Source organism: Falco biarmicus, chromosome 7 (genome assembly GCF_023638135.1).
Source record: "Falco biarmicus isolate bFalBia1 chromosome 7, bFalBia1.pri, whole genome shotgun sequence".
NCBI classification, from domain to species: Eukaryota; Metazoa; Chordata; class Aves; order Falconiformes; family Falconidae; genus Falco; species Falco biarmicus.
Genome location: NC_079294.1, coordinates 1131880 through 1257924, shown reverse-complemented (window position 1 = coordinate 1257924; position 126045 = coordinate 1131880). Strand labels below are relative to the sequence as shown.

Genomic DNA, 126045 nt, shown 5'->3' with positions numbered 1-126045 from the left:
AGGCGGCCCGGCGTGTCCGCCCGCCGCGGTGCCCCGGCAGCTCCCGCGGATGTGGGTCACCCGCCCTCGGCTGCCCCCAGAGCCCCCCCGCTCGCCCCGGCCCGCCCCCCCGAGGGTCCGGGCGCTGCGGGGGATCCCGGCCCGGGGCGGGGGCGCAGCGGGGGGGGCCGGTCCCTTTCCGGGGCGGCGCGAAGGGTCCGGTCCGTGGCAGGGGGCGGCGGGCGCCGTCATTCGCCGCTCCGGGGGCGGCGGGCGCCCGGCTCATGCATATTCATGAGCGTGATGTCAGAGGGGGAGCACAGCGCGCGGTGACCGCCCGAGAGCGCCATTTCCTGGCGGCGGCGGCGGCGGCCGGCCCCGGAGGAGCGGCGGGGCGGCGTTGCGCGCCGGCAGGGGGAGAGCGCCCGGCGGCCCGGACCCGACCGACACCCGGCGCGGCCTCCCGCCGCTCGCCCCGGCCACAAGTTTGAGCGTCCCCACAGCCTCCCGGGGCAGCCCGGCGGCGGCGCGGGGCTGCTTCAGCCGGTGCCGCCCGGGCGGGCGGTGGGAGTCCCCCGCGGCGCCGGGAGCTGGGGGGAGGATGGTGGTGCGGGAGCGATGGAGCTGAAGCGGAGCATGGCGATCCCGCGGCTCCTCTTGCTGGGACTGTGGGCTGCGGCGCTCCGGGACGTCGCCGCCGCGGCAGGTGAGAGGGGCTGGCGGCCCGCCGGGACCGGGGACGGCGGGGAGGGGCGGCGGGGCACGGCTCCCGCCCCCGGGCCGGGACGGCACTGCCCCGCCGCCGGGCAGGCGCCGGCAGACCGCCGCGGGCGGCCGCGGGGCGGGCTCGGCCCGGTGTGGCGGCCGCGGGCAGCCACAGGTGGGGGCCGGGCCGGGCCCCCCGCCCCTCCGGCCGGGCCGGCTGCGGGCGCCCGGTGCCCGGCGGGGGGCCCGAGCCGCGCGGCGCGCTGCCAGCCCGGGCCGGCCGAGCCCCGCCGCCCCGCGGGTGCCGGGCAGCGCCCCGCCGGGGGGAGCCGGGCGGCAGCGCGCTCCGGGGCGCCGTGTGCCGGCCGTGCCCCCCCGCCGGTTTCGGCCCCGGGCCGGCGGGGCGCGGCGGTGGCGGGGGTCGCGCCCGCAGCCGGGGGGTCGCGCCCGGCCCGTGGCGGCCGTGAGCGGGCGCCTTCCTCCCCTGCGCGCCCGGACCGTGCTGCCGTCCTGGGGGGCAGAATCCTCGCGGGTGGCAAGTTTAAGAATGTGTGTCCCGTCCCGTCCCCCCCCCAGCAAACAGATAGGTGACAGATTGTGATAAGTGGTGTGTTCGTCTGCTGTCAGTTCTGTCTGACAACTGCTTGGTAAGAAATGTAATGCAATTCTATCTCCTAGCTATACATTTCAGCTCCTACAGCTCTCACAGGTAGGTTTGGAGGAACCTATTTGGAGGAGATGATTTCTTGCACTGGCAAGAATGTTATCGGATGAGAAATCGTGAGTGGGAGAGTAGGAGGGGGAATAGGTGGGAATTAAAAATCCGTACTGGCCTCCTGTGTGCTTCTTCCTGATACCTGCAGGAAGAGATGCTGCAGCTCAAACCAGACTTTTGTCAAAGACCCGTGGATCTATAAAAATTCCCCGCTCTATAGTTCTTTATTTCAGCTGATCTCAATGGAGGGATTACACTCGGGCAATGTGGAGAATTAGAATTCAGCCTGAACGCTCGTACTGTGTGTTAATTTCCTACATCATTAATTCGCATGGGAGCTGAAAACCATAAAGGGTCTCTAACAACGCCTCTTTGTTTAATTTGTGGCTAACTCTTGCAGCAGGACAGTCTGAGGGAAGCTGAGTAGTTTGCTTTTCCATGAAGGCACCTGGAATGAAGTGTCTTTCAGGCTGTGCGTGCGTTCAGCAGCCTGGCTACATCAGTTTTCTCTAACGCAGAGAGAGCTGCTGTGCAGCTTTTGTGTTTTCTGCCAGTATGGTGAGTGGTGGAAGGGAGGATGCTCGCTGACATGCACTGGAACCTGTCATTTGTGTTACAGATGAGTTAAGTTATGCAAGGTTTGATCATCCTCACCCAAGGTGATTAAATCCTTAGCCCAGCAGGCGAGCTGTAGCAACTGAACTAAAGGGATCATCTTACCAGTTTTCCAGTGCTCTCTGTGAATTTGCTAAATTAATAACAGCAGATAGAAGGGCAAAAGACAGTGTGGGAAACCAGCTGTTAACAGGCTGGGGGATCTCATTAAGGAAAGCAATAAAGTCCTTCTGGCTGTGTTCTGGGATTACTACCGGACTGCTGGCACTCTGCCGGGTACCGGCTGCCAGAGGCAGAGCACTGACTGGTCCTGTGGCGTTGGGTCCCCCTTCTTCCAGCTGTTACAGCTGTGCTGCACGCCCCGCTGCTGCTCTGCCCTGGGAGATGGTGCCCATGAACCAGGGTGGCGGTTCGGCAAGAAGGGAGGTGGCACATGAGAAATCTTGGTATTTGATCACTGGTAAGGGTGTAACTAGGGTTCGAGACAACAGGGCTGCTTACTTAGCAGCACTCTGGGTTTCACAAGCGGTGTTTTTCTGCCTGGCTGTGCAGGCTAGCAAGGCATCCTGCGGGAAGCTGACCAGCCGGGGAAATGGGTGAAGTTGTAACATACTGTGATACCTAGCCAGGCTAGAGTGGTGGAGTCATATTTTTTCTGAATGATGTGGAGGCCACTGACGGGGCGTAATATTGAACTAGGCTAGACCTGTTCTGGTCTCTGTCCTGTGCCGCTGCATAGGAAGTGGTCGCTCTCCCTAACAGAACTAGCTTTATGTTTATTTTCCACCTTCCTGCTTTCCCACAGTCTCCTTTGATCCCCTGGTTCCTCCTTTACATGCCTTTCTTTTCTTACTTAAATGCACTTACATAGTTGGCTTCTGTGTTTTCTCATGGTAACACATTCCATATATTCGCTTCTGCTTGAGGGAAACACTCCCCATCCACCCACGCATGTAACAGCGCTCCGGGCCAAATTCTGATCGCTTCTGTGTCAGTGTAAACTCGAGCAGCTCCACCAACTGGGGCACTGCTGCTTTGGGGTTGCCACTGTATAGCTCTGGGTACAACCTGGTCCTTTGGCTGGACTGAAGGGTCAGGGAGGCTCATTTGAGCGCACACCCACATGGCACAACAGAAATATCTGTTCTGTAAACAGTTCCGCTCCTCGGCGGGGTGTGCTGTGGAAAAGGCTTTGCTTTCATGGGTTTTGCAAATTGCAGAGAAGCTTTCTGTAATGCAGAGGAGCCATGTACGCTGAATAATGAGACATAACTGATTCTTTCTCATATCCCAGCTCTTTATAAATGCATACAATGGAGCAAGCCTGATGATTTCTTAGCAGCGCAGGAACACCATAACTGAAATTCAAGCCTGGGGAAAAGAGGGAGGTGCGGTACCATGTTGAGCGAATGCGCTTAGCACCGCTGGATCACTGGCACGGCGAAGCTCCCGGCCTTTCTGCCTGGCTCTGCCTGGGCACTGCTCTGCAGAAGCTCACCCTGCTGTCACATGAATTGAAAAAAGCCCCGTGTACGCACTAAGCCACCACTCCTCTCCAGCAGTTGCGCTTTCGGTGCTTGCCTTTGACTATCGCTTAGCAGGCCCAGTAGAGCAGTGCTGAGACTAACAGACCCCTCTGCAGCGTGTGCTGGTAGGGTATGTAATTCCAGACCACCAACCTAGAGTAATTTGCTGTACTCCAACCCCCCTTCTTCTGGGGGTGGGGCGGAGTAGTATTTTTTTTTTAGGTATGAAATTTACAGGATCTCCAATCAAATTAAAGGTGTCCCAGGGTCAACCCGTGAAACTAAATTGCAGCCTCGAGGGAATGGAAGATCCCGAGATGTTGTGGATCAAGGACGGAGCAGTGGTGCAAAGCGTAGACCAGGTGTACATTCCAGTAGATGAAGAACACTGGATCGGCTTCCTCAGGTACAACAGATGCAGAGAAGGAAGAATATCGCGGAAACTATTGCACAGTTTTCTGCTGTCAGCTATATCTATGCGACTGCAGTGCCCTCAACAGTGCAGGGTCCTTAGGGCTGCAGCTCAGCGCGTGACAAGGGCATAACTGAGAGCAGAACTGAAGCCACTGAGGGCTGAGATTTTATGCACTAGAACCGTATCGGTTTCCTGACTACTGTGGTGACAGGTGCTTTGCTAATGCTTGTGATGCTTGAGATGTGACTTCAAGGTGAAAGGATGTTCTTGCCTTGTTTGTTCATCTTGTTCTGCCGTGCAGCAGGAAGACTAAGGTCTGACTTTTATATAAATAGGTTTTTCTCTCTCGTACTCATTCCGTTCTCTTACTCTCTCTCCTGAGCTGTCTGTCTGCCTGTAGGGTGAGGATTGTTTATCTGAAACGAGGACAACATCCCAGGACTACATCCCCTTCCTTTCTTTGGGGAGGAGTGTGTGTCACCTGAACCATCCCAGAGTCATTTTGCAGAGACTTCACCGATACATTTAGACTACCTGGTATCAGTCCTGCCCCGCTCAAGTGGTGCAAAAACTCCTCCGCAAAGCAGCTCTCTGTGCCTTTATTTCAGCAGCAGGGGATGTCAGCTAGTTCTGGGAGTACGGAGTTAAACAAGACCCAGAGTTCTGCTCTGGCTTTTCCTATGCACAGAGAGCTTGTGCAAGCAAACGTGCCATCACCGTGAGGGCTCAGAACTGTGACTGACTGAGAGTCACTCTTCCCTGAGCTCCAGCTTCGTCTCCTATTAGGTTTCTTGGACTGACATTGCACAGAGTCTCCAATTCCTGCAACTAAAAGTCTCTGTGCTAAAAGCTTGTCTGTAAGAAACATTTTGATGAGAGGAAAAAAAAAATCTGTGTCCAGTAAAACTACTGTATAACATCGTTTTGTGGAAACTGTGTGTCTTGAAACGATACTATTTATTTCCCCACAGTTCCACTGGTTGACTCTCTTTGCCCCTCACGATCTCTCAGCCTGATCTTTCTCACCTCTTGTTTTCCTCCACTGAGAACTTTCTGCAGCACCAGGGCTAAGTTAGGGTGCTAAATCTAGATGTGTCCATATCTTTTTTTTTTCCTCCTTTTTCCTTTCTTCTCCTAAAGTGTTCATTTCTACCACCCACTGTGTGACTCTGCTGTGATCGCTGTGTTTCAGAACATGCGGCTGGATGGGCAGGACAGCTGATGCCATTTGAAGGTACAGCTCTGAAAATCAGGCTGTAGTGGGTCCATTCTGTGCATTTCAGCAAACACTCTCCCTGTTCTGTCTTCCTTCCTGAGACATTCTTCCCCTTCCCCACGGTGGGCTGCTAGCCTTAGAAAGGTGGGCATCAGAGATCTGCTGAGGGCCCCTGCATGGCAGCAGGCGCATGGCTGCACGTCCCGCGGTGGGCAGTCGACGTTTGTATGTTGACAGGCGCTCAGAGCCGCACTGGTGCCTTTGATAGCTGAGACCTTGTTGCTTTGGGACCAGATTCTGCCCTTACTCGCCATGCAGTGAGGACACCGCAGGTTTCCAGCGGTGGAGCAAGGTGCAGAATTTCTGCCCTGACTTGGAGGCCGACGACTCGAATGCTGCTCAGTCCCTGTGGCTGCCTTGCCCTGCTCAGATGCATGTTCTCAGAAGGGGAGCTGTTTCTGAGCCAGGGAGGACGCAGAAGAGTCTGCAGGGTGAAGTCCTGTGCTGGAGTAGGCTGGCGTGGCCCCTTGAAATCACCAGTCAGGAGGTCCAAAGACCTTTGCAGTGTGAGGCGGTCTTGGGATAAGAATGTCACTGAGCGCAGTCGAGGCGAGGGGGGGCCCTTTTCTGACCCACCTGCTCCTGTGTGAGGCTGTCACCAGCCCTGTCACCTAACCGAGGCCAAACAGCCGGGCTCCCCGGAGGATGGGGATTTGGAGTTTGCTGCCAAGCTGCCGCTCTTGAAGGCTAGCTAGAATCGCAATTCAGAATCGAGATGACCAGCCCTTTCCAATCCTCAAAGGACACAAATGACGGGTTTTCTGCGAGGACGTTTTGGAGGAAGGCTGGCTGCTCTGCTGAGGATTCCCTCCGCCCACTGTTAGAGGAGCCTTCCATCTCCGCTGTTCTGCCGTACGCTTTGTGCTGGCTGGCTGTTGCCCTCCTCCCCGGAGCTGGCTGTGTCTCAGGGGGTGTTTTCCATGCATCTGGTTTGCCAAACTCTGGAGGGTCCTTTGGGGCAAAAACATGCTTTATCCACGTAAAATATCGATATGGCTTTTGACTTTTTTCAGCTTGAAATCCGTCGAGCGGACAGATTCTGGGAAGTACTGGTGCCAGGTTGAGAACGGGGGGAAGAAGGAAGAATCACAGCAAGTGTGGCTCATAGTGGAAGGTAAGGAGGAGTAGTAGTGCCGATTTCCTTCCAGGGCTGACCCACCGACGTGCTCTAGGTGGAAGTGGTGAGAACAGATTGCTCCAGCAACAGGCTTCTTGGCTCTGAACCGTTGCTGCTAACTGCAGTGAGATGGCTGCAGGGCAGGAGTAAGAAATAGGAGAGTAGCTTCAAGGAAAGGAGCTGTCAGTTCGTGACCTTCTGTTTTTATTTTGGCATGTTAGGAAATGAGATCCTTTCGTGCACACACGTTTCTTTCCAGCCCCTCAATCCACTGTTGCTTTCATCTCCAGGTAATTCAGAGAGTGATGGCATAGTTCAGGTTGAAAGGGATCCATGGGGATCCTCTGGTCCAACCCACTTTTCCAAGCAGTGTTGCAGCTTGGTTCTGTGTATCATCAGCCGAACGGGTCTTTGAGGGCAAGGTACAGCTTTAGCCCAGTTCTGAGTTTCGGGAGAAGCGCTGTACATCAGCGCTTCGTAGATGTGACTGTTCCATGTGGCACTGTGTTGTCCAGTCTTGTCTGGTAAAGAATCACTTCTACATGGTTGCCCCCAGTTCGCCCAAGGCAAGTTGGGTTGGTGGCTTCTTGCTGTGTCTCTACTTCCATTTCCCTTGACCCATGATTGTGTTGGAACCTCAGAAGCTAGCAATCGTAGGACGGCTTAACTTTTAGTGAGGAAGATGACAGGAACAGGACATTTGCAGCAAGAAGTGGCTTTTTGGATGTAAGCGGTAACATTTTGGACCAGAGCTGAATCGACAGTCTTAAAGGGGGGGAGCAGGGAGGGTGTCATGGGAGGTAGCGCGGTCTGGGTGTTTTACAGCAAAGGTCTCATGCAGAGCCACAGAAACGTTCGTAGCAGTTCTCACAGGAAGAGGAATGCTTACCTGCTGCCTTCCACAAATCCCGGGCTCTTGTCCACCCATATTTTCAGATGCAGTTTCGACTGGAGAGTATGGTTTACAGCTTGACATGCTCTCTGTTGTGCAGCGTTGCCACTTCTATTCCAGTTACTGCAGCCCGCTCCAGAGGTGGCTGCCTTTGCCCGGTGGGTGCGTTAGGAGCGGTTGGGTAGCTCCATCTGAAACACCAAGGCAAAAAATATCAGTGTCACAAAAAAACACTGCAGCTAGGGGAGGGAGAGTGTTGAGAGTAAAGGCCAAAGCTTACAGTGGGAGCACAAGCTAAAAAAATGCAACTAATCACCTTTGTGAGAAAAGCGAGTGTGGCAGAAGCTGGTTAAACTTGAACCGAGCATCTACTCGTGTGGAATGAGAGTTGGTGGAAAAAATTTAAAAAATAACAGGTAGTGATGAGGGGTGGGGTTTTAAAAATCTGTCAGCTGCTAGGATAAGAAAATGCCAGGGAATGCAAAAGGCTATCAGTCCCACCGTCACAGTTACCTCTGTACGGGTTTCTTCCCTGGGCATGCCAGCTTTGTCTGGAAGTGGTTGCCGTACTGGTAACAACTGTTGTTCTCTTTGGCAGAGAGAGGATCTTTACTCTGGTCACTTGTAGCCTTCAGTAGGGGCTGACGCCCTTCAGTGTGCCACACAAACCAAGTGTGGGCTACTGGTGATCTAACTTAAAATGAGCTGGAGTGGATTTCTGTGCAGTCTAGTATCTGCCTGGAGATCCACTTAGGTAGTTCATATCAGGCAGAGTTTGTAGTGGTGATACTGGAACTATCTTTGTAATACAGCTGAAATGTTTGATCCTATGAAATGCTCCTCAGAATTTATAAAACCAAAACGATTTTCAAAGTGTTTCCTGGTTTAGAAACTAGACGCTGGCCTTACCAAGAACGTGATAGCATTTGGTGCCTGGAGAGGTAATCCAAGGCATGCTGTGGAGTGGGACCATCTGAAAAATAAGGATTATATTTCTTACAGAACTTTCCTTCTGAAATTGCAGCTCTGACTGTGTGGCTGTTCCCAGTAGCCCCTGTTGTAGCTACAGTCTACAGCCTAAGCCACATCCGTATGGACATGTGCCCCTGAATTAACGCTGTCTAAAAAGTGAGCTGCAGGAAAAAAAAAAATCGGCGCTGTCAGTTGGATGCCGGCTTGGAACAGGGAATAGACAGACTCATTTCCTTGCTGCTTTGCCACTGATTTTCCTGGCTGTTGGCTGCTCAGTGCCTCCATGGTGCATCTGTGGCAGGGGGGTGCTGGCACTCAACCCCTTGTACCAGGAACTGGGGGCTAAATGTGTCGCAGGCAGCGAGGTACCCAGGTGTTGTACGTACGGGGCCAGCGCAAGTTCACCCTGCGCTGGGTGAGTCAGCCGCACTCCCTTAACTATGGGAGTTTTTAATTGTGGTCCTGTCTGATCTGGTTAGCTACGCCCGAAGTGGGAAAACCTGCCGAGCTGGGCCAGATGCTCCGGAAAGGCTACCTTGGGTGCCACGGCGGAGGGACAGCAGGCAGGGGTCCCGCTCATCGGCAGAAGAAATGGTGGTGTTTTCCCTTCTAGTCTTCCCTGGAGAAGGAGGGCAAAGCAGGTGGGGGTGTCACAGCTAGTACCTGGAAAGTTTACTCACCCTTATTGTTAATGTGTGACTGCAGTAAAAAATGAGTATGTAAGCAAGAATGAGTAGTGAATTATGATGACTGATACAGCTGTCCTGAGCATTAGCCTTGGCACAGATAGGCACCATCATTCCTGAAAGAGAGCTATTTTTAGACCTGTTGCAGTTCTTGTTAATTTACTTGCCGCTGTGGCAAGGAGGCAGGGAACGTGTGAAGGAGCTGCCACCCGAAAGGCACAAACATGGATGGGGTGGTCAGCAAAAGGCCGAGACCAGCACTTCCAGCTGGAGTGCCCGGGAAGTGTCAAGCATCAGGCTTCTGAATCCCTGTTTAGGCACCTACTTAAGTGCCTGCTGTTGGAGGTGCTCAGCATCTGCCCCGCCAGCTGGGGCTCTCGTCCCTGGCCGGGGACAGCCACTGTGCTTTAGGGATGTCAATGCACGGCGTTGTTGGTTCCTCTGTGTCTGTGAGGCAGCAGATCGACAGTTTCCAGAACATGCTTTCTCCAGCTGAGAATCCCTCGTTTTGGTGTAGGCGCAGTTGGTAGCGGCTGTGCTTGAGGCCCAAAGTTTTGAGTGTAAAAGGGAACTCGGCATCTCTCTAGGCCTCCAGCTCCTCCACCAGCCAACAGAAGCATGTGCTGGCTTTTTTCTTTTTTTTCTTTTTTTTTTTTTTTGTGTGAATTTTGCGTTACGGTTTGGAGCACTGAAACCACAAGAGTTTTGGCATTGTCCGTAAGAGGAACCACATCTCTTGGATGTGTGGCGTTATCCTCGGGTCTCGCCACTTAGCGATGCCCCGAGGCGGTAAGTGTCACAGCTGCGTTTTGCTCCCTGTGGGCTTGATCTGAAGCCTGTTGTGCCAAGCAGGAGTTGTTCCGCAGTGGGGAACAGGTAGTTACCGAAAGAGCTGTGTCTGTGGATAGCCTTCAGCTCTGAAACACATTACCCCCAAGTCCAAGGCAGCCTGGTTCTCGTGGTGACGGAGCGTGCTGGAAGGTGGCTCCAGTCAATTAAGCTGTGGAGAGAGCACTGTAAATGATCCCAGCCTCGCACCGGGGGGGATCCTTTCCTCATTCCTGGGCTTGTTACAGCTGCTGGTTCAACACATTCACAAGCTGCAGTTTATAATGCATGGCAAGAAGCACCTGCAGCAGGATTAGGTGTCTTTTAAAGTGGTGTCTGCCACCGCTGAAGTTATTGACTGTTGCCTCTTTAAACTCCAGTCTCTCCAGCTGAAAAATTGAGCAGGTACTGCTGCTAAAAGCTACTACATAGGGGAGTCTTGGAGGAGACTCGGTGGAAGAGGTTTTTCAAAGGCATTTTGAGAAGCAAGCAGTCTTTTCTGACTTCTTCTAAGCGGGAGTGCATAGACATTCATGCCCTGAGGCAATCCAGCATACCTGAACCTTGGTTCTTGTGAAGGGCTTAGAGGGAGTCGGGTTAGGCACAGGGGCAGAGGGCAGATGGGTGTCCAGTGTTGGGCACTGGTATTAGTGGAAATAAAGAAGAGATGGAAGGAGTCTCTCCAGTTATTATCACTTGTCTGTTGCTTTTCTAGGTGTGCCCTACTTTACTGTGGAACCTGAGGATGTGTCCGTGTCCCCTAATGCCCCATTTCATATGGCCTGTGCTGCTGTTGGTCCCCCTGAACCAGTGACAATTGTCTGGTGGATGGGAGACTCTAGAGTGGGGCTTCCAGACATCTCCCCCTCCATCTTAAATGTGTCAGGTAAGGCTGCTGCCAACGCAGGGGATCGCTTTGAGCATCAGAAGAGGAGAGCGCTCTTCTGATTGTGCCAAGTAATGCTGGGTAGCCACGTAGTGTGCGAATGGTATTTGGCTGTACACGGAGGGCTGAGAGACCACGACCACGTACAAACCAGATCATCTTGAGGGGTGATAGTTGCTGTGTATTTTCTGCTGGCTTGAGGCATGCAGGCTCTTACAGAGCTTGGGTGGGGCTGGCACTGCAGTAAAGATGCTGCTGGAGAGGTGATGCATTGGGTGCCTCTTTTGGTCCACCTCGTGAAGGGCGTTCATGATTTTACTAAGTGACTCTGGTGACAGTTTGGCTTGGAAATCTCCAGGGATTCACATGTTACAGATGCCAAATCCTCCTTCTGTGCACAGCCATGGCACACGCTGCTTGCCGCTCTCTTGCCTCCCTGCTCTGCCATCTCTTCTTGTAGGCTTGCTGAATGCTCTTATCATTGAAACGTGACCACCTCATGTAATCGTTTGACACTAGTTCTGGAGTGGTTGTGTTGGTGCTGCGGTCGGCTGGTTGGTACCCTCAGAGACCAAGGCTGGCCGCAGAGCGGGCCCTGGGTGCGTGGCGGCAAGGCTGCCTTCTCCAGCAGCGTCAGCCGAGGAACGTGGGAGCCAGCCCGTGGTCAGGGCTCTCCGCAGCCCAATTCCAGGGAAGGGTGGTGTGTACCTGTCAGGACCTGACCACAGCTGTTCTTGTAGTTACCTCCTAAAGGTAACTTTATTCTAGTTAGTTGTCCAACAGCTTTGTGTTACTTCTTCTCTTTGCTGCTGTGTTATTATTCTCGGCAGCCCTGAGCCAAAGTTGAACTAGCTATTTAGAAAGAAGTGGTTTTACGACTTCAGTCATCTCAGGGGCCTCTTCATCAGCGTTAGTACTGTTACACCCAGGGGGGAGTTTCTGCCTGTATGTCTGTGGCCGTCCTTTGAGCTATCCACTTCTATTCAGCCTTCGCTTAGAACCTAATGTACACGCGAATCAAAACCTGGTTTGTGATTGGCAATGGTTTTATCATCCGCTCCCTCTCTTAAGCTGTTCCAAGCTGGAAGTGAAAACTGCTCCCTTACGATATAATCTGCCTGTTGAAATGGAAACTGAAAAGATTGATAGTCGGGAGGGGAAAGACAATAAAACCAGTAAGTCTTCCTTCCTCCCTCCACTGAACTCCTCCCACAGTGCCTCATGAAACCTCTGTCACTGTGGGGCAGTGGCATGGAGGCCTGAAGAAGGGCATCTGCTCCTTGTGATTCTCTACATGAATTGTTGTTACGTATATATATTTTGTCACCAGCACCTTCCTTTGCCCCTTTCAGTGTTTTTTGGAAGGTCCCTTGGGCATATCTTGTCTTTGCAATGGGAAAAATGTAGCAGGACACAAACTGCATGGTCAAATTGCCAAAACAGATAAAAAAAGACAGTTGGTAAGAAAACAAGCAATGCTAGCTAAAGGAAGTACCAAACTGGGAAGAAAATAATAATAAAGTGCTGGCCAGAAAGCAAACACTTATAAGGATCAGCAAGCAGTTGGTTTGGTAAAAGGCAGGTTGTATTTGGAAAGCGGTGCTGGCAGTGCTGCTAGAGAACAAGGAGATCTTGGTTTGTGGTGTGTTTTGTGTTTTCCTCAGGGCAGGGCTGTGTTTGGTTCTCTCTTTGGGACGTGCCTACCACGTCAGGTGCTGTTCTGCTCTGCTGCCTGGCCTTCAGCCTGCTGGCAGCATTTTCCTCTGGTTCACTGGGGTGAGTGGAAGAAGCTGAAATACTTTGCTCTTTCATTTTCCTAGCAGTCCCTCCTCCCCTCCACTGCACCTTCTTTGCAATGCCGCTAATCTCAGGCTTGGGAGATGAATCAAAGGGCAAACGGAGACGCTGTGCAAGCTGCTCCACGCAGCTCTGAAATCTTTTTCCCTCCTAAACCATATGCCCACAGTGTGCCAGTCCTTAAGTTTTCACAGAGCCCTGTAAGGCAACTGGGGGCCAAGGCAAATGAAAACTTATCTCCAGGTGAAAACACTTCTCCAGACAGCTATGCAAATCTGTCTCAATTCTGATTAATTAGCAATTCCTATATGCACCTTGGAGCAGCCGGACATCAGTATGATGCCATGTTGAGGCCCTGTGGGATGGATGGATTCTCACAGAAGATAGGGAGCGTAATCCTCACTTGTGTCACCCCTGGAAAGTGCCTCAGTGCTGATGCAGTAGCATTATGCTTCGGCTTGTTTTGTGCATCTTCAAAAGTTGGATGCCAGGTGAGGGACGAGTGGGCATTAGCTTGACATCAGCAGCATCTGGTTGGAAGCTCGCCTGGGCTTGTAGCCCAGTTAGAAGATGGCTGTTGCTCAGGTGCGAGCTGAGGTCCAGAGCGCTGGGCACTGTGTAAGCTCATGGTTCAGCACCATCCTTGCTCCAAAGATGCTCACCAGAATGTGAGAAGTGGACATCTACTAACTGAGCACCGCGAGCTGCTGTTCTGCCAGATGCATCCTTCTTTTCCAGTGCTTTTTGAAGCTCCTGTGGAAGCCCTTTTACATTGCCATGCTCTCTCCATTAAAAATGTGTTTAGCACGTTAATTATATTGAAATCCATGTGTCTTTGACTGGCACCCAGCTCAGCCCTCCAAGTGCCTGTGCAGCTTGAGTTGGATGTCACACATAATTGAGATGCTGCTGAAGGTTGAAGCTGGATTACATAGCTGTTTGTGTTTCCTTTCCTTTTCTTGGCTGATCTCCAGGTATTAATCAAAGCACAGTTTTCTCCTGCGAAGCTCACAACGTAAAGGGATTGTCTTCATCTCGGACAGCTACTGTTCAAATTAAAGGTGAGAGAGTGCAAGAGAATGGGGCCTGGGGCTTGCTCTCTGGGGAGGGAAGGCAGGGCTGCTTCGTGCAAGGGCTGGCTGGAAGGTGTCAGTGGCCGGCACTGGCCGGCACTCCCGCAGCCGCAGCAGGGCTCTGTGCTTTGGCAGCAGGTGCCACGGGCCCGGGCAGGTGGCAATAAACCACAGCTGATCCACGGCTGGAAATGCCAAGTCAAGGAAAACAGTTTTTCCTTGAAAAAAAGAGTCAGAGCAGTCAAACTGTGAGAGATGAAGCTGGACAGAAATCTGTAGCTGGGGTGATCTGTCCTTTGTGGAGATAGATGGGTCTTGTTAGAGCTGAAGAAAGGCAAGGAAGGAGATCACCAGTGGCCAGTAAAGTCTGCTCATCTAGGCTGCTTTTATGGATTTTTTTTTTTATTTTTAATTCCTTGCCCTTGAAAAACTCATTCAAAACAATTTGCATGACTAGTTGCCACTTGGAAGTCCCTAAGCTGATGTCATGTTTCCTCTGTTCCTCCAGGTGACTGAAAGAGGGATAATGAGAGCAATCAGCTCTTCTCCTCCTCTTCATGTTGAGATGCTTCTGCATTTGAATTTTTAGTCGTGCTTTAATGTGCATTAAATGACATGATTATCAGTTCCAGGAGAGGCATGTCACAAAAATCATTTGTTCCAAGTGGTAGCTTATTGCTCAGTGCAAATAAGAGCCAGCATTTGTGTCAGTGTCAGAACTCACAGTTGTATTAGCTAACATTCATTACAGGATAGCTTAAAATCCAGCTGTAGATCTACTGCTCTTACAGTGTGTTTTTCTTCAGGATGTTGTGGTTACTGCTATGCCAAGAATGCAGTATGCTAAGCTAGTAAGATTTATAACTTAATTTAAAAACGTTTGGAGTTGTTGCTTTAAGGGCTTGTCTACACAGGGGAATTACTTATTGTGGAATATATCTTCTATGGATATTTTTATCCTGGGATAGAATTTAATTCGCAAAGCTATTCTGCTTTAAAAAAAATCTCATCAAGCCATAATTTGAAATAACATTTAGCATAAACAAGCTTTTTTCTTTTTTTAATGTTAACAGAGATTTTTTTAATTTTTTTTTTTTTAACCATTAGTAAGACGATGGGGTAAAGGCCTCCGAATTCTCACACTTCCCAGCAATTACATTTAGCTGACAGTGCTCCATGGGGGTCAGTCACCAGCTCGTGAATCCACACAACCCGTTCGGGAGGGATGTATTGCCGTCACACACCTGTGTGCACACACACGTAGCTTTCAGAGCTAAGGAAGAGCAAGCCGAAGTGATTCGGCAAGTGTTACACCAGTACATGGCACGTCTTAGAGGTAAAAAACAGGTTTTAAATAGCAAGTCCAGTGCTGTAGTTGTGAAAGTTCTAACTCTAATACCTCAAAGATACATCTAGAAGAGTAGTTATAAATGCAGGGAAGTGATGAGGCTGTTACGAAGAGCAGAAGTTTTGAAGCTCTGGTGCAGCCCCTGTTGAAATCAAAGCAAGATCCTAACAAGGGCATCGGCAGGAGCAGGCCCAGATAAGGTTTATCGAGTCCTTGATCCTGTGAACATGTAGGCTTCTACGAGGTTACTCGTGGGAGTAGTTGTCTGTAAATGCATGATGGGGGCCTTTCTCTCTCACACAGATCCGCCTGCTAATGAGGGCTCTTAAGTCTTTATACAATTTATTAAACGATTTGTTTCTTCTGTGTTTTTTCCAGAGGCAAATATTTTTGCTAGGACATTTACGCACTGTTAACATTTCTTCCTATTTGCTGCTGCTGTTGTTCATTATCTATTCTCTGTAGTGCCCACAATGTGCTGGGTGTACTCCAAGCAGAAAATTACTGTTATTGTAGCCCGCAGTCCCCAGCCGAGCACAAAGCCCCCTTGTTCCAGGCACTCCACCAGCACGGAGGAAGCTAACTCTCATGCTGCTAACACCCAGGGTCCTGTTTTCAGCCTGGCTTTGCTCCCCTTCACGTGTGTGGCTAAGGCTAAGGCTTTTAGGGTCGGGTCCCGCGTTTCAGGGCACAACCAGGAACGGCCACCCACGGTGTTTTCCCGGCGGGTGGTGGGGCAGCGTGCCTGGCCCCTGCACAGGCCGCAGGGCTCGGGATGGGGCAGCGAGCCGGCCCTCCTCGGCGGCAATGGGCCTTGCAGAGTGGGTGCATCAGCAGCCGATTCCTCTGGCTGCAGGCAAGGCTGTGCCGCCTCTGGTCTCGCCGTTCAGCGTTGGAAATTGCATGTTGCTAAACCCAAAAGTTAACGAGTGTGTTTACAAAAGGCTTAAGGGCAATGTTGCAGTGATACCCAAGTAAACAGTGAGAGCAAGCTTTTGTTCCCCCCCAAAGAGCTTACAAATCTAAAGAGCCAACATCATAAGGGAGAGAAACCAAGACACAGGGAAGTCATAAGTTAACTCACGAAGACCTTTCACTGAAAGGCAAAGGACTTTTTGCCCATCTTCCATCCCAGACCCTTGCTCTGCTGCCCCGCCTCCCACCCACGCACAGCGTTCTTATCCAGGTGGCCACCCCCTGCCCTGGGTCCTGCTAACTAGTTAACCAGGCAACAGTTAAGCCTTTAGAGTGGGGCTGATCTGTGGCACCATCGGTTCTCTGCCCCATCCTCTGCTCTAGGCCCTCTGTAGAGACCTGGGAGCAGGCTCCAGTCTCTGCCTTATTCCTGCCAGGTGGCCCTGTGGAGATGCTGAAGGCAGTATCCTGGTTGTCCTCGGTGCAGTCAGGGACAAAGGTGCTCTCCAGCAGAGTAGAAGGTGCAGCCGGAGAACTGTGGTTTACCATTACTTTTCCACTGGATGCAGCTCCAGACAGGCAGAAAGTTCGATCTGTAGCCAGAGCCTTGTCCTGAGGACCACTGGGTTTTTGAGAGAGGACTCCTGAGGGTACCATTTGTTGAGATGCTGCAGGAAAAGCATTACTTGCGGCAGCAGTGCAGGCTTTTTTTAAACTGAGCAAAAGGCCTGGGGAGAGGTTGGTATTCCTGAAGCTGATAATTTTTTCAGGAGTGAGGTCCCTAGATAAAAAACAGTCTCAGGAGTGACAAAGAGGTGGTGGGGAGTGTCTCGGGAAGAATAGGAAGTAACTGTGTGGAATTACAGTGGGAGGAAAAGAGAAGGCAAAGGGAAGCATTGAGGTTCCTGAAAGGAAGCTGAAGAGCTCAGGGTAATGTGACAACGTACTAGAGGCTGATGCAGTGTGGAGGTGTCTGGTCAGAGCAAGAGCTGGGGGGCTGCTCTGTGGTGGTGGGAAGCACAAACAACTGATTCAATCCCCCATATGGGAATCCGGGTTTTGTTCCTGGCTCTGCCCTTAACTGGTATCAGCCACGTAACAGGCACTCTCTCTGCCTCGAATTGCCCCTCTGTAAAACAGTGCCTTCTGAGTTTATTCATCCCAAGCCCAAAGGAGACCCAGTTTTCAGTCCCAGCTCCATCCCAGGGTGTTTCAGGAGGAGTCTGTAATGGCATGAAGCTGTCTGCTGCAAATCCAGCTGCAGGGAATTCAGGTCACTACAGGAAACCACCCTTCGACTGATGCTGGCAGAGCTTGTTTCAGGGACTGGACTGAGAGCCAGGGGAGGGATTTTAAGGCCTTGAAGTGGCTCACAGTACAGGTCCACAGGCAATCGTGGGCCCAAGGCTGGGTCCTGCATTGCAATGGAGGGGGCAGGGGAGAGGGCTGAGTAGCGAAGGTGTAAACACCACTTGTTGGCATTGCTATCAGAGAGATCAAGTGCTGCCTGTACACATCAAGCAGGTATGCTGGACTATTAAAGAATGCATGCCAATAGCTTGTTCAATGTTAAAATAATAGTTTCATTCACAACAGTCAGGGACACTTTCTAAAGATACGATATTGTACTGTTTTTGTTAGTGATTTCATTGCATAATTTCTAGCCTCGAGCCTCTGCCTACCATTTCCATGTGAATACCTGCTCAGCTCTGTGTATACTGAAAGGTCTCTTTGTTTCCTTTGTAGCCATGCCTCTCCAGCCTCTCAATGTAACTGTAAGCCAAGTCACCAGCAGCAATGCCAGCGTGGTCTGGGTGCCAGGATTTGATGGCCGCGCACCCCTCCATTCCTGCACTCTTCAGGTATGGCCCCTCTGGATTGCCCCTGCCCTGCACGAAGAACGGGACTCCTCTGAGCCACGATATTGCTTGGGCCATCTTTTCCTCTCCTAACCGCTTTGTAGCAGTGTTTGAATTTTTATTCCACAGTTTTAAAACATGGAGACTTACCAGGATGCAACTCAGGGCATATATAGGTGCCAAAGAGCAGGGCATGTTGTTTTGAGCATCAAGTGTCCAGCTGAGAATTTGAGACTGGCCCCATCCTCCCTCCTGGTGGGTTATAACATCAGTTACTCCGTGGCAGCTACTCCATGCAGTGCATACGAAGCGCACACCGCGCTGGGCAGTGCCCTGGAGCAGCTGCAGGGTGCTCACGCGTCCTGCTGGCACAGGGCCTGGCGCGCTGTGCTGCAGTGCCATGGGCTGTGGCTCCCGTGCCAGCCCAGCGCCGCACGCTGCGCTGCTGAGGAAGCACGGGGATCCCGACATTGCGATGAGCCCAAGGGATGTGCAACTTCCAAAGTGTAGGATGTGGTACGGGAGAGGTGGGAATGATGAAGGCAGGAGACAAATGGGGCTTTTCGATGCAGTCAGGCCTATTTGCATGTTTCAGAGTAATTTTAAGCCCTGCCTCTAAATCTTCATTGGTTTTCCATTGTCAAAGGTGAATTCTGCCCAGAAAATCAAGGGTGATAATTTCCTTTAGCTTTACCAGGTGCTGTGTACTAAGCATCTCTGAAAAATCGGACTGCTTCTTTAGGTTCCTGGGAGCAACAGTACACGTGCAGCTGCAGGCAGTTAGCTCCTAGCATTGCACACTTAGCACTAAAATCAGATCCAACAGCTGGTAACCAGGTGTCAAAAAGAAATGGTGATTCCTGAGGCAGGCTGTGCAAACACAGCTAGGCACATTCCCCATGGATTTATCTGCTAGGTGGGAATACTGGGCCTCTGTGCTTTCCCTACCTGATTACAGCAGCAGCGTGAGCTGGGGTGGAATTTCTATTGCCAGCTATGTAGAGGAGGATTATAAACACAAAAAAAAAAGGTATGCTGGAAGCCGCCTAGCTAATTTACTGGCAGCCCTTCCTTTGTCTGGGGAGGAAAGCAGTGATTTTATGCTCTGATGTTTGTTCCCTTTCATAAGTGAAAGAAACCATCATCTTGTTGTAACTCACTGGCAGAAGGAATGCCTGAATCCTGGCCCCGGTCTCGGGTTTGTTGCTGCTTCTGTTCTCGTTCGCAGTAGAAAATGGTTTTCTTCCCCTGTTTCACAACCGAGTTATCTGCAGTTGGAACAGCCTATTCTCTGTGGCTTGCATGCTGTGATGCTAATCACCCCGGGTTCTGAGTGCCCCTCGCTTTGGCAGGGGCAGGGGGGGGATGGGATGTGTGGAAAGGAGGCTGAAGCCAGCAGCTCAGTTTCTGCCCGCTCAGCGGTCTCTCACCCTTTTTCTAAGCCTTTTCTGTGCTGGGTGGGGAGGATGAAGTTGCTGCGTTCAGACCAGGGAGCAGGGTGACTTGGCAGGTTCATACCTTCCGCTGGCAGAAAGCCGTGCTCCCCGTCCCCCACCCGGAGAGATGCTGGGAGCGACATGGACCCACGTTTCCGCGTGAAAACACACATGCGCTCAGATCCCCGCAATTGCGCTTCTGCTCGGAGCCCCCCGGAAAGCAAAGGGGGGCTGGAACCTGGCGCTGGGGAATTGCAGCCGGTGCCTGAGAGAGCAGCATGCTGGGGGGGGCAGGTTGCTCCTGGGGACAGCTCGGGGTGGGGGGAGCAGGTTGCTCCTGCGGACGGGGCAGGGGCGTGCTTGCTGATGCCAGCGTAAGCCACGCTCCAGGGGGGCAGATACAAGAGCACCGCCTGGGCAGACTGTTGAACAGAAACACATGTCAAACTGGCAGGGTTTTACACAGACCTCTGCTTGGTTTTTTCCCTGCTTTGGGTGACGCTGGTAATGACAACAACATTCTGTTAAGGAAACTTGATATTCCTCCCTTTTATTAGTCAAATAAATCAGTGGGCCAAAAGTGTGTGTGAAGGTGAGCAGAAGGGCAGGAAGGGATGGAGAAAATCTGCTGTATAAGGAATAGAAAGTCCGCGTGAGCACTTCACTTTTGTCAGCGCACCTTGCTCTTCCTCCCAGCTTTGCTGTTTCATACGCACTTGAGAAGAAAGGTGGGCTGAGCCTGGCAGCTATGCAGGGATTTCTGCTATTGTCAGTACGAAAGCAGGAGCACTGAACCTGTCTGTGCATTAAAAGCACACAGTGATGCCAGATTTAAATTAACATTAATGTTGCGTGAAAGTTCAGATTTGGGGGAAAAAAAAAAAAAGAAGGGTTGCAGGAGTGGTAAAAAGTTTCTTTTCAGTTTAATTTGAAACAGCTTAGTTGAACCAAGACAGCAGTATCTACCATATCTTTAATCCACTATAAAACTGAAAATATACAGACTTCTGAAAAAGCAGTTGAGGAAAAGGTGACACTAGGCGACAGGGAGGCTGATCTACCAATTTTCATTGCCCAAATTTAGACAAGCCTCGGAAGCCAGCCGCTAGCACTCAAAGCAGCACGCACATTTAGTTTTCTTTAAAGAAACTGATAACTGACTATAGAATTTGTGACATAGGTAAGAAAAAGTTTAAAATATGGAATGAAACTTTCAGCTGGTGGAAAATTGCTGTACTGCTAGAGTTAGCAGAGTGATCTCACTTAAACCAAATAAAAGCATGGCTCATAGTTCTTAGTTTGACAACTCCCTTTTTGGTATTTAAAATACCACTGCTACCATATCTATTCTCAAATGTTCCTTAACTAACAGTGAAATGGATTCTTACCCTATGGACCTGTTAGTTATATAGCTTATGGTCACAGTTGTCTCTGTTTCGCTCCTGGCACAGGTGGCCGAGTCCCCAGATGGCCAGGAGGTCTCTACTGAAGTCACCCCGGTGCCACCCTTTGCCTATGGCGTGCAAGGTCTGAAGCATTCCACCAACTACAGCGTTCGTGTGCAGTGCAGCAACGAGATGGGCAGCTCCCCTTTCACCGACAGGGTTTATTTCCAGACCCTGGAGCTTGGTAAGCAAACAACAGGAAAAAGACAAAACCAGGAAAACAGTTCTGAATCTGGAAAAGAGACGATGCTAAAATTCATGGGACGACTCCTTGCTAATTCTGTTTTCCTTGTCTTCCTGCACAGAGTGATTGTGTTCTGTCCTCTGCTTTCAGCTCCAAGCAGCACCCCGCAAAATATCCATGTTATCCAAACAGATCCTGGTCTGATTTTGGAGTGGGAAGGTGTGGCTCCAGATGTGCTAAAAGAAAATGTCCTGGGATACAGGCTGGAGTGGATCCAGGATAATGTAACTCAGGTAACAACAGATCGAGAGGCGAGCTGAGCCATTGGGCGCAGCACTGGAGAATGTTCATATTACATTTTCTAGGTGGTGGTGTCCCCTTAGCTGTAGCAGGGGACTAGGTTGCTGGCATTGCTTTTGTGTAAATAGATCTATTCTGATTTGCAAGAGCTCCGTATTTGGCCTCAAACTTTAGGCCCGTTTCTCCCTTCCTGGCCTATTCAGATCTCCTTCACTTGAATGTACATTGCAGACAGGCCAGTTCTCTGCTGTTCTTGTACGACAAGGACAATGGGGAGAGTTCGGCTTGTCTCTGCCTCTCCCTGGTGCAGTCCCGAGGGCAGCGCAGGCAGTGCAGGATCTGGCCTTTCTGCTGGGGCTGGGGCTGGGGCTGGGCTTTCCCGATCCCAGCCAGCAAAGGGGTATTTAACAAGCGAATGAGTTGTATGGGAAATCACACAGAAGGAAGGTTGCGGATTCTCTTATTTCATTTATGATGTGTTGGGAGTTGAAAGGACCCTGTCGGGGTGGAAGGCCTTTCTTTTGTTCTTCAGCACCGACCTTTCCCAGGTATCTATCTGCCTTTGAAGTCCACAGCATTTCTTACGGTTTCTCACTTCTTAATATGTATTTAGCCAGTGCTTATTAACTATGAACAAGCCTGTAATAATAGGCAGCTCGAGGGAGAGAGAGTTATTTCCTTTTTTTGCGTGACCCATTTCATACTAGGTCAGCGCCATTGGCTTCAAATGGCAATATTTTGAGCTCCCATTGAATTGACATTTTGTCAGTGGTGGCAGCCAAATCTTCACGGGTTTACTGCAAATGATGTGCATGAAGAAGATCCACAAAATCAGTGAAAATATGTTGGCCTTGCCATCCTAAGCGAAAATTGGCCGTGAAATTCAGAAGCCATTTGGGATTTAGTCAACAAGCTAAAGGAGGCAGACTCCTCCCTTGGACTAAAAGTGTTGTGCTTTGCAGTATGTTCGCGTATCTTTGTGCTTAAACCACAAGAAGGAGGTGTAACTTTTAATAGCAGAAAGAAAACGATTTCTATAGCAACTTTCATGGAAGGACCTCGAAGGAGGAAATCATTAAATGTCTTCCCTACACCCTGGGAAACTATGAGGAATTTTTGACATGAGAGACCCCAGATGACAGCCCCAGTTAGTGGCAAAACCGAGACTAGGACCCAGGAGTCACAACTCCCAGCGCTTGTTACAGCACCAGTGAAGTACCCAGTAATTTTGGTTTAATTTTAAAGGCAAAGTTTTAGCCTAGATTCGTTTCAAGACATCTTACGGTTTGTTGCCGTTTGCTCTCAGGGGGAGATGATCGTACAGGATACAAAAGCTAATCTCACGACGTGGAATCCTCTCAAGGACTTGATCATCAGGGTGTGTGTGCTGAACTCTGCAGGATGCGGTCCCTGGAGTGACCTCTTCCTGCTTGAAGCCCAGGAGGTCATGGGTGAGTGTCCACTGCCATCCCTTCTCTCCCTTGGGGGAAAGACCAGCAGGTCCGGGACTCCTGTTTCTCTCTGACTCCTCTCAGTGCTTACAGCTGACGGAGCCACTTGGCTTTATACAACAGCACACTTCATCAAGCAGGGTAGAAATTAAATAATATTTAAAGAGCTGGTATAAACAAACCAGCTTCTGGCCACTACTGTGTCTTTTTTAATGGGATTGTGCCGTGCTTAGTGCAGAGGCAGGGCGAGGGGAGACACAATAGAAAAGGTGCAAACAAAGGTTTGAAATCCTACATTTAGACTTAAGCTGCAGATATTTACAACAGTAAATGTGACAGAAAACTCCTCTAACAGGTTCTCTTCTTTGATTTAATGTGAAGCCATTCCTGACTAGTTTCAGTCGAGCCTGATTTAAACCCTGGCCACATGGGGGTTTGTAATGGTTTTACTGAATGTGTTTACTATAAAACAGTTTAGCTTTCCACGGAAAAGCTGAGCTGCTGGTAGGAGAGGGCGGTGATGGTACAGAAGCCGTACCGTGAGTCTGGGCCATGTGGAAGGTTTGCTGGGGCAGAGAACACGCACGCGTGGAACGCACTGCCGGGTTTGCTTCCCGCTGGTGTTCCACAGTGAGTGGGAAATGGGAGCTGGGCCCTGGAGGAGGGCAGGGCGTGACATGGGGAGAGCGGCAGAAGGGAGAGAGGAATGGTGCTTGCGAAGGGAACGGTAACACAACTAAGAGGAAAGTGTTCCAAATGGAAATACGGATTGGTGATAAAGCATCAGTGAGGTGCGATCATGCTAAAATCCCACAGTCTCCTGAGGTTTGGCACCCAGCACCTGTGGTAGGACAAGACAGCGATCTGTAATCTGTGATGCTGCCCCCCCCCCCTGCTGCTTTCTTCCCACTCCACATGTCTTTTGAGGAATCACACGGACATTGATCTCTCCTGATCCTTCCGCACTTAGGTATGGCAGGGGGAACCGGGAGTGGGGCTCCCAGGCAAGCAGGAGGTGGGGGGTGGGGGTGGTGGGGGCAGGGTAACCGGGAGAGAACTGTAGCCCTGCTTTGCAGTAGCGCTGCGAGTGCTGGTTTGAATGCGCACGTCACTCGGGGCCCTGGGCAGCCTGGTGCCTGCGATGAAGTCAGTACTGATGGTTATGTGTGAGCACGCAGTCACTGTGGATCAAAGCCTTCCAATTATTTAAAGCAGAATGAAGGGGTGCAGAGAGCCAGAGCTGACTCTACTTCACCTCCATCAATGTTTTTTTCTCCTGCTTTTTGCTCAGGTATTTTCTGTGGCACTCAAATACAGAGAAAAATACCTGGATGGACTAGAAGTTCACTTTGGAAAATGGCTAGCAGTGGCAAGAAGCCCCAGGGATTCTATAAGGTTTCCATTTTACAGAGAGCTGGAATAGGATAATCCTGAAAGCACAATATGTTTGCTTGGTTTTATTTACGAACCATGTAAAAAAAAAAAAATGTAGCATCAGGAGTGGTGCTTGTTTTGGCCAAATGCTGTCTGAAAGCACATCTATTTCTTCACAAGGATAGCAGGCTGGAAATAAAGACTCGCTGTGGAAACAGACAGGCCTCAGACAGCAGAGCTGCAGAAAGACTGCGGTTTTGTTTCAGGCCTGGTAGAAAATATAAGTCGCTTCCTTTCCTAAAATAGCAAACTGGTACTGGGTGCTTTATGTGAAAATGCCAAGGGTGGATTCTGACCAGCTCCCAGCACGGCAGTAAGGATGACTAAGCTTGTATAAACTTTAAGTCATATTTGTCATCACAGCAAAGCTAGTGGGAGCTCCACCCTGCTTATGCAGAGATCTTGTGCACTGTTAACAAAGGTTTTTTTAATATTTTAAGAAATGTCCTCAGTGGAAACCCTTCTCTCTCATTGCAGAGAGAGGAGCCAAATGGTCTAATAGCTTTTTCCTATCTGTAATCTTAACGACTGTATGCAGGAGAACACTCTTGGATTATGTTCTTTGCGCATGTTTGTGATGTAAAACCTGCTACAGAAATAAAAGTGGCTCTCGTGTCATCATGGGGCTCCTAAATACTCATTTAAGCTCATCTAATAATGTTGTCTTCTCACTGCTTTGTGCGGTGGCTGGAAAAGGGAGGTGCAGGAGGTAGGAGAGGGACGGAGCTGGGGGAGGAGAGGCAGCGCGGTCCCTCTCCAGCTCTGGCACGAGTGGGAAGCAGTGGGCCAGGGGAGGAGAAGCAGTGAATTTCAACATGTATTTCTATTTCTGACACATTTGCTATAAGCTGTGGGATGTGCTTCTGAATCCTAGCAGTTTAGAAGCCGGGAGAATAATTCTGTATTGTTTTGTTTTCATCCATTCTGCTTTTGGAGGGACCCCCTGCCCCAGATGGTGACCTAAATCCCTGCTCTCTCCCCAGGCCAGCTAGCAGACAGACTAGAAAAAGAGGCTGAGAGAGGTTTGTCTCAACATAGGGGGGGGGAAACCTTATCGTTAACTATCAGAGAGAGCCTTTTACAGCAGTGGTGTTAATTGTTTCTACCCTGACTGTTTGGCAGGAACAGCCCAAGTGATTGGCTTGGGTGTTGTGGAGAGGCTTGGCGTTACCTTTCCTTGTGCTCTCCTTCCACTTCTGTTTCTGATCCCTCTCCTTCCTTGTAAGCAGCCTTGAAGGCTGGGTCAAAAGGTGCAGCAGGAGGGAGTATCGTAAAACTCAGGGCCTATAGAGCCTTCTGAGTGGGAAAAGAATATGTGAGTCACTGAAGGAGATAAGATGCTGAAAAATAGGTGCCGAAGCCTTGGTGATTTGTTTCAAGTGGAGAAGCACTACTAGTTTGCTTCCTCAGTGGTCCAGAATTCTGTTTCCTTAAGCTTTGCCTGTTCATTAGACTAATACCGCTTCTTCAAAAACTTGGATGCTAAGGCTCGACAATGTAACTAGTAATCAAGCCTTGGAAGCCCTTTGCCTACCAGGACTCTGCCAGTAAGGATGTCTGATGAATGCTTTTCACATACATCTATGCAGAGGTTCATCTCAGCCCATTAACCTAACACCTCTTTTAAGGACAGGTTTACTTACACTCTTGTGACATACAACATAATAGGATTACTTAACATCTTAAAAGATGGTTCTTCCTCACCTCGTGGTAAAGCACAGCCAACTGCTGATGGTGGGCAAGGGAGCGTGAAGGTGAAGGCGGCGCTTAGGGATCTGTTACCTGTTCTTGTTTGCTCTTAAACAATTTGGAGATAGGGGGGCTATCCTAGATTGTAATAAATGCGTTCAGATTCACATTTAGTCCTTAGTAATTGTATTTGGAGAAGAAATCTGTCAGAGAATTGGATTAATTTATCTGTTGTTTGCCAAGCATAGAGAATATTCTTTTATTCATAACCATAATGCGTATCTTCCTTCCCTGACAGCTTACTCAGATTGGCAGCGTCTCCATTTCTTCTGTAGACAGTTTGTAGTCCAAAGTATACATATCCTGGGAGCAAATATTAGACCAGAATCAGAACCTCCATGCTGGCTAACTTATTTCTTGACCCGCAGGGCACTTTTTAAAATTCACCTTCTCTTTGGAAGACAGACGTTGAGAAGTTACAGCCAAGTTAGAGCCATCAACGCTGGGAAGTTACAGCCAATGCCATGTCCCACAGGGTGCTTCTCTTTGTGGGAGGGGTGAGAGAGGAAATGTAAATATTTTCAACCAGATTGCCATGAGACTATTTTCTTTCTCTATTGTCTGTCACAATGTTATCTGGTTGGCATTTAGGCAGTACTGTGTGTAGCCTGGTCAGGGTTCTGCTGGCTGCCTCGAACAGGACAAGGTGAAATACTCATATTAAGCAACCTTTTTGTGCTGAGACTCCAGTTTAAAGCGCCCTAGATCATGAGCTCATGTGAAGTAGTGTAATCTGGAGCAGTGCCTTTTCTTGAGGCTGAAAACTAAGGATAACTGGGTGCATCTGCTCTGCCTTTGCTGTGTGAGACAGCTAGTTTTTCTGGTGACTGACTGGCTGTTTATGCCAAATTCCAGTGTACAGCCATCCACTGTGTGCACCAGATCCGGCAGCATGGCTTTTCCATTTAAAAGCAAAAAGAAGAAATAACCCAGTGTGGTCTGTTTACCTTTGACAGTCTTCTGTTTCCTGACTGGTGTTTTCTCCATCATCTAGGTGGCCAGAGACAGCCTCCTTATGGGACGTCCTGGGTTCCTGTAGCGCTGGGCATTCTCACAGCTCTGGTCACGGCTGTTGCCCTGGCTCTTATTCTCCTTCGAAAAAGAAGAAAGGAAACTCGGTTTGGGTAAGAGAGGTCTTGTGCTGGTTAGAGAGATCTTTGCTTTCTCCTCTAGTGTGGTTTCTGACTCAATTGTGTTTCAAAAAGCATTGGGGATTGAGTACTTCTGGCATTTTCTTTGGATAACTGTTTTTTCACAATTTTGAGGGTGACCCTGGATTTAAAGACTAGCAGGAAAGGTGCCCTACCTTTTCTTCAAAATGAGAACACCAAAAAGTAAAGTAGAAAAAAACGTTAGGTCAATAGCTGGGCTTTATTAGAATATGGAAATATAAACTAGATCAAGGTAGTTCTGTAAGTCCTTAGCACTGTTGCTTAAGAGGTTCAAAGAGAAAAGACCCACAGATGAATCATCTTCTGTGTTCTCACGGGCTGGGTCCTTTATCCCGTGCTGGTTTTCAGTCTAGCAGCTGCTTGTAACCTCCTGACTGCCCGGAACCCTCTGGATGCGCAGGAAAGTCTCCTTTCCATCGCCTCTGACACAGCTGTGGGTTGCTCCCTGCTGCCAGCAAGGCTCCCATTCTTTTCAGAGTCTCCCAGAGCTCACTCTCACAGCAGCATTTCTTTTTATGGGACTCTTGCAACCTGTCCCAACCTGCAGCTTCTCCCAGGCACTCCAGATGAGCGATTCCCCTCCTCCGGAAGGCTCCCAGCCCCCTCTAGGTGCATCAGCAAGGCAGCATAACCCCAGTGTTCCTACTCTCCAGCTACCCCCTCTTTAATAAAAGAGTCCGAGTCCATAATATTTACACGGCAAGGGGTGAGAAATGATCTGTAACTGTTCAACACACCCTTTGAGAAGCGAATGGCCCCTCTAATCATGGCCCTGTGTGTCTTTTCTGCCTTGTAGCCATGCCTTTGGCAGCGTGGTTGGCAGAGGGGATCCAGCAGTCCATTTCAGAGCTGCCAGGTCTTTCAACAGGGAGGGCCCGGAGCTCATTGAAGCAACATGTAAGTAAAATGACCGGAGTGATTCTGCCTGAGAAGCTGTGTCCATGTGTGTACCGTGCTCTCTCTGTTTTCCCTGAAACTGATGTTTTGGATCAAGAACATGGGTTTGATTTACAAAGAGGCTTAGAAACTGCAGATGGCAGAGGTGAAAGGCCGGAATTGCTGTTGCCTTACCAATTAAATGGCACTTGTTAATTACAGCTGCAGTCATTGTGTATACTAGTGCAAGGCATAAATTTGCCACTCCCCTGCCCCAGTTTCACACTACAGGGACTCCTTCGACTGTAATATTATGAAACAGTGAGATAAATATGGCTTAACAATATTAGCAATACGCTTTAAACTCGTTGTGCTGAGCTGTGCTAGAAGCATGAACCAATTAATCAGTCTTGGAAGGCCAGGAATTAGTAACTTCTCAAACAGGAGACTGAGTCCCAGGCATGGACAGAGTCGAGAAGATCCATTTCTGTCTCCTGGTTCAGCGAGGACATGGCTCTTTAGCAGTGCGGCAGGGCTGGCTTAGGGCGATGCTCCCACTGCCTGTGACTTTGGTCCCCTGGGTTTAGAGCTCTCTCCATCAAACCTAGTCACCATAAACTGTTGGACATCATGTTGCCCTCTCAGCCGGGTACTGTGAGACTTGAACTATACTTAAAACAGCCTGAGAGCCAGTCATTGAAAGCTGGTGCAGCTCCATCAGCTTAATGAAGCTGTATGAACCAGTGTCTGTCAGTGTCCCCTCTGATTGGATTTTGTCTTCGCAGTGTTATTTACAATAGTTCTGTATTCCTGTTGCTCGTGGTGTGTTTAAGGGTGTGTTATCACCCCCTCTCCCTTTCGGTACTGTTGGTACATTTTTATGTGCTGGAAAGTTATCAGCACCTTGTCTGTGGTGAGGCTGGAGGACATGGACAGCAGCCCTGTCTTTTTCAGGTTTTCCAGCTTACTTTTACAGTGTGGGAATTGGATTGGAGATGATTAGAACAGGTGACTCTTGGTGTTGTGGCAGACTATTTAAGTAGCCCTTATTTGACTCTTCCTTTGTTGTTTTTTTTTCCAGTGGAGAGTGTAGGGATCAGTGATGAGCTGAAGACAAAACTCAAAGATGTCCTAATCCAGGAACAGCAGTTCACCTTGGGAAGAATGTTGGGCAAGGGTAAGATTCAGAGCTGAACAAGGCTTTACACTGAAAGTCCCGCTTGTGTTGCCTTTACCGCTGAGTATGGAGAAACAATCATAAGCAGCCTGTTTTCTCTCCTTCTGCTTCTAGATGGCAATTTAAATGGAATTCTCCCTTCTGCTGGGATAAAACATTTCAAAGGCTTAGCATAACTAAGAGGATATTGGCTAAGCCATTCCTATAATATGGCTCTACACAGTCATGAACTGCAGTCCATACTCAGCTTTCCAAAGTAGTGTTGATTCCTTGGTGTGTGAATTTCTTTCAGGGATTTAAACAAAGGAATATTCAGTTAAACTTCTGCTCTTTCAACTAACGAGAATGGTGCTATAGAATTCCTTTTATTTGCATAAGCATGCATCAAGTATTAAACAGGTGGAGACGATACAGAGACAGAAGTGATCTATCTCAAATGCTCCAAACCCTCAAAAAAAAAAAAAAAAGTTGATTCAGTTTCAGGTATTCTTAATGTCTGAGGTGGTCTGACTTCAGATTTTAGTTTGGGCTCTTATAGAAGCACATTTGGAACAGGTACTGAATTTTGTTGATGTTTGTTCATATTAGTTCAGGTCCTTAGGAGCTCTTCTGACTCCGGATCGCTATCTGGATCTCCCACAGAGGTGCTCCTAACATTTTTATGAGGTTTTCAGGTCAGGGGGGATGAGCAGAGTAAAGGTGGGATGCTTCTCCCTCACCTTCAGCTAAAAGATTGGCCCAGAAGCTATGTGTGAAAAGATGAGTTTGCATTTAGGTTTCCCAAACAGCAGGCACGTGTGCCAACTGTTGCATCATCCCTCCCTGCTCCTCAAGCTGAAGGCAATCTCCAGAAATAAGTGAAAATGTGTAATGATAAAGCCAGTAACTAAGAGAGGAGCGTAAGTCAGGGGTCATAAGCAAAAGAAAGCTGAAATGTTTGGCTTCCTTTTTGATCATAAGACTAGTTTTACTGGTTTTCTTTGACTCTTTCCTAGTGGGAGCATTCTTCTGCTCCATCCCTCCTAGACGAAATGTGTTTCTTTCAGAGCGGGAGGATGACCTTCCTGCAGAAGTGCTCTCAGGGGGCTTAAGTAGTTAAACAGCTGTGTCATCTGTTGGTGAGTGTCAGCTCTTGGCCAGTTTCTGGGATCGTGCTTAAACCCTTCTGGGCTGTCCCCATGATGGGTGACAAACCGGAGATGGGAAGCAGTGAGGCGCAGGGGATGGCCTCGGCGGGAGGACGGCAGCTGGCGGGATCTGTCTGCGTTGCCAGCCCCGTTGCCCCAGCCCCACGCGCAGCACACAGGTTATGAGATGGCATGAGTGCATTACCTTGGGCTCTGCTGACTGCAGCTGAGCGACAGCTGCGTAATATGGAAGCAGTACTAAATGCTTTTGCTCCTTCCCATTTTCCTCTTTTCTGGTCAGATCCCCTGCTTTTTGTGAAATAAGCATGGTAGGGAAGGATACCGGTGAAAAGCTGGTGGAAAGGTGATGCTTTTAGGGTAGGTGTCCTGAGTGCCATATTTTGCTTCCTTCTTTTCAGTACCAGAGTTCCTCATGGCAATGCGTTTTGGGCGGAGTAAGTAGTTACACAATTAGGGAGCGCGAATCTAGAGCTAGATCTAATGCAGAGAAGCTGTTACGCTGTGCTATAAAGCCACTTCAGGCTAAAATAATTGGAAGAGGGTTTGGCCAGTCGCACTTCCCTTTATCTCCCTTCGAACACACCAGGGTAAACACTTCCTCCCACGAATTAGCCTATCACACACACACAGGTAGGTGTTCTGTGTTTTGTCTGGTCAGCTGTGATTCACAGAAGTCATTCCCCGAGTTTTGGGAGATGAGTCCTGATTGTGTCTCAGAGGGTTGAGTCCTGGCACCAGTCTCAGCTCTGAGGGCTGTCAGCATGGAGGGGTCCCTCAGCCATCCCGTCCGTGAGCGGAGCCTCGCTCAGACTCGGCCCCCAGGGTGCGGCTTCCCCAGAAGTGTCTGCTGGGATCCCAGCTTATACCCTGACTCTGCGTCGCCCATCTGGTAGGGGATTGCTCTCCTCCCCTCGTGTTTTCCTTTACCTGCCAGGACAGTGGGCTCTGCCTGCGGGGAGTGCTCCTTCTCCCCAGCGCACACGTGCTGGAAGCTGCTGGCTGCAACTGCGGAATGAAAAATGAAGCCAGTGGCTGCGTTACTTATGGTTATTCAGCTTCTTTGCCAGGGACCCCTGGAGTGAATCTGCTGTGAATCACGCTTTCTTCACAAGAAGCTGTTCCCTCACTGCCTGCTCTGGTCATTCCACAGGGGAATTTGGGTCAGTTCGAGAGGCGCTACTGAAGCTCGATGATGGTTCTTTCCAGAAAGTGGCAGTGAAGATGCTGAAAGGTAAGTGGGAGCAGGGCTACCTGAAGTACTTGAGAGAAGAGAGCTTAGAAAGACTAAATGCTGCCTGTCCTGTTCTCCGGCAGACGTCCCCTGACGCTCTTTACGCCTCTCTGAGCTTCCCACTCAGCCACTCTGCCCATGTTGTCTCCCGTCCCTTTCATGACAGTCTTTTTGTAGCAGCAACTCTTCAGGGAAGGACCTAAACCACCTTAGCTGCTTGTACAGCACCTGGCACGTGGTGAGTGCAGCCAAAGCCGAGTCGTAGCTACAGCTTCTCCTATTCACAGAGGATCTCGTTCAGTTGCTCGATTCAGCACAGCACTACATCGTGTGGTGCAGACAGCTCAGAAGGTCTGCTTTGCCCTGCTAACTCAGCGGTGGAAGATGGTGTTCCTCCAAGCTTATACCCTAGAGTCAACAGAGGAGTGTTTGGGCTGAATGCAGCAACAAGCTAACTCGTCTCAGTCAGGCCTCTTTGAGTATGCGGGCTAACTCCCTTCTCATTTGTCATTTGATGAGTGTACATAACATGTTCATCAGGCAGAAGCCTGTAACAAGCAGTTAATAGATGGCTATAAGTGAAAGCAAGTATGTGCATATATGCACATATATATATATATATATATGTATGTTAGCCTATGTTATTTCACCCCTGTTGCCTGTAAGGCAGAAATAACTGTGACTGACTTAAAGCAGAGTTGCACTCACCTGTCCTTGGAGCTGGGTTTGGCTGCCACAGAATACCGGTTTGTACTAAGTGTACTAGTACCACATTAGTGTAAGTTGCATCGTTTTATCCAGTTCCAACAATAATTCTAATCAGTTTGCAAGCTTTTGTGTAGTCAGTCTACCTTCAGGCATCTAACTTGGGAACTCTGTCACCCTCCAGAGGCACCTTCATTCTCTGTGGACTGTAAAAAGGGAATCTACTTTTGTCTTCTGCATCATATTTAAATTACTTGCCTAAAGCAGATAATGCAAATACTCCCCTGCAGGTCTGGGTCTGATCTTGCAGCAGGGCTGGAGGACTCCTGCGAAATTCAGCAGCGACAGTGGGGGAGGTAGTCCACAGTCCACTGGGCTAATTCTTGATTATACTGATACACTTCCATAAATCTGGAGTAATAGCAATGAGAAATAATTTACTCCAAATTTATGCTGATGTATGTCACTGCTGAATTTGGTCCGGCTGGTGTGGTTATATACAAAATCTTAGCTCTAGCACCTTAGAAAGTTCAGTCACGCTAAGAGATGTAACAGTGTTGATCTTTCATGCCATCCTTACCGGAGATGAAGTGGGGTCTGCCGTACTCCAGGCCATGTCCTCAGCTTCAACATGTTCTTTAATTTTGTGTGATGTCTCCTCTCCCCAACACGGTAGTTTAAGTTCTTTTAGCCAATTAATTCTTACATCTTTAACCCACACAAATTGGCATGGCTTCCAAGGGAAGTTGTTGCTGGGAATGGCGCTGCTATCAGCAGGTCTTTACTCAGCCAAGAACCAGCTTACCAGATCCCCCCCCACCGTGTCCTTCCTGCCGCCCGTCCCAGGAGCTCAGCTCTGTTGCAAACTGGCTCATCTGGCTGTAGGTCTGAGAGGATGTGCTGTGCCACAAAGAACAAGCTTCTGGTAGTCATTATCTGTAAAGTCCCTTGGAGCCACCCACAGAGGAAGAAAACTTACAGCTGCTTTTTTCCAGCGGACATCTTTACCTCGACTGACATCGAGGAGTTCCTGCGAGAGGCTGCGTGTATGAAGGAGTTTGACCACCCGCACGTCACGAAGCTGATCGGTAAGCCAGCGCTGCTGCTGATGCCGCACAGCACCTCCGGCTCGCGCGGTCCCACGCAGCCTGGCGTGCTCAGCCCCGTGCTGTCCCAGAGCAGGGCTAGCGCAGCCGCTCTGCTCTGCCTGGAGACCTGCACGTAGCAGCAGGGCTCTTCCCTGGCCTAGAGGCAGGTGGAGCGTGTGTGAGCGCTCACAACACCCGCCCGCAGACACCGGTAGGAAGCATCTCTTATTTAAGCCATTTCTTTGGTTCTTGCAGATGCCATGGGGAGGGTGTGACTGGCTGAGATGTGTCTAAACTGCTGTGATACGTGGGCAGCTGGGGTGGTAGAGGGAGGGGAGATTGTGCCTTTCCAGAATACTGAGGAGGAGACAAGGCACTTGTGGGTGGGCACTGTGGAGCACAGGCAATCTCCGGAGGCTGCTCTGCAGAGCCTGGGGTTTGGGGCTCTCTGGTCTGGAGGGATCCTGGAAGCAGTTGTAGCTGGTCCTGCGAGGAGAGCTGAGAGGCACTAGGTGCTTAGTGCTGCCCCCGAAGTAAGTGGGGTTATAGGTGTCTTAACACCTCCTGGCATGAAGCCGTGCAAAGGAGCTTGGAGCGTGGAACCTACCCGCCAAAACTCCACGTTTTCCTCCAAGTTTGTCAGAGACAGGCACAGCAGCCTGTAAGATTCCCCCTGGGACTGATCTGTTTGCTAAAACCCCTCTGCTGTGTGCGTCCTCATTAGGAGTCAGTCTGCGGAGCCGTCCCAAGGGCCGTCTCCCAATCCCCATGGTGATCCTGCCCTTCATGAAGCATGGAGACCTTCATGCATTTCTGCTGATGTCACGGATTGGCGAAAACCCTTTTGTAAGTCTGTCTTACTGTAGAATTTCTTCTGGGAGGGTATTCATTTTCAGAGGGTGTACTCGGATCAGCTCAGGGTTGGCCTCCCAAGCGCATTGGCAGATGACTGGACTTGAATACCAGGGAAAGTTGTGAGATGTGACGCTGAAGTATTTCATTCCACACGTGCTGAGGACCAACTCCTCCATGCCATCCCCTCCCTATATCCTCCGTACCTGCTCAGTAAGCTAGCAGCAAGTCTTGCAGTTTTGTCATACCTGCTTGGAAGTTTCCAGGAACAGAACTTGAATTGTCCTTTCTTTCAGAACTTGCCTGTTCAGACACTCCTCAAGTTCATGATTGACATTGCCAGTGGGATGGAGTACTTGAGCTCAAAAAATTTCATACACAGGGACCTTGCAGCTCGGAACTGCATGTAAGTGACCCATGAGTCATCACTGGTCTGCACACAGTGTTATGCAGCTGATTACAATGTGTTTGGAATTAGTCACTCTGATGGCTGTGTGTCAGCATGGGCTGTTTGTTCCGCAGCATAACGTAGCCAACGGGAGAGAATGGGTTTGGCTCTGCTGGGAGAAAGGAACTTCTATGGTAGCCTGAAGTCTGTATTTCTTGTGTCTGTTTTGAGGACTTGTTATTACAGTGTAAGAAACATAGAATTTCCCTGAAAGCTTGTGGGGAATGTCGCTAGAAATAATTGCATGGTGAGCACACTGGATGATCCCACATTGCTGTTCTTGTCCCCAAACTGCCTCGCCTGCTTTGAAGGGAGGAAAAGTCCTTTTTTATCCTATCCACTCTGCTGCTTTCCTGAGAATGGAGTAAGGAACAGCCCATCCTGGCAGACAGAACTCTGCCTCTGAGCAAACCCACGACAACTGGTAAAATCCACCATGAGGCACAGATTTCCAAAGGCGTTTGAATGCTCAGACGTACAGACAGGAGCCTGATAGTCATAGTGAAAAATGATGGGTTAGCCTCTTTTGACATCTATGAGAAGTCTGTACCGATTTCCCATTTTTAAACATCTGAAAAATACAGAGTTCCTCCAGAGGAAGCTGAGTGCCTATCTCGGCACATCTGGGACAAGCAAGGGGTCCTTTATGGGGCTGGGAGCATGCAGCCCTTGTGGGCTCTCCTTGCACTGTCGTAGAACCATAGAATGGGTTGGGTTGGCTTGGAAGGGACTTAAAAGACCGTCCAGTTCCAACCCCCCTGCCGTGGGCAGGGACACCATCCACCAACCTGTGTAGGTTTAAGTGGGTGAAAGAGCAATGCAGACCACTAACCAGGCCTGGAGAGAAGACGTTGCAGATCAAGTTGGGGCAGTTGTAATAGGCAGTCTGGTCAGGAACCCTGTGGTTTTTTAATTGCCTATACAGGCAATTATATATATAAAAAATATAATATATATCTATATGTGTTTATATATAAAAAATAAGAGCACAGGCTTTAGTGGTAGCAGCAGGCACTGCAAATGTGCTCTGATAATCTTGGGAACTACAGAAAGTACGAGTTCACTTGGTGTAACAGGGTGGATCATCTAGGTGTAGCCATTTCCTTACTTCCTTAGTCCTAATTATCTCCCTGTTAGTCTCAAGGAACTGACCGAGACCACTAAACTATTTCACATTGGTCTTCAAGTAGATTATTCTGGGTAATACTTGGTGAACTTTATACCTCAGTTCCCTGGATGTCACTTTTTTTTTTGCCTGACATAGCCAATATATGCTTTTCTCAGTCATGGAAACTTCCCCTTAGGTTGGATGAGAACATGAACGTGAGCGTTGCAGACTTTGGGCTTTCTAAGAAGATCTACAGTGGAGACTACTACCGTCAGGGCTGTGCCTCCAAGCTGCCGGTGAAGTGGCTTGCTCTGGAAAGTCTGGCGGATAATCTGTACACGACACACAGTGATGTGGTGAGTTTTGCTCTGATGCATTCGGGGACCACTTGTATTCCTGCTGAAACGGAGGAATCCTCCTCTGTTCGTTGAGGGTGGGAGAAGGCCCCGGTGATAGGAAAGGGAGTTTGCCTTGTGTTTGAGGCACAGTGCTAACTCTGCCTTGTGTGCTGTCAGAACTCAAGACTAAAAATACGTGTGAGCCTCTTATGACAGAAGACATGAACTCTTCTCCTCCTGTCCTTTGGTCCTTCATTTTTCAGTGCTTATCCCCATCCTGTCCTTCGCTTTTCCCCTTCTCCTCTTCCTTTCCCTCTCTATGCAGTCTCTTCTTTCTTACTTTTTTTCCTTTCACTTCTGCATGAGTTTGTAGGTGACATTTGAAGTGCACATAACCCACATGCTCATGTACCAGTGCAGCAGAGATGCTCTATCCTTCAGCAGGCGTTGGTGGAACTTCATAGATTCTGGATATATCAGTGCTTACACACTCTTTCCCATAACTTCACCCCTGGGGAGTGAAACTAAACCCATTCATCTGAAGTGTTTGCTTCCTTTCCCTTTGGGTTGTTGGGGATTTTTTCCTTTCTGATACCTCCTCCCCTCTTCCTTGCTGTCTTTTGAGCTGGTTTCACACTGGTTTTGTCCTTCGGGCCTGTGGACTTGCCTTGCCAGTTATACATGTCACAGTGTCCCCGAAGAGATCACTGAGAGCGCCTTGTAACCTGGCTGCTGTGTTGCCGAGCGATGGCTGTAACCACTGTAGACGCTGTTGAGTGAAGGCTAGTTCAGCCAGCTCACAACAGGCACTGGCCAGCGTTTTGCTTATGAAAACAATAGTTTTTTGCACCAGGCAAACCTTGCAGTTCAGTTTAAACGTACAAGTACGACTGCTGCAGCATAGAGCACAAATGAATGTGAGCCGTAAGTGGTTGTTCCTTGCCCTGCTTATGGCTGAACTCTGCTTTCATTTGTGCCTGTACATTTCCAGTAACTCAGAATGTGGCTCAGCAAATTAAGAAACTGGTTTGTGAGGCCCAACCCAAAATCTTCTTACAGCTGGGAACCACGAAACTGATGCTGCATACCTTAAAGAACCAGAGGTAGGAGACACTGGGGAGAGGTCTGCAGGTGGAAGGCAGCAGTAGCTCCCAAATCCTCCCCTGCTCCACTGCAGGATGGGGCCAGGCAGGGCCTTCAGCTGTCTCCCAAGGTGATGTGTGAGCACCAGCAGCGTCTGATGGGTCATTCTTTGTTTTTGGGCTAGAGCTTGAGTAGTCCTTGCTTTGCTGCCACTCGCGTGACATTACTGCGGACCGGGAGGGTTGGCACAGTCTGGGTGTGCTGAAACCCTGCCCCAGTGAGCAGGGAACGGTCTGTTCACTTGCTCTGTGTGCTGTTCCCTTTCAGTGGGCGTTTGGGGTGACCATGTGGGAGATTGTGACCCGAGGGCAAACCCCTTATGCTGGCATTGAGAATGCAGAAATCTACAACTACCTCATCAGCGGGAACAGGCTGAAGCAGCCACCAGAGTGCCTGGAAGATGTGTGAGTACTTCCTTGCCCTGCTGATGTGTGATTCCTTGGGCAGTTTGGCTCGCTGGAAGGAAACGGGGGCAGCTGGCTGGGATGCTGATCTGAATCTATCCACTTTCCAGTACAGAGAGGCATTCACTAGAAAGTCTCTGGGTTAGCTACCAGATACTCGCTGCTGGCAGAGCTCCCTGGAACCTGTGGTAGCTACCCGAGCAGCTAACTTGGCTCAAGGGATTGAGCAGTGTCAACATGCACAGCTCTTGGCTTTGTGGAAACTGTTAACTGTGTTTCCAGACCCTCGTTGCTCCCTACCTTGTCAGGCCAGCATCTGAGAAAAGAGATGAGTTTCATGGCACGCCCTGAAAGCTGAAGAGAGAAGAGATCTAGCAAGAGTACGAGGAAACTGGATTACAGAGGCAGTGGCCTGCATGTGTCTTTCAGACCTTGGCCCAGTTTTCCAAATTGAATGTACTACTCTTACAAATATAGCTGGGTGAAAGAGAAGAGAGCAAATAGGAGGTTCTAAGGTTCTATAGATCAGTGTCCCACCTTAAATTACAGGTGGAAACAAAGCGGGACGACCTTGCAGATACTGGTTTCAGACATTTTCAGCCTTGCAGGAAAGACTCGGGTGGCCCACGGGGGAACAGGCAGCCACATGCCGCAGCCTGTGCTCCCGCCGCAGTCCTGCGGCCAAGGGACCGTGCCTGGCCAGCAGGTCCTGTGAGATGTTTGCTCAGAAACCCTTGCTGCGTGGGTGGTGGCTGGAGTTCCCTGGAGTCCACGCATGGGGCTGAGGTCACCCGGGGAGTGTCACCCTAACTTCTCCTGGGGTAAAAGCTTGCCCGGTCCGGACAAGGTGAAATCATTCCACTGAGTGCCCAAGCGAGCCTCTGTTTTCTCTGTGTCATCACAAAGCAAGACGTAGCCACGAGCACTGACTTGAGTGGCTCTCTCGAGCCATTCGTTGTGTGCAAAATGGGCAATGTGAAGTCCCCTTTCCTCCCTCTCCCTCCTGCTGATGGTGAATTACTTCATGTGGTTTCCTTTCCCCGGCCTTTTTTCCACATAGGGAATCATCCGTACTCTTGTCATTAAAGCTGTACACTTGTGTCTCCTCAGCAGTTCATTTGAACTGTTCCCGAGTTTAGATGAAAACATAGTTGTACCACTGCTTAAATTGATTATACGTCTCCCATCTTGACTGCTGTGAGTAGCTTTGGTTCCGGGCTGCGGAGCTTGTGGCCATAGGATGTTACAGGCACCAGAAGTAGAGAAGAGATTCAAAACCCTGCTAGGCGTTGAAGAAAAATGCATCCAAAAAACCTAAGAAGGTACAGCCTCCATTTTGAGAGGCCCTTGAGCTACAGGTTATTGAGACCTGAGAGAATACACCAGAAAGATCTCACTACGTGCTCACCCCCAGCTTATGTGCTTTCCCCAAGCATCCACTTGAATACTGGGCCAGGGTACTGGTGCACATGGACTTTCGGGCTGATTCAGTACAGCCAGTAGTTTTCTGCCTTTCAAATGAATTTCTACTGTTTGCCAGCAAGGATAAAAAAGCATTTAATTTGGTGCCCCAGAATACGAAGTTTCTATTTTATCTGGAGCATTTAGAGTTATTGCTACTCTTTGTGAGGGATGTAAATCAGGATTAAGACAGCTGAACCATAGAAGCTTTCTGTAAATCTAGTGTGAGATCAAAAATAGTCTTGTAAAGCTGATAGCAAGCGAGGGACACAAAAAAATAAAAGCCATCATGAAATGCTTTCTTTCCCAGCAAAAACCATATCAGATTTTTTCCATTTGCAAGTTTAACTGAGGTTCGTTTGTCTGCGGTGTTTTTCAGTGCCAGTACTGTGCTTTGTTCCTGTTCCCTGCAGAACTGGCAACAGTAACGCGGTAGGAATGCAGCTGCCAGTCTTGTGGGTGATGCACAAAGAGGAGGAGGACAATGGCTCCGGCTGTGCTCCAGCCCATGGGCTCCAGCGGGAGGCCACGAGCGAGCACCAGCCGAGTCTGCTCACACTGGCCCTTGGGCAACCAGCTGAGCCTGCTCACACCGGCCCTCCGGCAACCAGGGCTGAGGCAGCTGGCGTCTGGCCACAGCAGAAGTGCTGCAGGACAGGGCCTGAGGCTGGTAATAGCGCTGAATGCATCTTCTGCGGCGCCGAACGCACCTCCTGCGTAGCAGGGGTGGCTCTGGAGCCTCTGGAGCGGAAGGGCTGTTCCAGCATCCCGCTTCCAGCAGTGAGGCTGCTGCCAATTCCTCGCGGAGCCCCGAGCAAACCCGCTGTGCCTCCTCCCAGCACCGCTGGCGACCCACCGGGCAGCCCCAGCACCACACCTCCGTTATGGGAGCGCTGAGTTAGCGCCGTGTGAAAAAAGAATATTCCGGAAAGAACTTGCACCCCGCACAGCTGGATCTCTGTTTTTGTTCTTCCTGTGCTTTATCTGCTCTTGAACTAGAATTCGGAGGGGTGGCTTCAGCTGTGGCAGAGGCTGTCGGGACGCCTTTTGCGAATAAATTCCAAGGCTGTTACTGGGCGGTGTCACGCTCAACTGTATTGTAGCTCTCCGGAGACAGTGGAACGAGATTTTTACCAAGAAGTTCAGCATCCTTTGACAGGGCTTTGGGGGTTTTTGGTAATGTCTAAATAATGATTTTGACCAAAATGAGAATGCCTTTGAAAACGCGAAGGACGAAGGAACTAGATCCGCAGTGGCTGCACACGTGCTGCCAGCTGTGCAAGGCCAAAGCCAATGTGTTTGGGGGAAAGTGTCTGTGCTTGCTGGGCTGCACGAGCCCTGGTTCAGAGGTGCAGGGGGTGGCTGCTCTGCTTCTCAGCGCTCTTGTCTCCCTGTATTTTGCAGCTACGATCTCATGTGCAGATGCTGGCATCCTGAGCCCAAGCTACGTCCCAGCTTTGGAGTGCTCCGGTCCCAGCTGGAAATGATTCGGGGGAGGATGTCCACGCTCTCTTCCAGTCAAGATCCTCTCTATGTCAACATTGGGAAGGACAAAGAGGCGTCTGCGAGTGACCCTGCCCTTCACGCCTCCTTTGGAAACACGGACAGTGATGAGACCGTGGCTGGGGCAGCTGCTGTTGTCACAAGTGACTATCGCTACATCATGAGCCCCTTGTGCCTTGGAGATGATGCCGAGGGTGAAAGGCATCCAGATGGGCAGGAGGGGGAGGACAAAAGCCTTCTGTATGAGCTGGAGACAGAAGGAGAGAGGAGCTGTTAGCCTGTACATAGCAGTGACACTTTGCTTCCCTGGGACGGGATGTGTGCAGCCGCGGTGCCGTCTCACCTGGGGCTCTGGTGCCAGATCTGAAACGGCTTTGAACAGCACTGGCCAGAGCTCCTGGGCAGCTTTTGTAGCTTTCGCCACCTGTGTGGGCTGCAGCGGCAGACTGCTTGGAAGGACCCCAGCGACCCCTTGGATTTGGGGGAGGGGGGGCAGGAGGGTTACAGGTCGATCACATCCCTCTGACAGGTGTTCAGAGCTGAGGTGGTCAGTCAGTCTGTGCTCTGCTCCGTCTCACTGACTGCTGGAGCAGAGCCGAATACACCTTCTGTTCAGTCAGTGCTCACTCTTGTGTGGATGTTGTCGTCGATCCTGGCTGTGTGACTTCAGGACTGGTGTCTCTGAAAGCACTAGTGGGTATTTACACTATCATTCAGGCCAAGAGGGCAGAATTCCCCTTGTGTTCACTCAGCAGCACTGCCTAGACTTTTTGTCTACCTCAGTGGTTCTCAAACTAATCTGCAGATCTGCTTCTATCCAGCACTGAATTTGAACATCTGGCTTATTTCATGCGGTGACACTTGCTGCCTCCTCAGACCAGGGCTCTTTTAAGGGCTTCAGACATTTTGGTGTGTGATGAAATTAGAAAAAAAATGAAAATCCAGCATCCCACGTACCTCTTTTATATCTTTCTTTTTCGTCTGTTTGATGCCAGTTCAGGCCTGACTAGACTTGCAGCTGGCATTAAAATGTGATGGGAGGGAGAGCAGCTGGCGTGTGTGAGGACAGAATCCAACTTCAAAGGGATGGAAAGGAAACAGTGTAGAGAGGACTTAACAGCAGTATGGGGAAACCGTGCTAATTAATGCTAAGTGCTGCCCTCCAGGAAGAGAAGGAGACAGTTTAAATACAGAATGGCAGACTTGCTTCAGTTTCAGCGGGGAGCAGGATTCAGCATTTGCTTTAAAATAGGATTTGTTTCATCTTTTAACAGTCCTATGACTTTTTCAAGTAAGTCCTGTAGCTGCTGTAGTGAAGTGAAACCTGTTTTGGGAAGGGGGGTGTGTGTGTGTGTGCTGGAGGGAAGGGATCATCAGCTGGAAGCTCTTCTTCTCAAGTGAGAGTCTTCGTGGTGAAAGAGCTTGAGAACCACTGGCCCTCCTGTGAGGGAGGTCTTCTGGCATGCTGTAGAAGTCACATCAGAACATCGCCTGGTATCACTGCAGCCTTCCAAACAGGGCAAGGTTAATGGTTTTGCTCTTCGGGTTTTGTTCTGTTTTCCAATCAGCATGTCTGACTCACTATAACTGCAAGCGCTTGTGTGGTTTTTAATAATTTAATATTTTACTGTAAATCAGCATTTGTTTTGTGCAGTGGTTCCCAGTGAGGAGGTGCGGTTACATCTTACTCTACTTCTGCTAAGTATTTTCTAGATCTTAATTTCTTTTATTTCCAGTGTGCTGAAAACTCAGCAGTATCACAAGACTTAGGATTCCACATTGCTCTTCCTCAGAAGCGAATGCCACAAATGCCATCATTTGCTGAATTGGCAGAGGTGGGACCAATAAATCCAATGAGATGGCAGGTTTTGGTATCAGAACACTCCACCCTTCGATGCCCAGTATTTGCTTATTGTAAGGTTTGGGACCAACTATGAAATCCAGGTCCAGTTTTAGCCCTTAGTGAGAACACTTCCTAGGGAAGGGGAATTTCAGCCTGGGGCTTGGGCATGGGTCCTTTCTGTAAAGTTTCCTACTGAACAGTGATGTCCTACAGATGTCTGCAGGAGTTCAGGACAGTTTCTCAGTCGCAGACACGAACTGCACCATCTTATACCCCAGGCGGTACAGGGTTTTCTCTTAATTTAGCTGGAATGCTGTAAATGCAGGTGAAAAGATAACACCTAACAACGGGTAACAAAAACCTGTGCCGTGCACGTTTGCAGCGAGGGCAGGCAGCTATGCTCCCTGCAGCTGCCTGGGAAGCGCAGATGTACATACAGACTCTAACTTTGGGAAGCATGTCTTTAGTTTTTATGCAGTTTTTAATAATAAAACATGTACTGTGTCTGAGTCCCAGCCTCTTACCTGCGGCGCAGTTTGTGATGGTGCTCACTTATTGGGTGGAGGCATCGTGAAGCTGCCAGCCCCCAGCTCAAAGCGTCTTTCTCCCTTCACCAAGCAGGATTAAGCTGCTTCTGGAGGCACAGAACGTTGGGCCTCCCCAGGCGGCAGCTACTCTGCATCGCTCCAACCTGGAGACTGAAGGCTGAAATCTGGTGGGTGTGGGCCAGTGGTTCCACAAAGAGCTGAGCTCTGTGGCCACCACTGTGCGGAAGCCTGGGGAGATGTGCTGCATCCTACCTGGGAATGCAAAACCACTGCATCACTTCCTGCCTGCAAACTGTTGCCTGCACCCATCCAGCTGCTGGCAGCGCTCTCTGTGGAAGGGAGCTTTGGAGGCGGTGGGTAAAATTCAGCTGCTGAGTCAAGTGTTCCAAGCGCAACATAAAAGAGCCCCTGGATTTCCAGCCTGCAGAGAAGAAAAGCCATACCTCACGCTTTTATTCTTCATCAGCAAGCAGCACATTGCACGCCCTCTGCCTGCCAGCTCACAGAGAGGAAGAGTGATGGTAAACTGTACGAGCGCTCACCCCCCATCTGCAATGCAGGAAAAATGACTTCTGAAGCACGAAGCAGCTGATTTAGTTAGTATTTTAAGGTTCCATTGTCCAGTGATGCCCCTCGGACCTGGTTCCAATGATGATATAATCCTTTCACACGCAAGGCTGGTTGGACGAGGTACAAATGAGGCTGTTGTGGGTGGGAGGAGTGACACCAGCAGAAGAGCTAGTGAGAGAAGAGGGAGGGAAGGAGATTTTAAAACGGGGACAGATGGGACAAGCTGTGAAGACAGCAGACAAGGGAGTCAGAAAGCAGAGGTGGGGAATTTTGTATATGAAATCCCAGAACAGAGAAGGCATTGGTCCAGCCCCGGTGTCCTGCAGTGTGTTGCTCTTACATCTTGAAGAGGCTGTGGGCAGCTGGCCTGGCTCTGTGTCCGCTTGGTGACAGTGCTGTGACCCTGACCCCAGGGAAGCTTTACCCTAACAGTTCTGATTTAGGCACCAGTTGGGCACACTGGTTTCATAACTAAACCAAATGTTTCCCCCGCAACCATCCTTTTTTTCCACCCCCCTGGTACAGCATGCAGTCCCTCCGGTCCACCCAAGCAGCAGCCCTTGCCCCATCCCCGGTGGTGGGACAGCCGAGGGACACTGCACATTTCTGCTGAAGCAACCTCTGTCTTACACTGATAAGCCTGACCACACTCCTCCTCCGTCCACATCTGCCCAAGGATGGGACAGGATCTCCTCCATCCTAATGCAGGCTCAAGCCCCTTGGGCCAGTCGCAAGCTCGGCTGTGAGCAAGGGCACGGCAGAAGCTCACAGCATCGTCTGTGTTGCGTTGGGGTGGTTAATGCATGAGGAGAGATGCCCCCACCGGCTCCCGTGCCAGGGCTGACTGATGGGCCCTGGACCACGGGATGTGCTGGCAGCTCAGCCTGCAGACGCAGGGATGCTCCAGCCCAACAGGATACCTGCGCAGCGTGGGAACATCACGCTTAGGCTGATGGCTCAGCAGGTGCTTGCAGCGTGCGGATAAACCTCAGAGCTAATGCACAGCTACCCTAGGACCTGCCACCTTCCGTCCTGACCCGTGTTTGCAGGGAAGTCTTGCCGTCTTGACTCAGTAAAGATGCTCCCTGAAGTCAAATGCAATTAATTTTGAGTAAGAGTTTGAGTCTGGCTGACAATATTTGCACTAGATGTTTTCCTGATGTACATTCTGTTTTGCTGGCAGTAGTCATTCTCCCCTGATGCTCAGCAGCCACCAATTTTTGCAAATTTTTGTATTTTTTTTCCAGGGATTTCTGTGAGGGACCCTCATACACAGTCCTAATTTTATACTGATTTGTTATTTAACACCCATTATGCTCCCTTAAAACAGCAAGTTGTTCTACAGAGCAAAGGAAGCCTGGTCTCCTGTGGATTTGCATCCCACAGGTGATCGCAAGCCCCAGGTGAAGATTGCCTCTACTTACGGTACTCGCAAGACCCTTTCCCTTTGTGGAGTCTCTGATGTCCAATATGAAATCACTGAATTTCCATCTGCAGTGAAGGTACTGATGTGGCACTAATAGGCTCTGCCACACACAGCCCGTTTTCAGAGAACTTGCAGGAATTTAATTATCTTTGAGACCTCGATCTTATCATCCCATCTGGCTGAAATGAAGCAGTGGATTCCAAAGGTATTGGGGCCAACACGTGCAGCTGGTGATCAGAAAGCCTTGTTACCATGGGAAACGGAGCTAAAAATCAATTACTTAGTCCAAGAACAGAAAAGACCAACGGACATGTTTTTTTTGATTGCATTTGCTCTGTCATACGAAAGGAACTCGGCGTCAGTATGAATCAGACTTCAGTCACTGCACTGAGGTCTAGCGACAAAAACAAAGACGATTGACTCCTCGCTTACTAATTATTTTGTGGATCCTCAAGCTCGAGGCATGCCAAGCCAAGACATTCACAAACGCGATTAGGCTGGGGAAACGGAACATCTTTTGGTCACATCTGACAACAGGACCGAAAGTAAGAGCCGGGTATTTCAGCGGCTCAGCTGCTGGCTCCCACCAAGCCCAGCTTTCCAGGCGGGCGCTCCGATGAGCCACCAGCCGCAGCTTGGAAAGTATCGAAACAGCTTTTTTTTTCCTCCAGTTTCTTTTCACTGACTTAAAATAGAACTGAGAGAAACGTTTGACCTCAGGAAATAGATGGCACTTGTTGGTTTAAGCTGTGTTGAGTTCAGTTGGGATTTTATGGGGCTTGACTAGTTTCCAGAAGGGTCTTTATAGGGGCTGGCTATTGCCAGCCTGTGGTGTGAGGAAGCAGGAATTTGAAAGAGGAAAGGGGGTTTGCATGCGTAAATACTGTTAGTCGGGAATATAAGATACGGCACTCCCTGCTGGTAAACACAGCGCCAGTAAAGGTGACAAAAAGGGGGAGCTGAGAGGCACTGGAGAGGAGCACACTCTGTACACTGCAACATGGCAATTAGCGCAGCAAATTCAGAAGGTCGCTGCTTTCTTAGCTGATATATAAGACAATATATCTGGCTGGTACCCTGTCATTACCAAGCTGCGTGGGAGGCTGCTGCTGCCTCCTTACTTCTGTTCCACCAGCGAATACCGCTGCAACAGCTACTTTTGCTTGTGCGACACGAGTGTTAGCTGGTACAGAGAGCCCTTTGGTCACTTGCTGCTCCTCGTTTCTTCTTATTAAATTACCTTAAAAGAAGCTAAAATGCCCAAAATTCACATTGGTAGACAATGTAAAGTGGCATGCCACCATTAACACCAGGTAAGGTTCAGACCTCATTAATACATTTCCTGGTATTGTTTGTCTGCATTATCCCTCTCCTTGCACAAAGATACACAAAGAGTAACAGGAGCAGAAATATTTAGCAGGCTTGTGGCTGGGCGCATGAGGAGGGACTGAGTTTTAACAACCTTTTGGTGCCTGTGAACCTTGTACCCAAGCTGCAGGGCGTAAGGGCAAAGGAAGCTGCAGCATGGGGGTTACGCAGGGAACCCACAGTGGTAGCCCTGGAATGAAGCACGCGCTTCACTGTTGCCAGAACCCCTGATAGTATAAAAACCTGTGTCAAATCCCAACTTCGAGGCTTCAGACAGCCAGAGTGGTTTAAGACCCATCTCCTGGTGTTTGTCTGCTCCCCCTTGCTGGAATTGGGGGTCCTGGCAGCCAGGGCCGGCGGTGCCAGCACTGCTGAAGGTACCAAAGATGGCAGACGATGCACAGAAAAGGGTGAAGCACGGGTACATATTTCTACCAGCATTGCTGTGGGGGTGGAAGTCTTCGGCAGAGCAAACAGCCGGTGACATCTCTCTCTGCCTCCTCCCTGTCTGATTCACTGCAGCTTGTCTGCCAACACTCCGGTTACGCCAGTGTGCTTGCACTGGAGCTGACACGCTGGGCTGTACCTGAGGCAGTGATCGCGCTCGCTGCAGGAAATATTTTCCACCTGTTGGTGAAATCTCTCTGGGTCACCACCAAAATTACTCAGGGCTGCAGCCCTGCCAGCAGGCCAACTTCTTCTGCAGGCATCATCAGGCAACGATCCAAATGAGAGGAGCTGAACCTATTTATAGTGGAAAATAACATGCCTCAATATTTCTGCTTTCTTTCTCTTAATATGCTCCAGGAAATCCTGCCAGCCTGCTGAGCTCTGTCAGGCCGTAGGTCAGGGGCTGCAGTGCTGTAACTGAAGATAACAGTTGGCTCATGGGGACTTTATTTGGGGATTTGTGCTTTTGCATTTGACCATCGCTGTTGCAGCGGAGCAGACCTTATCCCAGAGGCCTCCAGCACCACGGGCCAGAATCACCTGTTGCTGACAGTGGTGTAAATCAGTGAGAGAGGCACCAAGGTCATTGGAGGTTGGTTTCCTGGTGTGAAAATAACACAGCTGAGAGAAGGAAGTAGTCCGTAATCCGGGAATGCCCCCAGCCTGCCGTTCTGCCATGCCCTGACCTCTCCTGGGTGAATTTGATTTCCTGGGATGACATCGGTTTTCCTGCTCACGGCTGTTCAGCTGCTGAGGTGTTACCTGGTGCCACTGAGCCCTGATGCTGAGCCCACAGCGGGGGCAATGCGCAGCGCTCCACGGAAGCCCATGGGATGATGCCGTCACAAGGCTGGCAAGAGTTCAACATCGTGCTTTACAGCTTGCCTGTTTCTAGACTAATTTCTATTGGCATCAGAAATCTGTGAATGTAGAAAATCTGCACTTGCCTTTGTGCCAGAAAGGCTCTAAACTTTCACAAGAAAAAATTAGTGGATTTATTTTCTCAGTAAGCATCTTACAAACAGTCTGGGCAACAGAGCATCATGAACAGTGACCTCGGGGAAAAAAAAAACCAAAAAAACCCCCACATGTTCTTAGCTCAACATTAGTGCAAATGAGGGTAAAGTTTTAAAGAAGACAAGGCTTTCTGTGGTCTTCCCACGCATTAGCAGGTGAGGTGTATCTCTGCCTCGCCCACAACCCCCTTTTTCTGGGCCTGCCATCACAGGTGGAAGCAAGGTGCTGCCTTGTTTGCTGCAGGCACGGTGGAAGGGCACAACATACCTTTCCCTTGGCACAGGTGAGCCCACAAGGCAGTGCTGACTGCCCAGTTTCTTCTCGCTTGAGCTTTTGCTTGCAGGGAGAGTGCTGGAAGCAGAGCCGAGCTGGCTGTGCAGGTGGTGGTGTCACCCTCCTGGGGCGCGCAGAAAAGCCTCAGAGCAGCCTGCAGCAGGACAGGTTTCATCCTGAGAACGTTGGGGATCAAATTCAGTTTGGGCCCTGCCAGGGCCAGAGAGCCAGCCCTGGCTGCTTCAGCAGAGGGCTGGGAAAGCTCAGAGAGGGCAGTGGTGGGATAATGTGTCCATCGGGGACGTTTTGCCCTCTGCGGTGTGGTGTTTGTGCCTCTCAGAAATGCCACCCTCCTCTCCTACAGCAGGAATTGGAGGTGCTCTAGGAACGTGGCTGACAGCAGACTTTGCCCTCATTTTTAAAATCCCTCACATTTCACTGCAGAAACACACCCATAAGGGTGGTTGAACATGGGCCCTTCAGAAAGCTGGAGACATCCATTTAACAGCCTGCAGGTCTACGGGGGAAATCCTTCACCACACACCAGAATGTGTTGTGTTTCCCCCACAGCCCTCCTTCCAGCCTGCCCTCCTGCCTGCCCAGCCACAAAATCCTATTCCGCATCCTGCAAATGCAGTTTCAACACCCCCCCTCAGCCACCTTCTCCTTCATGCCCCTGTCCCAACTTGGGCAGAGAGCTGCCATCCTGCCCGGCCCGGAGCAGCCCCAGCACCACCAGCAGCCCCTGAGCCCCGGTAGTGTTTCCACCCACAAGGATGCTGTGCGCACCCGGCTGGATCCTTCGCCTCGCTGACCAATTCAAGACCTTTGCCACCATGCCACTGATCTGTCCTGGGGCTCTGCGGCAGCAGGCACGCTCCCCAGGCCAGCCTCGACCCTCTGCTCTACTTAGTGGGTTTGCTGGTGAACAGCAAAGAGTAATCCTGCTTATGTTTCTGAATATTTTAATGTGATTCAGCTGCCGAGAGGGAGCAGCAGATTGCTGAGCAAGAGAAAATTCTTGTCTCTGGCTCCAGGCAGTCTGAGAGTTGGGAGGTTTTCTTGGCCGGACTCTTAGTTCTGCTCAGCTACACCTATTGACTCCTGAAAAACTACAGGAAGCAACTGAAACAATAATTTGGCCCCAAACTAGTAATTTTTGCTTTGCATTGACATTCTGCATGCAAAACCGGACGAGATTTCTGGACATACAGTTGGTGAGCTCCACTGTTGGTGAGCTCAGCAGTGAAACGGGCTTGAGAGAGATGCAGGAACCCCTTCACCAAGTGCCAGCTCTCAGTCCGTGCAGCATTTGTTGCATGTTTGCCCCCTAGGATGCTCATGCGATTTGTGATGTGGTTATGTTGTTTAGCAGCAGCAGCTATGGAGAAAGTGCTTTGTGTATTTGATGGTTGCCTTGTCTGTGCCATTTACTGTGCCTGGAGCACAAGTCCTATGAGGAGCAGCTGGGGGAGCTGGGGGGGCTCAGCCTGGAGAGGAGGGGGCTCGGGGGGGGGCCTGGTCGCTCTCTACAGCTGCCTGACAGGGGCTGTGGGCAGGCTCTGCTCCCAGGGAACAAGTGACAGGACAGAAGGCAACAGCTTCAAGTTGCACCAGGGGAGGTTCAGGAAACATTTCTTGGTGGAAAGGGTGGCCAAGCACTGGCACAGGCTGCCCAGGGAGGTGGTTGTGTCCCCCCCGTGGAGGTGTTTGAAAGACGTGCAGATGTGTGCTTGGTTTAGCGGTGGGCTTGGCAGTGCTGCGGTAACTGTTGGACTCTATGACCTCAAAGGTCTTTTCCAACCTCAATGATTCTAAGATCTTGTAATTTCTTCAGATGCATTTCAGTGAAATATGTAATGTGTGGACACCTCAGCATATCCTTGTAGAAGAACTGTAGAGGATTGAAGCTGGGTTAATTATCATTGATAACATACAGCTGTGGCCTGGCTGCAGGGGCGGTGGGTTGGCTGGTGTGGATAAGGTGCAGCTGTGGCTGGTTCTGTTGAGTAGTTAAATAGCTCTGAGGGGTATGGAAGTGGGGCACTGGATGAGGAGAGAGAACACCCCAGATCTAGGAGAGACAAAGAGGGGCCCTGGGAGAAAAAGGGGACCTGGATGAGGAGAGGCTGCCTGGAAGAGGAGTCTGGAGAAGGAAGAATCCAGATGCAGCAGAAGCAAGAAGCAGGGTGGACTGGCCTCTGGAGGAGAGAGAAACAGCACAAACGGTAAAATCTGACCCATGGTAAAGCCTTGTTGCAGCCTGATAGGTTGCTTGTGCTGCAACATGTCCTTGCTTTGTATGAGGATCCTGCTTTCATAGTGAATACCCTGATGGTCCCCCCTCACCGTGCTGGGAGATGGGTTGTGGGAGTGCACCCGCCGCTCACAGCCTGCACAAAGGCTGCTGGGCCCCAGGCGGAGCTGGCCCGCAGCGAGCGTCCCTCACCAGGTGGGTACAGCACAAGCAGCAGGTTGCTGGCACCTTTCTGGTCCACGAATATGCCCTGGCTGCACTACTCAGTGATGCAGCCATAGCTTTTTGAGCAAGTTTCCTCACTTCAGGTGAGACAGTGAGGGCTGGTGGTCTGCTGCCAGGTGTCTGAGCTGGCCTCTGGGTTATGTGTCTGCCTCAGGAGCTTTACTTCTCCTTTGCACCAGCCTCTGAGGTAGGACATGGGTGGCAGCTGAGAGGGCAGGTGCTTAGGGCAGCAAGTTGCTTCAGGTGGCAAAAATGGCCCATCCTGCTGCTTGGCTCTGCCAGGGCAGTGCTGATGAGCTGGGAGACAGCGGAGGGGAGATAGTGTCCCCATGCACAAATGGGATGGCTGATGTCCTGGGCTCCCCTGCACCTGCTGCTGGCCACTCACACACCCTTGGGGAGGGAAAAAACTTGCAAATGTGTGGGAGCCTCTAGAGAGCCCGCAATGGTCTGAAGATGGTTCCCAACCCATCCAGCAAACTTGGTGCCCCCACTGCTTCTCCTCAGAGCTGGGCAGGGCAAGGATGTAGTCTGTCTTTTAGTGTAATTTAGATTTTTAAGATAGTTGGGGCTTTTAAAGCTGCTTTAAATGAGGATATTGCAGTATGAGAACTACTGGCTTCACATATCTGAGAAACCATCAGCACCTCCCACTTTAAAGGAAATAATCCCAGGAGCATTGAAATAGTGTCTCAAAACTGCAGCTGCTTTTGCACTGGTGCCTACAGATGCACATGAGGTTTTTGCAGCTGGTGCTTTCTGCCAGCTCCCTCCTCATTTTGATCAAGAGCAATCAGCATTTGTGTCCCTGTGGTGCCCTCTCGCAAGGGGATCTATGTGTGTGTAGGGAGCACGGAGGAACCCTGGGCTGTATTGGAGCCACCAGCAGCCGCACACAACGCCCACCCCCTTCCCCATGCCATGCCTTGGGATCACAGAGCAGTTGGGGTCCTCCACAGCATGTTTCAGGAAAGGTTCATCGCCCCTCTCTGCCCCCATTTATTAAAAGGTCTCAGATTTATGCTATTGCAATAATGATCTGCACTCAGGGAGTTGTGCCTGCGTCTTCCTTCCTTGCAGCTTTGGTGGGAGAGAGGTTTAACCCCTCCCTCTCGGAGTTGCCCATCACAGTAGGGAGGGGGTAGTGATGGTTTTCAGCCATTGCAGTAGGGAAGAGTTTGTTAGGCTGCATTCCCTTCAAAAGGGGAAAAGAGAGGAAAAAGACTGGGTTCGGCCAGGCTTAGTGCAGCAGAAGAGCCAAACCTCTGGTAAGCAAAGCGGCTGGGAAAGCAGTGCTGGGATGGTTGCTTGCTGCTCCCTCAGGGAGCAACGAACTTGAGCCAGATCCCAAAGGTACCTTTTGCCCCTCGGGATCTGGCCCACAGCAAGAAAGCCAAGTCCAAGCATCTCACCATGCATGCGCTGCCAGGAGGTTTCTGCCTTAAATAAACACCGTGCCAGGATGGAACTGCAGAGACACACCGCAGCTGGCAGCTTGCCTTTACTGGGTGCAGCGGCAAGTCTCCTCCCTGTAGAAAGGTAGAGGGTGAGGGGCTGAAGTACAGTCCTGTTTCTGCCCTGCCTTCTTCGGGCTGGGGAGGGCAACAGGCTGGGTATCCAGAGACTATGACTGTCCTTGATCGCTGAGGAGGAAAGCTGGGATGGGAAGATTCCAGTGGAGAAGAGGGCTTGGCCACCCACCTTTCTGTAAAAGAGAAAGCGGGCTCCCAGCCTGAGCAGTGCAGGCTCTTGCCTGTCTCAAGACACAGAGAGGCATCTTCACCAGCACCGGCCACCCAGCAGGAAGACTTGTCACAGCAGCTCCCGGGGAGGCAGCCTGGAGACCTTAGGTCAGCTCTTGGTGGTGAAACAAAAATAACTAAAGGCTAGGGGCAGGCCGCCTGCTTTGCCTGCCATTTTGCCTTGTAGAATTAAGTCAAGAAAATCTGGACAGGCCTTCCTCCTAACCTTACTTCTCCAGTCCCAGCGGCTGATCCCTGGCTGCAGCCTTTGGAAAGAAGAGCCTTTCCTGCCACACAATTACGCTGCTACCTTTGCAGCTCCAGTGGCAGGTATAAAGGAAATAGGAATTTTATAAGGGATTCCTTATAAAAGGAATAATTTAAAGGCTTAAATCATGATGATGTACAGCAGCTCAAAGTGTAACCAAGACAACTGGTCTTTTTAAAAAACTTTACCCAATAAAACCAACATTAGGGAATTCTTAGAAAGCAACCATCATTGGTGAACCCTCTCCATGTATTCAGGTAAGAAAGTCCTTACTTGGGGTGCGAAGTCCACACTAGGAAGCTAGCAAATGCCAGCCTCACAATTATCTCAGCAATCTCTATCTGGCTCCCATGTATGTATATGTAAAAAGCTGATTTCATTTAAAAACTCGCACGGCATTTTCTTGATATGATCCTGATTCATTCAGTGCCCAGAAAGTTGTATTCTTAGTTCTGACACTTTGCAGACTTTGAATGATTGATTAAAGCACTTAAATAATATACTTCAGACATAAGGATGGGGGTTGCTGTTAAAGTAATTATTGTTGTGTAAATGTAATTATTTTTACATTATGACTAATTATAAATGGATATTATTAATGGAAGAACAAAGCTTGTTTATCAGGGTTTGAATCCTGCAGTTATCAGGAATAAACACACCAGGTAATGAGTTTGGCAATAAAATGCCAGCCTTGGGCATAGACCAGATTTAGCGCCGCCCTTCCTCTTTGTATCACACTTCCTTCCTCCCACAAGCTCAGCCCACTCAAAACCTGTATAATTTCTTCCTATAAAAGGATGTGCCTGTTTCTGCTCAGTTTTCTGAAGCATATGCCTTTATTTCCTAAATATGTTCCTCAGTGGGAACTCTCCTCATGCATTCACAGGCCCATTTTGTCACTGTTACTGGGATGGGTGGGACTGGAAGAGCTGAAAATGCTGGGGTGAAAATTTTGAGTGAAGGGGAGGAGGCCCACGGCCATCTGCAAGCCATCTGCAAACAGGAGAGCAGAGCAAAGTGGGATAGCGAGTGGGAGCCTCTGGGAGCCATCAGAACCAATGATGCTGGAAGAGCAGGGTGGTCCCCCTGGCCAACACGACCCTGGAAGAACAGGTACTTGCTCTTCCCCCAGTTCCCCCTCTTAAAGGTTTTATTCAGAAAGGAAGGGAGTGGGAGAGGAGGAACATTCTTCTCCCTGCTTATTTAAGCTTCCTGAATCTCTAATGAACTCTAGCTTCCCAATTCTCAGCTTTCAAAAAAAACCAACCACCCAACCCATTTAGCCAACAAACAGAAAATTGTTCACAGATGAAAAAAAAGCAGAGGAATGAGCACTGAAGGATTTTTCTGCAAAACCTTACTACATAATGTGGGCATTGCCACTTCAAATTACATGCATGTTTTCAAAATTAAGATTTCCAAATCTGACTTGAATAGGAATTTCTTCAGCAGAGCAATTGTGAGGTCTGTGTCTTGGGTAAAGGATGGGGTTTGCACTTGGAGACCAAAACAACACTATTTCTTTTTTTTTTCCCCTGTATCGCACTTGGTTTGTTTCTGTGATATTTGCAAACACCATCAGGTTTCCTTCAAAACTGCTCCAGTCAAAATGCCTTTTTCCTAAGAAATGAGTATAAATGACCTACTTCCCCTGCATGTGTTATCTTTCCTTCATCCAGAGCCCCAGCACCTCTGATTGCATTATTTCTTTATCCTTTCCTGGGTTTGCAACATAATTATATTTAATGTCAAATGGCAAATTTCCTTTGCCTGATGTTTCCTCTGCTTGGCCTAGTAACTAAAACACATCTTGCAGCTGGGAAGTGGGCACCAAACTTCTTGTAGTAAGTAGCAGGGGTTCTTAGCTGTCCTTCCATCTGCTCACGAGCTTCCCCAGAGACAGGAGATAAGCTCACCAGCGTTCACTCTGCTAGCTGACACCCAAATGCCTTCAGACTTTGGCTGCCAGATGCAACAGCCCACCAAAAGTTCAGCCCGTGCGCCGGTCAGTATGTTTGTAACCTTTGTATTTGGATGCCTCAAACATGTTTATCTAAATAGTGAGAGAAGATATTCTTGAGCTTCTTGGTGATCTCAGAACCAATCCCTGGATTCGGTATCAGTTCAAAAGGAAGTTCACTTTTGTAAAAGTGTAACTCTGTACCTAATTAGACACCTTTTCGTGTCCCCCATGTACTCAGCCACATTGTTGCAAATTCTCAGTAAGGTTATAGTGCCTGGCAAATGCTGCTTGCTGCCCTGACTGGGCACCTTTCGAGGCCAAGACCTCCACCCCAGGAATTTAGGCCCAGGGCTACGTTATGTGCTGTTTACCATCACTTTTTGTTCACGTTTTTAATTAGCTTCCATGACATGCAATCAAGCCAGCCTGCCCGGGGGGGCCGCGCCGGGAGGGGGCCGGACTGTTTGTGCCCCACGTTTAACTGGGCCGGGGCCCCACCCGCCCCCGGAACGCCGCAGCATTCGGCCGGGATTCGCGAACGGCGGCGGGCAGCGGCCCCCTGCGCCGGAAGGGGACCCTGTCGCCGCCGGAGGGCCGCCCCTCACCCCCGGCCGCGAGGGAGAGCGGCGGGGGGGGGCGGGCGCTCCTCACCCCCGGCGTGAGGGAAGGAGGGCGGGCAGGCGGTAGAGCGACACCGCCGGCCGCTGAGGCAGGGCGGGCGGGCCAGCGCCCCTCACCGCCGGACGTGATGGAGGGAGAACGGGCGCCCCTCACCGCCAGCCCATGAGGGAGCGTGGGCGGGCGGCACCGCCGGCCGTGAGGGAGCGCGGGTTGGCGCCCAGCACCGGCGCCGTGCGGCCCACGCGCGAGCGGCGTGTTTCCCTCGCGCGAGGGCGGAGGAGGGGCAGGAAGGGCGTGGCCCGGCGCCGGGGAGCGGAAGTACGTCAGCGGGCGGCCAGGGCCAATCGGCAGCGCGCCGCTGGCGGGCGTCGCGAAGCGGTTTCAGGGCGGCCGCCGTCGGCTGCGCCCCCTCGAGCGCCGCCCGCCTCCCGGGACGGCCTGGCCGGTAGCCGCTGGGCGGGGGTGGGGGGGGCAGGAGGAAGTGGGGGGCGGCCCACGTGACGGGCCGCGGCAGCCAATGAAGACGGCAGGAGGTTGCGCGTGGCAGGCGAAGGCCGCGAGCGGGGCGCGTGGTCCGGGGCGCCGGCGGCGGGAGGCAGGTAGGAGCCAGCCGGCCCCGGGGCTCTGCCCGCCGCGCCGCCCCGACCCGGACCCCTCGCGCCCCCTACCCCCCGGGCCCCGGGTCGGAAGTTTTATTCGAGGAGGTGGCGGGAGGTGTGCGTGTCACGTGAGCGCGGCGGCCCAGCCGCGCGTGCGCGCTCCCTCCCCTCGGGCCGCAGGGCCGTGCTTGAGGCGAGGGGCCGCGGGGCCGCCTCACCCCCACCGTGCCGCGGGCGGTCACCGGGTGGAGGGGACGGGAGAGAGCGAGCGGCCCGGCATCTTAGGTCTCCGGCCGGGGAAGGGTCGGGTGAGGCCCGGCCCCGGGCAGCTGCCGCCTCCTAGAGCCGCGGCGCTCCCCGGGGCCTGTCCCCAGGTGGAGGCGTGGCTAGAGCCCTGCCCCCCACCCCCGGGCCGGGGCTGGGCGGGAGGGACGCTCCCGGGGAGCCCTGCCCCGGTGCCCGCCGGCTGACTCGGGGGGCGGGCCGGGCTGGCTGCGGGGGCCCGGCGGAGGCGGAGCGGGGCGGCCCGGCGCGCTTGCGCCCCGGCTGGCCGCGGCAGGCGGTGGGCGGGGGTAGCGGCCCCCCGCTCCCGCCCTGCCCCGCTCGGCCCGGAGGCTCGGCTGCCCGCCCGCTGCCGTCCCGGCACTTTCGGGCCCCCCCCCCGCCCCGGCCTAGGCGGAGCGCCCGGCGCGGCGCGGGAGGAGGCTCGGTTGGCGGGGTTGTCCGCCCGGCCCGCCCTGCGGGGCTGCCGAGGGGAGCCGGGTAGGGTGCGGGCTCGGCGGCCGTTGCACGGCCTGGGTTGCCGTGTCAGCCCGTAAGCAGTGTAAAAGGGCGTTAAATAAATGTGGCGGTGAGCCCGGTCGCTAGGCGTGAAGGTGAGCAGTTATTTCATCAGACTGCTTAGCTGAGTGGTTTCCAGTAACATGGCTTGAGCTTATTGAGATGCTGGAGCTTACGCAGTCACGCTTACTCCGCCGTGGCTGCACTCGTGGTTCGTCTTTAATCGCACTCGATGGAGTGAGCTGAAGCCCTGAAGATTCGAAGCTGCTGCAGACTTCGAAAACAGAAGGTTTTCAGGACAAGCCGATGAACTGGCCTTGCCGCTTCAAGGTGTTTTGCCCAGTGCAGCCGCTGGCTCTGCAGCTGTAGCACCCTTTCAGTGCCCTCGGGGCACCATTCCTTGTGTCTGTACTGAGAACCGGCGTGGACAATTGATTCTGCTTGAAAAACGTTGCTGTGGGCGAATGTTTTTGTGCACGCATGTGTGTTTACGTGGCAGGGGGGAAGCACGGTCCTTAGGGCTTGCAGAGGTGGGCAGCATTTGTTCACTTGCATATTCTATGTGGCAGCAGCTGACTATTAACCTCACCCGCCTTTGCTCTGTGTTGGTGCAGATGCTGTTGTGCATTTGCCCTGGGAGGGAAGCTGGCAACTGGAGGAAACCAGTGTCAGTCCCAGTTGTGAACAAACTTGTTTGGTCACCTACTAGAAAAAAAAAATTGTTGAAATTCTTTCGTTTTATGCTCATGCCACTTCTTCATTTACACTCAAATCAGCTAGTTCACTTCTAAAGTATGTGGTTGTGTATGTTGGCTTTTCAAAACCTAATTTCTTAAGGAATGGGAAGTCCAAGGCATTGTTTTTACAAACACAATGAAACAGATCTCTGCCTGGAGGAGTGAGAAAGAGCTCTCTAAGAATAGGCTGTTGTCCATTTGCCATTTCATGGACAGCAGAGGATCTACTAAAAAATTCAGCCATAGTATGCACATAGGAAACAGTGCCATTAGCTGTGACACTAGCAAGGCTTACTTCATTCTTGTTCTTACATAATTAAGGATGTGATGTGTGGTGGTGGTTTATTATGAGAATGGTGAAGGCTTGTCATGAGAAGAAAGAAACCAGAAGAAAGTTTGGTTTAGGTTTTTGGGGTTGTTTGTTTGTTTGTGTGTTTTGGTTTTTTTTTAATCAAGCCCAAAACAGAAAGGCAGTAAGGGATGTAAACAGCCTAAAAGACAGAAGATGAACATAGGAGCCTGATAAAATGTATCTACAGTGAAAATGTTTGCATTTATTGCTACAGTCGCTATCTTCAGGAAGAGCCAATTTGGAGAATTTCAAGATTGTGAGTTAATTAGTGTTAAGCAAATACTTGTGATGATGGAATTGTGCTGTTTTTCTAACTCTTGCCAGTACAGTGCTTTCTGCTAATACAGCATGGTCTGTCTGACCATGGGGTAAGTCAATAAATCAATAACAAAGACAGATGCAAACCTGGAGCCCATCAGCAACAGTCTGGCACTTAAATTGGTGTTACTGTCTTTTTCAGCATAACTTAAAGGGAGGATAGAGGTTCCCTGGCAGTTCTAACTCAATGAGCTGTTGGTGACTGGTAGCAATTATCTCTGTAAGACAATGACTGAGTGAGCAGTATGGTCCTGAGCTCAGGTGAGGGGTTTTTTACTTGCCTGGCTTGTTTTGCTGAATTTTCTTATTTTTTGCTCTCTTCCCACCCCCTGATGTGGGCAAGATCCCCAGCTGAAGTTTCATGTATGTGATAAATGTTCCTCATAATGGCCATAAAGGGACTGAAATTCATCAAGATGGTGTTACTCATGTTGATTATGGCTTGTTTCTGCCAGTGTTGCATGGTAAAAAGCATGAAATGTTGCTTTATTCTTTTATTGAAAGTAGTTGAAACGATAGCATATTGGAAAAAAATACAGCAGTCATTGATTTTATGGGTGGTGGGCATATCAACAACTTCTTAATAAAATACGGGAAGCAATGTAAAATGCATTATTTTAAATGTTGAAATAATAATATTGTATACAGATAAAAAAGGAGCGGTTATTAGTAGTGAGCACTGGCTTTTCTCCCTGCTGTCTCTACCGGTGCTTCATACTTCATATAAATGGATTGTGTCTATGTTTCCATTTTGCGATCTTCAATGTTTGGGAAGATTTCTGTATTTTCCAAAAGTTCTGGTAGCTCTCAGGAGCTGGAGAATACTGTACACTGCAGGATTAATGCTGTTAAACAAAGCACCATCTTCATGGGGGACTGAAAGTTCGGGTTGTGGTGGCAGAGTGTTGGTATTGGAGAGGCAAAGCGGGTATCCCCCTCCAAGTGTTTGCCCTCTGATTCTGCAGGGGTGTAGCTGAGGGTTGATGAAACACTTCCTGAACTGCCACCTATTCAATCCTGCAGTAGTCAGGGCTCTTGAGTGTCAAATGGATTTGGTTTTTTGCATAAAGTAATGAAGTGAATTTGGTTTTAGTATTAAGTAGTGCTCTGGGCTGAAATCTGATGGCACACAAGCTGTGCCATACTTGCTGTGGGAATAGTGTATTTATTCTCTGTGTGGCTGGAGCATGCGTTTTAGCATGTTTGCATCAGCAAGGAAACCTAAACGTGGAAAGGCAGATTTCTTGCATGTGTGCTCTCTTCCCCCCTTCCTCCCTTGCAACAGTCTTATTTCTTGCAAGAAATTTTTTTAATCCCACACTTTTTGGCTAGATTCTGCCACCACTTACACCTTTAATTGTCTTGACACTGGATTATGTTATTATACTTCCTCACTACAGCTAAAGGAAGAATTTAAGCTACTTCTCTATCAGAAATAAAATTATGTGGGTTTTTTTTTTAAAGGAGATTTAGGCTGGGACTTTTTGCCCCAGGACAGGGGTCTGGAGGTGTCACAGATGCTGCAATATATTAGAGACATCTGTGTGGAGCAAACTTCATTCAGCTCTAGGAGGCTAATACTGTTCTGCAGAAGCAGTGGGAGGCCAGTGGGGCCACTTACGGTATAGAAGGTGGGACTAGATACCCTTCTATAGACAGCTTAATCCAACCTGGAGGTTCAGAATTAGCAGACTTTTTTTGTGGGGTGCTGCTGTGCCAGTCATTCTCCAGAGGGGCAAAACATTGGCTGAAGAACATATGGTTTTGTATTTTAACCCTTTTCGTGGGCATAATTCTTCTGACAGTAATGTCACTAGATTTTCAGGTCTCTAAGATATATATATATATATATATATATATATATATATATAAAAATGGCCAAAACTTGGGACTTTGTGTGATTGTCAGGGCTGCTGGGTCGTAGTTAGTGGTAACTTGTAGGCTAGGCTCTGCTGACTGACTGCTGCTGTGGGTGTGTTACATTGGCACAGTTGGTTTTGATAGCTGCTGGTTTTAGCTAGTGAATTTGAGAAATTAAAATCTCTTGTATGCTCCAGTCGTATGCCTTTCAAAGTATACTGTGTGACAGAAATTCCCTGTCATGTATCTACTTGTGTAGTAGAGATCTTTGTATTCAAAAGGGACAGGGGTTTGCTATCAAGAACCGTAATTGGCACCTCTAATAGTTGCCACCCTATGGAAAACATAACTTTCTGCTTTACTGCATCTGCAAGTAAAGGCATCTCTCCCACATACAGATCTTCTGCAAACCTGGGCCTTGTGACCCTCCAGCTCCTGGTCTGTTGGCTGGAATTTTTTTTTTTTTTTAGACTGGTTAGAAAGAAGAGTGACTGAATAATAGTTCTTTGCTACAGCTCCGACTAGCAGTCTCCACACTGCTGGGTAGTGAAAGTTATGGGCTCTGTGTTAGTTGTAGTGTGTAGGCTTGAACTGGTGCTTTATGCTTCTAAGTGTTCCTGAAAGAAGGCATGTGACTTACTGGATACTGAAGTACAGTATGTAAAGACTGTGGTTTGTATTTTTGAGGTGCTGCACAACAGGGAATATGTCTGAAAGAAGCATTTTGGGGAAGAGGGTACTTCTTGGTAGTGGACTTCAGCATTTCAAAGACAACCGTCTCATTACTGGTAGGTGTAAGGTAGCTCCCTCTGATCACGGATGGCAGTATTCATTTGGTGCAGAGTAGTTCATTTCTGTGCCACCAGCTGGCATTTAGCGCAAACAAGGCCTTAAAACTGGTGTCTGTACTGATCTGAATGGGATGTGGTTCTTTATTGCAGTACTCCTGTTCCTTGTCAGCTATAAGCTGCTCAGAACCAGGTTGCTTAAGCTGCTGGGAATCTGTGGTGCTGCTGTGACTTCTACTGGTGAATCTCTTTTCCTGATAAACTAGAGGTTCTACTTTTGCTGCAGGCAAGGATCTCTCCCTGCATTAGTTAAGATCTTGGCAAAATCCCTGGTCAACAGTCTCTGGTGTTGCTTCTGTTATCATCACTGGAACATGTGGCTTGTGGGCTGTGAGTGTGGCACTGTCTGCTCTTCTGTGTGGTTGCTCTTAGTTGTACAAATGGCCCTCTTGCTGAAGAAAAAAAGGCTTATTTCTGTACTGTCACTGTTCCTAAACATATTGCTTAATACAAAATTGAGTGTCAAGGTATCCTGTGACCCTAAAACCTGATGACTGCTATACCTAGTATGTGATTGCAGTAGGTATAAAATGACTATCCCTGATCAATCTTGGGCAATGTGACTTAGTTTTTTTAATTGGTGTAATTATTTCTGATGGCATTTGTTAAGGGAAAAAATACTGTCCTGGCTTTGTCAGCTTTCTGTGCCCCCAGGTGTAACCAGTAGTGAGGCTAAAAATGTATTGCCAGTACGCACAAGCACATAGAGCACATGTATATGTGATACATACATGTAGACATGTCTGGCCATACAGATCAGGCAGAGACACATGGATACTCATGGCAACGCAGACAGCAGCAACAGCCTTATCCTGCTGCCCTCCCCATCTGAGCAGGGTGGAGGTCTGCTAGTGAGAAGAGAAAGTGTGTGTGTGTATATGTCTTTTTACATATACACATGTATGTTTGTACAAGGTAGACTCCCTCCAGCAGCTGGGCTTAGACACTTGGTCTGCCCAGCAGCTGGCTCCTGAGAGAGCCCAGTCTCCCCAGTTGCTGATAGCCGTGCTCCAGGTGCTGGTATTTGCTGTCTGTCTCGGCTGGCTGGGACTACCCAAGTTCCCTGATGTCCAGCACCTCTCCAGCCCATGACCTGGTGCTTTAGAGCAACACAGATGTGCCTACACACACACACAGAGAACTGGTGTGGCACTCCCCAGGTCCTTGGTTGAGCTGCACCCCTCCGTCCCATGTTTATAGCTAAACTGGAAGGCTTTCGTGATTCCTTCCCTTTACATCCCGTTTGCTGTATGAAATGTGCAAGCACTTGGCTGTTAGCCTTGGCTTTTTCTCATGTGAAGATGTTTTAGAAACTTCCAAGAGAGAACCATAATGTGAAGCTGTCTTAGAGAATGGCTGAACATGAATGACCCTTAGGAAAAAGAATGCCATCTCTTTGTGATTTTTTTTTTTAATGTATCTCTTCTAATTCCTCTGAACCTTTTTTTCCTCTCCAAATCTGCTGTTGCCAGCATATGGGGTGTTTCTCTTCCACCTTGCCAACCTTACCTAGTATATGTGTGTCGTGGTTTAACCCCAGCTGGCAACTAAGCTCCATACAGCTGCTTGCTTGCTCCTCCCCAGTGGGATGGGGAAGAGAACTGGAAGGTTAAAAGTGAGGAAACTTGTGGGTTGAGATAAAGACAGGTTGATAAAGCAAAAGCCGCTCACACGAGCAAAGCAAACAAGGAATTCATTCACTACTCCCCATCGGCAGGCAGGTGTTCAGCTTTCTCCAGGACAGCAGGGCTCCATCGCGCCTAATGGTGACTTGGAAAGACTAATGCCATCACTCTGAATGTCATCCCTTCTTCCTCCTCCTTCCCCCAGCTTTATATATTGAGTACGATGTCATATGGCATGTAATATTCCTTGGGTTGGTTGGGATCAGCTGTCCCGGCAGTGTCCCCTCCCAGCTCCTTGTGCCCCCCCCAGCCTGCTCGCTGTGGGGTGGGGTGACAGGCAATAACTAATACATCTCTCTATTATCAGCGCTGCTTTCAGCACAAACCTAAAAGCCCTGTACTAGCTACTGTGAAGAAAATTAACTCTACCGCAGCCCAATCCACTGCAGTGGGGCTCCAGCTTGCCTTTTGCCTCTGCCCCCCGTACCTTCTTTGTAAACTGCTAGAAGTATCAAACCCACAATCTTTCTTTCATAGTTGCAGAATTTTGTATTTAAGCACTTTCTCAGTGCAGCGGATGTGCTCAGTCCTCAGTTTTTTCAGCCTGAGCTCATTCTTCTAGTTAGAAGGGGACAAGTGCTCCATGGTCTTGACTCCTGCAGACCTCCTGATATTGCTGCTTTGCTGCATGTTTTTCATGTGTCTTAAAAATGTTTTCTTCCGTGCTTTGAGATACTTTCCCATAGTGTAAATTTCTGTTGCCAAGGCGCCTTCAGAGGGGTGCTGGCCTTTGCGCCGTTGCTGTTGTGCTGCCCGTTGGCTGCACCCCGACGGGTAAAGGCATGGTGGCGTTAAATGGCATGGCAGCCCTACGGGACCTGCTGGTTGTGGCAGGCCGCGGGCGGTGCAGAATTCTGGTCTGTGGCGGGTGTCAGCCAGCTTGCTCCGACGCCTTTCCTTTCGCCCGCTGCGTGAGAATATCCGTCCTTTGGTAATGGGTGCGGGGTTGTAAAGTAAGTATCCTTCGGGGGAAGGAGCAGGAGCGGAGGGCTGCGCGGGGCAGTTTCCCTGCAGCTGCGCTGCCTTTTGGCGTGGGCTCCCTTATCGGTCGCGGTTGTGGTGGTGGGCGGTGGGCTCGTTGCCGGAGGTGCCTGGGGTGCGGTGCGGGGTGTGCGGGTGCGCCAGCCCGGGCGCAGCTCCCGAGCCAGGTGGCCGCTCCGCGCTGCCCGGCGCCTCGGGCCCTGCGGGGGCAAATTCCGCCCCGGGCTTGGGGGGCGGGTTGCCCGTCTCGGCGGCCGCTCTCCGGGGGGCGTGGGGCGCGCTGCCCTCGCGGCTGCCGGTGCCCCGGGGAAGGGGGCGGGGGGGCGCGCCCGGCCCGGCCGGGGAGCGCATCCCGCCGGCGCCGCCCCCCGGCCGTCGTGCGCCAGCGCGGGAGGCGCCGCCGCCGCCGGCGGGCCCTGCGCCAGACCCGTGACCTGAGGCGGGGCCGGGGCCCCTCCGCCGGGCCGGAGGGGCGGCGGGGCGGCCCCGCGCCTCCGCGGGGCCTCGAAGGGCAGCGGCGGCAGCGCGCCCGTTCGAGAAGGTTCGCGGGAGCGGCGGCGCGCGGGGGCGGGCAGGGCCGGGCGCCGGGCCCCGCGCTCGGTGCGGGCACGTGACGGGCAGGCGGGAGGGCGGGGGGGGGGGGAGCCGCCAGTGGGCGGTGCGCGCCTGCGCGCGCTGCGGCGCGGTGACGTCACGGCGGTGCGCACGCACGTTGTCCCCAGCTGGCGGACACACGGTCCGCGTGAGGAGAGGAGGAAGCGGGGCCGCCCCCCGCCTCGCGCCACGGTAACTTCCGCCCCGCGGGGCCGCCCCGCGCCCGGCCCGGCCCCGCGCGCCGCCGCCCGCCCGCCTCCCGAGCTGCGAAAATTGACACCAGGCGCAGCCACGAGGCGATGGGGCCCGGGCCCATGGGCCGCTCCCCGCCGGCGACGCGAGGCGACGCGTCGGGCCTGGGCTCGCCCCGGCCGCGCCGCGCTCCTCTCGCCGGCCGGCGCCGCGCCGGGGCCCGGCGGCGAGCGGCGGCGGCGTGGCCTCCCCCACGTGCGCCGTTCCCAGCGCCAGCCGCGCGCGGAAGGGCGCGGGCGGCTCCCGGCGGCGGCGGCGGCTGCCCGTCCCCGTCCCGAAGCTTCCGGCGGGCGGCAGGGGGGGGAGTGGGGGCGGACGACAAGTGCGCCGCTCGGTCGTGACGCCACCTGCCCCAGGCGGGGCGTTCGGCGGGCCGGGCCGGCCCCTCCGGGGGCCCCGGCGGGCGGCACCGCCGCCGCGGTGTTGAACGGCAGCGCCGCGCGTGGCGCGCTCGCTGCCATTGGGCCCGGCGCCGGGCTCCCGTCGGCAACGCGGCGGGCGGCCGGGCCGTGCCGTGCCGTGCTGTGCTGTACTGTACCGGGGGCCTGGCGCGTCTGCGGCCCCCGCCGGTGCCTGACGGTTCTCCCCAGCCGGGCGGGAGGTGCCCCGGCCCGCCGAGCCTAACGGCGCCAGTAGCCCGAACAGAGTGCCTGCCCGCGGGCTTGGGTGCACACGCCGTGCTGTCCTCTGCGGGCTGGCTTGGCTCGGGGTTTGGGTTTTGTTTTTGCGGCTGCTTTTTTTTACCATTTTTTTTTTTTTTTGTATCTGGTTGTCTTCCTGCTTTTAGCACGTGTTAGTGCCATTTTTGAGTGGTTTTGGCTACTGCTGTCTTGTTTAGTGTTGCTTCTCAAATACAAGGTCTGTGTATGGGTAGAGAAGTGAGATACCTGAAACCAATTAGAACTTCAGCTTCCACAGATACACACGTTTTCCTGGCAATGCTGCATTAGAAACTCCATGCTACAGTAAAACAGGCTGGCGTGTATGACCAAGCGTAATAAAATGTGTGAAATTGTTCCTGCAATAGACAATGTTAACACTGAAATAACGTGGCTTTTGGCTACAGTAATTGCACATAATCACATTGTAACCATATGCATCCTAGACTGACTTGATTCTGTGAGCGGTGGTTATGGCAGAAATATCTGCAGCAGTGCAGTATAAGAACTTAAAACACTGGAAAATAGAAGCTATGACTTGGTAGCTCTTTACATAGAATTTCTGCTGAATGCATGCTGGTCGAGCTTTTTTGAATTTATTTCTGGTGTATGTAAGTTCTTCCTCAAGTAAATTTAAAGGCACAGGCTTTCTGCCTATCCTAAACCAGATTTGAAATCTCTTTGATAGTGTATTTCCTTCATGACCTAATACAATTTTGATGTATATTGCACAGTATTAATGTGAAGTCACTCTGACTGTGTTCAGTATAGATATGAACATGCTGTATATGTATGTAGGGAGGGTAATTTGGTGGAAAATCACATACAGCTTAGGATAGCATCTCTTTCTCCCCACTCTGTGTATCTTGGAGTTTTAATCAGATGTTTGTATTTCTATTGTGTGTTCATAGACGAACATTCAAAAAGGTTTTTTTGATGGATAGCTTTTGGCATTGCTGGGGCTTAAGATATGCTTGACTGAAAAAGCAGGGCAACGCTCTTAAAACAGAAAATATGAAGCTGATTTTGCACAGCTAATTCATCTTGCATTCCAGGTGCTGTTCGGTAGTCCTGGGTGATTGTGGGTGTGTTTGTGGGGAAGTGCTTCCTCTTCAAAGTAGAACTGAAAACCAGATCTTGTAACTTCACAGGTTTCAAAACTTATGCAGAACAACTTTGTGCAGAACAGTTTTGGGTTTTTCTTCCTCCAGTCTTAACTTATACATGAAGTTTTAAAGTGCAAAGTTTAGAGGGTAGATCTCTCATATTTCCTAGGTGTCAAGAACAGTTATCATGGAGTATAAATTGCTTGTCTTCTGAGCTTTGAGGTCATTTCCCACATGTGTGTGGCAGCTGGTTTGTACAGAGGAGCGTTTTCTCCTACAGTGCCCCAGTTCTAACACAATAAAGTCTTACTGAATACCAAGTTAACTTAAAACTTTGACTTTTGAATTCATTCTCTGGAAAGGAATACAATTGATTTCAGGTAGCTAACTCCTTGTGATGGTGGTTCACTCTTGTCTCTTGGTTCTCACCAATTAGATGTTTGATACAAGACTCAGTCATTTATTGTGTATTCTGTATATAAGAAGAATCAAAATACAAACATCTGAATGTGGGAATGGCAATCGTGAGTTAACAGAGCATTTGCTTTTAAATTTTCACATTGAGAAATGTACAAGCTGTTTATAATGAAGTTGTTTATGATCTTTTGTTAGAGTGTTGACATAACACTTCACCCTATGAGGTAGTCACAAAAGGCGAATTGTGTATATGCAGATAAAGGTAACTTTTTTAGTTCCCTAAACAGTGATTAGGCTAATCATAAGAGTACAAGTGTTTTCTTACTAGACTTAAATTATTCCTATAATTTAGAAGATAGATGTAACTAAGGTTGCCTGGTGCTTCACATTCATCAATCTGGTCTTAGCTACATGGTCTTTTGTGGGGTTAGTTTGTCTGTTTTCCCCCAAAGCTTTTAAGTCTGAACTATTTTCTTCCCTTCTTCCTTTGTCTCTGCCCTGGACAGATGTTTAAAAGTTCTTGGGGTTGGGGTGGGGGAAGGACCAAAGAAATACCAACCATGCAGACTTAGGCTTCTTTCAATAAAAGATAAAAGAAATGTGGGAAAAATGTTCTTAACTTCCCCACCCCACTCCTTTCTTTCCCCCTTTTCGTTTTTGAGAAGTTTTGGACCTCTGGGAATGCTTGCTTTCTGGCAAGAGCAAATTACTTCTGCCTTTGTGCCACAGATGTACCATTTGCTCTTTGGGAAATTTCTGCATGTTTTGCCAAATGCTGTTTGTGAAGCAAATGATCTGGAGGCAATATCAGAACAAAGAGCACTTTGAAATATCAAGCAAAGCAGGGAGTCCTGTTGTGGCAAAGTATTATGTGACAATACACTTTGAAGGTGTGATAGCCCCCACATCTGTAAGGCCTAGATTATGTACACACAGGCAACCTTAGTTTGATATATCTTAATTGTGGTCGATTCTATAGTACTGATTGTCGTCTTTACGTTTTTAATGCAGAGGACTGTCACAAAAAGCATTTCTCATGAGAATTACTTTCCTAGCCTGTATTTGAATAAATTTAACTGGGTTTTTCCTTTTTTCCAGAATGGTGAACATGCATAGAAGATTATCAGAACTGTGTAGAATTTGTGTTTGACTTGAGAGCTTGTAAAGTGTGCTCATCATGGAGAAACAGCAGATTGTCTTGGGTAGCCGGGATGGTGGGACTGTCTCAGGTGCAGCGCCTGCTTTTTTTGTCATCTTGAAACCACAGCAGGGAAACGGAAAAGCTGACCAAGGAATCCTAGTAGCGAACCGTGATGCTTGTGCTCTTGCCAGCAGTGTATCAACCCAAATAAAATCCAAAGTCAGGACCTGCCTCCCAGCTGACTGTGTCTCAGGGGGCATTACTGTCACCCTAGATAACAACAGTATGTGGAATGAATTCTACCATCGCAACACAGAGATGATTCTGACGAAGCAGGGGAGACGCATGTTCCCATACTGCCGATACTGGATTACAGGTCTGGATGCTGGTCAGAAGTACATCCTAGTCATGGACATATCCCCTGTGGACAATCACCGGTACAAATGGAATGGCCGTTGGTGGGAGCCCAGTGGGAAGGCGGAACCGCATGTTCTCGGGCGAGTGTTTATTCATCCAGAATCCCCTTCCACAGGCCAGTACTGGATGCACCAGCCAGTATCCTTCTACAAACTCAAACTTACCAACAATACCCTGGACCAGGAAGGTCATATAATTTTGCATTCTATGCACCGTTACCTGCCACGACTTCACTTGGTGCCTGCAGACAAAGCCACAGAAGTCATTCAGCTCAATGGCCCTGATGTCCATACATTTACCTTTCCACAGACAGAGTTCTTTGCAGTTACAGCCTACCAGAACATCCAGATCACCCAGCTGAAAATAGATTACAATCCTTTTGCTAAAGGATTCAGAGATGATGGATTGAATGGTCGACCTCAGCGTGATGTGAAACAAAATAGTAACTTAGAATTGGAAGGAGGTGATGTTTTTAGCACAGCTGGCATTCGTGCTCGACCTGCTGAGGTTGATGGGCTAGATTTACATCAGAGAAATTTAGATTCTTCATTCATTGGTCAAAACCCATCAGATACTGATCTGGACAAAGAGTCTTTTAATGCAGAAAGGGACTTCCTGAGTTTCCTGGACACTGACCTGTCTTCGGGTGATACGCCAAAGCTAAAACAAGAAGTCTCGGAAAGGTGGGTTAACATATTTTTAGCACAGGTACTGGTTGAGTGGGGTCTTTGGTAAAACATTGGTAAAACAGGATACTCAGTATACAGAGGCACAGCTAAAGGTTGCCTGATCTGAAATGGCAGAACACTTAGTATTATTAAAAGCTTTTCTTCACATAAACAGTCATCCATCAGTCTGGACTTTAATGTGTTTGAGGAGCGTAAGGGTTAAGTGTCTTTTTTTCTTATGTTGCTTTGTAAAATCCCTTTGTAAAGGAGTGTTGAGGGATTTCTCTTAACTGTCTTAGCATTTTAGAAGGCTACATTTAGTTTTTCAGACTTTTAAACATAGCACATCGCAGTCATCAAAACACTGCTTTTCTTTTTAGGGTTACTGCAGCAACGTGCTGTCTCTATCTTCAGTTTTCATTAGTGGATGGGTGGGGATTTAGGTCAGATATGTGTAGGGATTGCTACAAGGCAGTTGTAACTGGCAGCATGCCACTGTTTTGGCAGTAACTGCTCATGTGAATTCTTTTTATTCCACATAGTAGCATGAGGTAGCCTGCCTAGCAGTAGTCGCCTCATGCGAGGTAAGAGAATCTGTGCCTAGGGAAGTACTTAAAAAACCAAAAACAACAAACTGTTACACTGTTCAGACCTTTATTTACTCTGTGTTTATTTTATGTCTATGTACTTATGTCGTATTGACTCTTTGAACCATTCTATTCGTACCACACAAATGGTAGTGGAGCAATCTAGTGTATATTGAGAGCCTACCCGTAGCGTGGAACCTGCTAACCAGTAAGGTTCATGGTGGTAAAGCAAGCCTGACGAAACCTATTGTTTTACTGCCCTTTCACTTTAATTTCCAAAATGTAAACATTAGAATAGAGCAAATTTGGTGAATAGTTAATGTGTCAAGAGATGCTCAAAATACTTGAAACCTGAAGAATTGATGTAAAAAAAAAAAAAAAAAAAAATCCACAACCAAAAAGAAGTTTCTCTCCTGCCGTGTTTCTTCATGTCTGTCTGGGAATACCAGGCTTAATCTGCCAAACATTTAGTGACAAAAGCAGCCTTATATAGATCAGTACGCCAATAAACTGTTTAACTGCAGGATATCGGTATGATGTTAATGGTGTGATTAGAGGTTGGTTCTTATAGGAAGAAAATTTGTATTTCTGACATAATTACTTTGTTTCAAAGGCTATATTACTATTATTTCAGTGTGTTTTAGAGAGGACAGAGGTTTGCTCGATTTGTTTTTGTTTTTGTTTTTTTATTCTTGTGGAAAACATTTCCTTGTCTTTTGAGTGACTGAAAAAGTTCAGATTACAAAGTTCTCCATACTTTGATACTTAGATTGAGCTTACTTTTAATAATTCTTAAGAGTAGTAGAATTGTTTTGGGATCTAGAGTGCCCTAACCTTTCTTTTCCAGTGTCAGCGTGTTAGGAAGAAGAATGTCTTCTAGACTTCTAATATGCACCGAAAATGTTGTGGCAAATTCTAGGGAAACCCATCTTGAAGACTGAAAGTACACTGATTTCAGAGAGGGTGGGCTTTCTTTAGTTCCTAGGGACACAGCATGGAGAAGTGTTTCGATAACTTTGCATATTGGAAGTAAACCTGTAAAGTTCTGAAAATAATTACTCAAAGGGTCATTTGTTTTCAAAGTAATTATTCCGTTCCCTTCTCCCCCGACTCGGGGTCAGCTACAGTTGAAGAAGTTCAAAATTTCCATCATTGTGTTTGCCTGAAGATGGTAATCAAAGCAAATTATTTGGGGAACTGTTTGCATTTGGACAGCTTGGGTTTTTTGGTTCCCTTTTCTCCCAAGGAACAAAATGCATTTTAGAAGGCTAAATTTAAAACAACTCAAGGACAGAGGTTCTGTAAGAACACATGATGCAGGTTGGCAGGCTTAATTTCTCTTGGTCCAGAGCATGTCAGATGCTTTCCCTGGTTTCACCTCCAAGACAATGTATCTCTGAAACATGCTAAAAGCTGCACAGGCATGGAAAGGCTGTGAAGGGCTTTTTTTCTCTTTGGGCTTGGAAGCATTGATCACTTGATGAGTAAATGTTACCACAGTCCTAGAACTACCCTCACACATTGTTCAGTTTTTCATTTTATGTTTTTGTAATCTATGTGAAAAAGTCAGATTCTGTACTTGAAAGAAAAAAATTGAGCTTGTCCAAGAAATGGCAGAACTGTCTTGGTTTTTTTTTGTTTGTTTGTTTGTTTTTTTTAATGCTCTGGGGTTTTCCAAAACATTAGTTCTCCTTTTTCCTTCAGATCTGTTCACAATATTTTCATGCTGGATGGTTGAGATCCCTTCATAAATACATTGGTCTTTCAGGGACAGTGTTGAGTGGCATTCTTGTTTATCAAACTAGACACATTAATATTTGCATATTAATGAAGACTGGGCAATTATGTTTTTCTCATAGATAAACTGTTACTAGTAGTTGATAGGCATTGTCTTGCTTTTAGGCAGGGTAGTGATTTCTGCTGAGTTTAGATTTGAGTGACAGTCGGAATCTCTCAGATGACACTTAGTAAAGGAAGTGGAGTTCCTAGTGCTGTTGTGCATCATATTGCCCACCAATGTTCAATTTTTCTGAATGTTTTTGAGAATTGAACTATGTAAAAAGTTGCATATACCTGAGAATAATTTTAATCTTGAGTTATTAGCGCACTTGGAGATAAAGGACTATTTTCTTTAGTAGAAACGAGGCAGCATGTTTGGTTTTTTGTTTTGGGTTGGTTTTTTTTTCCCTGTGGCCTGGTAGTATGTTTAACTTCATCAGGGGTATTGTAAAGAGAAGAAATGTTTAATTTGAGTGGACACTTCTATAGCAGTGCTTATGCGTGGGACCACTCAGATGTTGAGGCTGTGGGGGGGAACCATAAGCAACCTTTATTGGTTCTTAAGTTAGTTACAGGCTAACGTAGCAGTTTTCCCTTTGGAGGTCTTTTGAATTTCTGGCTTCAAAAATATAAATACTATGGGATTTTTAATGGTCCGGTAGTCTTGTTTTCATAATTTCATTTAGTCTGAGAGTTTACTTTTCTTCCCTCCTTGCCTGCCTTTTGGAAGAGGAAGGCAAATGATCATCCTTCAAACCTCAGCCGCAGATTGCTAGATTAATTCCAAAAGAAATCAGATATTTTTTTTCATGGTATATCTTAAATGATCTACCAAAAAAATAAGAGAGTTCATGTATCTCAGTACTTCCAATAAATGAGCAGTTAAATGGCTTTTAATTTGGTAAAATGCAATAAAGTGGTTTCTTTGCTTTTAGTGTTTTATAGCAAGGATGGCGAACACATTGCTTGAGGTGTAAAGAAGTTTGCTTAAATATGAGCATTGTTCTATATGGGGCAAAGAAAGAGCTAGTTAAGGTGTATTGCACCGTTTTCACCCGATCTCAGGTTAAGCCAAGGATTTTGAGAGGACAAACTTGCATGATTCGTCTTCCCATAGAACACTGGAAGAGAGGTTTCTGTGACTGCTTATGTTGTATGTAACTTCACAAACTAAGGGCCACATGAAGTTGCTTAAGTGCTGTAAAGCAACTTGCTTATTGTTTGAAAAGTTGATAATTGCATTTGAACTTCAAAAAACCGAGAAAAATGCTGTTCAGCATTTTGTGCAAATACTTGATCTTCTCATACGCATGCATCATATGGTCAGTACCTCACTCTTGGTCACCATCTGGCTTATGGTTGCAATATGCAGAGCAGAATAATGTTTGTGTCTAGAAATTTCACTTTTACAGCAGAGCTTCTTTGTTCTGGATAATGTCCAGATCCCTAATGGAAAGGTAATCCTTAGCTTGGGTGTACATCTTGCAACAGGTAAAGGAAAATGGCTGGAGAAATCCAGACTTTACTGGGCTTCCAACTGGAAGCAGTAGAACTCAAATGAGAAATTTCTTCCTGGACAGCAAATTTATTGGATTTTTTTTTGGTCTTTTTATGTTAGAGAATTTTAAGATAGAGGAGCAGATGACTCAGATCTTCTTAATAGCATTTACTTTAACTGTGGATCTGTCATCCTGAATCCACCTCTAACTGTAACATGACAGGATTTTGAGTTGCCCATAAGCTACAAGTGGGTTGTCTTAGAATCTCTTTCACAGTAAACTCACTGAAGAATAAAGGCTTTTTAATCTTACGAAGGCTTTTTAATCTTGCATTTGACATTCCTGATTAAATGAAAGCTAGAACCTTTCTAATTGGAAATGCATTGGCCAGAGAAGACTAGATGACAGGACTGGTGTGCCCCTCCCCTGCAGCCTGCTATTCCCTCACAAGGCAGGTTTTTGCTTCAAGCTTAATTCTGGTTACTTAGTGTCCTTCTGAATCACAGCGGGTTTTCTAGATAGGTTCTGTCTTGTTCTTAGAAATGTTATATGTAAATATATAAATCCGTGTTTTGACTGTCTGCTCCCTGTTCTAACACTGCAGTCTTTCTTCATGAGGTGGAGACTCCCAGCTCCATGTTGTGACTCATGTGTCCCAGCTTTTCTCTCTTACGTATGTCCTCAGTCTACACAAGGAAGGAGCAGCCTCTTCCTTCACATCTTCCCCTCCCTCAATCCCAACGGAGGGAGGGGGGTGTTCCAACTGAGCGTAATCATTCCTTAAAGCAGGAGGAGGGAAGGGGAATGGATACTACTAATAATGATGTATACACACACACATGCAATATAATAAATCAATATTCCCTTTATGTGTAATATGTTGTTACTACAATTATATTGTTATATTTGAAATTATGTTAGCATTAACTAATATTAACCAATATTGTTATTTTTAATAACAGGCTAGCAATTTGAATAGCAACATAATTAAAATTATATGTAGTATCCTATAAAATATATATAAAGGGAATATTGGAATACTATCTGATATGTTTAGTAAATAAGTTGTGACTATTATTTTCTGAGGTTCGTTGAGGATGAGTTTCTGGTTTTGTATCTTAGCTATTGAGGAGCCAGCTTCTGATGTGCTTAACAAAACTGCTGACTTAATTTTTTGGACTGATGTGGCTGTCCCTCAAAGAAGCCCATCATTGGAGTGTAACTGACTGCACCATTAGTCTTCAGTATCTAACGTGTGGTATGTCAAATTCTGGTTAGGTTACTACTTAGACTTGGAAGATTGAGCGTAATTCAGTAGGATATTAACATTCTGTAAGAGCTGGGACAGCAGCTGAATTTAGGAATTGTCTGTATGTGGCTTTAGGATGAATTAACTAAAAGTTAAACAGTGTAAACTGACGCGCATTAAGCGCTCATTTGGCTTCTTATTTGAAAGTGTAATAGCTTTAGTACGGTGACTTAATGAGATACACAGCAAACTAAGGCCACTTCTGAGCATTTAAAACATGATAGTTTAGCATGGGTTCATGCTGAGCCTCAAATAGGAAAAAGTGCAAATGTCACCCTGATACCACTAGGGAAGGAAATTGTGCTGCTGCGTTCAGATAAGAAGTTGGATTGTTTTTAATGATGGCAGTGTTGGTTTGTTGGGTTTTTTTTGAACACTTCTCAAAATGTAAGCTTGTAAATGACAGCTTATTTAGCAGACTCATGTCTTGGAGTATTCTGGAAGTTTTTTACAATATGTTACCAAGGGTTATGGGAGGTAATGGAATTTTAGTAAAGGAAAAGATTTGATAAAGATCTTGTGTTGTTTTGTTTCCTCCCCCCCCCAGTCCCATTGCTAGCAGTTACGAAAGCAGTTCCCATGTGGCATCCCCTATGGACCCAAATGGACACTTTAATGTAGTCATTAAAGAAGAACCAGTAGATGAATATGACTATGAGTCAAGTATTTGCACTCAAGGAGTAAGTGTGAAACAGGAAGACACAGACGAAGAGACTGATGAGTATTCCAATACTGATGATGATGATGATCCCATCCTACAAAAACACCTGATGAAATGCAGTGAAGCAGATGAAACTGATGGAGAATTCAGGTCCAGGAAGCGCATGCTAGCCAGTCCATCAGGTGTTGCTAAAGCAAAAATGCTGAAACTGGATAGTGGGAAGATGCCTGTGGTCTATCTGGAACCTTGTGCAGTCACAAAGAGCACAGTAAAGATATCTGAGCTGCCGCAGACCATGCTTTCCTCTTGCAAGAAGGATAAATCCCCTTTTAGTGCGATACTGGATTCCATGCCTGTGTGTTTCGAAAATCACAAAGGCTCTTGCTCAGGCACAGCCACTGTAACTGAAGAGTTAGTTATGAAAAAAGAGTCTCCCAGGAGTAAAATGGCACAGAAATACTCTTCGATCAGAGAGGCCCAGTGGGCTCTATCTAAATCGCCTAATTTTAATCTCAGGGGCTCAGTAAGTTGTCATTTTTCAGCTAAAGAGATCTGTGGAAGAAAAAGGCCTGGCATACTGAAGAATCCTATGTCCCTGAAAGGCTCTGGTAACAATCAAAATACTCTATCATCAGTTACAACTAAAAGGGGAAGGCCACGGAAACTGAAAATCTCTAAGGCTGGTCGTCCACCTAAAGGTATAGGGAAGACTGTGATAACAAGCAAGAACAGCTCTCTGGGGCCTGGGAGTATCCTTCCAGATGTTAAGCCAGACCTTGAAGATGTTGATGGAGTCCTCTTCGTGTCCTTTGCATCAAAGGTAAAACCTGACTGTTGTGAGTAAAATTCAAGACCTTTTATAATGTCTCTTTTTAAAAAAAAGCCCTTTGTACTTACAAGCTGAAGATGCATTTTCTTTTAAACTGAGTTTTGAGATTTGTCACCTCTTTCCAAATCTGTTCTTGTCTGGTCCCTATGTTAATAATAACATGTTCTTAGTACTTAGCAACCTGGGGAGAAGTAGCGGGATCTGAGTTCTGCATGAAGGAGTGCATACTTGTTTATTACAATCTCATGTTTTGAATATTTTGCTGATACTTTGATGTGGCCTAGTTTGCTTTAAGTCAGTGTTTTAAGATATCTTCTACTTACTTGAGGCTCATTATGTATGTAGGAAGCTCTTGACATTCACACTGTTGATAGAGCTGGAGGAGAAGAGACGCAGAATCTGCAGGCTCCCTTGTTGACTACAAATGATCCAGGTACATTCTTTGGGTTTTGTAAGTGGCTGTTCCCTGCAATAAGGGGATTTATAAAGACACACTGGGAAATTAATCATTTACGTCAATTTTTTGCATGGTATATATTTTTTTATATGTGCTCTCTCTCTCTCTTTCTCTGAGTAGACTGTCAAGCAAGAATACAAGTACTGGAGAAGGAATTGATGGAAGAGCTGAAGACTTTGAGGCATAAGCAAGTAATACATCCTAGCCTTCAGGAAGGTAAGCAGGCGTGTACGTATTGTTGCACCTGGTTGTATATATTATACTTAATCATAGGGAGTTGATCATTTCCTACTGGGTGTAATACTGTGTATGCCCAGTACAGCTGGGATCTGAGTGTGGGTACCAATGCAAGGGTATGAAAGGAAATTTGTGTGATGCTGTCAGTTTCCCTCTTGCCACTTGTGGCAGCGAATCTGTGGCGTATGACCCAGGGTTTTTCCTAGAGGCTTTAAAAGTAGTTTCAGCCTGCCAATGAAGATGTTCTTGTTTTCACATGTTCGTGTTGCAGACTAGGAGAGATGGAGGAGGCAAACAATCCCAAATCTCCCAACAGCACAGCAAGAGGCTGCATGTCATTATATGTCTCTTGCAGAAGATGCTGAGCCTTCAGAGTTTAGGCAGTGCCTGTTTTGTAATGAGCTAATCCTTACAGAGGGCAGATGGAGTTGATTTTACTCCTCCATAGAAAATGGCCATTTCCTGGTAGTAGAGGAGCTAAAGATCCAGAAGCACTTAAAAGTAAGACTTTATTTGCTATGTTTGAGTCCGTATTTCTTGGAGTCGCTGTAGATCCAGGTTCACTAGCCGCGTAAGAGGCCCAAGCTAGGTACTTGTAGCTTGTGCTCTTTCATTTACACACAGTACGATCTTGAGGTCACGTGGAAGTGCGTCAAGGATCAACACAGCAGAACTTAATGTTGTCTCTACTGATGATGCTGAAAGACTTTTCAGCAGTGGTAGTCCTGAAACTGATGGCATTAACATGGGCACCAAGGCAGATGAAGAAGTTGATCTGAACGAAAGTGCTTCATGCTCCTGAGGTTCTGGCCCTGCATTTTTCAGACATACAGCTGTAATGCTGTAGGGCTTGAGACCCCAGATACTGAGCTTGACTCTGATACTAGTTATTTTGGGTCCTCAGAGACCTTCTACTGTGAAGAACGCACAGGTTTATGCACAGGATATGATGAGAACTAGCCTGTCATTATTTTTTTTGCAGCCATTTAAAGGGATACGTTTGTGTCTTGCTAGTGTTGAGGTGAGACATTCCTGTCTTCAGCCTTTCTAAAGCAATGACAAGAAGGGTATTAGCTCTAAGAGCTCTGTCCTAGATGTGGTGGGGGTGAAACAAAATAATCTGGCTCCAGCCAGTTTGTACCTCGGTGGTATAGCATCAGTGCTGACAGTTGTATCATGGATGCCTGAACACGGTTTTCCCCTCCGTGATCCCAGAAATAGGTGTTCCTGTTTTCTAATGACATCACTGGCCAACCTGCCCTCGCAGGTTCTCTGTGTGTCATCATATTTCAAAAAGGGTGGTAAAATCCCTTTTGTGGTCAGCTGCTGGCAGTGCTAGATACAGTGCTAAGCAGATGTTACAGAAGTGTTAAGGATTTTTAGGATTATATTGTGGCCATCCTAGATGTTACCTTTACCCAACAAAAATATGATAGAATTATGGTATGTTGGCAACCACAACACTAGTGAGGGCTGTTTTACTTGTGAGGTGATCCTGCAAAACCCACGTGCTTTTCCTCCAGCTTCTAAATGAGTGACGGTGAAGTGTGTGGTACCTTCTGAAGGGTGTTGAGCGGTTCATGGATACGACAAAATAGACAAAAGTCAAGCATCAGGCTAAGAAAAAGATCTAAAGAATTTTGACTTTCTTGAATGCTTGTGACCATCGTTTCCACTATTGGATGGTAATCTGCTGAGTCTGTTAAATGGTGAAATCGTAATTTGGCAGCAAAGAGAATGACTCTCACCTGTCTGATTTCTAGAGGGAAAAGAAGTTACATGAAGACTTAGCAAGAGCATTATTGCAAATTTGCTCAGGCTGTGAATTACAATAAGTTGTTAGTCTTCAGCTGCTGCATGTGAACTGAAGTCAGTCTTTATTCAGATTACCTTCACCTTCTAAAAAGTTACAGATCTATTGCCTTCCATTGCAGACTTGAGATCAGGGAAGGAGCATGATGATGTTAATGAAGAGAGGGATTGCTGGGGTTTTTCTCCCTCCCCCCCCCCCCCCCCCCGTGCCAGTGTCATCAGTAAGCCGTGAAGGTGTCCGGGGACTGCCTTTAGGCCAAACGTAAAGGCTGTGTGTTTTTCCAGCCATACTGTTTCTAAGTAGCATCCTGCAGCTAGATGCAGCCTCGTTAGCCTTCTTGATTCTGGTACTTGTTCGCCAAAATTTCTTGGCTACAGTTCATGACTTAATACCTCATAGTCATCTACTACAGTAGAACAGGCGAAGAGACATGCGCCCTTCTGTCTGAAAGGTAGGAAGTGTGTCTTTCTAAATGTGCTTTCAGCCATTTCATAGAAGCTTACTGGCTTTTTTGTCCTTACTGCAGTATGGGAAATGGACATAGCAATTTTGATGTTAACTCAGCCTTTGGTTTTGAACAAGGCAGTTGAGAAGCTTAAGTTTCTTTTTGAGATGCACTGATGATGTGTTGGAGCTGTACCTGAACCCCACAGTTGCTGTTCATTTGCAAAGTTAAGTTGTGATTGTGGTTATCTAGATCTTAGAGGCACCAGGACTGCAGGAAGCAGATGTTTCAGAAGTAAAGGGAATTCAGCTGAAGCATGTTCGAAGGAAAGCTCCTGCTGGAGTACTGCAGTGTTATGGGATGCCTCTTTTATCTGAGCTACTTGGAATTCTTTATCATATTCCTGAAAATCAAAGGCATTGTTGTCATGCATCGTATTTCAGATTTAGCAGCTGCATCTGATGGAGAGGAGAAAGTTCTTAGGGTCCTTCATTTGCCACTGTTTGATTACAGCAACTGAAATTTGGCAATACTCTGGAGATGATAAAATTAATAAAAGTAATATTTCACCTGTTACATATGGCAATGTCTGTACTGACATAATTCTGTTACCATTTGTTCTCTTTACACTGTCTGCATTCCATTCAGTCTTGTGCTTGTCGGAGTCATCCTCTTGGTTTTTGTTGGGGTGTGTTTTTTACTTCATGATCCTAAACTGAAATAATAGACTTTGTGTATGGGTGGTGGTGATCTTATTTTTGTTTGAGTGTTAAAAAAAGCTAGGCTTGGTTTTGGAGATGACAGAATAATTCAAATGGGGTGTCAAGAACAATAAACTGTGTGCTCTTTTCATTTTACTTTAAATAGAGTTTGAAAAGAAATGGATAGCATCTTGACATTTGGTAGTTGACATGTTTTTATACAAAATGCTAGATTGACTTGCTTGCTGCTCATTTTCCCCATGTAGTTTTGAAAATCATATCTCACTAGACTGCTTTTGATAATGGTTGTTTAAACAGATACCATGTCTGCGATTTGTTCCATGTCAGTTGTTTTCAGGCTGCCAGTAATTAGGTCACTGTGTTGCCACTTGGGAACATAAACGTGTGCCACCAACACAAGGTTTCTAGTGTATGTGCAAATACTACTTTATGTTCTGAGCTGTGTCAAGTCATACATTTTCAATTTCAAAACTCAAATATTTAATATATGAATTTCAGACTTGTTGGCAACAGGAGCGCCATTTATAGATTTCTGTGGCTGAAAACCAAAACAGATGTTCTCAGCTCCAGATTGTGAGCTGAATTTGATTGACAACAGTCATTTTTTACTTCAGTGTAACAATATTTTCTGGAAAAGGTACTAAGTCAAATTCACTAGCTTTTTTTCTCAGCATTTCTGTATCTGTATTTGCTTTGCGGTGGATAAAGATAGCTTTTGTGATCAAGTAAAGTCTTCCAGTGTGAGTATTTTGGGGGAGTTGATGAAGGAAGGTGTTACAGACAGCTAAGGATTTTTGGTGGCATCAACAGCACAGAGTGTTTAGTTTCTTTATAGCCATTTGTCCCCTTGCTTAAGAAAATAAAAATAAAAAAAGCAGTTTTTACTGCAAAGTGCCAAGCCCGGAAAAAAAATAATCTACTGAAATCTAGATTGTTTGATGAGCTAGTTCCGAGAGTGCTGTCTGCATACAACTTTATATCATAATTTTTAAGTGCACACAAGCACACTTCTTCAGAACTAAAATGTGGTTTGCTCTTGTCTTATTGCTGGTAGAAACTGAAGCATGTGTGGTATGTCTTGCACAAGAATTGCTTTCAGTAGAGAAGGGGATCAGTAAGTACCACTGGCAGGACTGAGAATTTATGTAGTGATGTGAAATGTTGGGTAGTCAGGTGAGTTGTGTTCAGGTGGTAACTCTAGCCTTTGGGGATGTAAAAGGTACTAACTTCTTCAAAAAATGAACAAACAAAAACTTGTGAGAATTATTACAATGCTGGTGCTTTAGTTAATAAATTTCTGTGGAGACTTCATTAGTAATAAAAAAAAAAAAGAAAATTACTTTTTTTTGTCTCCTTGATTTCCCGTTCCTCAAGACTCTTTTAATTCATACCTGCTGCAAATCCAGTATAAATAACAGTTATAGTCACTAATGCTCTTTGTCATATCTCTTAAAATGGTGAGTAAATGCTAGAAAAGCCTGTATATAACTTAATGGTTTATTTTTTAGTAAATATCTTGACTTTGTTTTTCCTAACATCTTGCTGCATTGGGACATTGATTTGATATTTGCCTCTTGTAGTGGGACTGAAGTTGAATTCTGTGGACCCAACAATGAGCATTGACTTGAAATACTTGGGTGTGCAGCTTCCTCTTTCCTACTCAAACTATGCTTTGTGGAGCTATCCAGGACCCAATCCCAATTCTCCAGGTAGGTAGAATATGGATTTGCTGAAATGTCAAGTACTGTCTTTTCATTAATGATCAGAAGGAGGGAATGGCCATTTAGTTGAAGTTGATACCTTAAAGAGATTAAAGCAGTATTAAAATGACAGAATGTAAGAACTTCCTTAAATCATTACGTGGTTGCTGGCCAAGGAGTCCTGAGTAATTCTGGCCAGATTGTCTTCAGCCTTTCCTTTCTGTGATGGTTGTGATCCAGTAATAGAATCCATTCATTTTATTTTATACTGGCACGTTTTGTTTCTTGGAGCTGGGTTTTCTAAATGTAAATACACACATTAACTACTCTCAGATTGCTCAAAAAAAAGGCTAAGCAATCTGTATTTCTCTGATGTTACTCACATGCAAAACAAAAAGAAGTTGTCTTTCAGAGCTGGGTATCAGTACTTTCCAGAGGAAGAGCTTGAGGTGCCACTCTTAGATAACCTATAACTTCATGATGATAATTTATTATAAAAGTGCTGATCAGTTGTACTTTTTTTTTTTTTTCCCCCAAACCTACCTGGTATCCAGACAAGTGCATTTCTTATACTGTGACTATGGTTCTAATACTGTTGGTAGATATTGTTTTTAATAATAAACTAGTTGGACAAAAAGTATAGGGGTGCTTATTTTTCTCCTACTTTGATATTCTGATTATTGTGTCTTAGTCTGCTGCTTTTGGGAGCTGGTAAAGAGGCAGATATTGCATCTCAGCTTTGTTTACACTGCAGAGGAAGATTCAATTCAGAATACCTCAGCTCAGTGTCAAACACAATTCTTTCTAGCCTAGCGATATGCAAAACAGCGGCACAGATCCCTATTAGTGTTTTTACATTCCAGCTTAGCTCCTGGAGCTGATGGATAACTTGAAAGAGATGTCGCCTTTTGTGATTATTCCCTGCCTCTACCCCTAACTGATGCTCAGCTGAATTTGACAGAGCACCAAACATTACATTGAATTTCTACAGGTCTTACAAAAGTCATTGGCTCAATTGAGAGGAGAGACTCAAATTACTTTCCTCACTGAGAGAGGTTGTATTATCAGCTCAAAACCTGCCTGTCCCATTTTAGCCTATTAACTAGGTGATTCACCCATCTTGAGTTTGGGAATCAACTGCTTGCACCATGGCTAAAGAGACTAAAACTGAAAATACAGAAGACATCTTTTGTATGGCATAGCAGATGCATGGCTGTACAGCAGAACTCTACAAGAAGCTTCCCTTTGTGAAGTATTCTGTTAATTTTAAAAAAAAAAAAGTAGTAAAAATCAAGTCTCTATTCAGCCTTTTGATTTACTGCTGTTCATCTGTCCATGAAAAGGAATAAGCAGACTGCTACAGCATTGATATGATCAAGCTTGGCTCATAAACTGAGGCTAGCTTTCTTCTTTTCCAGATACCGGATTTCCTTTTGTTTCCAGGACAGGAAAGACAAATGATATCACAAAAATCAAAGGCTGGCGGGGGAAGCTTCATGGTGCTACTAGAAATGAAGGTAAAAAAAAAAAGTGCGCGAGAGATCAGTGTATGTATTTCGAATACAAGGCCTTTTTCTTGACCTTCCATAGTTTGGTAATTGTGTGTGTCTTGGTGATATTTATTTTTTTATATTTGAACTTGTCATGAATAAAGAATTTTTTGGTACTTCTTGGATGGACTTTTATGAGGGAAGAGAGGAACTTACTCAGAGTGAGATAAAAATACATGTATTCTGTTTTACATGGAAGGCTTGAATAAAGATCAAAAATGTAATAGTTCTGATTTTTGTTCATCAGTTTTGAGTTTACTTGGAAGTATGGTAATTCCAGAATTCTGTTGCCCTAGGGACCCTAGTGAACTAGAGTAATTTTCATTTATATCTGTGTATTTTTAACTCCAGTTAGAGTAGGGATTCCTTACATATTCAATTACTTTGCCCTACCTCAGGGAGAAATGGGTATTTGGCAATTTGCCACTTGTTACATTAGGTTAAATATTTATATTGTACCTTCTGCACTTCCATGCAATATTGTGTTGGGGTATTCAGATGTATTGAGATGTACCAGGTAGGCTAGATGTTTAGGACAAAGTGAGTTGCATAGAAGCACTGTCTGTTGGCAGGCTTACTGTTTTTGTGAACAAATACTGTACGGGTCCGGCTGGGCCCCAGAGCCGCCCTCACGGTGCTGCGCTTGCCCGGGGAGCAGGAGCGGCAGTGGCAGCAGGGCAATCACAGTCGGTGCTTTGGCTACGGCCCAGCAGCGCTCCCGCTCCCGCAGCATCAAGGCTGTCTCTCCAGCATCCCCCCAGCAAGGGGCTGCGGGTGGGCAAGGTCCTGGCAGGGGTCACGGCCGGGACAGCTGACCCAAAGTGACCAGCGGGATATTCCCTACCGTGTGGCCTCTGCTCAGACATAAAAGCTAAGAGAGAGGAGGAGGAGGAGGGGCATTTGTTATTATGACGTTTGTCTTCTGGAGCAACCTTTAATGTGTACTGAAGCCCTGCTTCCTGGGAAGCGTCTAGATGTCACCTGCTGATGGGAAGTAGAGAATAAATCTTTCATTTTCCCTTGCTTCTGCCTGTGGCCTTTGCTTTTGCTTTATTAAACTGCCTTTATCTTGACCCATGAGGTTTTTTTGCATCTTATTTTCTACCCCATCCTGCTGGGAGGGGAGTGATAGAGCGGCTTGGTGGGCACCTAGTGTCCAGCCGAGGTCAAGCCACCACAAACATACATGTAAGATTTCCACAAAAACAGTTGTTCAGACAGCTGGTTGTGTTTGAGTGGATTATATTTGTCATGCCTGTGTTGTATACTCTTTTAAAAGAATTGTATATATATATTTAGGGAAATACTTACCTCCTCTATACTGTTTATTATAAGATTTGTCAGTGTGTTTTCCTAGGAGCTAGTTAAAGCGCTCTTTATTTATGTAGGTGGCAGTTCAGAAGGTTCTTTGAAGAATCGCTCGGCATTCTGTAGTGACAAGCTGGATGAGTACCTGGAAAATGAAGGGAAATTGATGGAAACGAGTATGGGATTCTCTTCTAGCGCTCCCACTTCTCCTGTGGTGTATCAGCTTCCCACTAAGAGCACTAGCTATGTGCGAACACTCGACAGTGTTTTAAAGAAGCAGTCCACTGTAATTCCATCAACATCTTACACGTTCAAGCCTGTCCCTCTGTCATCGACCTCTAGGAAGACAAAAACTCAAACCAGACAGACATCTACAAGCAGCAGAGTAAAATCATCTTACAAACCTATACTGCCTTCACCTTTTCTTGCAAAGCAGAAACAGAACGCTTCATCAGGGGAAAAGGCTGCTAAGTCTGTCTCAAATAGCAGTTTGACTAACCAAGCAGATAGTTTCATGGTGCCAGCTCTGGATGAAAACATACTTCCAAAACAGATTAGTTTGCGCCATGCACCACCACAACAAGCAGCTCGTCCGCCAGGTTTGTCTAAATCTCAGGTGAAGTTAATGGACTTGGAAGACTGTGCTCTCTGGGATGGCAAACCACGGACCTATATTACAGAAGAACGAGCAGACATCTCTTTGGCCACCCTGCTTACAGCTCAGGTAGATCTGTAATAGTTGCTTTCCTTTCTGTACCGCTACTTCATCAGACCTGTTCACTTATTGATGTTACATATAGATGCAGAAAGTAAGACTGAAGCTGCTAAGGAGCATGACAAAAGCATGATGTTCCTTTGTGGTGTTGTCTTTGCAGTGAAAGCTGAGAAGTGCTGACTTAGCGGTGTGTGCGAAAACTAGTAGTGATAGTGTATTGATATGAATCATTAATAATTTGAGTTATTTCAAATTTTCACCATTAAAAATTTTGCTTAATACAGTTGCTATTCAGTAACCGCATTTCCTTACTATTTGTAACTTTTCAGTTGAACTAACCACAAAAAAAATCCTGGTCATGTAACTTGGCTGTCACGTGATAACCTCTTTTGGTTGTTTTGTTTTTTTCACATCCTACTTATAACCAGGATGGTTTAGCAGCCTCAAATTGCCTCTCAGAAGACTGCAAATGCAAACTTTCCTCTCTTCTGGTTTTATTTTTTTCTGTATAGATGACAAGTTTTCAGATAAACCATGTAGGTGAAAGGGTTATTCTAGAAGGGACTTTGAATAGCTTTTTTGCATATGCTTAACTTAATCTTATTAAAGTTTTCTCTTACTGAAATTTGAAGTGTATCCTTCTATAAAACTTTTCTTAGGCTTCTCTCAAAAACAAGCCTATCCACAAAATAATAAGACGACGAGCACCTCCTTGCAATAATGATTTCTGTCGACTGGGTTGCATATGTGCCAGTCTAGCCCTGGAGAAACGTCAGCCTACCCACTGCCGCAGGCCAGACTGTATGTTTGGCTGTACTTGCTTGAAGAGAAGAGTGTTGCTGGTGAAGGGAGGATCGAAACATAGGAAAATAATGAAAAAGGCTGTGCGTGGAAATCTTGTGTTCTATGGAACACAAGAAGAACAGCAAGAGGATGAAGATGTGGAAGAAGAGGGTGATGGGGAGGAAGATGACCTGAAGCAGAAAGATAAGAAGAAGAGGAAAAGGGTAGAATACAGTGAGTATTGTGGGGCATAAGTGATTACTTCCAGATTTGCAGGAACCACCTATCTTGGTGGGCATTTCTATTAGGATGTAGTAGTGATGCCATTTCTAAGTCCAGAAATTGGGAGTCAATTCCAAGAGATGTCTGCAGCATCTGCTTTCCTACAGCTGACTGGCAGAAAATAACACCTTTTCCCTTTTTTTAACTCTTACTTATGTGATCAGCATTTTGGGCACTGCTTAGTTGTTTATTTTGATCAAATAGCTGGAGTTTCTTTTTGATAAATCTTGCTTAACTCTCCAGTTATCTTTAAAAGACTAAGGATACGAGATACTGCTGTCACTGCTGGTAATCTTCTCTGTCATAGTGCAGTTTTCTTTCCCTCTTACCAAGTGAGTACCTAGAGCTGTATCCTCCGTTGCTGTATATAGCTGCATAGTTCATTGACTTTATCGGAAATATAGTGATTTTCAGATCTGGCCTAAGGTATGCTCAGAAGACCATGGTAGAAATTGACCATGATCTTGCTGGTAGTACTTTTAGCAGTAGCTTAAAATGAACATTATGTTAACCTGGTGTTCCACTGACATAAATGAATTCTTCCGCAGAGCTGTGGTATAAATTATAGTCTTGGGGTTTTTGGGTGTTCTGTAATTTTGGAGTATACAGCATCAATGAAGATCACTAATTCTTCAGTGTTTTTTTTTTAATCTACTATCACAGTACAATTGAGAAACAATGGTTAGTGTTGAATCACTTTTGTTTTCATTTCCTCTTTCTTGTGGACAAACCTAAGTTACTTTTGGCTAGAATTTGAGATGAGAAAAGCAACCACTAGCATTTTCTGGCAGTATGAACTAGTGATTGCTGCATGGCTAGACCTCAGGCTTAAAAAAAAATAATTCTGTTACTGCTGTGTTAGATGAGGTTTCATGTGTAAGTTGTTCTTGATTTTCCTCTGGTTTTTTTCAGCTATCTGTGACTCGGAGCCAGAACAGCCTGTTAGGAATTGTCCACTGTGGGTGAAAGTAGAAGGTGAAATAGATCCAGAGCCAATTTACATCCCAACACCATCTGTTATTGAACCAGTTAAATCTGCAGTACTGCCCAACCCAGAAGTTGTGCTTTCTAGTAAGCATAAATCCTCCAGTGGAATGAAACCAGGCAGAGTGTATACTCCTAAACCCAATCCAGTGGTAAGAGAGGAAAAGAGATGCGTTTGTTTTTCTTTGTATTTAAAATTAAAACAAAAACTGCCAGAAGCCTCTGTGCTAGGCCATTTTGGATGAAATTTGAGATGAGGGCCTAAGACTGACTGCCCATAGGTATGTTGATAAGCTAGGATGAATTGACTGTATATGAGTAACTATGTCAGTCTTCTGTTGGGAATGTACTGTAGCAATACGCAATGGTAAAAAGTGATTATAATTCACTGATAGCGTCATTTAAAAATTACAAGTATATATGCTATTTTTAGCAAAATGATTGCTGGTCCTGTAGTGTTTGTAGAAGTTATTAGCTGCATAATGTAGCCTGTCTAAGCAATTAATTACTGGGGGGGGGGCAGGGTGGATACAGGCACACAGTGTTCAGTGTAGTTCTGGAGTCTTTTTTTTTTTTTTGAGGTTTCACTGCCAATGTTGGAAGAATCTGCCTTTGCCTCTTCCCTCATTTTAGTATCTAACAGAAGCAACAACAGCAGTAGAGTTGAGTCTAGCTGTGTCTGAAGAACAAATGTATTAAGAGTTGCTATTTAATGTATACCAGATAATGTTAAACAATGCATGACACCTGGGACTTGTTTCCCCACTTAAAAGAGTATCTGAACAGGTTTGGGTTTTTGGGGTAGTGGTGCTGTTCTGTTTTCCCCCACCCCCCGCCCTGAATATGTAATTGGGAAGCAAGATGTAGACTGGGCTACGTGATACTAAGAGGGCCAGTTCAGCTTGAAATGCCAGACCTTTCTTTTGACATTTACTATTGAAACTTTAATGTTGAAGTGTTGCTGGAAAGCAAAACTATTTCATGAATCTAATGTGTATCTAGAATGGAGAGGTTTGGGGTTTTTTTCATTTTTTTGTAGATTCGAGAGGAGGACAAGGATCCTGTCTACTTGTACTTTGAAAGTATGATGACTTGTGCAAGGGTCCGAGCATATGAACGCAAGAAAGAGGAGAAAAAGCAACCAAAAGACAAAAGTGATTCACAGAGTTCTAGTATAAAGGTAAGAGGTCACACAGTAACTAGCATGTATCATTGAACAGGCAGAAATATTGAAAAAGTAGTGATCTTTTCCCCAGAAGCTCCTGCGCAACATGAGGGCTTGCCTTACATTTGATGGTGATAGGCTGTGGATCCTGGAGCCTAAATCACCTAGCAGTGCTGGTAAAACTTACTGTTACTGTGATAGAAATTGTCTTGTCTTGGAAATTCCTGGCTGCCAAGTGCATTATCATGTAAGGCTTAAATGGTCGTTGTTGAAGAGCTGTTCTAAGATGAAAATTCTAATGTTGTCAGAGTTAGCATGTTTTATGATTGGGGGTGATGGTATGATGAACTAGTTTATTTTGTGATGTAATTTTCAGTGTGGGAGAGAGATACACAGGATGAATATTTTTCTTGCGTTTCTTTCCTCCCACAGGATCATGAACCAGAGCTCCAGTCTCCTGAGAAAGCAGCATGTGAGGCAGAGAAAGACACTGATAAATCAGGAGGTAAGAGCTAAATCTTGTGTATAATTTGACCTCTTGGTAGTTCCACATTTTTGTGGGGTTTTTGTGTTGGCTTTATTTTTCCAAAAGTCACAGCTATTGATGAAACAAAAGTCCATTTGCTGGGGGAGTTATTATGGCTGTCAATAAAAGTCTTTTGATGTGATCACAGTTTCCTGTTTCTTAAGCAGTTGTCTGTGTGTGTCGTGTGGGAGATAACAGCTGACTGAACGTCCAGTACTTGGTGTTGCTCTAAGGTTAAAGTAACTAGTATTACAGTAGCTTGTTTAGCAGTAAAAGGTAATACTGCACAGCAGACTTGTCTTCAAGGGTGATAATTAGATACTTGGGAAGGAATGGAGATCACTGGTTTTTGGTTGGTTGGTTGCCATCCCCCCACCCCCTGCCCTTTTCCCCCCCCCTTGGTATTACTTTGTAGTTACTGAAGAATTAATAAGCATCCAAGTGGTACTGTGAGGGAGGGATCCTCGCGTTCTCCACATAGAACCAAATGGGACAAGGATAGTCTACACTTTATTTGGAGCTGTTTAACATTGAATTCTTTTAGTTCAAGTTGAAGGGTTGAATTGAAGTTTTGCTATGTTATATATACTGGGTCTGAGTTTCTAGTTCATAAGGAAGTAGGATAGAAATCTGTGTTCTCCTTCGGTCTGAAGTGGCCCAAATCATGCTACGAACTTTAAAATGAGACATATAATAGAGGCATTGTGTCATCCACTAATGAAATATAGCTGCCTTTTTGAGCTGAATTTTTTTCACTGTTTAATGTATACAACAGCACATTCTACATTTAAGGATGGGAATGGAAAAATAATACAACTAGTTGAAAATGCTGGTGAATTGGTAGGTGAAATTAAAATGGCCAGGACACAGGGCTCAACATCCTTACAGTTTTGCAAAAAAGTGGCATTGGATCTCTGACAGCAAAAAGTCATGCTTCTGTTTATACATCTTCTGCGAAAGACAGTTCTGCTAGCGGCATGTTTGCCCCTCGTGCCGTTATAGGACACTGGTCCTTTTCTGACTCCAAAAGAAAAGTGCCATCTCTTGAATAACCAGCGATGCTTTCTACTGCATGTTGGTGTTGCTTGGAGATCTTTCATCTGTGTACTGAAACAACCCAGCTTTGTTTAGCTTGTGATGCAATGGGATACAACCTGAGATGGTATGGCTGCAGGGAATGAACTGTGAGAAATTTTGATTTGAACTAGATTTGCAGTGAGTTTTTGCTTGCTTGTGAAACTCTGCAAGGGGAAGTCATGCTTTGAACAGTTCTTATACTTGTTGTTGCCCTGCAGCTGAGACAAGGGTGGAGGTGTGGGCAGAGTGAAACTGTTTGAATATCCAGGTGATTAAAATGCCATAGTATTGCAGAAACCTATTTCAATTCTTTCTCAGAGAAAAGCTGGTGGTCTTCCCGTAGTGAGGGGGACTCTTCCTCCACCTCCTATGTTCATCACACCACTCCAGGTGAACCAACCAAACTTATCGAGATTATCTCTGACTGCAACTTGGAGGAAGATCACAATAAGATCTTGAACATCTTATCACAGAATATCAACAGTAACGCACCACAGTGCCTCAAAGTGGGTAGCTTCATTATTGAATTGGCTTCGGAACACAAGGCCCAGGATGAGAACCACCCTCCTGTCTACTCCTCCAGAGTGAAAATTTCAGTGCCGTCCTACCAGGACAAGGACGAGAAGCCTGAGACATCTGTCTTGGAGACTCCTGATAGTGGAGTGCCATCACGCAAGAACCCAGAAACTCTAAAGTTCTTGCGGGCAGACACATTGGACAAACTGCAGGAGAAGTTGCATGGGGGCAAAGGCTTGCCTTTTTATGCAGGGGTTTCTCCTGCAGGAAAGCTGGTCGTCTACAAACGCAAAGCTAATATGAGCCCCTCGGGCTTGATTCAGGTGGGTCCCTCTGCCTTTACTGTGGAGATTAGATTCAGTTTCATCCCGTATCCCAGAACTCCTTGAAGGGGAGAACGTTCTTTAATTTGTCTACCTAGTCTTTTGCCTGTCCAGGCAAATAATATCAGGTGGCATTCCTGCCTCTCCGTAAGCTTGTCCCTTTCAAGATTAACTCAATAACAGGAAATCTGATAGGAAGTCTGAAATCTGATGGTTTAGTTTATCCTTTGGGCCGTTTGGGTCTCGGTGGCTCAAGTGCAGAATCTCTCAGCATCTCTTTGGTGCTCTGGAAAACTCCCTGCAGATTGCATTTGTCAGATAATACTTCTAAATGAATGGCAGTTAGAGACCACATAAAGAATATCTTCTGAGGAAATGTACACTGGGACAAAACTGTAAAATGAAACTGTAAACATAAAATTCCTTTTTGCTACAGCTTACTGTTACTCTTCACTAATAGCCTGCGTCCTCTTTGCAGACTATAGGTGTTCACCAAAAGACTTCATAATCCTTAGTTCAAAGTGAGTCCTTTCCCTGCAGTTTCATGCTGCCAACCTGATACTACGAATTGGTTGTAGGAACGGTAGGGCTAAGATGAAGATCTTTCTTATTCAAAGGTATTTGTGGTTACAGTAATACCACTTTCAGGGAAAGCATATGAATTAGAAAATGAGAGTAAAATGTATTTTCATGACGCTTTGCAGATGCGGCACCGTCAGAAAGAGAAGCTGTAGGAGAGAGAAAAATAGAGGGAGAATTCTTACTTTTAATAAAAGTTGTTCGATAAAGAGTGTCAAGACCTTATTTAGTAGTGTGTGAAATGTATTTTAGAAGGTATTGTCAAACAACCTGAAAGTAAAATGCAACACTACCAAAACATCCCATTGACCACTAGGCTTAAAGCCTGACGTTCAGGAAGTTCTGTTTAGTTACAACTGAAACTGACCTTGAAGTTAGTCAATTCATCGTACCTCAATTATGGCATCAAATGACAGTATGGATAAGAAAAAAGCTGGTAAACATTTTAAAAGCTCTTTAGAGTTTTGCCCCAATGTATATGACATAAATATTCGTTCTTCTGTGATGCCAGGTGTTAATTAGGTTTGTGCATTTTATCCAAAATTGTCCTCAAATTTGGGAACCTGTTTTTATTCAGGACTCTAGCAGAAGTAAGGGGCAGGAAATACAGGCGCTAGCTTCACTCCACCTCAGTGATTTCACATGCTGCTTTGGACTCTGTGGTTCTACACGACTCTGAGTAGCATCTAAAATCTGTATTACAAAGATACAAGAGTTGCTTGAAGTTTTCCTGGGCAGTAAGGAAATCGGGCATTCCCATTCTGAAGTGCAGTGGTTTTTTGAAAAGGACACTTACAAGTCCCATGGAATGAAACGCCTCTCCAGAGGTGGTGAATTAGCATTCTTTTCACAAAATTTCCCTTTTCCACTTTTTTCAGGTTAATGATAAAAGGTATCCTCAGGCCAAACTGCTTTTGGGACAGATGGGGGCATTACATCCCGCCAATCGGCTAGCAGCTTATATCACAGGCAGGCTGCGACCCACAGTACTTGATATCTCAACCCTCAGTACTGTGATCTTCAAGGTAGCATCCAATGCTAAAGCAGCTGCTTCTGGGACACCATCAGTCCAGGTGCCCACAACATCAACTCCCAAAACTACATCTTCCACCAGCACTACTTCAACCCCCACTGTGACGACTCTGAAAACCCATGTCCCAGCACAGAGACAGATAGGTAGGTTGGAACTTATTACTGTGTTTTAAATTGCGTGAAGCTGAAGTAAAAAGTGAGTGTACAGCATTGCTGTTGATTTCTGTGCGACAGTGCATGCTGCCTTTGGCTGCATTGCCTACCTAAACTGCCTCTGCAATAAATAACCTCTTTAAAGCAGAAAATTTTATTTTTTACTTCAGAATAAGATTACAGATGTTGACTATTAGTTATTTTATTAATGCTACTAGAGCGTATTTTGAAGAGACAAGGAACAGTGGATGGAGACACGCTGAATGTTAAGCTTGGATTTTTGTTTGGAGAGTTCCCTTACTATGACTTTTAATTGCTTTTCATCAAGCATCGATTTAACATAAAATGAGTAAAGGATCACTCTAATCTGTGGTTCTTCACTGTTAGTTTTTCTGATGATGTTGCACTTAAAATTGGAAATCTTGTGTCCACCAAAGATGCATGAAGCAGCAGTGAAATACAAGATGGTCCAAATCTGAATTAGCGAAACAACAGGTGTGCAGCCAGTAACCACACCAGCCTGTAATCTCCTTGGATTTCACAAGCTAAACAGGGTTGGACTTAGTCAGCACTTAGAGTTGGGGGGGGGCGGGGGGGGGGATAAATTAAAAAATTGGAAGAAGCATGTGGTACTTGTGTCTGAGTTGGTACTGAAATGGTTACCCCAGCATGGCAAGAGAGGAAGTTGTCTTTACCTATTACATTTTGCATGAGTTTAAAAAAATACATAATTAAAATATCTCATGCCCATCCACATATTCCCACACATTAAAGATCTGAAGAAGCTTTGCAAGAGAAAAGGATGTTACCTGTGTCCTGGCAAAACTTTAATTTCTGATTGTTTTGTTTCTTTCTGCCTAAATTTTCTTTGCCATGTAAATGGGTGTGTTGTTTTTCTTGTCCTGTAAATAAAACTTCCTGGTTTGTCTGTTTCTGCAGTGTTAAAGAGCTGTCTGAATTTCATTGATGGGTGAAGTGATTGTTGCATATTATGATTTAAGTGTTCTGGCATATGCTGCGTTAAAAATGCTATATATGTAAATAACTACAGTATTTGGGCTTGCTCCATAATCTCTATGCTGTTGTACATATCTGTAGGCATCTGGAGTGAGGTAGATGCAGTATTCTGATCCCTTAGAGAGCATGGGATGAGGGGAAGGATCTTCCCAATAGCGATTGCTTCCCTCTGGTTAAACTTCTCCCATCCAGTCCTCAGTTGCACGACTGTCACTGTAATGAGAAGGGGAGATGGCAAACTCTGTCCTCCTCCTGCCCCCTTCCCCCCGGCTGTGTAGGATGTGGATACAGTAGAAGGGGGCTGGCAAGCAAGAGGCAGTGAAAAGAGGAAGATCACACAAACTGTTACAGGAAGAATTTGAGGTTTAGAAAATAGTTTGAGCCCATCCTTTCACTTAGGTGTTTGTTTTTCTGTACTGTGATTAGAACTGTCTGTTCCTACTTTGACGATAAAGAACAACCCCTCAAGACCCGATTCTTTTGTGTGGCCAGGAAGAAATGCAACAAAAATCTCTAGAAGTGGAATTAAGCAGATATAGTTCTAGTATGTAAGGCATGTTCAGGACTGCCATAAAAGTTTCAATTTAATTGCAAGGTACAAAGGAAACGGAGGCTCAAATTCATGCTGAAATTACAATTGTAGCACCTCATGAAAAGCAGAGGAAATCTACTAAGATTTTGACCTGCAAGTTTTTATTTACAGCTGCCCGACCCTCACCTGGTGGTGTGTTCACACAGTTTGTGATGAACAAAGCTGGAGCTCTACAGCAGAAGGTTCCTGGAACAAGCACACGCCAGCCTCTGTCAGGGCCGCAGAAGTTCAGTATCAAGCCCACGCCGATAATGGTGGTTGCTCCTGTGCTTCCCTCAAGGCCATCTCCAGCTCAGTGCACGGTTTCTCCTGGGGTCACTGCAGCCACCACCACTTCTCCAGTTATTGTGGAAAGCACCAATATGGCAGTGTCTACTGTAACCACTCCTAGTCAGACAAGAGCTAATGAACCTGCTGGCTCTCCTCCTGCAGTTACGGTCACAACTGCTCTGGCAACATCTGGAGTCAACACTGGTACTACTCCCTCATCCACCCCTCCTACTGCTACTGTGAACGTAACAAAAGCAACAGGGATTGTTGCACCAGTAGCAGCCGTGTCATTCCCCAAAACCGTGGTAACACCACCAGCTGTTACTTGTCCTGTTGTCACAACATCCACTTCAACAGTTGTACTGACAACAACTGCAACAGTTACATCTGTGGTGACCACACCAACTTCTTCTGCTAGCTCTGTTCCAATTATGCTGTCAGGAGTTAATTCAAGTCCTTCTCTGAATCCAAAAAGAGGTAAGGCTTAGGTGCTTTGGGCTAATGCTGCAAAATCTTCCTTTTTTTATGCTGCCTCCTTCATAGTGAGAATACAGTCTGCAGCTGTAGCCCCCAGTTTAAATACAAATCTGTTTGCCTCACCCTTCTATCCAAAATAGGATAAGAAACATGATCTCTTTTAAGTTGCTTGTTTTATTCCAGCCTGAGCCAGTAGAGGAGGAAAAAAATGTAGCTATCTGGTCACTGACTGCTATGAAATGAGCTGGAAGTCTCACTTCATTTCTTGGCCCATGAAATGCTAGAATTTCACAGTTGGCATAGAGTCCCAAGAAGTAGGTATGGAATTAGCCTTTCATCATTAACGTGAAAGTCTTCTGAGTCATGGCTGAGAAATGTCGATGGAACTGCGTGAAAAAGACTTTTGGCCTGGTTGGTTCTATGTATGTTCTGTGAATAAAAATAAATACTTCGAAACAAATTTTTTAAAGAGATCTGGTTGTTTCCAAAATATTTGCCCTTGTTTTCATTAAGGGTAATGCCTTATTTGTAGGCTGTTCTCTTAAGCTGATTTTTGTGTTACTTTTTAATTTTTAGAAGATGCTACTCCACAGGCTGTAAGTAAGACTCCCCAGAAGATGTCTCCTGGAGCAGAGAAACGTGTAGGACCTCGATTGTTGCTGATTCCAGTGCATCAGACATCCCCTGCTTTGCGACCTCTAAACAACATGCAGCTTGCTCAGAGGCAGAGGATGATCCTTCAGCCTCTCAGGAGCCCTGGTGGTGTGAACCTGTTCAGACATCCTAATGGGCAGATAATTCAGCTTGTCCCTCTGCAACAGTTTCGAGCTGCAGGTGCCCAGCCCAGCGTGCAGCCAGTGATGTTCCGCAATCCAGGTACAAAGTCGGATGTTTCTTTCTTGGCTGACCAATGTGTTATCCAGAAATTAACAGTGTGATAAGTGTCTCTGCAATGCTCCTTTCCCCTGCTGGGAGTAACTGAACAGTGTCTGATTTGGTTCTGAGTGAGTAGTTGAAGAACATCGTGTAATTATTCAGATACAATACAACTTAAATACTACGGGTGTAAAATACAGAAAGTGCAGTTAGTAGCGAAGTTGTCAAAATTTGGGAGTTCTGTGCATGTGGCAATAGAGCCATGCCCGTTGTACTGTCGTAACATAGAAGAAATTCTGTTGTTCTAGTGATTCAAAAATCATTCTTGTTGGAGATTCTTTTAAAATGGATGAGCTGTTGCCTGTGTCTGGATGTGCTGCGCTGTTTTTGTTTGGTTTGCAGGTTTGTTAGTGCTTTTACAGCAGATACTCAAGTGTTACACTACAGTACAAAATTTCTGGGGTTTTTTCCTCCTTAGAGCATGAGAAGAAAAATAAATTTGATTTTCAGCTGTTTCTCTAGTGCATAGTTGAAGATGAGGTTGGAAGAGTAAGACGTTGCAAGTATCTGACAGAAAATAGGTAGGATGCTTGTTGAGCATACTGTTGTACATGTTTGTAAACAAAATATACTTTAAATGCATGCCTACTTTCCAGGAGGATTTTTCTTCTGTTCTCCCTTTTTATAATGAAGCATCCTGAGGAAACGGAGGCAAGAGTGGTCTTGAAAAGAGGCGAAACAAGCAGAGCAAAACTGTAGGAAGGAGAGAAAATAATCCTGTGCCTTAGTTGGGGTTGGAGCATGAGGTGTAGTGAAGAAAGAATCAGCCAAAAAGTGCATTGAATTCCTTTGTGGTTTAGGGCTTTTGCTGTACAAGAGAAACTAGTTGCCAATAGTTGGCAATAATCTTCCTCATTGTTTTACAGAGTTCTGAAATGCTGCAGAAGAGTTCATTAAGGTGAAAAAGATTGTGGTATAATTATGTGGGTTTGTCACAGTTTTTCTCTGTGGAGTCTTTTTTCTGAGAAGGAGAAAAGGATTTTTAAATCAAATATTTCATTTTCCCCCTTTTTTTTTTTGTCCTAAAGAAAATCCATTTCCTCTGTTTTCCAATAAATGGGAAAATAAAATTGCAAAGGGCTCTAACTAAATGCAGTTGCCTTTTTTGATTATAAATCTTAATGGTAGAACTTATCATTAAATCTGGTAGTTCTGTAGTAGCCACCTCATGTTTTATTGGGGTGTTCTGTACAAAAATTCAACAATGTATATGCCTTCATGCAGCACCAGCTCTTTCACTGAGAACTTGTGGTCAAATACCTGATTACGTTGTGATGCCCGAGAATGCCAGCTACTTCTATTACACTGTCAAATACTAAAACTAAAAAACTAAAAAAACCAAAAAAAATAAAAATTGCATTGAGGAAGTATTAGTTGATGTTCTGTTTTCCTCACAGGATCTGTTGTAGGAATCCGGTTACCTGCACCTTCTAAGCCTCCCGAGTCACCTGTGTCTCCCACTTCCTCTGTGTCTTCCACTTCTCCTGCTGCAAATCCAGCTGTACAAGCTGCAGCACCCAAGTTATCCCCTACATCCAACACAGCCACTCAAGCATCTTCTCTTCCTCCTTCAGTAACAAGTTTTGTGTCACAAGCAGGCACTCTGACTCTGAGGATCTCTCCTCCTGCTGCTAGCAGTGTGACAAATCAGACAGCCTCTGAGTCTAAAATGAACTGCAGCTCAGGTGGTCTGCCAGCTACGGCTGCTAATCTCATACCTTTACAATCTGGCAGTTTTGCTTTACTTCAGCTCCCAGGACAGAAGACTGTGCCAAACTCCATTCTGCACCATTTTGCATCTCTTCAGATGAAGAAGGATTACAGGAAAATATGCAAGAAAGAGGAGTTGGGTGCTGCTCAGCAGAAGGAAAATGAGAAGGCTTCACGCTCAGATGATGCTGAAGTTACAGAGTCTGAGGTCACAGCGTCTGATAGGAAACAAGAAGAAAACGAATTGGCAGTTAACCAGTCAAATAATGTTGAAGAGTCAGCATCTGGCACAGCCACACCTGATAGAAATTCTGCTACGTTAGAGATGGTAGAGGAGGACTCCAAGGTGCTAGAGAGTTCGTGTGATGATAGCTTTTCTTCTCAGCCTGATGTTTCTGCAGATGTCGTGTCGTCTGACCATTCGTACATCAGCGAGAAGCCAAATGATGAGGAAGAAAAAGGGGCTTCTGAGGGGCAAGAGGATTCTGTCAGTTCTGAAACTCTGGTGGAGGCTGTTTCAACTAACTCTGAAACTGTTTATGGGCCATCAGATCAGCAGCCTCCAGTTGCTCCTCGGGGTAATAATGCGCACCCACGGAGTCTTGAGAATCAGGAGACTGCACAGTTGAAGAACCACGGGAAGGAACAAATACATGACGAACAGGAAGGGAAACCAGTAAAAGAGTGGGAAGGAGATGCACGGACACAGGTGGAGGAGCACAGCCAGGCAAGTTCTGGGCAGTCACAAGGTCAGCAAGACCAAGATACGCAGCTGGAGAGCAAGGAGGAGCAGAAAGAGACTGAACTGTCTCGGAACAAAGAAGAATGCCAGGGTGATGCTGTGCAGCCAGATACGGAAAGGAAGGGGCACACGGACTGCACAGAATCAGGAAGCATAAGAGGGAGAACAGGCAGCAAGTCTGACAGCAGTCCGGCGGAAGAGCAGCAGGATAATGCTTCAGGAGGACAGCATGCCGTCAGTACCAAGGAAGGTGAAGCAGGCAGTAACAACAAAGAACAAGGTGCTTTTGATCCTCAGGAAGCAATGAAAACAGGTCATGATATTGTAACGCATGTCAACAGTTCTTGGAGCAAAATATCTAGCATTGTACCTGCCTTAGAAAATAAAAGTGAGGCAGATAACAAAGCTGATGTATCTGAGAAAAGCGACTTCCTGACACCAGAACAGAGGGCACAGGAGCCTAGGCATCACAAAAAGGGCTACGTGCCCACTGTTGATATAACTGCTGATGATATGGAAGAAGAAGAGGAGGAAGACGATGATGAGGATGAAGAGGATGAAAAAACTGATGATTCTGCTGATGAGATGCTGGATGGTGCTTCTGACTTCCCAAGTGAAGAGGAAGTAGATGTTGAAAAAGTGGTAAGCATTTTAACTATTTATGAAGGGGTTTCTGGTGTTGGGTTTTGGTTTTGTTGTTTGTTTCTTTTTTTAAATTGACCAACTAACGTGTCACAACTCATGGATTTGAAAGATCCAGTGTGATGTTTCTTTTCTGGACTTCAGATTCTTTAGAAAGTTTAGATTGGGGTTCCAAGTGGAAATGTCTTCTATTTCTTCTTAGCTGCATGCTCTTTTATAGGTAGCATTGTAGTGACCTTTTAGAAATTGTCTTTTTCAGGTAACAGGAGTTATATTGAGCAAGCTGTAATAGAACCATTGCATGTTGTCTTTCTCCGGTATTTACTTAAGCAGCTTGCTTCCTCGTAATATATGACTTACGATCCTAAAACTTAGTAGCCAGCGTAGTATTTCTGTTACTTTAAGCTCTTTCCTTCTACTTAATTTTTGTAGCCCTGAGTTAACATTTATTTCTGGAAGGAATGTTTGACACTCTGCTTAAATTCTTCTTGAAATTTAGTGGTACGTTCAAGTAGTATGTGAAAGCTGTCATTCTATATTTGATAGAAAAGCAACTGCTCCAGAAGTCACAGAATGAGGGCAAAACATTGTAGTTAGTATAATTATGTTTACATTTTAATGCTCATAGAATTTCCATCAAATTTTACCCAAAAATTAGAAGAATCCCACATGTAATTCCTTGATGTACTTTTTATATATCAATGTAACTTAAGAACCAGTGCATTGCTACTTAAAATTTATGAACTTGAGGGTTTGTGAATCAGTCAGATGGACATAAGAAATGAGATAGCTTCTTCTTGGGATGAGATAAAAGTGGAAAGACAAAGGTTAAACTGGAGAAGAATTGAAAACCAAACAAATTAATAATAGAGATTATGTTAGTGTCTTCAGGCATTTGAAAGTATATAGTTCTTTTAGACCTTTTATATTAATGTAGTCCTCTCGCAGCTGAAAACCAAATTGGACGACTTTTTCTTCTAACCATATCCAGAGTGACTCAATTAAGTCTGCAGCTCTGGCTTTTAGAGAACCTATTTAACTTCCAGAAAAATTGACTATAATCAGTTCATATTCCAGCTCCCTATTCTCAGGCAAGATGATAGCATCTCAGCTGCAGGAAGGTGAGGAAACTGAAAGCGGATGTAACTTTTTGAAGTTCTTTCAAGCTGAAAATGGAGTTGTTTGTCTTGAGCCACAGTGGCAGTTTGGCGACTCGTTTGTCCTTCAATAACTTCAGCAGAGTTATCATCAAGTTTGGAGAACCACGGTTAGCCTGATGCTGGATAAACTTTCCAGGCAAGGTAGACTTGGGAATCTGTTGGTAAGGCAACAATAATGTCTAGGTCATAGAGCAGCCTGTTATTAGGGTTGATGTTTTAAAGATGTGTTTTCTTTTGTCCTGCAAAAGGATCGTGAAACGAAAAAATAATTGTTAGAGATTATAAGAATTGGAACATAATTGGAACACCTTTGTTTTGGAAGAAGCTTGCTGTGCAGGTTTTGACCAACATGGTTTGGTAAGCCATGTGAGGGTTGGTCTTCACCATAAGCTCACGCAAACATGAGTAAGCTAGCTTTGGTTCTAGAGCAGTAAAGCTGAGGAATGAGACCTCGGAGGACTGTAAAAACGTGGTTTGTTGATCTGTGCTGCCTGCAAGTTAAGTTAGCATGGCAGTGCCTAATGGAGGATTCAGTTTTAAGTATGTAGGTGTTATTTTTCACTGGGATGTGCTCTTTTATCAACATAGTGCTTACAGGACAGGCTGTACTGGTGTTTGTCGGACTGTATGAAGTCAGATCATATAAACAGGCTCCTAGAGGCTGTGTATCTATTTCATTAAACCAGTGGAAACACAGAAGCAGAGCGTACACACGTGTCCACTAATACTTTTGTTTAGTGGAAATGCTAATGGCAGCTCTTTCACTACTAGTTTAAAATATGGACTGGTTTTACTTGCTCAGGAAATAGCTGTTAGAAACCCCAGAAAACTCTAGTGAGAGTCAGGATGATTGCTGCTTACATGTCATAGGTATTCCTGTTTGTTTTAGTACGTTTCCCCACACTGGTTCTCAATGCAGTAAGGACTTCATTGTTCGTAATTTTGTGTATTGATGCTGTTCAAATTACCTTCTTACCTTGTGTTAACTTTGTGTACTTGACTTAAGAGACTCATGTAGACTCTTCCTCTACTCAACAACAAGAGAGAAGCTTTGGGAGAATGGTGTCTTTGCTCTTTTGCATTTCCTACCCTGAGTTGCATCGAGAGGAGCTTAGGAGGGCTGATTGTCGTGGGTTTGGTGATAAGAGTAAAACATTGTGAGAATACCATATAGGCAAACTAATCGATATCAGGACCTGTTGTCTGAACAAATTCAAGTGTGGTGGTCTGAGATGTGATGTTAAACTCTTGATCTCCAAGGCATTATGACTGCACACAGATTTCCTCTTGAGAATGACTGCTTGGCTTGAGCTAAGTCACAGACAGTGTCTGTGAATTGTTCACGAGTGCCTGTTGGCTTAAGCCAAAACCAATGCGGGGGTTGTTCTAGTGTTAATGCTACAGATCGAGTCCCATGGTCCTGTTTAATTTACTAGGCTAAACGTAGCTTCTGTGTCTGGCAAGTTGTTTTATTTAAAATGTTGTTTAAACGTGCCTTTCCATCATTCTTTCTCTGAGCTGAATGTTAAAATGATAAGTAACTGTTATGAATTAGTACAAAATTGTAAGTTTAATAAAAAGTGGAAGTGGCGTATTTTGTGGACAATTTAAGCTGTAACAATCTGTCATATGCTCTGAGCTTTTGATACAGACCACGTGTGAAGTCTGCAGATATTCTAGCGTGGAAGGCAGATCCAGAAATGAGGCGTTTACTTGGGTAACGTCTAACAACATCCATTGTCATCTACTCTCCTTTTTTCTCGGTACTGTCACTGGGGACCCTCTGCTGTCAGGCAGTTTGCTCTTTGGGAGCCAGCAACAGGGGTACGGGTTGCCAGGAACAGACAGGTAAGTCAGAGGAGATAGCTTAGAAGCAGGCATTGAAATGCAGAGAGGGAAAAGTGTTACATCTCTGTAGCAGCTTTGGAATTTCTGTTGTAGTGTGGGATTGTTCCTCTTGTGTCCATTAAGGCATTTTACTTCTACAAACTTAAAGACATCTAGAAGTTTTGTAACAACAGGACCTGTGGAAAGGCTGATGCTACCTTTCCTAGAAAGGCAGGGCTTCCAGAAGAATTCTGAAAGTTTTGCACTCTGAGAAGCCCTGCTAGGCTATGAATAGGGCTCAGCCAGTGTCAGATTGGCAGTACTTACTTACATAGGAGTAGCTGTTCTTAGGCAGATATTAATTTCTGATGATCTTCACAATTGTGATACTTTTCCGGTTGTTAGCAAGTCAGAGGTAGAGAGGAAAGATTAGCCACCCCGAAGCATTTTTCCTTTTTTTGTTAAATGTAAGAATGAAAGAAGTAATGTTTTTTGTTGTACACATGTCCACATTCAGTATTTGTAAAGTTAAAACTGTGAAGTTCTTGGTGAGCAATGGAGAGTTGTTACTTCTGTATCCCGCCCACCCCCCCCATCTTTCATGAATAAGATGCCATGTCTTGGGTTCTGAATGCCATTTTTCTAGTATGGTAACATGTAGAAAACATGGTACCACGAGAACATGTCTAGCTGCATAATTAATATCAACCCTTTGGTTAGCCCACTGTAACTTGTCAGCACTCAAAAGCTTTGACATGGTAGTGTTTCTACAGTAAGCTAACTTGCTGAGCCTTTTTTCTTCTCACTTTCTGGATAGTAGCATCTTTTGAACTATGCTGCGTGATGCCCTTCCCTGCAGCATAGTGATGTCCAAATGTAGTTTAGACGGAGCAGTCCTGCCCACCGAAGGAAATCAGTATCTCTTGCATGTAGAATTGCAGCAATGATACTGCATAAAACAGAAAAGCTGGAAAAAATATCCGGAGGCTTCATAGATGACCAAGGAGAGCAGGCAAAAATTAGAAGTACTCTAGGTATAAAGAAATAAAACTATGTTGTCATAAAATGTGACCTGTTAAAATGGAGTAACCCTGTACTTCTCGCAAGTAATATTTTCAACATAATGGCATGTATCTGTTCAGTAGTTCTGTAATTTAAATAGCATCTTTGAATAATTTTTGTTTAGCCAGCTTTTTCCCTCTGGCTTTATGATGCTTTTCCTTCTCTCATCAGGCCCTGGGGAGGATTAAAAAAAGGCTGTGGAAGCAGCTATGCTATGTGTTAAAACACCTGTCGTAGCTCAACAGAAGGTCTGCGTCTGGGGAGATGGTGCAATTTTGGTATCTTCCAACTTGTTTTCTTTTGCTTTCTCTTCCCTCCATTCTTACCAGTTAGTAGACTTGTTTCCAGGGTCAAGCATATGTTCTCCTCAGTAGAGGAATTTTGGAATTTCAGCAATCTGGGTCCTCTAGTGCATCATCTGGTTCACTCTGTGAACCCTGGCATACCTGTTAAGGACACTTAAGAGAATTTGGGAATTTTCAGTTGTGTTCTTGGATTTTCCTGCCTTTCTGTGACCCTGTGTGAATGGGTTAGTCTCTGCTTTTCAATGGGAAAGCTGCAGAATTGACTTAAAGACAACTTGGATGCATCTGTTCTCTTAAGAACAAAATTACTTCATTGACAAAATGCACCCAAAAAGTTGCTCCTGTTCATTGAAACTGGATCTTGATAAAGTCTGTAACAAGTAAAGCAAGTGTGAGGAGGAGTTGTTAAAAAATCACTGGCTGTTTGCCTAAGTGATATTCTTCAGGTGAGATTTTACATAGTGGAACTTAAATTTCTTAAGTTTCTGTAGGCATACAGAGCCACGCAACAGCCATGAAACAAAGCTGTGTACTGTTCAGAGACAGTGCTTGGAAGTTGCTGAAATGCAATGTAGTCTTAACTCGGGCACAATTTCAGTAGCCCCTGCATACGTGTTCTGGATCTGGACTGCCAGCAGTATTTGGTTGGACCTCACCAAGGTCCCGGGGACGTTGTGTCTTCTGACTGTCACTGTCCTGCTGTCTTGGGTAGCAGTGGTGCCATGTAGCTCCTGACCAGCCTGTCGGGTTCAAAGTGACGCACTGCTTCCTTGGTAAAGACAGTTCATTTTCTCTGTGCTGGGCCTGGTCCCAGTGCTAATGAGTCTTACTTTGTGGGAGAATATTTACGAGTTGGAACAAATACGGGTTTTATGGGCTGTCATGCACTGAAAGAAACAGTACTTCCGTAAGAACCCGCCAGTACATACTTTCAAAGTCAGGTGAGAATTTTTTACCTCCATGCTGCTCTTTATACTCGTAACAGGAACTGTTGTGGCATAATACAGATTCATAGCTGCTCTGAAGGAATGCTGCAAGAAACCCTAGAAGTTAGTAGTAGCAGAGTAACTTACCTCCTTTCCAAATAGAGAACTCGACAGAGATCAGAGCTGCTTTCCTGGGCAGGGAAGAATGCTGTCTTTAAAGTCAGCACGTGTTAAAAATACCTTTGAAAGAAAGAGCGAGATTGTTCTCTACAGCTAGTCGTCTCTCATCTAATGTCACTCTCCTTGCTCTTCTCTTTCTTTTTCAAAAGATGTGACTTTTTACAAGCATAGGTAACATGGGAGTGTGCATAGCAGCGTGAAAAGGAGTAAGGATGCTTTTCTGTTCAGATCTAGCAGCTATAGCTGATAACTTGAGCATCACTTTTCTTTGTTACAGCAGTAGTATCTTGGCACTTCATAGTACAGGAAGAGGTGTCAGTTTCTCTGCAAGTGAGTAGTTTAGAAGTTTATACCTCTTTCTACTATAGAATCTACTACCAACGCTTGGTAGAACCCCTCATGATGTGAATGGAGGGTGATGGAAGAATTTGGAATATTTGACAGTGGTTTTCCAGGGGGAGGATGCTGCATGATTTCGTTCTTTTAAAACGAGTGGAAGATTCTGCAGGCAGTATTGCAGATGTGTGTGTATGTATGCAAGTCACTAAAATACATGCACTTTACACACACACTTTTAAAATGTATATATACCCTTTTTCATGTGTGTATATATATGTGCATACACTCACTCTATACTTTACTAAAGGCTACATTGCTACAAAGTATACGTTGTTGTAATTTAAAAAGGTTATATCCCCAGTGTAGTCTTTAGTAAAGGAAGGCAAACTTGCTTAATTTTTGAACTGATTCAGTTTTCTGTAGCCTTAGCCATACAGCCATGGGAGATGCTATGTGACACATGGTTTAAAAAATACCGATAATTTTACGTGGCAGCATGATTCACAGTGGTGGTCACTGCGTGGTGTCAGTAACTAAGGTGGCATTTTTTGTGGTGTTCAAATTTTAATTAGCCCTGCTGTGAGTTGTGGGGTTTGGGGTTGTGGGGTTTTTTTGTTTGTTTGTTTGTTTTTTGTTTAGGAAAGGTTGTGTTTAGTCACCATGAAGAAGCCAAATCAACCCTTAGGTTGTTAAGAGATCCTGCTTCACTGTAAAAGGAAATTTATCAGCTAAGACTTACTGTCTGGTTATAAATTGGGTCCCTTTAACATAGCTGCAGATTTCACAGGTGTAAATTTCATGACAATTGGAAATGTGTATCTTAACCACTTGTTAGATATGCTTGTGTGGTGATTTAGGCTGCTTTTGTTTGTTTTCGTTATAGCCTAATCTGTGGTCAGCTGAGTAAGCCTTTCTAATCTGAGTTTCTTAAAACAGCGGTGTGAGTTGCAGATAACTTTAAATAATTGGTACCCTGAAAAGCATTTACTAGAGGCCACTTACTGATCCAGTATTGTGCATTGCTTTTTTTTCCTGTTCTGCACTTAGTGTTTTTTAACTTAAGTTTTAACTTAAACAGATTAACTGTTTGCATCAGTTTCAGGTAAGTATTCAGTTCAGAGAAGTTGATTGCAGTTCCTCAAAAAGACAGAAAAGAAGGACAAAGAGAAGGAATGAAAGACAGAAGAATAGGAGGACAAGACTGGGTTGGTTCAGGGAACTGGGTGAAATAGAGTACGGAATGGAAGTATAATTACGTTTTCTTAAGGAGGAGAGAGTTCTGCATTCTGCAAGCAGACCAAAGACTATAATATAAAAAGCTCAAAAAACCTGTAATACAAAAACATCAGCTTAATTTTTGGCTTGGGCGGGGGGGGGTGGGCGGGTGGGTGACAGAATGGGGGGTCACCTGCTACTACAAATGGCCACAAGAATATTTAACTTGTAGTTGCTACAGTACTGTAGTTATTCTCTATCTCTGTCTTCAGAGATGGTAGCAAGTTTTCTTGGTCAGGCAAGCATGGAGAAAAAGTACTCTTCAGAATATCATAAATATTTAAAATAATTATTGGGCAGCATTTTGGAAAGAGCCAAAATCATAGTCTTCATCATGTAAGCAGTTTACTGTATGACCCAAAGAAGCCTGGTTATATGATGTTCTGACTGTTGCTATCTTAGGTATGGGATACCATTGCTAAGGAGATAACCATCTCAACCTGTGTCAAAAAAAAATATGTTAATTAGCAACCTGCAGTAGCAGGTTGTAAAGGCAGTTTAATCTTACTTGAAAATGGAGGCAGGAAAGCTCTGCCCTGTAGCAGCTTTTCATCTCACCCATAGTAAAAGCATAAACGACAGAGATGGTTTTGCCCTTACCACATTCATTTTGTGGAGTTGCTAGTGGGAGGAGTTCCTGGAGGTGACAGTTAAAATAACCACCTGCTTAGCACTGTTTATTTATTGGCCAGTGTAGCTGGAGATGTTGATTCTTTAATGGTTCTTAATGTTTTAATGTAATCTCTTTTGAGACTGAAGTGAAACTGTTTTGGCCTGAGCTCTATTGCTAAGTAGATACTCATTTTAAAAAACAAAACAAAAACTGTTCCAGGATGCGTGTGAATACAGTGAGGATGGCGAGCAGGTGGACATTGAGACCGTGGAGGAGCTTTCAGAGAAGATTAACATTGCCCGTCTGAAGGCCACAGCTGCTAATATCCAACCTTCCAAACAGAAGTAAGCATCCTTGGAGAGTGCAACAGTTCTGTATTTGATTGATGAGCTGGCTTTGAATGAACCCATTAAACAACAGGTTTAATGTGATGGTAAGATAAAGCAAGGCTTGTGTCAGGTCTTCCTGAGCACTGGTGCTTCCCAGTGTCTGTGAGGAGGGGGCTGTCAGAACTAAGGGTAGATTTGAGGTGTCTTAGCCTATTTTTTTTTTTTATTTGCTCTCTCCTCTTAATTAATTTGTTCATGGGGATGTATATCTTGAAATGTAAAATTATTATGAGTGAATCACCTCCCTTCCTGCAAACTGAGTATGAGCAGGGGCATCTTTGTTTAAAATGTGATTTTGCAAGCTTTGTTATTTTTGCTGGTGGACTTGTTATTTTTAGGCGGGAGCGTCATTGGCTTAATTCCTGATCCTGTAAATGAAAGCTTTGTCTTTGGGACCATTGCCCCAGCGAAGACTATATTTACATATAGTCTGCTATGGTTGGATAGCTGGGCTTTTATTTTGTTGTTCTTTTGTTGGTTTTTTTTTTTGTTTGTTTGTTTTCTGTTATTATTGCTGCCCTTCCATTTGTAATGACAAAATGCAAAGTAAAATCATGGCTTACTTGAGGTATGTAAAGATGGTCATGGCTGTTTCTCAGTTGCACCAAACAAAAGAATTCAGAATGTTGCATCCTTGGTTCTTTTTAAGAATTTTTTTTTGTAGAAACTGAAAGAATCTGTTTGGTGATGCTATATACCTCCCAGATAGTTCCGATGTTGGGTTTTTTTTCGTTCAAAGATACAGCTCAACTTTTATCTTTAGATGGTGACTTTGCTATAAATTGTGAAGGTCATTCAGTGAGAGAGAAAAACAGATGTTATGTTTTGTAAAAAGGTAATTATTTCAAATGCGTATTGTTCTTTGTTTTCTTGAAGCTCCTAAGATATGAGGAAGCTGTTATTACGTATTGGGATAGTAATGAATGTGAGGATTTTGGTTGGTTTTTCTTGGTGGGGGAGGGATTGCTCTGCTACCTGTATTGAATCTGTGTTTTTTTAAAAAAAAGAACCAAAACATAGTTTTTAAAAAACCAAAAACATTCTGCAGCTAACAGTCACAGGCTGAATTTATTCTCTTTGGCATATAATGAAATAGTTTGTCTTTTGCACTATGAGTTAATTTTACAACTTTCAGAACAGCTTGATTTTTTTTCCAGGATGATGGCATTGGAGATAGCTCACTTTGTTGGGAAAGCTCAACAGTATCCTGCTTTCATGTAGTTATACAAGGAAGAGATAATTTCAAGGGATAAAAATGAGCAATTGTAGTTGCTGTTGGAATGTAGTTAATGAGGATAGAGTGAATGAGATGAGTAGTGTTGGGAAAAACTTTTTACCTTTCTTCCAGATACCATGCTCGTAATTCTTCGGATGAAAAATTATCAGAAAAACCTACGAAGGTATATGTTTGCTCTCCTCTTTCCTTTTGGTATCACACCTCCATTTTAAAGATAAACTTTCATCTCAAGTACGACTCTTAATGCGATTTATCTACCTTCCATATGTTTATGATTCAATGCAAGAAACCAAATGTGTGTATGGGGGGAAGGGGCTCGGTCCAAATCTCTTTAAAGAAAAAGGACAGCTGCTGGCATCGGTGGGTTTCAGATGCAGCTTTATGTATGGGAGGAGTATCTGCCTTTTATTAGTATGTTTGCTTAGGTTTTGTGTTCTTGGCATAAATAATTGTTATAGCACACAAAATAATGAACAACTGAGAAATGTTTTCATGTGTAGAAGACGACAGTATGTAGGATTATGTAGCACAGCACTGGGCGAAGGATTTCTGAAGACAGTAGTTTAAATAATACGTATTTAGGCAAGTTACGGATAATGCAGAATCCTCTCAAACCAAAACTCACTGCAGTCCTTCTGAAGCTGATGCCGTATTTTAGGGTGGCTTTGAAGCCAGTTTCACCAACTGTCCATGGTCATGTCCGTGCTGTACTAGATGCCAGATGTAGAGCTATCTGCTGGGGTGGGGCTCTGAGGTGGGCTGTGAGCCTGGTGTTTGTCCTGTACGTTAGAGCAGGCTGGTACGTATGCCTTTGCTTGAGATGGTTCCAGGGTGCTCTGCCTGCCTTGCCTTCTCCACGTACTCTTCTCTCTGCCCTGGAATTTACGGCATGGGGCCCTGCCTGGGGAGGAGCCGAGTGGCCAGTGCAGGAGCAGATGCGTTGCAGCCTTACTGCAGCCTTACTGTGCTCGGTCTGCCTTTGGGGGCAAAGTGGATGTCAGGAGCCGGGTTTCGGGAGGGTCGGCTCAGAAATACCATCACTGGACGTGAGGAGCCTTTCCACTGATTCACTGGGGTTTGGAGCAGACCTAAAATGATGTTAAAAAGCCTGCGTTAATGCTACTCTTGAAATACTACTTCATCATAAAATAAATAGCATAGTTGTACCAAACCTGTAAAAGTAACGATGAAATAACAAACCTTCAAATCTGTAGAGATCAGTAATTATGCTTATTGCCTGTCAACCCTTTTCGAAGCTTAAGCAAATTCAAAATCAGAGCCTGTCTTGTGACACTTTCTGTTTCTTGGTAGGTGTCTGGGGTCATAAGTTCGATTCCAATCTTTCACATTCTTACCTACAATGTCTCTTGGCCCCAACCCATATGTACCCATGAAACGAAATAGAAATCAGACTAGTTTCACTCTAGGGAAAAATTCAGGTGTCTGATATTTGATGTGATTGTTTCATTCATTAGTAGACTTCTTTGACAGGCAGACAACAAAAAAAATTTGGGCTCAAACGTGCGTGATTTTGCTGTAATCCTGTGGTTTAACTAAGTAGCCTTGTATTGCCAAAAAAAAAAAAAAATGCTTATGAGTAGAAGGGACCGCTCATGATCTTTTCCTTTAGGGTTGATGCGATTATGTTGGTCATTTCTTGTTGGTCAGCATTTCATGCTTATTGCGTGCGCTTCTGACGCTGAACTTCCATGAAGCCATACTAGCAGAGTAGCATGATACGAGATCTTCAGGTGTAAATCAGCCCTGTAAATGAGGCATGCCTTTGAATGTTGTTTGCTGTGACATTACCCTTTTTATTTAAACTGGTCAATACGGTTACTTCTCCAGCAGAAACGTCAACTCTGGCACAGAAAGCTGAAGACTGAGGCAGAAGCCTTTGCTCATTACCGCCAGACACACACAGCAAATGAACGCCGGCGTCGTAATGAAATGAGAGATCTCTTTGAGAAGCTGAAGAGAACTCTGGGGTTGCACAACCTTCCCAAGGTCTCCAAATGCTACATTCTCAAGCAAGTAAGTATTTTGACGCTTAAGTGAGGATGAGAATCGTTAACTCTGGTCAGAGTAATTAAGCTAGTATGGACTCCTTGAGCTGAGTCCGAGTGATACTGTGAACAGTGAACTTCTGTCACCTTTACAGGACTCGCCAGAAGAAAACGCTATCTGAAAGCGTTTGTATTCCTAAAAACTTAATGATACAGATGCCTTATTTTGGATTAACCCTCTCCTTGTTGTGTTCTTTATGAGTTTAACCATGGAAGGTTATGTCTTAATTCCTTGGCAGCGTAGTGTGTACATCAGGCAATTTTGAAATTCATTGAGGACTTCACTTTTTTTGATGCAGAAGATAGCATTCGATTATTATACTGACACTGAAGTCTTAGTTGTGAAGATGTAAATGACAGAAAACAAAATGTAAATTGTAGGTACATAATTAGGTTTATCAGCTGTACCTTGAAATTGTGGGATAAAAGTTAGGGTTTTTTCTTTAAAAAGGATGAACAAGTTTATCGCTTTTCAGCTTGCATTTAGGTAAAGCTGGCATTACATGGTACTTAATGAGTCCTGGTTTCTCAAGGTGATGAAAATGTCTAAATTCTGTCAAGGTTTCTGGGAAGGAAAATTATTTTATTATTTTGGGTATCATTGGTTTATAAATCAGTTCCCTGACACTTTTCTAGGCCTATGAAGAAATCCAAGGATTGACTGATCAGGCAGATAAATTTATTGGACAGAAGAACTTACTGACACGCAAACAAGATGTTTTGATTCGAAAAGTATCCACGCTTTCAGGTGAGACTCTTTTTGGGTGCAGACTAGCTGGAATAATGAAAGAAAGGGCTTTTAAGAGTCAGGGTGTGTGGAGTAATCCTCTGTGGATCCAGGTGAGTCATTAGTTCACGTAAATCATAGACTGGATGCCAAACAGACCTGCTAAGCTCTGACTCACCGATACACTTATGCTGATGAGAGCTGCTTGTGTCTTCCTTTGTGCCTGAAGGAAGGGCAGCATGACCTGTGCTGCGAGCGCGGGCTTGGGTTCCTGCGCGCTGCCTGTGCTCTGGGGGGAAGGCGCCCCGTTCTCTCATCGGTCACATCCTGAAACCGCGCTGCTCGGTGCTTGGCGAGTGTACACCGCTGGTTCTGAGCAGTGCCGAGACCTCTGCCTGCCTTTGTCAGCTTTGCAAGTAACTGTTCTGCTGCTTCTCTGAGAACGGGTGCTGTAGCGGTGTCTATAAGGCAGCAGCCCTGGCTGTAGAAGGAGAGTGCAGCGTGCTTGGAGCTGCAGCTCACCTGGGCATCTCCAGACAAAGCCGCGTTCATTGTGTTTGTTGTGTCTTCCTGTTGGTTTGGAGGTGCCGGAAAGCTGTGACTTGTGTTCAGCCAGTGCCAAAATGTGTGTGAGCAAACAAAACATTTGACTATTCCTGTAATCTTCTTACTGTCTGGGGATAGAAACAGGAGGCTACCTGTAAAGTAGAAATAAATGCAAGATACTTACATCGTGTGCATTTATGTGAATCAGCTCGTGTGTATTTTAGGTACTTGTTAAAAAAAAAATCTAAAAAAAAAAATAATCAAGAAGTGTTTTTAATAATCCTTACTCTTAATCCAGAAGTGTGTGATAGGCCTCTTGGGCAGGGAGTGAAAGCAGGCGACTTCACAAATTTTTCTGATCTTTCGAATTCATAGTGAAGTACCTCAAAACTAATGAGGAAAAAAATTCCATTCAGGAGAGCTAGTTAATTACAGACTTAATTAAAGATAGACCATGATGTTAGAACATAAATACTAAGCAGGAAACAAGCCAGTATAGTTATTTCAACTTCAATCGTACTAAATTGTGTGCATCTGCAGAAAACGTTTATAAAATACTCGTTTGCTCAAGGTTACAATTTTCACGTCAATGCTAAACTGTACGTGAGTTTACCTCTAAATGCCGTTTGAGTAACAGGGCCCATCAATCCCAAGAAATTTCATACCAGGTGAGGGTAGCATTTTGTCTGGCAGTTACACTTGTATCATTAGGAGAGCCCCAAGGGGTTTTTCACAGCTGTGGATACTTTCAAACAGTACTTGTTCAGCGAGGGCTAGTGCTTGTCCAAGCTGGTTTCTGCTCATCAAAGTTGAAGATAAATTTTAACATGTATGGATGTTTCTGAAGGAAAAAAAAACCCCACCTTGTAATAAATAGCTAATGACTTCCTTTTGTTGTTAAGCGAGCTGTTTACTTGGTGGGGGTGGGGTTATCTCTTGTATAGTAGTTGAATGTTGTCAGCGTAATAGATTTTTAGTTCTGCCTTAAGCTCTTCAGTTCCAGAAGGAGAGTTTGAAGATACGGGGTTTTTTACATTTATTAATTTTTACATAGGGAAGACAGAAGAGGTTGTCCTGAAGAAGCTAGAATACATTTATGCCAAACAAAAAGCAGTAGAAGCACAAAAAAAGAAGAAACAAGCTGAGCCGGAGGAATCTGTTGTAACCTCAACTGCTAGCGCACAGCAAGAAGGATCTTCTGCTCCCTCCAGAGAGCTGGCCCAAATGACTATGACAAATAGGAGAGGCAAGCCACTGATACTCGCCAGGAAAGGAGCCCATGCCACAGGTGGGCTAAAAGCAATGCACGTTTCGCGTAAAGGGGAGACAGACGATGAAGCAGCACCCCGTGGGAGAGCAAAATGCTCTGGCCTGCTTGTGCAGGCAGCTTCGTTCTTGAAGCAGAATTGAGGACTGGACCGGGAAGTGCCCATCCAGTAGGTGTGGGAACAATTTGTTCTCGGGAAGGGGGAGACCAGCACTGCTGAGACCTTCAAACGAACGGGACTTTTGAGTCCCAGAACGATGGGAAGAAAATTCCCGTGAAGTTGTCCTTTTGGTCTCATGCAGTTTCGCTGCAGTAATTTCTGAGAGCCACAGGTGGTTCTTTGCTGACTCAAAACCTGAAGCCCAACCCCCAGAATACTGGAGCTGCTAGATTCTGTTTTTAAAACATCGCTCCCCAAACAATCTTAGCTGTCAGAGTGCTGAAAGACTGGCTTTTAAATTAAATGCCAGAATTTTCAGACACTTGAGAAGTTTTCTGGAGCCAAGAACTTGTGCAGAAGTATTTTGGCATTTATGGAGACTTTCATACCATAAATGTAGGAAGGAACAAAAAGCATGGCAGAAATCTAGACTTTCACGGTAGTACTGCTGTAATACTCTTAAGGATCTGGTGATGCTTCTTATTTTGGTGATAATAAATAACTTCGCTTGAAGTGGTCTTGGGCTTTTATAAACAACCGGTTATTCGGGTTTCCCAAGCCTCACTTTTGTCCAGTCCTGGGGAAGTCTGGCATCAGAATGTGGATGTGGCGTGGGAGCTTCCTTTCTTTGGACTGAACAATTAATACCCTTATGTAACTTCAGCAGGACTGCTCTGATGGTTGATCAGGGTGATGCTCTGGAGAGCTAGGGTTGTTACACTGCACAAAGAGACGGTACAGGCTGGCTCTAGCTGTGTAGGTGAGGTTCCTGGAGCCTGCACGGCTTCCGTAGCAGCTTTCTATTCTAGGGCTTGTAAACCTTCTAGCTGGAGTGCCTTCCACAGCTGTACTTACCCCTGGGTCGCAGGACGCTGTTTGCCGTCAGGGGTGCTGTGCCAGAATAAACTACTGATGTACGTATTTCTTTTTTGCAGAGGACACCCCATCCTCTCTCACGCTGACTGCTGCAAGCCTGGTGATGACGCCGCAGGGCCAGGTGCTCACCCTGAAGAGCCCGCTGGTCCCGGGGCAGGTAGCAGCTGTGCCTTCCACGCTGCTGCAAGCCGAGTTAAAGCCTCGCACCGTCAGTACTGCCATGACAGCACAACCAGGTATGATCACGCGAGAACATGTTAATGGAAGCCAGTACAATGCTTTTCATAGATGTGCATGGCAGTTTACAGAGTAACATGTTATTTAATCTTTGATGTAGTTTTTGGGGTTTTTTTTACAACTTAACTGGCTGAGGTAGAACCTGGCTGTGGTAAGAGAGCTGTGATATTATTAACTCTGAACTGTCATTTATCAACAGGTAAGTCAAGTCTATTAAATTTTCACTAATCCCAAATTAGGGAAACATAGGGAAGATTTCTTAATCACCTAACCAATCTATATTTCTCTTTTTTTACCACTTCCAGACGCTATTGCAGTGTAAAGAATTGCCTAGGCAAGGCTCTTATTTTCCAGGCTTAACTGAGTATCTGAAAGGCTCTTGTTTCCACCTCACCCCCCCTTCCCCTTTTCTTGGATAAGGTATTGCTTCTGTGATGATTCAGCTCCCAGGATCAACAGTTCCTGTCCAAGTAAAAGGAATCCTTACTAACTCTACCATTCCCATTACACTGTCAACTGTTGCTGGAAACCCAGTGCCCTCAACAGTAGTGTCAGCCACAGAGCCCCATTCAGGTAGGCTCTCTGATTTTATGGATCTTTCTGCTTGCATGCAGGGAACGTTATCCTTGCAAAAATGAAGGTAAACTGTTTTCTCACTAGGCAGCGATGATAGGTATTATTGTCTGGGTAGCCAAAGCAAATGCTCTGAACAGTTTAGAGGGGCCCCTAGGGGATTACAGATGAGTAATTTAACTTTTTAACTTCCCTTCACTTCACTGAGCCTCTTTGCCCTTAGCAAAATCAGAGCGAGCGGGGACTGGGACGTGTCTGCGGCGTGATGTGTCCTGCTGGGGAAGCCGCGGTTCGCAGCGGTGCTGGGCTGTTGAAAATTGTTGCCGGTTAGGGCCAGGCTCCCCCTGCGGCACGGCCCCTCGCCAGCTCTGCTGCCCTCGGAGGAGATGTCCTCTCACACCGAGCACCTACCTTGCTGGCTCTGGGCGCAGGGTGGTTCCTGGCAGTCGGGTGCTGCTTGCTGTCAGCTGCCTTCAAAGCAAGCCACTTGCTTTCTGCTTCATTGTAGTCATTTGGTCATCACGGAAAAGGAAATTTCGCTGCGGGTTTGGGGCTGGGCAAAATCCGTGTGCTGCAAATAGGAAACTGTGTGGAGGCAAAAAGTAATGGCGTAGTCTCTGAAGTGCCTCTGTAGGATTGCGCACAAAACCGGTATCGCAAAATGTGAGCGTAAAAGTAAAGCGTAAAAAACCAAACAGTAAGGGAGAAAATAGTGTTTGTCTGACTTCCTTGTGTGTCCCCAGCTGCATTGTAGGCGTTACAGTTAGCGGCATTTGTGCCTGCCTGCTGGAGGGGGGACGGGGCGGGTGGCTCTGGGGTGGCGGCTGTGGAGCTTGCTCTTGTTCTGCAAGTTGAACGTTAAGCTGTTAGTGTTTTAAGGCTTCACTTGACCAAAACTGTGTAAGCAGTTTAAATTGTGAATAGCAGCTTATGTGAGGAAGACCTGAAAGTGTGAGCAAATAATATTTAATTAGGAATTACCTTGCAGTTAACGTGGATCCTGACAGACGCTGCTTTGTTTGGTTTTGCAGAAAGCGAAGATTCCTTCATGATGCCCAAGATTGTTAACGTAACATCACTGGCTGGTGAGGGAAGCATGAGTCTAAACCTGAACAGAAGCAAAAATTCTAATGTAACAACAGCTGCAGGTACTCAGGCTTGCGAGAAATCCTTGGCTGTAACACCCCTTGAAAGTAGAAAGAGCGGTAGTGTCCTTTCAGAAGAAAAAGCCAAACCATGTGCTGGAGACAGCGGCGGAGATGGAAGAAATACCACAGGCCCCACAAAAGTTTTATTTGAAAATAAAGATGCCTTTCCACAGCTCCGGAACGTGTCATCCACAAAGGAACCTCCAGAGTCCTTTGGCAAAAAGCTCTGCATCGGTGACTTTGTAGGAAGCCAAGCCAGGAAGAAGGACGGTGACTCCGCAGGGGAAAGATTAAAATCTAAAGAACTGCCGTTCCGCAAGCTGCAGATCAAGGATTCCCGGATAGAAGTGGAACTGAGGAAAGTAGCATCCGCAATGGAGGAAGCAGAACTGGATCCAAGTGAGTTACTGAGCAGCATCGAGGAGAGCGATGACACCGATGAAACCCTCACGTCACTGCTCAATGAGATTGCCTTCCTCAACCAGCAGCTGAACGACGATGCTTCAGCCATGTCGGAACTGCCCAGCACCCTCAACTCGGAATTCTCTCATGAGGATGCAGAGGCTCGTCGGGGGGCAGCCAGTGATCTCGGTGCTGCAGATGGGTCTGCCTTCCAATTTGGCCATCTGGGAGGCAGTTTTAAGGACCTTTCTGAAGTTTCGGAGGGTGGTGGCTCTATAAGTCCCCTCTTGCTGCACCTGGCAGATGATGACCTTACTGACGGGGACAAGAACTCTGGGGAGCCTTCATCTGAAGCAGACGTTTTAAAGATAGTAATAGGTACCGAAATGAAGGATCCGCTTCCCAGCCTGTCCATAACCAGTGGCGGGAATGGCAAAACCGTCACGACCTTGGCAGAGGCCAGTAACGTGACTCCACCGGTTTTGCAGATGAAGACTAACCCAGAAGCCGGTAGTGCTGACGCGTTGTGGAGGCCCATGCCCAAGCTGGCGCCGCTTGGATTGAAAGTGGCAACTCTGCCAGTGGACTCGGAAGGGCAGAGTAATAAAGTGATGCCCTTGTTGGCGCCTGTAGTTGCAAAATTGGCACCCAGTGGGGCAAAAACTTCGTTATCCACAACTGTTCAAGACGGACAGGATAACAAAGTGATGCCCATGTTAGCACCTGTGGTTACGAAACTGAATACTGCTGGGACCTTGCCTTCAAATTCAGCAAGCAAATAAAGGCATCTATTTTTTATCAGAGACTGGAATGGAGATGTGGAGCGGTGTTGGAGTTCGGCAGCCTCCCTTGTCTGCAGCGCTCGTTTTCTGTATGGCATCGGCACTCTGTTCATCTGAGGGCAGGCCCCAGCTTGAGAAATAAGTGCTGTGAAACTTTATGCATTTTTACCTCACGGTTGTATTCTGGGTGTTCTCATTCCCCTTCACAAAACAAAGATGGTCCTTAACCATTGCTGGGCACTGGTATCCTTCCAAAATTGGGTCCTTCACACAAATAGTTTGTCAAAGGACTGAGAAATCTGGGCTGTTGAAAGAGACACACACACACATCCCCGCAGGGAGGCAGCTGTCTTGTTTGGGGGGGAAAATCTGAATTACTTGTTTTTGTACCAGGCAAATTATCTATGCAGAAATGGGATTGTTCACATTCGCTGGTTTTAGTGTTTGCAGAACATGATGAATGTGCAGAAATGAGACTGCGGTTACGCTCAAACTTGTTACCTAGAGCAGCGGGAGGGAAACCTGAGACTGTGCAGAGGGCTGCAGTGGAAAGGTTTTGTTCTTTGGTGCTAGATAGTTCTCTGGCAGAGACTCTCTTTAGGAGCTTATGCACAGAAGATTTTAATAAACATCTATAACTCACTACATGGGAATCCCGTTTCCCAGTGTAATTAGAAGTAGGGCAGTATGTTAACTTTAATAAAACTACTAAAAAGAACCCTCACTGTCACCTCCTGCCCCTATACGAATACTCCCTCCTTTGATGCATAGGAAGGAAAAATCACAAGGAGCAGAAGCAGATTTGGGCACCCTGTTGCTATGTCTTTAAATACATTGCTGAAATAGCTTGAGTGTTTTCCCAGTTCTTGTTTTCTTTCCTCCTGTCGTTCTCCGAGATGTATTCGGTGGCTAGGAATGTTCATAGGAAGAAGCGTTGCTTTGTAAAAGTACAGAACACTTTCAGCTTTCAGGACTGTTGTAGCCTAGTGTGAATGAGCGAGGTGTATATGTGAATGTACATATGAAAATATGTGAATATCTTTCCAAACCTTCCATTTCTTTATAAATTCAGGAAAGGTACTCAGAGGTTTCTCACTGCATTTGCACAAGTTGTGTATAGCAAAAAAAGTCAACAAAAATGCTCATTACCAGGGAAATAGGGCAGTATTGAATCACAAGATGTATTTTTTATTCTTCTCTGCCACTGCTTACTCAATAACCTGTAGATACTCTTCACCGTTCAGCTGTTGGATGTGAAGGGCCTGCAGACTGTAAAGATATTTATATTTTTGTACACAACTTTTGTTTTCATAGTTTTCTTGAGAAATTAAATTTTCAGCCTAGGAGAGATGATTTGTTAATGAGTGTATACACAATCTTTTTCCTATCGAGTTTGTAAATATGATTTATGGTGCGCTTGAGGGGCTTCTTAACTGCTCCGAAAAGGTAAAACACGTCGCCATGAAAATGACATAGAATTTGGTGGGTGGTGCATTTCGATTTATGTTAGGAATGTAATCCCCTGTCTTACTGTTCCAGCAACGGCAGCTGGGTGCCCACCCCCCACCCCCCAGATCCCTCATCTCTGGCAGTAACGCAGGAATTTGCTCTCTCCAGCGCGGAGGCTGCGCGGGTGTTGCGAGGGGGGTTCTGCCACGCGGGGGGAGCAGCGTTTGTGCGCAGCACGGCTGCGCGGCCTGTTCAGTGAGCCGCGTGTTCTGGGTCTGTCTGGGTGGGATCCGTCAGGGGATACACACACCTGGGGTGTTTCCTCGTCTGTTTTATGATACCGTGCTGCAGAGGGGAGAAGCCCTTCAAGCTGGGTTTGCGTACAGTTACTCCAGAGCCCACGTCCAAAAGGTTCCTCACCTGGCCATTCTGAATGGCGTGTTTTAAAGCAGTCGTGTTCATTGCCTTTTGCGTATTTACTGGTTTAATATTTGATGCAAGTCCTCCATTCGTGATTTGGAAAAGGGGAGTACAGGTCACCATGAGTGTCCTGCAGGGTCGTATGGTTGTCAGTGAATGCCTTAGAAAAAGGGATTCACAACATGAATCAAGTATTTAGACATGCGTGGCTTATTATCAAAGAATTTTAACCTTATCTTAAACCAGTGGAAATCTGGAGTAACTGAACGAGTTTAGTAGCACTGCATCAGATTTAAATTCATTTATCTGGGAAATCTGGTTCTGAGCATTTCTGATAGGCTGAAGTTGCTCATTTTAATACCTACGGCCCCGTGTTCGACCAGTAGATTGTGTTCCTCCTACGTGTGAAACAGCAGCCGGAACGGTGCTGCGATGCTGTTCAGATTCCTAATCCCTGACCTTTCTTTCTGCACCTCATCCTTCTGTGGTTCCAAATGGCTGATTTTAAGTACGGAATTGTGCGCTAATCGTACCCGAGTAGCTTTTTTAAAGAAGCACGTGTGCTTTGCATACTTTGTGGGACAGAGAAAGCGCTGTAACGTGAAAACCATTCGAACATTATCTAAAATAAATGCTGTACTTTTGAGTATTTGCCCATTATCAAGGTAGTGGAAAATGCCTGGATGTGTTTACTGTTTGGCACTGGGCAGTGAAGAATTTGACTGCAGTAGAAACGTACTGTGTAACGCTGGCAGCAAAAACGTTTGGTTCCTGAATGTGATTACTGAATTAACTACGAACAGACACCACATTTGGCCGCAAAAAGCGGTAGTTGGTGCGGTTCTGGGAGGGGTCTGTGATGGGTTCTGCCAGGCAACAAAGCGCGTTTGAAATGGTCCTCGTCTTTGCTCCCCTTGTTCCACCGTCTCATGTCCGCAGCTTGATTTTTTTGCTTTGAGTTTAAACGCTAACTCCTTTTTCGCTCCTCCCTCAAGCTCCCACTGGTGTTGAACATACTTTTCAAAAAATACCTATGCTGTCTTTTGAGGCAATAATGCGAGAGTGTGACGTGTAATGAGAAGACTTTAGAATGAGGAGAAGAAAGGAAACCCCTGCAAGGCGCACGTTTTCACTAGACCAAGAGACCCGGAGATTTTCTTTGTTTTTTACACATCTGTAAATAGACTGGAATGTTTTTAAGAATATAATGAAATGTCAGATTTAGCTTTTTTCCTTTTATATATTAAAATATATCTTTCCCTCTTTTCTGCTTTTGAAAAATTGATATTTTTGTAGAAATCTTAACAGTACAGGACTCAAATAACTATATGTGAGGGACAAAGTGTAAAACTAAAATAAACCAACTGAGGTCGACTAGAAACTGGCTTTGCAAGTTTATTACAGGGAGGGAGAGGGCGCAGAAATGGCGCGGTGGTGTGCTGCCGGTGACACGTGGCATTGGACCTGAGCGAGTGACACACGCCTGTGCTCTGAGGCAGAAGTCTTGGCAAGGCAGGCATCTGGGGGTTGGTTCGAGGCATCGGGACCGCAGGGAGGAGATTTCTCTTGTCAGTCCTGAGCCGGACGCAGGAAACGTTACCTGCTGTAAGAAGGGGTTGTGGCTGCGAAACGCAGAACAGGTACCAAAGGGGCTTTGTTTTCACCAAAGCGCATCCTGAGCACGCAGCCAGGGCGGTTAACATCCCGTCGTGGCCTAACAAGAAAAAAACCGATGGCTGAAGGCTAAGCCCACATAAAATCGGCCCGCATAAAATCGCTCTCCACCCTCCCTGCCCCAACCCCAACTTAGGTTAATCCTTTGTATCGTTCCCTTCCGCGGGGCTGTACGCACAGCTGCTAGGGGAGCAGGTCTGAGGATCTGTTGCCCAGTGAAGTGTCAGAGGAGATGCTTTTTTTAGAAGAAACAGATAAAATGCCTGTAACAACTCGCCTACCTATTGCTTCTGTACCCATTAAATGGAAGATAACACACTTGCTATGTGGTTTTTGATTTGTTTGGGGTTTTCTTATGTTGTCTACAGATGAGCCAAGGTCGACTTGCAGAGCTGGGAAAAGAAAATACAATGAGAAAGTTACACACGAGGGTAAGTGATGGGCTGGAAAGGAGGTGTTGCAGAATTATCTGTTTTATTTTAAGAGGAAGATCATCTCACAGGAAAGAACGAGTGAAAACGGGAAACGGGCAATGCAGTCAGGTAATGTATTTCTGAAAACTGCTGATTAAACCCTTCAGCAAGGCCTCATCCCGTGACCCCTCATTTTAAGGGGTAAAGTTCCTTTTCGGAATAGAGAGGAACATAAGTGTAAGGTACGTCCAGTCAGGCTTGCAATGGAAAGGACTTGCCAGCGGGGTCCCGTGATGACCTGTGCTGGGGGTGTGCGTTTTCCAGCACATCCATTGTGCTCTTGGAAACACAGGTGACGGTACAAACAAGCTCAGTTGACCAGTTGGCGATGAAAAAATTCACAGGGAGTCTTTGTGGCAAGTGATCTTAAGGCCAGATTGGGGTCCATAAATGCAACCCAGGAAGGTGTGCAGAGGCCCAGTTTGTCCATAATTAGGATGAATAGAATCTAATTACTGTCATTTGGGATCATATTGACAGTGGAGGAATTGTGGCGCCATCTGATCGCTCAGGCTCGGTGTGTCATCTGTCTTTTTAACTGCTGCTGCGGACGGGGAAGGCGTCGGGCGCTGCGGTCGGCTTGGCTGTTCGTGCAGCGGAGCCCTGCCTCGGCCGCGACCCCGCCGGGGGCTCTCGGAGCCGGGGCCCGTGGCAGGGGCCATGCCCGCGGCGGTGCCCCCCCTTGCGTTTTGGAACGGAACGGTGCCCGTGGGAGGTGCGGGGCCTCCGCTTGCCCGGGCGTCCTTTCCTGAGGAAGAGGAAGGCGCAGCCTGTGCTTGGCCACCTGGGCTCGGTGGGCTGCGCCGCCGGGAAGCCCCTCGGCCCCGGGCCTTGTAGCCACCGGGCCTGCAGCGTGCCAGGAGCGGGCCCCGTGCCGGCCAGCCCCCGGGGCCGCCAGTAGCCCGCCTGGGCGCCCCCGGGGCTGGCAGTCAGTAGCCCACCTGGGCACCCAGCAGCCGCTGGCTGCCGGTGGGTGCCGGGGTCGGGGCACAAGCCGGCTGCCCTGCCCCTCCCCCCGCCCCCGGCGGCCGCTCCCCCGTGGCTCCGCTGCCCCCGAGTTACGGCCGCCGGCCCCGGCGCTCCCCCGGTGAAAGGCGGATACCGGGCATCAGACCGGAGGGACTCGGAGCTGGAGGCGATTCCCTCGGAGCTGCCTCGGCTCCTGGGCGCGGGGGTGGCAGCCGCCGGCCCCCTGCGGACGGGGACGGGCAGGGTCCCCAGGCCAAGCGCTCGCGGTGTCGCTGGCACCGGCTGGGGGGCGAGGCACGGGCCTGTCCCCCCGGGTTTGGATTCCCTCCCTCCGGCGGGCGGCAGCGGCCCCGGGCCCCGCCGTTCCCCCGCCCGACACGGCGGGGAGGGCGCTCCGGGCTGCCCCGGGCAGTTCGTCAGCGGCTGAAACGGGGCCGGGACACCGGCCGCCTGGCGGTGATAGCCGCTGTCAGCTGTGCTTAACGCCGTCCACAACGGCCCCGTGAACAGCCTGCCCGGCTCCCGGGCTCTTCCCGGGCCCTTCCCCGCGCCGAGCCCTGGGCACCGAGCACCGGGCGGCTGCGGGCCCGGCTCCCCCGCGGGCACCGGGCTCTGCGCAGCGCCGGCCCGCAGCAGCGGGGCTCCCCAGCCCGCAGCCCGACGGAACGTTCCGCTGCCGAGGTGCTAAAGGGCCTGGAAACGGGGCCTTGGATCCCTGGACTCCAGGGTCCAGTCGTCTGTGATTGCAGAAAAAAATGTTAAATAAGCCCGGTGCTGTCACCAGCTGGCTACAACAGAGGCCAGAGTTAGTTTTTTAAACTGTGCTGTACCCAATCTACATAAAATACGAAACGGGAGGATGAACGTATGACAAAAGCTCACTGGTTTCTGAAAAGGCACGGTGTGTTTTCAGGCCGTGGGGACCAGTTGACCGACGACACCCCGCCCCCATTCCCCTGGACCTTCTGCATCACGACAAGACGATGAAGACTTGCTTGATTTGTAGCTACTTGGTTGTTCTGATTAACAGGTCTATTGGCAGGACAGTAGCAGTTTTTTACAGCTGTTTTTAGGACAGGGCACGTTGTTCCTCCTGCGGACTGAGAATGGTGTTGCAGCAGCGCTTGCAGCCGTAGCCTCTGGCTGAACGCCTGGCCGGGGTCTCCTGCAGCAGCAGGAGGAGGAGGGTGGTTCGGTGCTGGAGGCATTGGTGTACTTTGGCAGAAGCCAGCAGGGAAGCTGCCGCCAGCTCTTGCACCACCCGTCTCGGTGCCTCCGCAGTGCCCTGAGTGCCAGACCCTGTTGTAGGAGCTGCACAAGCTGCTCTTGGCCTGAGGGACATGTACTCTTCTTTCTCCCCTTCTTCCACTAGTCTTTCTGCCTGCTCGGGCCGGCACCTCTGAGTCCCCACCTTCTGCATAAGGGAAAGGGCTCAGCCCCTGCTGCTCCCCACACCCACCCTGGCCTGCTGTGGTGCACGCAGAGCAGCGCTGCACAGCCCAGGCCTGTGGCTGCACTCGCCTTCTGGCTCAAGGTCAACTGGTACGCCAGTGCTGGGCCTTCTCTTCTGAGGGAGAGACTGGGGCAGCCTCCCAGCACGAGAGGGTACAGCACAGTCCTGCTGGTCCCAGTGAGTGGAGGTCCAGTACCCACTAAGTTGCGAACAGCAGACTGATAGCACCAGCCCAGACGTGTGCCGTGTCTCTCCAGCTGTATCCTGGTTCCCTCTGAGTGCTGCCTATCGTGCTTTACCCTGCAACCAGCACCCGCACACCTCTCCCCCCGCGGGTGGTATCTGTGCAGCCAGGGCTCGGCCGGGCAGCAGCGTCGCAGTGAGCCTGCTGCTTCCCACTGGCTCACCCTGCCCTCTGCGCGATGAGGGATTGCCAGTTGTGCTCTCCTAGTCACGCATCTTCCAGCCTGAGGTGTCCTAAAGCAACGATAAAAGTTTTGAGGGGATCTGCAATTCCTTGCCGAGTTGCTTTTCTCCTGAAGGAAGAACCCAGCGGTGAGCAGATGTCCGGTTTCTGTCTGTACCGGGCGAAGCCCAGAGCCGTTTGGGTAAGCCGCAGCTACAGACACCCCTTCGCGCGGGAGCTGCTTGTGGCTTTGCAGAGATGAAGCTGCGCCGTCCGCAGCCCTCAGCCCTCCCTGTGCTGGAGCACAGCTCTCGGCCAGGCAGCCTCGTCCGTGCGTAAGCCTGAGTCACTGGCAGCGCTGGGCTCTGAGAATGTGTTGGCTCATGCTGCGCCTGATGTCTGAGACGTGCTGGACCAGGACTTTACTATAAAACGTTATGCAGCTGGAGTAAAACACGATTCGATAAACTATGAGTGTCCCTGTGGGGCCTGGGTGGAGCCACGTTCCGTATGCTCGGCTGTGTAAAGGCAGCAGCGCCTGGACAAGGTCCCTCCGGCGCGGGCAGCCGTGGGAAGCCCCCACAGAATGTGCCCCCCAGATGTGGGGTGAGGGGCAGCTGCCTGCTTGGCTGGGGCTTTGCTGGGTCCGGGGCACGGGGGAGGCGGCGGTGGGGCCCGCTGACGGCCCCTCGCCCTTCCCTGAGGGCCTGGGACAGGTTATGGGGCTGGACAAATTTGGATGGGCCAAGCTTCAGCCAAGTTCAAGCATACGTGAATGTTTCCGTGTACGAGGTGGATAACAGCAGGGGGACTTTTCCTGCTTTTGATGCTTTTTTTAAAATGATTTAGATCTGATGTGATTGCGCTACAGCTTGCGTTGAGGTGACTGGCTGCAAAAGCATGACGGAAAAAGGAGGCGCCTGCAAATCTTTTGCAACAGGAATGATTAACTCCTGCTCCTCGACCACTGCTCTCACTTAAAGGTTACGGTGACTCTGGTTTTAAAAAATGCCTCAAGCAGCCTTTTCAGCTCATGGCCGCCTTTTAAAGCTTTAAGCTTGCTTCCTCAGCTTTTGAATATCCGTGGCAACAAAAAAAGAAAAAAAGACACATCTTCCTGCAGAATCTCACCCCACAAATGTTTTGTGACTCTGACATATGGGGCAATCAACTTGAACCATGAGGCTTAGTCTCCAGGAAGAAATTTTAATAAATGGCTCCCACCAGGCGAGTTGAACTGATGGCAGCCACAGTGGGAATTGTTTACTACCGTGCTCCAGCATAGACAAGGCCTCATTGTCTGGCTTTGATGGAGGAAAATGTCCAGTTTCACAAACTTTGCTGAGCAAGGGAGAAAATAATTATATTGCAGATCAGTTTACAAGGGGCACATTCATGTTTGAAAGAAAACTTGATTTTCATAGGGAGAGGAAGAGAGACACAACTGCCAAAGGGAAAAGCCAGAGGCTTTGGTGACCTACGAAAATCGCCTCAAGTCAGAAGTTATTCCTGGCTGAAGGTGGGTCCCAGGGGGCCAGTTCCTTGGCTCCAGCTGGGAGGCAGGCTGTGCAAGTGGAAAGCGTGCAGGAAATCAAGCGCTCCTTTGCCTCCGGAGCTGCTCCATGTGCAGCCGGCACCGGGTGTGAGGCAGGCAGAGCAGACAGCAGAGCTCTTGCCGTGGGAGCCGTGGCTGCAGCTGCGTGGTGCTCGTGCCCCCGGGCTCCCCAGCAGGCATTTGGCAGGGCAGAAGCTGTGGTGGCGGTGGCAGGCTCACACATCCCATCCCCTGCCCGTAGGCACTTAGGAGCAGGTGAGTGCAGCGCTCCCGCCAGTCACGGCCCACTGCAGGTGGTGGGTCCCTGACACTGCTCCCCGGGTGGGTGACACTGTGCCACAGGAGTGCTGCTGCCTAGGAGTTGCCTCTTTTCAACTCTCAATTACCACCATTGCGATTTCATTTACAGTATTTGAGCAAAGCGTTGGAAACGTTTTGCTTCATGTGTTTTTACTTAGGAGGATGACAGGGCAAATGTTGAAGGAGTATGTTTTATGGTGCTGGGTTGGCTGTGATGAGCCACACGCGGCTGGCCCCGGCTGCTGACGGGCTGCCTTCCCCCCCGGCGCTGGGAGAATTAGCTGAAGCCACTTTGGTTGTCTCCCCAAGGGGGAGGATGTAATTATCTTCTTTTTGCAAGATTGCATGTAATTTTCTCCCCTCTATCTTAAAAAAAATAATAATGAAACAGAAGCAGAAATGAACTGTGTAACGAGCTGATAACCTATTAATTCTTTCATCAGATTGAAAATAAAGCTTGAACGAGTCTAGTGCTATAAATCTCGCTAGTTTTTTGTGAACATTTTGCTGAAGGAAATGTGACTCTCCTCTTTGCAGGAAGCTGCAACGCCAGCATAAACCCAGTTTGTTGTCATGGCAATGTCAGTAGTTGCCTTATCTGTATGCCAGGTTTAGGTACTTGTAGGATCGTAGGAAAATTCAGGTGGGAACTGACCTCTGGAGATCTGTAGTCTTGTCTCCTGCTCAGGGCAGGGTCAGCCACGAGACCAAACCAGGTTACTCAGGGCTTTCCCCAGCCAGGACTTAAAAAACTCAAGGGATGGAGATGGTGCCACCTCCCTGAGCAACATTTCTAGGCTGTTACTACCAGCCTTTCAGCCTTCCTAATTCCAGTCATTCTGGAGTAATATTTGGGTCTGCTGTGTTTTTCGTATTTATTCATCATGTTCTCTATTTTTCACCACCTTGAGTCTACCCGGAAGATTTTCCCTTCCACTTCAATTTCTTTCCCTGTCTGCGAGGCTATTACACCTCGCTTCAATACTCATGAACATACTAGCTCAGGCCACGCCACTATCTTGCATGCTCTTATCTGCTGGGGTTTTTGATGCCATGTCCATCACCATGACACCTAGAGTTTCTCCTGTGCACTTAAGGTCTGGCTATGGTTTTATATTTCCCTCTCTTTCAGTCAGTCGTCTTGCCAGATGACTAATTCACTGTGTTTTCTTGTATTTGACATTTGTTTTTTGCCCACATTGGCACTGCTTTAGGAAAGCATCCCTAGGCAGAACAGTATTTGCACATTAGCAACAGGAACAAACGCATCCGTACGTACAAGTTAAATATGCGCTCGACTGCTCTTCACATAGACTTGCGCGCACGCAGATGTTGCCATTAATCCCAGTTCTTCCCATTTGTCATCATCTGTGTAAAGTGTACTGGCCTAAAGAAAGGCGAGCACGTGTGTGTTTGTGCGTGCCCTTGTCCTGAAGGGCACCCACTTGCCAAGTCCCTTTTGACGAGATTGTTTCGTGAGTGTTGTGTTTCACTCTTCTCCTGCTTGTATCATATTTAGTATACCGTGTCCTGAGGGCAACTGCTGCCCAAGGTTTGTCCTGTTTAATTGAATTATGGTTGCCATGGGTA

The 126045-nt window shown here is 47.0% G+C and overlaps 2 protein-coding genes across 15 annotated transcripts; both read left to right on the top strand.

Moving 5' to 3' along the window:
• The first annotated feature begins 316 nt into the window (after positions 1 to 316).
• On the top strand, positions 317 to 42609 carry TYRO3 (TYRO3 protein tyrosine kinase). 4 transcript variants are annotated; one of them, XM_056347012.1, is made up of 19 exons: positions 317 to 685; positions 3798 to 3946; positions 6245 to 6345; positions 10442 to 10612; positions 13384 to 13470; positions 17492 to 17607; positions 20492 to 20669; positions 20820 to 20962; positions 22276 to 22420; positions 26598 to 26727; positions 27572 to 27672; positions 28733 to 28828; positions 31127 to 31207; positions 32908 to 33000; positions 33725 to 33846; positions 34149 to 34258; positions 35605 to 35764; positions 37157 to 37293; positions 40159 to 42609. In XM_056347012.1, the coding sequence occupies exons 2-19, from the start codon at positions 3843 to 3845 to the stop codon at positions 40532 to 40534; spliced, it is 2451 nt and encodes an 816-aa protein (XP_056202987.1). In that variant the 5' UTR covers positions 317 to 685; positions 3798 to 3842; the 3' UTR covers positions 40535 to 42609. The 4 variants fall into 4 exon arrangements, with proteins under 4 accessions (XP_056202987.1, XP_056202985.1, XP_056202988.1 ...); XM_056347010.1 differs by having other exon boundaries at positions 3763 to 3946; XM_056347011.1 differs by having other exon boundaries at positions 600 to 685; positions 3749 to 3946.
• Positions 42610 to 55189: 12580 nt separating this feature from the next.
• Positions 55190 to 119006, top strand: MGA (MAX dimerization protein MGA). Of its 11 annotated transcripts, none has more exons than XM_056344992.1 (25): positions 55190 to 55273; positions 67115 to 68257; positions 73964 to 74897; positions 75252 to 75339; positions 75484 to 75579; positions 80161 to 80289; positions 81699 to 81797; positions 83219 to 83862; positions 84513 to 84870; positions 85831 to 86054; positions 86942 to 87082; positions 87500 to 87572; positions 88989 to 89509; positions 90967 to 91264; positions 92994 to 93629; positions 94206 to 94505; positions 95963 to 97659; positions 105566 to 105690; positions 107084 to 107135; positions 108821 to 109006; positions 109675 to 109786; positions 111366 to 111599; positions 112674 to 112850; positions 113272 to 113424; positions 114456 to 119006. In XM_056344992.1, exons 2-25 carry the CDS (start codon positions 67194 to 67196, stop codon positions 115754 to 115756), a joined length of 9642 nt encoding a protein of 3213 aa, XP_056200967.1. In that variant the 5' UTR covers positions 55190 to 55273; positions 67115 to 67193; the 3' UTR covers positions 115757 to 119006. The 11 variants fall into 11 exon arrangements, 10 of the variants coding, with proteins under 10 accessions (XP_056200967.1, XP_056200965.1, XP_056200966.1 ...); XM_056344990.1 differs by lacking the exon at positions 55190 to 55273 and adding an exon at positions 55305 to 55427; XM_056344991.1 differs by lacking the exon at positions 55190 to 55273 and adding an exon at positions 63511 to 63529.
• Positions 119007 to 126045: the final 7039 nt, after the last annotated feature.

What these genes read in the sequence shown, in the direction of transcription:
- TYRO3 (XM_056347010.1), top strand. Translation starts at nt 598, where the DNA reads ATGGAGCTGAAGCGGAGCATGGCGATCCCGCGGCTCCTCTTGCTGGGA. An exon ending in GGACGTCGCCGCCGCGGCAG is followed by an intron (nt 686 to 3,762) that starts GTGAGAGGGGCT and finishes TTTTTTTTTTAG; the next exon opens with GTATGAAATTTACAGGATCT. An exon ending in CACTGGATCGGCTTCCTCAG is followed by an intron (nt 3,947 to 6,244) that starts GTACAACAGATG and finishes GACTTTTTTCAG; the next exon opens with CTTGAAATCCGTCGAGCGGA.
- MGA (XM_056344992.1), top strand. Translation starts at nt 67,194, where the DNA reads ATGGAGAAACAGCAGATTGTCTTGGGTAGCCGGGATGGTGGGACTGTC. An exon ending in GTTGACTACAAATGATCCAG is followed by an intron (nt 75,340 to 75,483) that starts GTACATTCTTTG and finishes TTCTCTGAGTAG; the next exon opens with ACTGTCAAGCAAGAATACAA. An exon ending in ACCCAATCCCAATTCTCCAG is followed by an intron (nt 80,290 to 81,698) that starts GTAGGTAGAATA and finishes CTTCTTTTCCAG; the next exon opens with ATACCGGATTTCCTTTTGTT.